This window comes from Typopeltis vanoorti, chromosome 3 (assembly GCF_054136105.1).
Source record: "Typopeltis vanoorti isolate ZY-2024b chromosome 3, IOZ_Tvanoo_1.0, whole genome shotgun sequence".
Lineage (NCBI taxonomy): Eukaryota > Metazoa > Arthropoda > Arachnida > Uropygi > Thelyphonidae > Typopeltis > Typopeltis vanoorti.
Genome location: NC_143551.1, coordinates 57,846,461 through 57,990,639, shown reverse-complemented (window position 1 = coordinate 57,990,639; position 144,179 = coordinate 57,846,461). Strand labels below are relative to the sequence as shown.

At 36.1% G+C, this 144,179-nt stretch overlaps 1 protein-coding gene across 1 annotated transcript; it reads left to right on the top strand.

Annotated features, from left to right (window-relative positions):
* The first annotated feature begins 42,795 nt into the window (after positions 1-42,795).
* On the top strand, positions 42,796-106,833 carry RpS12 (ribosomal protein S12). Its single transcript, XM_090415629.1, has 6 exons — positions 42,796-42,898; positions 43,021-43,060; positions 63,784-63,909; positions 84,220-84,322; positions 103,648-103,749; positions 106,713-106,833. The coding sequence occupies exons 2-6, from the start codon at positions 43,044-43,046 to the stop codon at positions 106,776-106,778; spliced, it is 414 nt and encodes a 137-aa protein (XP_090271755.1). The 5' UTR covers positions 42,796-42,898; positions 43,021-43,043; the 3' UTR covers positions 106,779-106,833.
* The last annotated feature ends 37,346 nt before the right edge of the window (positions 106,834-144,179 follow it).

Below are 144,179 nucleotides of genomic sequence, written 5' to 3'. Positions count from 1 at the left end.
TCTATCCATTCCACTCCTCATCTATGACTTCTCCATACCTCTTCTTGTCTGCTCACTTTATAAACTTTAACCCCATATATCTCCTCAGATCCAACCGCTTCCCATGCATCCAAGGCTACTCCATTCATGTTTTTCATACATGCATTCATTACTGCATCTTGAATCCATTCTCCTTACACTGTGTCTTCCTAAACCACCCTGTCTGACTTAAATTCCTGTTCTCACATTCTCATCTCTCATCCATTCACACCAAATCCATTTAAATGCAAACCATCTCTTTTATGCAATTCATTCAACCTCCAATGTATTTCACACATCAACAAACTGCACTTCTTTCCTCACACAGTTCTGCTACCATACCATTCATGATTTTTTCTTGCCATCTCAACTCACAAAGCTGTTGCAATCTCAACTCACAAAACTCCTACAGCTTATAAAGCTGTAGCAAACCGCATCATAAACCTTTTCAATGACAGTGCCATGTCTCACTTCAGAAACATGGCACTGTCATTGAAAAGATTTATGACAGTGCCATGTTTCTGAAGTGAGACATAGCACTGTCATTGAGATGGCAAGAAAAAATCATGAATGGTATGATTTTTTCTTGCCATCTCAACTCATTATTGTCATACCTGGGCAACGTCCTTCCTGCTATGTAGTCGTGTTTCACTCTCCTCAATAATCTCATGATAACCATTCTCACATTCTCCCTATGCTCAACCAAATTGTCCATTCCTCCCACCACTACTAACTCCATTGCATGCTTACTTCTCATATGCAAAGCATCAATCATCCTGTTCATCCTTCTCCAGAAAAACAAACCTCATGCACTCTCTCTCATCCTTCTTCTTCTAGCTTTATGAGTTTTAGCTTGCAAAACAATTTTTAGTAATTCTTTTCTTTTCTGTCCAATATTCTTCCAATTCTTAACTTTTAAAGTTGTAAGATCTTTTTGTACATCATCAATCCATCTTTTTCTTGGTGTATCTTTCTTCTTTTGTCCTAATAGTTTCCATTCAAATTTTTTTTTAACTCCTCTATCTTTTTCCGTTCTTTCTATATGCCCCAGCCACACCACTCTTTGTCTTTATATATCTTACTATATCTTCACCATTAATTAGTTGTTCAAGTTCATTATTTGTTCAAATTCTCCATATTCCATTTTCTTTTTTTATTGGTCCATATATTTTCCTTAATATTTTCCTTTCAAAGATTCTATCTATATCTTTTTGTGCTAATGGTCACCTTTCACATCAATATATTGTTGTTATTATTATTATTATTCAGGCCTCCATGGAGTCAAAAGACTCATCGTGGGAGGTCCTTCCTAAGAAACACAAAGTCTATCAAGACACATCGAGGAGAGGTCCCCTAAGAAACACAAAGTTTATCATACCACTCCTTAAACTCATTGACCGTTCTCGCTCTCATCACTCCATCAGGCAATGCATTCCATGGATCAACCACCCTCTATGCAAAGAAACTACTCCATACCCTCTTGCTCACAGTTTCCTTTCGTAACTTCCAGGGATGGCCTATTGTCACAACCAAGCATTCAACCAAGCGAAAGAATTCCCCAGTGTCAACATTGTAACCATCTCTCAACAGTTTAAAAGTCTCAATCACATCACCTCATCTTCTTCTATCCACCGAACTCTGCAGTCCACATTCCCTTAGTCGATCCTCATAACTATCATTGTACAGTCCTGAAACCATCTTTATTATCCGCCTTTGTACCCTTTCCACAGTTAATTTATCCCGATCAAATCCTGGGGACCAAATCTGAGAACAAAGTGTGGGCTGATCAGAGACTTATACAATGGAATGATAACAGTTTATCTCTACAGGTCAGTGTCCTCATTATTGCAACAATCCTCTGTGTAACCTTCACCACCTTTGCAATATGTCCCCTAAATTTCAGGTTTCTTTCAATCATCAACCCCAGATCTCTTTTCTCCCTTACTTCCTCCAGTATAATTCCTCCCATAGAGAATGCAACGTCCCATCGATGTTTCCCAAACCTCAAGACCTTACATTTTGCTGCATTAAACCGACACCCCATTCATTTGCCCATCTATCTAGCTTATTCAAATCCTCTTGTAGGGTTACCGCATGTGCACTATCACTAATAATCCTTCCCAGCTTCGCATCATCCACAAACAACTGAATATCCCCTTGCAATCCACTGACAATGTCATTGATATAAAGGTTAAACAATATAGGTCCCAGTACTGAGCCCTGTGGGACCCCACTTGTAAACCTCTGCTTCCTTGAAACTGCCCCACTATACACAACTCTCTGATACCTATTGGACAGCCAATCTTGAATCCATTTGACTAATCTGACATCCAGACCTATGTGCTGCAACTTAAATATCAGCGTATCATGTGGCACCCTGTCAAATGCTTTCGCTAAGTCTAAGAAAATGGCAGTATATACCTTTCTCTCATCTAATGCTCTTGTAACTTTATCATAAAAGGCTAGTATATTGCTAAAACAAGAACGTCCCTTCACAAATCCATGTTGACTTTCACAATTAACATTATCCTCATCTGCCGAATGCTGTATATGGTCCCTCACTACTTTCTGCAAGATCTTACTAACTACTGATGACACACAAATTGGCCTATAATTAGACACTTCCAGTCTGCTACCGCCCTTATGCAATGGCACTACATTACATGGGCACCTTTCCCACAGCCAGACTTTCATTGACTAATTATAGGCCAATTTGTATATGGTCCCTCACTACTTTCTGCAAGATCTTACTAACTACTGATGACACACAAATTGGCCTATAATTAGACACTTCCAGTCTGCTACCGCCCTTATACAATGGCACTACATTACATGGGCACCTTTCCCACAGCCAGACTTTCATTGAAAAGCCAGGTCAAAGGCACTATCAGTTCCCTAGCACATTCTTTCAAAACATGATGAAATACCATCCAGTCCCACAGCTTTACTGACATCCAGAGTACTCAGTATTTAAAACACACTCTCCTGCTGTACCTCTAAACTTTGAACCTGCCCAATCCCTGTAGCATTAAAACTGACTCCTCCAGGATGAAATACTCCAATAAAGTGTTCATTGAACAATTCCACTATGTCCTCTGCATCAGTCACTCTATTCCCATTTTTATCCCACAATATCATTCTTCCGCAGTCATTTCTCCTCCTACTGGCCACATATCTAAAAAATTCCCTAGGATTTTATTTTGATCTTAAGGCCAATCTCCTCTCATATTCCAGTTTCGTCTTCCTTACCTTACTAGTCACTGTTCTGGCCTGTGTCTTATACTCTTCATGCATCTTCTCTTCACCTGTCTCCTTATATCTTTTCCATAGCCTCTTTTTCGCATACAATTCTTGTTTAATATTGTTTGTCATTCACTTTACTCCAAATTGTGTCCTCTTCTTCACTCATGGTATACAACTCACCACTGCTACTAACAAATATTCTTTCTCAATTACCCACTCACTAATGATATCCTGGCCTTCCAATTCCTCCCTCCATGAAACTACCCCAATTTGACGTCTTACACTATTATAATCGCTTGCCTTATAATTCCACATACATTCCCGTCTCTTTGAGACTCTTGCATGTCTATTAATTTTCCAAGTCAAAACCATATGGTCACTCTCTCCAACTGGTGGGAGAGATGTCATCTCAGTTATTATCAACTCTTTTGATGCTATAACCAAATCCAAAAATCTTGAACCTCCTGTTTCCTCTATTACATGTTCTCTCAAGAATTCTAGAATTCCATTCCCTTATTGCTACATTCATCTTCCTCTCCTCAATTTATATTACTGTAATTAAAATCTCCCATAACAATCATTCTTCTTGCACTTGCCAAACTCAACTGTTTAAACATTTCTTGGGTCTGTAGCAACAACCCACTAAATATCCTGTCTTGCCCACCTCTACCTCACATCATATGCTTTCAAAATCATTAGTGCCACTGCCTTCCAAAGTCTCCACTCTTAGAGGACATAGGTCATCACTTATCATAAGCAGTACTCCACCACCACGCTTTCCCTTCCTATCCTGCCGAAAAATGCTGTACCCAGCAACTTCTATTCCTGTTATTATATCCTCTTCTGTCATCCACGTCTCAGTGATCCCAATAATTTTTGGCCAGGCTGATGCTATCTGCGCCACCAATTCCCCTCCCTTATTCCGGATACTCCTGGCATTAGTATAAAGCATATAAATGCCGTTGTTTCTATACCCAGCATTATCCCCTCTAGACTCCACTGGGCTCAGTGTTAGCTGATGTCGTCCCCCTTCTCCCAAATACCCATTCCCACAAGAGGCCGCCTTTATTACCATCCTCCCTGCGACACACTGACTTGTTCAGAACAGCAATCTCTCCAGATGCCTACGTCCTTCCTCATTCAAATGTAAGCAGTCTCTCGCATATAATTCCTCTCTGTCCTTAAATGCACTCCAAGCGTCCAATATTCCAGTCCTCTCTTGTCACACATTCTAGCTATTATGCCATTCAATATTACTGCTCTTCTGCTCAACTCGTCATTATCATACCTAGGCAACACACACTCTATCTTTACTCTCTGTGTCTTCTTTCATACCACCTCAAGCAAGAATCTCATATCTCTCGCTGCGCTATTTACACCACCACTCAAGCCATCACAATCATCTCATCCACCCATTCGCCTCTCTTAACTGCCAGAGCCATACTTTTTATCATTCCTCCTGGCAAACACTCCTCGCACATCCTATCTTGAACACCATGGATCATTGAGTCCCCATACATTATACCTCTTACCATTCCCTCTCTCCTATTGTTTCCATTTTCTCCTCCTCTTTCATTCCCAGACCTCTCTCTCATTCCGTCTCTCCTACTGTTTCCATTCTCTCCTCTTCTAGCACTCCCATACCTCTGTCTCATTCCGTCTAATATAATAAATAATAAATCCTCTCATATTTAACTTTCTTATTATTACAGGTCTTATAATTGTTTTATAAAGTTCTAATTTAAAATTACGATTAAGAATCTTATTACTCATTAACTTTTTATAAATATAATAACACTTATTTCCAGCCATGACTCTACTATTAATTTCTTTGGATATATTATTGTTTGTTGTTATTAATGAACCTAAATATTTAAAACCATCTGCAACTTCAAAACTGTATTCACCTATATTATATCTTGTAATATTTTTATTTACTGTCTTTCCACATTGCATATATTTAGTCTTCTGTTCGTTAATTTGTAATCCAACTTCTTTAGCATTTCTATTAAGTTCTTCAAATTTCTCTTCTAAATCTTTTCTCCTATGACATTATTGCTGTATCGTCTGCATATGCACATATTTATATTATTTATTATTAATAAATCCTCTCATATTTAACTTTTATGAGAGGATCTTATTATTGCTTCAAGTACCAAATTAAATAAACTTGCTAAAAGTACATCTCCTTGTCTTACTCCACAGTTTATTTCAAAGGGATCCATTAACTCTCTCTCTCTCATCCACACCTTTAATAATGGAATATTTTCACCTTGACTGCTGTGTACAGATAATAATAATAATAATCTCCATACAAATACATACATCACTACTCTTAAGTCATTGATGATCTCCTTTTCTGCTCTATCTTGAAATTTCATTCTTTCACACTTTTCCGTTTTTTTGTATCAACCACAAATCTAAGCCAATTTTGCATATGATTCATCTTATTTCTCATCTTAAACTCACTCTTTAATGTCTGCATTTCAACAGTGGTGCTGTCTTTCATATCAGCAATCCTCTCTTCTGTTCATGCAAACATGTCTGCTTTTGCTCTTTCAGTCATAATTTTTTTCTGATCCCACAATCATGCTTGTTTTAGACCTTTAGTTCTCTTCCATATTATTAACAATCATATTCTCTTCACTCAGGTTCTGTTGCTCCACTTTCTGGCTGATACTTTTCTCAGTTTTACACTTTTCACTATCTTCTGGCTTTCATCTAATATTCTCTTCTCATTCTTGACTCTCACTTAACACTTCATAGGACTTTCCAGATCCATACCCTCTAACTTCTCTTGTTCAATCTCTCAACAAATGCATCTTTCATTTTCCCTCATACATATTACACCTCTTCAAATGAAGCACCTTCAGAAAATCAATGTTGCACCTCCACATTTGATTTTCATGCAACTCATCTAGTTGTTTGTGTTCTCACCACCCTATTACCTTTATTAACCATAAGCTGTATAACAAAAATTGCAATAAAACCTTTTTTACAACCTCAATTCATTCTCAACAATCACTAATAAATAAATTTCCACTGAAATGCATACAATTTTTTGCTAATATTACAGACAACAAAACTTATCTTGACTTGAGCAATTCTATTAATGAGCTTCTTCCAATGACAACTAGTGCCACTTCTTTGTAACAATCAGTATAACAAGACACAAAGTATGATTCTACATCAAATTTAGTCATGGTTCATCAAAAACCTGGCACATGTAAACCTCGGATGCTCTTGTCATCACATTGTTAGCCATCATAATACAATGTGAATTGTGTGCATTAACCATTATTAGTCTTTTTAAATATTCAGTGTTACTGATAATTTGCTTTTTACTCAGTAATTGTATTTCGCTCTCCTGAAAAAGAATACTAAATGTACACAAAACTAATAGAGGTTTAAACTCTGGATAACAGTCTCCATATGTAATTTATACAATACTGAAGCATTTAGTAGAATTCAGGATAGGCACCATCAGCATAAGCAATATCAATGATAAGGAAGCAGAACTGAACAGCAGAACAGAAGAATTAGAAAAGCACCACATCAACATTATTAATGTTACACAAAAACAAAAAAGACAGAACCATTGATATTCTTCTAAATAACAACTATTAGATGTCATATTCAGCAATACTGATAAGGGAAAGGAGGAGTAGCTGTAGTATTCAATGCTAAACACAAAGATAATCATTTTAAATGTTGGGCAATTTCGAGTAGAGTGATGTGAACAAACTGATGTGTAGTGCCTAAATTTAACCACATAGGTCAGCTTGATAGTAAAAAATATTTATTCAGACATTCAATCAGTTTTACATCACCACGAGTAATGAATAAAAATAAAAAGTTAAGCTAAAAGTGGATAAAGATCACAATGTAAATATTTGAAAACACAGAAACTAACAGTGGAATGGATGCATGCACTATGTGGAGACTTGATGGTTGGTGGCATTAAGAGTATCACTGGTGTTCACGTGTGCGAGATATTTTATGAAAGAGGCCAGACTTTGTGTAATATCATACCTTGTTTTTTTGTTGCACTGTTGATGATATTTTAATATTTTCAGACTTCTTAAATACTCTGGAGTAGAAACTATAATATGACAAGCTGAGCAGAAGAGCGGTAATATTGAATGACATAATAGCTAGAATGTGTGATAAGAGAGGACTGAAATATGTTGATGCTTGGAGTGCATTTGAGGACAGAGAGGAATTCTATGCGAGAGACCGCTTACATTTGAATGAGGAAGGACGTAGGCATCTGGAGAGATTGCTGTTCTGAACGAGTCAGTGTGTCCCAGGAAGGATGGTAGCAGGGGTGGCCTCTTGTGGGAATGGGTACTTGGGAGAAAGGGGATGACATCAGGTAACACTGAGCCCAGTGGAGTCTGGAGGGCATAATGCTGGGTATAAAAACAACAGCATTTATATGCTTTATACTAATGCCAGGAGTATCTGGAATCAGGGAGAGGAATTGGTGGTGCAGATAGCATCAGCCTGGCCAAAAATTATTGGGATCACTGAGACGTGGATGACAGAAGAGGATATAATAACAGGAATAGAAGTCGCTGGGTAAGGCATTTTTTGGCAGGATAGGAAGGAAAAGTGTGGTGGTGGAGTACTGCTTATGATAAGTGACAACCTATGTCCTCTAAGAGTGGAGGCTTTGGAAGGCAATGACACTAATGATTTTGAAAGCATATGGTGTGAGGTAGAGGTGGGCAAGACAGGATATTTAATGGGGTGTTGCTACAGACCCAGGAGCACAGAGGATGGGGACCACGAGTTGTTTAGACAGTTGAGTTTGGCAAGTGCAAGAAGAATGATTGTTATAGCAGATTTTAACTACAGTAGTATAAATTGGGGAGAGGAAGATGCATGTAGCAATAAGGGAATGGAATTTCTAGAATTCTTGAGGGACAAATGTCTTAGGCAACACGTAATAGAGGGAACAAGATGTTCAAGAGTTTTGGATTTGGTTATAGCATCAGAAGAGTTGATAATAACTGAGATGACATCTCTCCCACCAGTTGGAGAGAGTGACCATATGGTTTTGACTTGGAAAATTAATAGACATGCAAGAGTATCAAAGAGACGGGAATGTATGTGGAATTATAAGGCAGGCGATTATAATAGTTTAAGACGTCAACTTGGGGAAGTTTCATGGAGGGAGGAATTGGAAGGCCAGGATATCATTAGTGCGTGGGAAATTGAGAAAGAATATTTGTAGCAGCAATGGTAAGTTGTATACCACAAGTGAAGAAGAGGACACAATTTGGAGTAAGCAGGAATTGAATGCGAAAAAGAGGCTATGGAAGAGATATAAGGAGACAGGCGAATAGCAGATGCATAAAGAATATAAGACACAGGCTAGAAGAGTGACTAGTATGGTAAGGAAGGCAAAACTGGAATGTGAGAAAAGATTGGCCCTAAGATCCAAAGAAAATCCTAGGGAATTTTTTAGCTATGTGGCCAGTAGGAGGAGAAATGACTGTGGAAGAATGATTTTTTTGTTGACACTTTATTGGAGTATTTCATCCTGTTGGAGTTAGTTTCAATACTAGAGGTATAGGGCAGGTTCGAGGTTTAGAAATATACAGAAGGAGAGTGTGTTTCAAATACTGAGTATTCTGGATGTCAGTAAAGCTGTGAGACTGGATGGTATTTCATCATGCGTTTTGAGAAGATGTGCTAGGGAACTGATAGTGCCTTTGACCTGGCTTTTCAATGAAAGTCTGGCTGTGGGAAATGTGCCCACAGAATGAAAGGAAGGTAAGATAGTGCCATTGCATAAGGGTGGTAGCAGACTGGAAGTGTCTAATTATAGGCCAGTTTGCGTACCATCAGTAGTTGTTAAGATGGTTGAGAAAGTAGTGAGGGACTGTATACAGCATTGGGTAGATGCGGGTGGTGTTATCCATGAGAGTCAACATGAATTTGTAAAGGGACGCTCTTGTTTTAGCAATATGCTAGCCTTTTATAATAAAGTTACAAGGGCATTAGATGAGGGGAAAGGCATATACTGCCATTTTCTTAGACTTAGCAAAAGCATTTGACATGGTGCAAGATGATAAGCTAATATTTGTTGCAGCACATGGGTCTGGATGTCAGATTGGTCAACTGGATTCAGGATTGGCTGTCAGATAGGTATCAGAGAGTTGTGTATGGTGGGGCAGTTTCAAGGAAGCAGAGGGTTACAAGTGGGGTCCCACAGGGCTGAGTTACTGGGACCTATATTGTTTAACCTTTATATCAATGACATTGTCAGTGGATTGCAAAATGGATAGTCAGTTGTTTGCGGATGATACGAAGCTGAGAAGGATTATTAGTAATAGTGCAGATGCGGCAGCCCTGCAAGAGGATTTGAATAAGCTAGATAGATGGGCAAATGAATGGGGTGTCAGTTTAATGCAGCAAAATGTAAGGTCTTGAGGTTTGGAAAACATCGATGGGATGTTGCATTCTCTATGGGAGGAGTTATACTGGAGGAAGTAGGGGAGACAAGAGATCTGAGGTTGATGATTGATAGAAACCTGAAATTTAGGGGACATATTGCAAAGGTGATGAAGGTTACACAGAGGATTGCTGCAATAATGAGGACACTGACCTGCAGAGATAAAAGGGTTATCATTCCATTGTATAAGTCTGATCAGACCACACTTAGACTATTGTTCTCAGATTTGGTCCCCAGTGGAAAGGGTACAAAGGCGGATAACAAAGATTTTTTCAGGACTGTACAATGATAGTTATGAGGATCAGCTGAGGGAATGTGGACTGCAGAGTTTGATGGATAAAAGAAGGAGAGGTGATATGATTGAGACTTTTTAAACTGTTGAGAGGTGGTTACACTGTTGACACTGGGGAGTTTTTTCACTTGGTTGAACAGCGGGAAAGAGTGATGACAAGAGGCTATCCCTGGAAGTTATGAAAGGAAACTGTTTGCAAGAGGGTGAGGAGTGGTTTCTTTGCATGGAGGGTGGTTGAACCATGGAATTCGTTGCCTGATGGAGTGGTGAGAGCGAAAACGGTCAATGAGTTTAAGGAGTGGTCTGATAGACTTTGTGTTTCTCAGGGGGGGGGGGGCCTTCCCCTCAATGAGTCTTGATAGACTTTGTGTTTCTTGGGAAGGATCTCCCATGATGAATCTTTTGACTCCATGGAGGCCTGAATAATGATAATGATAATAATATGGATCATTTCAGTTTGCTACCACAATACTTCCTTTGGATTCACTTGTATGCTACCAATACGAATTGTGTTTCCTTTTTTCTTCACACCCTTGAAATGTTCTGACACGTGAATTTCTTTTTATCTGCCTCATTGTCCTACATAATGCATCAAACAGAGCAGGTGATCTTGTAAATGCCAGATTTCTTAAACTAGTTGAGTGTCTGAATAAATGTTTTTTTACTATCAAGTCATCATATGTGGAACTACAATCATTGTGTCGTCATACCACAGAAGCCTTCATAAAAAGTGGACAAACATCACGGGGACAATGAGACATTTGTTCCTATGGTCCTACAGAAGGCTCTACCAAAAAAAAAAAAAGTGGAGGAATTTTTTGAGTCATTAGAGAAGGAAACTAACATAAAGGAAAAGGTGGATATTTTAACATTTCAGTTGGAGCTCTAAACAGCAGAATACCAGACACAGAAATATTATTATTATTATGATTACCCAAGACCCCCATGGAGTCAAAGACTCATCTAGGAGGTCCTTTTATCATACAACACAGCTCATCATACCATGCTTTAAACACACTCAAATTCTCTGCAGACACCACACTCTCAGGCAAGGCATTCCAATCATTCAACTCTGCATGAAAAAAATCTGCTTCTCACACTCTCTTTATACAGTTTCCAGGGATGACTTCTGGTTCTCCCCTGATCACCCACTATTTTCTGTAGAACCTCTCCAGCATTGATCCTATAACAACCCCGTAATAACTTGTAGGTCTCTATCATATCTCCTCTCTTCCTCCTGTCCACCAGGCTCTGCAAGTTGCATCTTCTCAATCTTTCTTCATACTCGACATTCCAGAGGTTAGAAACTACCTTAGTCAGTTGCCTCTGGACCCATTTCTAACATCTCTTCATCATTCTGAAAACCAGGTGACCAAATCTGGGCAAAATAGTCCATGTGTGACCTAATCAAAGCCTTATACAATGGAACAAGAATCTCCCTACTTCTACAAGTCAGTGTTCTCCGCATCATTCCCAGAAGCCTTTGTGTTGTCTTTGCAATTTTGGTTATGTGTCCCCTAAATTTCATATTTATCTACTATCACCCCAACATGTCTTATTTCCTCCAACTCCGACAATAAATATATGCTCATCAAGCATAAATTTTGCATTCCATTTTTGTTTTCCAAATTTTAAAATCTTGCATTTTGCAACATTGAACCCGCATCCCCATTCCCGTGCCCAATCACTCAATTTATTCAGGTCTTCTTGTAAGGCCTCATCATCTTCTCTACTTTTCATGGTTCGTCCCAACTTTGCATCATCTGCAAACAACTGAATATCTCCATCCAAATCTTCACCAATATCATTAATATACAAGTTAAACAGCAATGGCCCTAAAACAGACCCCTGAGGCACACCACTAATAAATTTCCTTTTCCTGGATATTGCTCCCCCCATACACAACTTGTTGATACCTATCAGATACCCAGTCTCCAATCCAATGCACCAATCTATTATCTAATCCCATTCGCTCTAGTTTGACTATCAACTAATGATGTGGTAATCTATCAAAAGCCTTTGCAAAATCTAAGTACATATATTACTGTGTATCCTCCTCTGTCCATGGAAGCAGTCACCTTATTGTAATAAGTAAGTAGATTGCTAAAACATGACCTCCCTTTAGGAAGGTCATGTTTTAGTAATCTACTTACTTATTACGTCCATGCTATCCATCAAAGATAATATTTACTTATTTATTACATCCATGCTATCCATCAAAGATAATACCATTGTTGTCAAACTAATTCTGGATCCTAGTTCTCACATGCTTCTCCAACAACTTAACTACAGCACCTGACACACAGATAGGCCTATAGTTTGATGCTTGAGTTCTATCACCTTCGTTATGAAGTGGCACAATCTTGCCCTCCTTCCACTCCTTAGGAACTTGACCCAGTGCAAGACTCGTATTAGAGTCTTGCACTAAAAAATATGTTCAGGCCAGCATCAACTCCCTGGCACATTCCTTCAGAATATGGGGTGATATATTATCAAGTCCCACAGCCTTATTTGCATCTAGTTTGCTCAACTCCCCATACACCTCTTGCTCACTTACAGTCACTCTCTCTTCCCCATCATTAACTGCTCTCAATCTCTCCATGAAATCACATTCACAAGATTGAAAGACCTTTATGAACTGCTCATTAAGTATCTCCACCACACCTTCTGCAACAGCTGTCTTTATACCGTTTTCTCCAATCAATGACATCCTTCCATAATCATTCTTTCTTTTGCTGGATACATATCGAAATAACTCCTTAGGATTATTTTTGGCTACATTAGCTAACTGTTGTTCATACCTCTCTTTAGCTACCCTCACCAACCAAGTCACCCACCTTACCTGGTCTTTGTAATCCTCATGGAATTGGTTATTTCCACTTCTCTTATGCTGCCTCCATAATGCCCTTTTTCTCTGTGTCACATGCTTAATCTCTTTATTCATCCATTTCAGACTAACCTTATTTAATCTTCTCACCTTTGTAATACATTTAGACATTGCTTCTACTAGATAGTTTTTCAAAATCCCCCAAGCTGCATTGATCTCTTTTCCAGCTGACTCCTCATTCCATGCTACACCTGCAAGCTGTCTCCTGAGCTCTTCATAATCACCCCCCCCTTGTAGTTTCACATATACCCTTTTCTTACAGAGGTCCTCACACTGCCGGCAACAACCCAGGTAATCATCTCATGGTCACTCTCACCAATTGGTGGGCGATTTGACACTTCATTTATAATTACATCCTCTGATGAAATGACCAAATCGAAGACCCTCATTTCTCGTGTGCCCTCTGTTACATACTGTCTGAGGTAGTTATCCCACAAAAACTCAAGAAACTCATTTTCTTTACTTCCAGTTGCTATCTCATCATTCCAGTCTATATTGCCATAATTAAAATCGCCCTTAATGATCACTCTTTTCTTATTTGCTTGGCTAATTTGATTATACATTTTGTAGTCATTATCATCCACATTATCTGGTCTATAACAATAACAACATCTAACCAAGTATTTCATTCCTTTCACCTCTATCTCACCCCATACTGCCTGAAAACCACTGGCACTATTTTCCTCTTGCATCTCTACTTTGTATGGACATAACTCTTTCTCTATCATCAATAGCACTCCCCCCTCCCTTTTTACCCCTTCTATCCTAACAAAACACATCATACCCGTCCATCTCTATTCCTGTCAGGATGTCGTCATCATCTAACCATGTCTCACTTATTCCAACAATTTTTGGGTGAACAGACTCAATTAGTGCAACTATTTCATCTGCCTTGTTTCTTACACTTGTAGCATTTGTATGCAAGCACAACAGCTCATTTCTGGATCTACAGCTAGTTTCACTAATACCACTCATTCGATGTGATCTCTCCACTGGGGCATTTCCCTTTCTGCTTATTCATTTTAGAACCCTCTTTAATTCTAACTGTTTCCTCTTGATCCCAGGTCATCCCCATTCCTTTCCTGTCTACACATGCCTTCACATGCTCTTGGAGCATCAACCTTTCTCATGCTAATAACTAATATTTAAGGAATTGACAGCGTATACTAGAAATATAGATTAAATAAACTTTAATATATACTTTCCGATATTTCGGCGAACGTCACGTTGCCATCTTCTTGGGAACTTACTACAAAGACACGTGCACACAAGTACTAATAACAGCAAATGAGACAGAAGCTAGCATTTTCCTAAAGTCCTGATGGTGCCCCCTGGCGGGCTATATTGGTAGTTCTTGGCCTTTGGGCTGAAGTTCTTCTGATAAAGTTTCCCAAATTTGGGGCAGTCTCATGCATCCAAATTTGTTGAGGTTTGGCATGTTCCTAAGGGCCGAGGCTGATTCCATGAATAGTCTTTCATACTTGAACTTGCTGCGGTGTATTACTGTGGCTTTCTTCCATCTTATTCTGTGGCGAGTATCCAGAGCGTGGTCTGCAAGAATTAATGATCCAAATTGGACGCGGGATTCGCCAACTTCCAAATCACATCGCCAACGATATTAGATTGGATGTAGCCTGTGTTCTCAATAAAGCAAAACCTCCAAAATCCAACATATCCATTAGTGAATACAAGGCACTACAAGAATTGAAGAGAAACAAAAAAATAGTGATCACCAAAGCGGATAAGGGGAACGCCACTGTGGTACTCAATCTTAAAGACTACACAGGTAAGCTCAAGGCTTTATTATTAGATCGTTCCACTTACCTCCCCATTGATTACAATCCCACCAACTGACAAATTAGAAAACTCCATAGGCTCCTTAAGAAGGTCACTTCTTGGCCTGTGGAGATTACCAACAGACTAAAACCCTATAACTCTAGACCCCCCCCGCATATATGGGCTCCCAAAAATACACAAAGAAAATGTGCCATTACGTCCCATAGTGGATGGCATTGATTCCCCCACTTACAAACTAGCCAAGCATTTAGCCAAAGCGCTCTCACACTATACTGGCAATACACCATCACACATAAAAAACTCAGCCCACTTCAAAGCCAGTATAGAAAACCTTACACTCCAACATAATGACATAATGGTCAGTTTTGATGTCTCCTCCCTATTCACGAATGTTCCCCTCAAAGAAACCTTAGAGCTAATCCAAGCTAAATTTCCTCCCGATATCTCAGCCCTATTTCAGTTTACAATGAACTCAGGCTATTTCGTTTGGCAGGAAAAATTCTACAAACAGATAGAGGGGACAGCCATGGGTTCACCACTTTCCCCACCCTTGGCCAACTTCTTCATGGAGACATTTGAAGAGAAAGCCTTAAACTCAGCCCCACAAAAACCTACCATATGGCTTCGCTACGTTGATGATGTTTTCGTTATTTGGCCACATGGCCCAGATTCACTCCTCTCCTTTCTAACACACTTAAACAACCAACACCCTAGAATCAAATTCACCCTGGACAAAGACGAAACAATAACCTCCCCTTCCTAGACACACTAGTCACCCGCCAACCTGATGGAACCTTGGTTTTCTCAGTTTATAGAAAACCCACCCATACAGGCAGATACATTCACCAACAATCCCCCCCCCCCCACAACAATATGGAGTTATTAAAACATTATTCAACAGGGCAAAAATAATCTGTTCTAATGATCAAGCCCTAACCACTGAACTAAATCACATCCGTGACACTTTCTCAGCCAATGGCTACCCCCTCCAAAAAATCCAAAAAATACTTAACCCAGTTATCCACAACCCACCACCCCCTCCCCTTCACAAAAAAGATTACTCTAAATCCATCACCATTCCCTACATCCGAGGCACCTTGGAAAAAATCAATAAAATCTTAAAAAAACATGACTTGACCACTTGTTACAGACCACATAGAAAACTGGCATCCCTTATCCGCTCCACCAAAGACCAACCACTTCCCCTAGACCTACCTGGTGTATACCAGGTCCCTTGCAGCTGTGAACTGTCCTACTTTGGCCAAACAGGCAGGACAGCAAATATCAGAATCTCAGAACACAAGGATTACATCCGATTTCACCAGTACAGCCACTCTGGGCTTGCAGACCACGCTCTAGATACTTGCCACAGAATAAGATGGAAGAAAGCCACAGTAATACACTGCAGCAAGTTCAAGTATGAAAGACTATTCATGGAATCAGCCTCGGCCCTTAGGAACATGCCAAACCTCAACAAATTTGGATGCATGAGACTGCCCCAAATTTGGGAAACTTTTATCAGAAGAACTTCAGCCCAAAGGCCAAGAACTACCAATATAGCCCACCAGGGGGCACCATCAGGACTTTAGGAAAATGCTAGCTTCCTAGCTTCAGTCTCATTTGCTATTATTAGTACTTGTGTGCACGTGTCTTTGTAGTAAGTTCCCAAGAAGATGGCAACGTGACGTTCGCCGAAATATCGGAAAGTATATATTAAAGTTTATTTAATCTATATTTCTAGTATACGCTGTCAATTCCTTAAATATTAGTTATCATGTTTAACCAGCGTATAAAACTTTCTCATGCTGTGTACCCCTGTCCACCCTGAGCCTCCCCATTTCCCTGTTCCTCTTGCACACCCGTTTTCTCATTTTCTCAACTCATGCCACTCACTTCCTCATTCATATCCACCTCTTCAATCTCTCCTGCTCTTCCACATCAATTCCCACTTGATCTGATTCATTCTCTGTTACTCACTTCTCTACCTTCCAGCAGCAGTTTCTCCAAGCAACTCACACCATAACCACTCAAATGCAGTCCATATGATGGTAAAGTTTGGCAAAACTGCATACTTAATAATAATAATAATAATAGTAGTAATAATAATAATAATGATACATACCTGCTAGATTTCATGTGACTAGTCTTCACTAATAACATGTTCTGTTATAAAGATTGTGCATAAATACACATGAGAGAAGTCCCAAGAAATGAGAAAAGCCTAGTGAATTATGCTATTATTGATGGTGATAAAAACTGACACTACTTCAGAACACAAGAGTGTACTGGGGATTTCGAATAGGAAGTAATCACTATTTAGTTTTTTGAGCAGGATAAAAAAAAACAATGTCATATTGAAAAAAAGTTTTAAAAACAAAGTTCAGCAGCTTTCAAAGGCGAACTCAAGTACATAAATATTATTTGGAGAAAAAAATGAAGGAATTTGAAAACAATAATCACACCTTGAAGACTCACTGGCAGCCTACAGAAAACATTTATTGATTCCACAATTTTTATGCTATTACCATGATGTATTTTCATAACCAAGTTCCATATAATTCCATAATCATATTATGAATATGAGTCAGTGGAATAGATCACAAATTTATAGGCTGTCGTTTATTTCCAGATGACTTGGGGCCCCTTTGTTCCATGATATTCTGTACTGTAACCTATGATTTACTTCAATGCATGCCAAACAAAAATGTACACTTTGACTTTTTAAATTGTGCAATTGGTATTGGGAAATAAATGTACAGAATTATTATTTGTACATTAAAAGTAATACTTCCCTGTAAGTACTGTTCTCATTTTCACTTTGTTAAAAAAATAATAATAATAATTAAAAAAAAAAATTGGAATCATTGAAGTGTGATTAAATTGTGAATGCTATACAAGAATAGCATTTGAAGAGTATAGCATATTCCAGGATGATATGAGGGGATGAATTTTCATTATATGCCATGACCAATTATGGCATACAACCTACAGAAGAAAGTAATGATAGCAACTATGTTATTATTATTAACATTTGACCTCCATGAAGTCAAAGGACTAATCACCTATACTCTCTCATGTAAAAAGATCATCGATGCCTTACACCCATCCACATTTTCTGCACTCACCACGCTCCTTGGCAATGCATTTCACTCATCAATCATTCTCCATGCAAAGAACCTGCTTCCTACTTCCCTGCTCACACCCTCCTTATACAGCTTTAAGGGATGACCTCTTGTTCTAACCTTCTCTCTCTCTCTCTCTCTCTCTCTCATCAATGAAAAATTTCCTTCACATTAATCTGATAACTCATCACCAACTTATATCTCGATCATATACTCCTCCCCTTTTTCTATACACAAGGATCTGCAACTCTGGACCCTCTCCAATATGAGGATGTATTGGAGAGGGTCCAGAGAAGGTTTACTAAGTCAGTCCTCATCTCTCTGAAAACCAGGCGACCAAATCTGTATATGGTACATATGTGGCCTGATGAAAGCCTTATACAAGGTAACCATATTCTCTTTGCTTCTGCTTATCATGACCTCCTCATTATTGCCATAATTTATTGTAATATTCTTATAGTTTCAGCAATCTGACCTCTAAACTTGAAGTCTCTGTCCACCATCACGTCCAGATCTCTCATCTACTCCACCTCCCTCAAAATTGTTCCATTAATGGTATATTCTGCATACCAATCTTGCCTACCAAATTTCAAGACCATGCACTTTGCAACATGAAACTGACAGCCCCCTTCGCGTTTGCAATGCGAAACTGACAGCATAAAATGCAGGGAAATATTATTTGTGTTACAAGTAATACTTCCCTACAAGTATTGTTCTTGTTTTCAGTTTGCTAAAAAAATAAATAATAAATTCTTCTTTTTTTTTTTAATTGTAATAATCGAAGTGTGATTAACTGGGGAATGAACTTTAAAGGTGTTTGTGTGAAGTGAAAAAAGGAACAAGCTATTTACTAGATGAATTGGTGGTGCTGATAGCATCAGACCGTCGAAAGATTATGGAGATCTCTGAGACATGGTTGATGGAAGAAAGATTAGTTGAGCCTCTACTACTAATGGCTCATGCAAAAATTTAAGCAAGTTTGATAATGGTTAGTAGTTGGAAGGGTTTCAATCGTTCGATGCTGTTGGCATACTTTCCCTCGATGAGTCTTTGCACTCCCTGGAGGTGTCACATAATAATAATAATAATATACTAACATATACTAATAGGAATAGAAGTAGCAGAGTATAGAACTTATCATCAGGATAGGAAGGGCAAACCCAGTGGTGATATACTGCTCACGAGGGTGGTCTGAAACATTCTCAGCCTTGACCATAGATGGTAACACTATCGGCATGATTTTTTGTTTCTAACTTGGTACATCTGTCATAAGCATCTATGTGAAATTGCAAGTCATTCTATCAAATAGTTTGTTTTATACAGCTGTCTGAAGCAAAAGTGTTGTCTGTATCTCTTGAAATGGATAAAATTGATGGCTCATGCAAAAATTTAAGCAAGTTTGATAATGGTTAGTAGTTGGAAGGGTTTCAATCGTTCGATGCTGTTGGCATACTTTCCCTTGATGAGTCTTTGCACTCCCTGGAGGTGTCACATAATAATAATAATAATATACTAACATATACTAATAGGAATAGAAGTAGCAGAGTATAGAACTTATCATCAGGATAGGAAGGGCAAACCCAGTGGTGATATACTGCTCACGAGGGTGGTCTGAAACATTCTCAGCCTTGACCATAGATGGTAACACTATCGGCATGATTTTTTGTTTCTAACTTGGTACATCTGTCATAAGCATCTATGTGAAATTGCAAGTCATTCTATCAAATAGTTTGTTTTATACAGCTGTCTGAAGCAAAAGTGTTGTCTGTATCTCTTGAAATGGATAAAATTGAGTATCGAGCAGTTATAAAATTCTTTGTAAAAGAAGGTTTAATGTCAAAAGAAATTCATTCGAAGTTCATAAAAGTTATGGGCTCTCTTCTTCATTTTTGACAATTAAGAAATGGGCTGCCGAGTTTAAACATGGCCATACAAGCCTTGAAGATGATCCACGTGAAGGACATCCAAAAAATGTAACAACACCAGAAATCATTGATCAAGTGCACGATATGGTATTGGATGACTGGCAAGTCAAAATGTGTGATATTGCTGAGACTATAGGCATTTCAAAAGAACATGTAGGATATATTTTGCACGAAGAATTGCAAATGAAAAAGCTTTACGCAAGATGGGAGCCGCACTTTCTCATAGCAGATCAAAAATGCACTCGCGTGAAAATCTCTGAACAGTGCTTGGAGTGTTTTAGCAAAATAAAACTGATTTTGTGTGTCGATTTATTACTATGGATGAGACTTGGATTCACCATTATACACCAAAATCCAAACAGCAATCAAAACAGTGGAGAGAAGCTGGTTGTTCAGTGCCAAAGAAGACAATGTCGGTTCATCAGCAGGAGAGGTCATGGCATTGGTGTTTTGGGATGCTAAAGGCATTTTGTTTATTAATTATCTTGAAAAGGGTAAAACAATAACGGGGGAATATTATTCTGATATTTTAACCAGACTAGATGAAAAAATTCCTGAGAAAAGACCCAGTTTGCAGAAATAAAAAATCATCTTTCATCACTACAATGCACCTGAAAGGTGTTTTGGCAATGTGAAAATTAAGGGAGCTACACTATAAATTGTTGGAACATGCACTCTATTCCCCAGATTTGGCTCCCTCTGACTTCTATTTCTTCCCAAAACTGAAACTCTTCCTTGCTGGTCAGCGTTTTTCTTTGAATCAAGAGGTATTAGGAATCAAATGTATTAGTCTTAACACTTTCATTGCCAAGCTGAAAATTGAAATTTCGTGTGGTGGCCAAATTTTTTTTATTTAGTTAGCGGCGTCCACGCGATAACGCGTGATCGGCCGTTTGGTGAGAACTCGCATCGCACGATATCGTTCATTGCCAAGCTGAAAATTGGAATTTCGTGTAGTGGCCAAATTTTTTTTATTTTTTTTTTTTTATTTAGTTAGCGACGTCCACGCGATGACGCTTGATCGGCCGTTTGGTGAGAACTCGCATCGCGCGATATCGTTCATTTCCAAGCTGAAAATTGGAATTTCGTGTGGTGCCCAAATTTTTTTTTTTATTTATTTAGTTAGCGACGTCTACGCGATAACGCGTGATCGGCCGTTTGGTGAGAACTCGCATCGCGTGATTGGCAATGAACGTGTTAAGGGAGATGATATTCAAAAATAAAAATTTTTTTTTTTTTTTTTAAATGCATTTTTTCATTGTTAGGCCGAGAACTTTTCAGACCAACCTAATATGAACCAATTCAATATTAGCGCTGTGTTTAAAACTGTATGCATCCCACAGAATTTTCGTCTTTCGCCAAAAGATAGCGTTCCTTTTGAAAAAAATCCTCAGGTATGCACAATTATTGTATCTGGGCAACCTATTTACAGAAACTGGAAGAATGTTTGGGATCCGTAAAAATAACACCTTGGCAATGTTCAGAATAAAAGAAAAGATAAAGGTTGTCTCAATGTACATATTTTATAACATAGTTGATCATCTGCCTCGATGCTTTACTTGAATGTCCTTTGAAAGACATCTATGGAATCCTCAAATGATATGATTTTATGGTATCTTAAACAATAACCAGGATTTCGTTCTTCGTGACATTTGGAAGTCTTTCATACACCTATATCATATGTGAGATCTGCATTATACAAATAACCAGTGGTGTAGCTAGAGCTTTTGCCACCCTGGGCAGTCCCTGAGTTTGCCGCTCCTCTCAATACACACCAAAAATACTACAAAAAGTCAAAACGACGTATAGGGAAAGAAATTAAAACACTATGTTTATTTTTGAAGTAAAACTTTAATTTTAGCATTCTAAAATGTTATTTTTCTTGCTTTTCTGTTAACAAAATCGTTGATGACATTGGCGAAGTCTATTTCATAGTAATGTAGGTAATTCTTCATCAAATATCACATTGGTGGAACCTTACTCCAGGAGATTGATGAGGCCAGGGATTTGGGAGTGTTGGTGGATAGAGAGTTGAAGTGTAGGGGGCACATCGCAAAAGTGGCTAAATCAACTCATCAAATCACTTGGTTGCTGAAAAATACTTTAACAAACAATGACAAACAAGTTATTGTTCCTCTGTATCGAGCCTTGATAAGACCCCATCTAGACCTGTGCCCAGATATGGGTGCCAGGGTTTCTTCTTGATGGGGAGGAGGAGGTGGAGAGGATCCAGAGACGAGTGACCAAGAAGATAGCAGGTCTATGGAATGAACCTTATGAGAACAGGTTGAAGATTTGTGGGTTGCAAAAATTGGTTGATAGGCAGAAAAGGGGTTATATGATTGAGACTACTCTGATTGACTACTAATCTACGTTATTATAAATGTTATAAGTATCTAAATAGCTACTATTTAGAACTGTTCGGACTTTTTCTACTATCTCCGATTCGTTTATCTCTGACGAAGCTGTTGTACTCGTAAAACATCAAAACGTAATTTTTTTTTTTTTTTTTGCTGTTATTACGAGCAAATCGAGCATTTTTAATTTCTGTCAAATATTGTTCTTGTATTTTGTTTCTTGTGTTATTCAAGGTAAACAGAATATCGGTCTCTCCGAAGCAGGTAAGCTGTAGACACAAGGAACCTTATGTGATGTGGGGGGTTTGAAAGTAATATGAAGATTATCTTGCAGCAAGCCATATTGAATGCTTACGACAGTTGTAATTCATATTCTGAAGATACTGGTTTAAAAATCAGTGAAGTATTAATAACTCAATAAAATACTTATGTTGTTCTTTTGTGGTTTATAATGTAGAGCATTATTTTGGCCTATCATCACTAATATCTCAAAATGCTTACTATACTTTCTTCACTAACATCACATATTGCCAGACATTCTACAGTTCTTGTGGCAAGATTCCATAAAACATTCTCTTTGATATCAATACACTTTGAACAACAAACACTATTAAAAAATATAAAGCACAGTAATGAGGTTACCAGTCTCTTCCCATGTGGTTAATTATTTTATATACCATTTGGAAGAAAAATTGTTTTACACTCCTTCGACCTCGTCTGTGTTTTGCTGAACAGATATTTTTGGTCATATTTTCAGAAAATGAGACCATATGAGTCCCAGATAACATTATTTAAAGCCTGTGTAGCTCAGTGGAAGTAACAATTGCATTTTCAGCACTAGATCACCCAAAGATAGTCTTCACGTTCACATCTAGTCCTACTGGATGAACTTTTTTTCTAAACCTTTCTTACACCAGTTCCCAAATTAGTCGACATCTGGCATAAGACAGATGTCGACTAACTTTTCTTTTCTCCTGAAAACTCGGGCTTTTCGACCCGGAAACTCGGGTTTTTTTTCTCCCGTAGTCTCAAGAAAATCGACTGACAAACTACACTATTTCTGACAAGAAGATATTCTGTTAGGTTAAGTACCAAGATATGGCAGCATTTTTTTGTCAGGCTCTTCATCAGTTGCCACTTATAATTAGGGATAGCCTTGGGCGGGCTATCTCTGCTTGGCTACCAGTCGGGATTGAACTGTGGACTCAGTCTCCAAGAGCTATATAAAGTTAAAAAAGGCTTCGCCTATTCCCTATCTTTGGCTGATTTTTTATGATAAAATTCTTAAAGACTTCGACCTTGGCTGTGTTTTGCTGAACGTATATTTTGGTCATATTCTCAGCAAATGAGTACATATGACTCCCAGATAAAATTATTTAAAGCCTGTATAGCTCAATGGAAGTATTAATAACTCTTTACTTAAGTAAAGAGTTATTAATACTAATTTAACACTAAAGTTATTAAGCTTAATATTTATTAAGTAACGATTGCATCCTCAGCACTAGGGCACCTGAAGATAGTCTTCGGGTGCCCCACCCAAATAGCAACATGGATAAAATATCCCAAAAATATAATCTTCGTTATTACTTTATTATTATTATCAAAAATCAGCTAACACCTTTTTATTCCTGTATATACAGAGAGTAGGCGAGGCCGTTTTTAGCCCTATCCAACTTTTGGAGACTGAGTGGGCAGTTCAATCTCCACTGGTACCCAATCAGAGATAGGGCCCAAGGCTATCACTAATTAAGTGGCATACAGGGAAGAGAGATGGCTCAACAAGTGTCGCCATCTCGTGGTCCCTAACCCTAACACCTATTTACTGTCTGAAATAATGTGGGTTCTACGGTCGATTTTTTTGAGTTTACGGGACGAAAAACCTACTTGCCCGTGCCAGAGATTGACTAACTCGGGAACCGGTCGAAAAAAGGCTTAGAAAAATTTCCTCTAGTCGACGACTAGATTCGAAACAAAGTCTTCCTTCGTGCGGCCAAGCGCCATGGTGTGCAAACGCCACATCCACTGAGGTACACAAGCTCATACTACTACTACATGACACCTCTAAGGAGGCCAAGGACTCATCGTGAGAGGGAACTCCATTCTCTGTCTCCACTATTTAATGCACCAATTACACATAACCACTACTACCATCATCATCTACATATTTCCATCATCATGTTATCCACATTATTTCAATAGAATCCAAATGTTATGTTTACTACAATTGATGCTTTGCATCCATAATTATCCACCTGTATACACGTAACAGTAACTACCGTTAAGGTCGGTACGACCTTAACGGTAGTTTTAGTGGAATTCCGGTTGACTTTTTAAAATATTATCTCATTAATATTAATTAATTAGTATTAATATTAATAAGTTAATATTAATAAGCATCAAGGAATAAATGGAATTAATATGCGTTGGTATATTTATGTCCGATCTATTTTTCATATTCAGAGTTCATTTTTTTTTTATTATAAAACCACCATGGTTAAATATGGCTACGGTTTTTGCAGCATTCAGCATATAGATATAGACTAGTGCAATTCTTCATCCGAGTTCCCCATTCTCAAGCATTTATTGCTTTCTTAAAAGGAGGAATGAAAACATAATGTGCTCTAAAAGTTCACTTTGCTTGCTGTATTCAAGCTGCTAAAGAAACGAGCGTTTCTTCTTCCCTTTTCCTAGGATAAGCACCACTTCTGTCTCATCTAGAAGTCTACCAGAACTCACTCATGCGCATGTCTCATTTTCATTGGACTGAATTATAAAACTGATAACAGAATAGAGGTACATAAAGTCTACATTAAATTTTTCGAGTCAGAGAAATCGAAACTCCTTCTGAAACATATAATTTCTTAATCACATAATCCATAACATAACAAAAAAAAAAAGGTTACAAGCTAAGAGAGCCTGTGTAGCTCAGTAGAAGTGGCAAAAAAAAAAAAAAAATGTGCTTGCAAACTGATATTGTCAACATATTAGAATAATATGTAAACAACAACAACTATGCTATGTAAATATTGTACATAGATTTTAAATATTTGTATATAGTTCCGAATATACATAGCATGTTGATTATACAAATAAAAGCTCAGTAGAAGTGGCCTTTGCACTCTACAGCACTTGACCAAACGACGAAAGATGTTCGAATCTAGTCGCCGACTAGAGGAACTTTTTCTAAGCCTTTTCTCGACCGGTTCCAAAGTTAGTCGATCTATGGCACGGGATAGCGGGTTTTTCTTCCCGTAAACTCAAGAAAATCGGCCGTCGAACCCACACTATTTTCAGACATTAAAAATATTGTGTTAGGGTTAGAGACCACCAGATAGCGGCACTTACTAGCCGCCTTCTTCACGGCGTGCCGATTAATTAGTGATAGCCTTGGGTCAGCTATGTCTGATTGGCGACCAGTTGAGATTGAACTGCCCATTCAGTCTCCAAAAGTTAAATATGGCTTAAAAACGGCCTCGCCTACTCCCTGTACGGGAACAAAAAGGCGTTAGGTGATTTTTTTTTCGGTTACAAACTACTTGAAATAAAAAGAATTATTCAATGAAAGTGATCTATATTGTGCCATTCTTGGCAATAATGACTACATAGCTATTTCAAAATTATGGAAGTCGTTATACTAAAAATTTTATTTGTTAATAGAAATGTTTATATTTAACTTATTCGAATATGGTGTATACAATGAGCGTACGAAAATAATGCCTAGCATTTTACGTCTGTCAATTCAAGCAGGGAGGAACGTTTTAAGGGGTACTAAAAAATAACTCTCTCTCTCTCTCTCTCTCTCTCTCTCTTGATGAACGACAGTGTAATCAGTCAAGAGTGTAGATCTAAAACAGTTCAATATATCAGCTCTTTATAGATATATTTGAGAAGGATAGAGTGATGAGTGAATTCCTTACTATGGAATATTTTCTGATGAAACTTTATACCCATCTGAAAAATGTGGGATGGAGAATATTGAGCGAGCACAGTTTATTGTCCATACACCACTTTTCAGCACACAAATGGATGCTATTGACATATTTTGCATAACGAATCTTCCTCACTCCATATATAGCTCGGATCTGACACAGACGCTCTACTAGCACCTGTTTGACCACTTAAAGAAAGTGGTCAAAAGTTCTTCAAAGTTCTTCGACGAAGGAAACGATTAGTCTTCAAAACACGCTGTTAGTGAAGGGTTCTGGCATTGGGGTTAAAAGTCTTTTGATCTATCATCATATAGCAGCTAATTCAATGAAGACAAAAGTGAAGTGAGTATGTTGAAAACTTTGCTGAAAAATGACACCACATTCGTGAGGATGGATTCATTATCTGTTGTTAAATAATTTAATTTTCTGAGAAAAAAGTAATAGGGGCATTACTTTTGTACTTACGTCGTAATTACCATTTCTTTCTACTCAGCGATTATTGATATAAGAGACATAAAATTATTTCTAATTACAGTTCTATTAACATGTGCTGCTAGCCTGTGTAGCTCAGTGGATGTGGCGTTTGCATACCACGGCGCTTGGCCGCACGAAGGAAGACTTGGATTCGAGTCTAGTCGGCGACTAGAGGAAATTTTTCTAAGCCTTTTTTCGACCGGTTCCCGAGTTAGTCAATCTCTGGCACGGGCAAGCGGGTATTTCCTCCCGGAAACTGGGGTTTTTCGTCCTGTAAACTCAAGAAAATCGACCGTAGAACCCACATTATTTCAGACATTAAATATATTGTGTTAGGCTTAGGGACCACGAGATGGCGGCCCATTTGAGCCGTCTCTCTTCACTGTGTACCGCTTAATTAGTAATAGCCTTGGGCCATCTATCTCTAATTGGGTACCAGTGGAGATTGAACTGCCCACTCAGTCTCCAAAAAGGTAGATTAGGGCTAAATGGCCTCGCCTACTCCCGTATACGGGAATAAAAAGGCGTTAGCTGATTTTTTTTAACATGTGCTATTGTGAAATTTTCTCCTGAAAATCTTAAGATTAATTCCTGTAATAGTTAATTGAATTTTACATTTAAAAAATTCCATGCTATTTATTTTAAACCTGTTAGAAATGAAGTGAAACAACATTCAGATATTACATTTATGCTTATTTCTACAAATATAGTGCTCTTATTTAAAAAAGTATATTGATAGACTAAGTGCCTGTGTAGTTCATTGATAGTAATGTATGCGCGCAGAAAGCTAGGTCTCCCGAAGAAAAAAGCGTCGTAAATTCGATTCAAGTCTCATACGCATTTATCCATACACGGTACTAATGTACTATAGGTTGATTAACCAACCTCTCGTAAATGGGCTCAACATAAAAATTTTTGAAAAAAAGTCTCTGCTAAGCATTTTTTCGACCAGTTCCCGAGTTAGTCGATCTCCAGCATATGGCAAGCAGATATTTTCTTCCATCAGCTCGGGTATTTCGTTCGTAAACTGAAGAAAATCGACGGTAGAACCATCACAATTTATACAGTAAATATAGTATTAGGAACCACAACATAGTGGAACTTGTCACTCGCCTCTCTCTTCACCGGATGCCATGGAAAATTAATGATACTCCTGTGCCAACTGTCTGATTGGCTACTGGTGGAGATTTAATTGCCTCTCCACAGAGTCCCGTGAAGTTAAATAGGGCTAAAACTGACTCTTCTACTCCCTATAGATTTTTTATTGATAGATTGCATTATCACTCTAGGCATTACCGTATGAACGCTAAATCTGAATGTGTAGCAGGTATATTTAGATTATAGGGGGATAAGAGCTATGTTGTATACAAGGGCACAGCTGAAACCTATTGGTTAGATCAAACAAATAGAAGTCAGAGTTGAAAATGATTGGTAGAAAATTCTTAGGAAAATAACAGAAATATAGAAAGATTTTAGAATACATTTCTACCCTTAAAATTCTTATCATTTCATAAAATTTGCATTGACCATCCCCTGAAATTTATTACACTGGAAAAGAAGAAACAGAATTGTATTAATTAATACACTAACTTCTCAATTGCTGGGAGTAGACAGTTTTAAAGAAAGCCCTCAAACCGTTTTCATTATTTAGATGAATTGAGAATCTACACTATTTCAGACAACAAGATATTGGAATGGAGTCGGGGTTAGAGGACTGAAGCATTTGTTTGCCGTTTCTACAATGGATGCTTCTTAAATTTACTGACAGTCTTGAGCTAGAGATCCCTGATCAGCTGCCAACAGAGACTGAACTGCCCATTCAGACTCCAAAGTTAGGGCGAACTGTACTTCCTATAGAGGAATAAAAAACTTTAACAAATTTTTTTGAGTATCTCATAAAAGAATATTTTTACACATACAAATCACGAAGGTACTGATTTGGTAATGCATGGTCGTAGTACCAGATTTACTACAATGACTATGCATTATGACTATTTCAGTACTTAGTAGTCAAAATTTTTCCAAATTTGTTACATTAGTACCAAAGGTGCCAATGCCATTAGACAGCCAAGAAATATTTCTGAAGCTATTGCTGAAGGGATGTAGAAAGATTGTAAAGTGGTGGGATAAATATAACTAAATTAAAGGGACACTGATGAAGTAAATAATATTGTTCACTATATTTCTACATTTCCCAACATTACATAATATAAAAATAAATAAAATAAAACATAAATCAGCTAATGCCTTTATTCCCTAATAGGGAGAAGGCGAGGCCTTTATACCCCTATCTAGCCATTGGAGACTGAGTGGGCAGTTCAATCTCCACTGGTAGGTAATCAGAGATAGCTGGCCCATGTCTATCACTAATCATAGGTGGCTACTGATGAAGAGACTAGCAAACAAGTGCTGCCATCTCTTGGTGCCTAACCCTAACAGGATATTGTTATTATTATTATTGTTATTATTATTATTATTGATACCTCCAAGGAGTCTGAAGACTCATCGTGGGAGGACACCTACAACACTCTCAACCACTACACCGAACCTCTACTACGAATCATGTTCATCAACGCCATCTACCGCCCACATCCACCACCACCACCACACCTAGTATTTTTTGTCTGTAAATTGCGTGTGTTCTGAAGGACCGCGCTTCCGGGAGAAAAAACCCTGCTACCTCCGTATGAGATCGGCTAACTCACCTTCGATTGAAATCGTTCAGATAAAGATTCCTCCCGTCGCGAAAATATGTAACGTTAAATATGTAATTCACTGAAATAATGCGGGTACTATAGTCGATTTTCTTGAGTTAACGGGACAAAAAATCCGAGTTTCCGAGAGGAATACCCATTTGCCCGTGACAGAGATCGACTAACTCGGGAAGCGGCCGAAGATAAGCTTAGAAAATGTTCCTCCAGTCGTCGACTAGACTTAAACCTAGGGCTAACTTCGAATTGCCAAGCGCAGAGGATACAAGCGTCCCTTCCTCTGAGCTACACATGCTTTCATCATTATATAATATTACGGAACATAATTTCTAAGAATTACGATATATAAAACAAAGTAGACTTGCAAAAAATGTGAATACTAGTTTTCACAGAATATATGCATGCACCCCTCCTTTGGCTAACAGACTCGCTTTTTTTTACCCTGGGCACAGGTAAGATGTACCCCCACACTCTCCTGGGCCGTGCTGTAGGGTTCCAGGAAGAATAATATGTAAAAACTGACATTCGCCGGTCAACACAGTGAACGCTGACTTTCGGCTATCGACTGGAACACGAATCTGCACAAATTCACGTTTCCATGGTAGGTCCTCAATATTCAAGCCACACGTTATTTGGACCAACAGGCACAATCGTCTTCAGTAGTGCAAAGAGAGTGTACAGTGGGGACGCTTTGGAAGCTATGTTATGAATCCACGATTCACGCTACACCCATTTCCAATGACAGACGGTTGTAGGTGTAGCGGATGTTCGGTGAACGTCTCTTACCAGAGCGGGTAGCTCCAAGTATGAAAGTCGGAGGTGGAGGCGTGATGGTATGGCACCGTTTTTCCTGGTTTGGCCTTGGACTTTTGTTTATTGTATTACAAAAATTGAACCCCAAGAGGCATCTGAACATTCTGGACGATGTAATGTCTAGATTCAATGCAATTCCTACTTGGTGGTGTTTCCACGAAAATGACCATTGTCCCAGTGAGCAAGACAATGCACCGTGTCATAAGGCTGCTGTTGTAACAGTGTGGTTTCTGAAAGGAACGTCACCACACTTGACTGGCTTCTGCAGGGTCCTGGTCTCAATCCTCTTGAACATCTGTGGGATGAACTGGAGTGTAAGGTGATCTTAAGGGATGTCTGCCCCAGAACTGTACAGAATATTTTGAGAACGTGCAGAGCAATTACTTTGACTAAGCTGTGTTATTTAAGTCTCAGTTGTGACAAATTAACAAGAGAATGGAATGAGGGTAAAATAATTCCTGTGCATAAAAGAAGATCTAGGTCTGTGGTAGCAAGTTATACACCATTAGTATTTCAGGGGTGGTAAAAGTACTGGAAAAGGTAGAATTCAAAACGAGAATTCATGAATGAGTGGGTAAGTATGATACCCTATGAGGGGGGGAAACATGGCTTTCTGAATGGTAGGTCATGCCTTAGTAATATATTAATTTTATAATGGGGCGTCAGTTCAAATGGATACAGGGAATGGTTACATGTATACCCTAGGTCTTGTAAAGACGTTTTACAGGATACCACATGGAACTCTGTTATTCGAACTGCAATACATGGCAATGGATATGAAATTCGTGATATGGATAAAAGCGTGGCTGTACCAAAAAATAGGAGCATAATCCAAGGGAAGGTAGGTGACTAGTCGTGTGCTGCAAGGCTCTGTGCTTGGACCACTGCAGTTTAATTTATACATAAATTATGTAGGAAGAATTTGAAGGAAAATATTCAGTTGTTTTCTTTTGACACAAAGTATAGTAATAGTTAACCATAGTAATGATGATGTAAATGAACTGACTATATGAGCAAAATATAACGGATGTCAATTTAATGTGGAAAATTGTTACATTATGCATTTTAGGACACAATAGCTTTAAAGCTGCAGATCACATTAAGGGAACTGTACTCCAGAAATTTATGAAGTCAGAAATCTGGGAGTAGTATTCGGTAGAGAAATGATGTTTAGAGGGACTATTGCTAAAGTAGCCAGGGTACATCATAGAGTACATCACGGTTATTGAAGAACACACTAGGAAGAAGATATAAATGAGTTATAATTCATCTTTATAAAACTTTGATACGAACACATTTGGATTACTGTGCTCCTTTCTTGTCACTTGGGTATCTTGGGGATGAGGAAGTGGTGGAGTGGATCCAAATGCAAGTGACAAAGATGATGAGCGGTCAGTGGAATGCTCCCTGTAAGGAAAAATTGAGGGTTTGTGAATTGGGCTGATATGATACAAGCTTTTAAGTTATTTTACGGATTTTGTAGGATTGATGCACGGGAAATGTTTCAGCACTTGGCTAGAGGGGATAGAACAAGTGATTCTTTTTCGTCTAAAAATCGAGAAGTAAACAAAAAAAAACATCTAAAGCCTTTCTATTCCGTATAGGGAGTAGGTGGGGCCGTTTAGCGCTATCTAACTTTTGGAGACTGAGTGGGCAGTTAAATCTCCACTGGTAGCCAATCAGAGATAGCTGGCCCAAGGCTATCACTAATTAAGCGACACGCAGTGAAGAGAGACGGCTCAACAAGTGTCGCCATCTCGTGGTCCCTAACCCTAACAGCTATTTAATGTCTGAAATAATGTGGGTTCTCCAGTCGATTTTCTTGAGTTTACTGGGAAAAAAACCCGAGTTTCCAGGAGAAAAAACTCGCTAGCCCGTGCCAGAGATCGAATAACTCGGGAACCGGTCGAAATAAATGGCTTAGAAAAATTTCCTCTAGTGGACGACTAGATTCGAAACAAAGCCTTCCATCTTGTGGTCAAGCGCTGTGGTGTCCAAAACGCCACATCCATTGAGCTACACAGGCTGTTAATCGAGAAGTAATCGGGCCAACTCATTATTAAATATTATTACCAGAATCACGTACGTTTATTTTTAATGGTTTTATTCGTGAAATTTTCGGCTAAGTTTCAAAGCCATTGTCCATACGGTTATAGGAAAACAAACTAAAAAGAACAACAATTCAATTGAAGGCACATGGTGTTATGTGCACTATCAGTTACTGGAGAATAGCTCCATTGCATTCGTCGATATTCAAAATAATTTACAATAAATTAATTTAGTTAATAAATTAGTTTATTATAATTTTTCTTTTTAATATAAACAAAATTTAATTACAATTAAGGATCACATGATTGGTGAGTATTAGTTAATATAACTTCACAAAATTGAGAAAGTGCTGTATATGGTTCATTTTCTACACTGGATTTCAGTTAAAATTTTTAATAATACTTTTTTGCCTTTATATTATGCATTTAAAACTATAATTTTTATTGTTAATTCTAATATTAACAATAAAAATAATACAGAATTTTTTTGCATAATAATAATAATAATAGTAATTTTTTTGAACAATAATATTTTTTATTATCATACAGAGTCTTGTCTTATCAGATGTCATCTTCTTCCAAGGGTTGCCACCATGAGACAGAGTACTTACATATATACAATTAAAACATGTTACATTTTCTGCTCTGTACACAATTCTGTACTCAGTTTAAAGTACCGTGTTTTTTAATATTTTTTCTTTAAATGTAAATTTTTTTTTCTTTTCATATCAGTATCATCTTATATTATTATTCACCGTATTAATATACACGTACATTACAAGAATTTGCACTCTTTGATTATGAGGAGTAGTTCATTGAGACGGGCTAATCTCACCTGTTTCAAAGCTAGGGTTAGCTTTTATGAAGAGAGTGCGATTAGTCTTCACTACTTATGTTGTTTTGGTACCGTTTATGGATGGAATGTAGGCATTAGATGTTTATGATTTGTAAAGTGATATAAGTGTTAATTCTATATTAACTGTGTTGATATTGCTTTCAGAATTCGTGATATAATGATTTTTAGTTGTCTATGTGTTTTAAATGTCTTAGTAGGTTGATGAGTAGCTTCAGTATGAAGTGTGATCTCACAAAAGATTACTATGTGTTGTAGAAGGATCTAGGTATGTAAACAGTTGTTGTGGGTCGTGTTATGTGATACGTGTCTCTGCTGTTACGATAGGTGTTGTTGAAGTAATTCCTTAGTAACAATATGTAGTGTTTCAGATTTTTAATGCTCAGGATTCTGTGTATCGCCATAAGCGATTCAGATATTGGCTCTTGTATATAAAGCTTCCAAATCACTGTTGACACAATTTTCCTATGTAATATTTCTAATGTTGTTAGGTGGCGGTTTGAAGTGTTTGTGTAGATCGTTATACCGTACCTGGGTAGAGATTCGCACATACCATTGATCGATATCATACGCTTGTGGAAAGTATGCCCCGTACGATTGTTACTGTCAATCAAGCAGGGGAGCCTTGTTTGTTTTTTCTTCACGCAGTCTTCATTGACTCCTTTCCATAGAGCACGCGCGCGCGCGCGCACGCAAACCTCCTCTACTTCCAAAAAGAACCTTTGAAGGTATGTGTTTGGGCACTGTATGGGCAGGACACACACAGAGATAGCGGAGTTTTCCCTCCCGATTGCTCATAACTTGCCAAGCTAGTTTCTTTCAAACTCAGAATAAATTTTTCACAGGCAATAGGCCACCTGAAGAAAGAACGTGTGATTTTGATTTCTAGTCTCCGACTATAGGAACTTTTTCTATTCTCGAGTTAATGGATCTGTGGCACAAGCAAGTTGGTGTTTTTCTCTTGGAAACTCAGCATTTTCCTCGATTAAAGTCAAGAAAATCGACGGTAGAACTCACGATTTCGGACAGTAAACATACACTCATTGGACAAAACATTAGAAAGTTCTCGTATAAAGTTGCTAGTTCATTTATTTTGGATAGGCAATTTCATTCTGTATTTTTTATAAAGTTGTCAAAAATGTTCTTTATTATCCTGGATTTTTGTATAGTTTTGCGGTGTTGTGGAGAGGAGGAAGTGGCATAATGAAACGAATCTGAGACAAAGTAGTGATCGGTGATTTTGCTGCTAATTACTGATGAAGTATATGTATTGATGGGAGCTCGTATGTGGATATGGTCAATGCATGATTGTCTTAGTGAATTGTTGAGTATTTCATCTCTTGTTGGAAAGTTTATGGTAAGGTTTATGTTAAACTCCTGTCCTCCCGCGATGATTCTTTGGACTCCTTGGAGGTATCAGGAATAATAATAATAATAATAATAATAATAATAATAATAATAATAATAATAATAATAATAACTGACTCAGTACATCAAGGTATGCACTAGTGGTTGTAGAAGCGTGGTCTGAAGATATTATCAATGCATGGCTGTGTTCTCTTATTGGGAAGTTTATGATAGGGTTTATGTTGTACTACTTAGTATATCAAGGTATGTGTTAGTGATTGAAGAAGCATGGTCTAGAGCAGGCATGTTAAATACGCTCCCCACTGGCCGCATGAGGCCCGCCGACAAGTAACATGCGGCCTGACAAACTTTGTAACCAATATGGTTATTTAACTTTTGACAACACCTAATTAAATAAAATATCTTATTATATAATTCTTAATTTGGCCCTTGGAGGTAAACGAGTTTGACGTCCAGAGCAGGGATTCTCAACCTATGGTACGCGTACCACTGGTGGTACGTGAGCCACTGCCTTACTGGTACATCTAATATCTTGAATTAAAGTGGTACGTCACTGGAAAAGGTTGAGAACTACTCGGTCTTGAGTATTTACGTTATTGTCTCCTAATATTGACGAGCTGGTTCGATGCAGTTAGCCATGCTTCTAATTCGTGCAGAAAGCTGGGTGGATTTTTATCTGAGGGTCTGCATATTATGTTTGTCGTGTATTCGACATATTGCTTGCCTTTTTTTCTGATTTCCAATATTAGTGTTTCCGCATGTTCGATACGAGTTTGTTTTTCCATCACTTTGTATTTTTCTTTGACAAATTCCATGATGGCGCCAATTCTTTTGTTTGTTCTACATACGGAATAGTGATGGTAGTTTGTACGAACACGTGATGAAAGGGACAGGGATGTTTGGAGCTTCCCCGGATAGCATTCAAAGGTAAATACAATTGGTTATTTTGTATGGGGTCCCATAACTTATTCGTTTAGAATTTAACCACTGGTTCAGTCTGTATATCTGCAGATAAATGGCTAAAAAGTTAGTCTGGCATGTGGAAAGATCTAATGAGTAATTCCCAAATATTACACAGGATCAATCCTTGATTTCCATTGAGTGTCCCTTGTGAGCCCATGTTAGATTTTTATGTTATGAGCATTCAAGTTGTCTTCTATGTAAGGATGAAGCTCTTATTCCATTCAATGTTTTGAAGATGTGTGGGACAAATGAAAAGTTTCAATTAAAAGTGAGTTATGCGGTCTCATCAGGAGGTAGAGGTTTTTTCTCCCCGAAACTCGGGTTTTTCGTCACTGAGAACAGGCAACCGGCCAGTAGAACACACATAATTTACAGACAAGAAAACTTAAGACATAGTGTAATACGAAAATACGCCTTATCTTTGTATTACAATAAGGAAATTCAAGGATACATGGCAGGCCGTGGGCAAGTAAGTGCCTGTTAGAGCTAGTGATGAATCAATGATATCATGGTGAAGTCGGAATTTGTGAAAATGTTGTCTGTCCATTTCTTCAACGAGTGAAAGACTTTAAAATTTATATTTTCTGACTGGATAGGGAGGCCTGGTTGGCCGAGTAGATAACGTATCCGCTCTCCAGACAAAAGGCTGCGGATTCGAATCCCGCCAGGGACATGGATGTTTGTGATTGTCTGTGGAAATACGTGGTGTTCGGCGATAGATGGCCTTGGTGTAGTTGTGGTCAGTTGGTGATTGAATAGTGGACACGGAGTTGTAGAGCAAGCGCCCTCCCTCGATAAGTCCTTGGACATTCTGGAGGTGTCAAATAATAATAAGAATAATAATATGTTCGGCCAGATTTGGAATCTCCGAATTTCATCGCCGAAATGAAGCCTTTTCGCTCTTTATTTTAGTAAATAAAGAGTTCGCTTACGAAAAATGCATCCATCCGACACTTCGAGTTCCTTAGTACTGAACGAGAGCTTTTGCTTTCTCAAGATTTCTGAGTGGTCTCTGAGGAGAACCAACCTGTTTCGAAACAGCTGTCAGGACAATGAAAGCTTATCAAAAGGGACCAAAGGAAGGCAAATATACGGAAGATTGGGCAAGCGATCATGTTTTCTATTAGATCCGCGCCAGGGCAACTCCTAAATACCGGCGAGTGTATTCCTGTAAGCTCTCTGATCAAATTTCGTACGAAACTTTCATAGATTATGCATTCGGCTTTGAAATAATGTTGGATTTAATATCCACTTGAATTATATAGTCTCCATGCTGTAGATTTTAGAGATAATTAAAAAAAAAAAAGCTTAATCATGGGAGAGTTAATGTGCTATATTGGTAGACTGCATAGGTCGGATTCTCTTGCACTTATATAAACTCGAGTGTTTTCATTCTGTCTCATAAAAAAATAATAATAATATTTCGAGCTCTGGCATAGTTAAAAAGGAAGGTAACCATATTGATAAAAGTCAGTTATGGTTGGATTTTGTCCTCTTCTTCCATGATATACACCCTACAACTGAGAAAATAGCAATATTAGAATACCCCCATACAAATGGCAATTGCATATATAGCGCTAGGTGCCCAAAAGAAAGACTTTGTACGTTTAGTTCTAGTTGAGGTAAGTGGTGTTTATACCGATTTCCGCTTTAATAGATTTCTGACACTGAAAAGATGGGTTTTGTGTCGGATACTCGCGGTTTTCGTTCCCTTGAACCCAAGAAAATCGAACTATAGCATGCACTCCATTTCAGACAATAATATATAGTGTTAGGGGGTTAGAGACCGCGAGATGGCGGTTCTTGTTTGCCATGCACTCCTCTTAGGATGCAAGTTAAAATAACCCAGTAAACATGGACAACTGATCTATGATTGGCTAATCGAGTAATCGTCAAGCTCGCTGGCGCTGGCCACTAGTCTGCAAAATGTTAAGGCTAAATGGTGTGTGTGTGTGTGTGTGTGTGTGTGTGTGTGTGTGTGTGTGTGTGTGTGTGTGTGTGTGTGTGTGTGTGTGTGTGTGTGTGTGTGTGTGTGTGTGTGTGTGTGTGTGTGTGTGTGTGTGTGTGTGTGTGTGTGTGTGTGTGTGTTTGTGTGTGTGTTGCCTAATCTCCTACAGGGAGCAGGCAAGACCGTTTCAGTAGTATCTACTGTTTGTAAACAAGACACAAGGGAAAGTTCAATCTCCAATAATCTCCCTAATTTTTACACTATGTTTATTGTTGGAATTAATGTTGATCCTGTAGTTGATTAATTTGAGTTTTCCGGAATGGAAAATCTGATGCTATTGACAATATTTTTGAACAGCCAGAATAAAATCCCGCACTTCCAGAAGGAAAAGGAAAACTCCAGTTGCCTGTTCCAAAGGTTATCTAACTCAGGACTCACTGAGGAGGTCCAGCTGGTAATTAGAATTAAACTTGTTCCTTCAGGCCGTCTAACAGAAATAAAATAAATGACATTTCCAGAGAACTATTCAAGCATCCATTAATAATAATAATTATTATTATTATTAATGGATGCTTGAATATTTGAATTATTGTTATTTGTCACCTCCAGGGAGTGCAAAGACTCAGTCATTGAGGGAGGGCATCCACTCTACAACTCTGATTCCCCCAACTGATTGCAACTACACCAACGCGATCTACCGCCGACCACCACCACCACCACTAGTAATTTCACACAAAATCACAAACATCCTAGCCTACAGCGGGATTCGAACTCTCAACCTCTTGACTGGAGAGCAGACATGCTAACCACTCTGCCAGCCAGGCTGGCCGAGTAGTCTGTTAATTATTATTACATAACTCCAGGGAGTCCAAAGACTCACCCAAGGAGGGCACCTACTCCACAACTCTCCGTCTCTCCACTCCACTAACTGCATCCACCTTTATCATCCACACCAGCGACATCTACTGCCGTCAACCATCACTAGGTTTCACAGACAGTCGCAAATATCCATGCCCGCTGTGGGATTCGAACCTGCAGCCTTTTCGCAGGAAAGCGGATAGGCTAACCACTCCGCCAACCAGGCCAGAATAATAATAATAATAATAATAATAATAATAAATTAGCTAGCGTCTTTTATTCCATTATAGGGAATAGGCGAGGCCTTTTGAACCCTATCTAGCTTTTGGAGACTGAGTGGGCAGTTCAATAACTACCGGTAGCCAATCAGAGATAGCTGGCTCATGACTAGTCACTAATTGTATGTAGGCACTGATGAAGAGACCAGCAAACAAGAGCTGCTATCTCTTGCTACCTAACCCTGACATGATATGTTACTCAAACGAAAATCCCGAGTTTCCTGGTGAAAAAACCCGCTTGCCCGTGGCAGAGATCAACTAACTCTAGAACCGGTAGAAGATAGGCTTCGAAAATATTCCTCCTATAGGCGACTAGACTCGAACCAAGTGTAACTTCGAGCAACCTAGCGCAGAGAATGCAAGCGCTACTTCCACTGAGCTATACAGGCCTAATAATAATAATAATAATTTAGAAAATAATATTTTGCATTCACAGTCTAACATAACCTTGTAAAATGGTGCTTGTTTCCATAGAACTAGTCCTCCAGAAGAAATAGTGTTATAGGATTTATTCCAGTGGCTATGTAGAGAAAGCTTTCTAGGCAATATTAATATCTATCGCTGAAAAGTATATGACATACTCTTCGATTCCTTTATTTTCTGAAAGTGGTAGTCAGCATATACCTTCATCACAGACTCAGTTCTGGTTTTTTTTTTTTGGTGTTACACGGTAGGTGATGTGGTGCGATTAAAAACTTGAGTTTTTTTTTAGAAAAAATTCCAATTTGCTAAAGATCGATTATGTTTAGTATCAGTTCCAAAAGGATTGTTTGGGTCGTAACTGTACCTTTAGTGGTATGTTTTTGAACTCCTGTGTTTTGACGTTACTGCTAGGCTATGTACGTACATTCCACTGCTTTTTTGATGTTTATTATTTATTTTTTATGTGAATTACCTGTTCTTCGCTGAGTCCTGAGGTTTCAACACCATCTGGTTACCTATGATGTAGCTGTCTGACTTTTATGTATATGTAATTACATCACCTGGCGAATTAAGAATACTTATATTAAATAAATATTAACAAGTGATGCATTTTCACATTTATTCAGACGCAATCATAATCCAAAAATTGGGAAAAAAATCGATTTAGGCGTTTTCTTTAGTCCATCATTTCCACATCCCATAGCTCTTGTAGAAGTACTTCATTTTTTTTTTTGTAGAAATAATAAATGTTTTATGCATACAAATATTTTAAAATATCATTTTTCTCTACTGCATATTCTCCCGGATATTACTCTCTTGCTTGTTCCCATATTAAGTATTAGAACATAGTTGAGAATATATGTCAAAATCCGAAGTTTCTTAATTTACAATTCAGCAATACTATTTGCCATGCTCTGGTTATCTAGCTGTTGAGGTTATTAGTAACTTAATCGGACATAAGAATTTCGTAAGTACTTTTGATTTAGTTTTCTTCTCAACAACATCCATAAGCACATTATATACTAGAGATTACTCCAGTATTTTCTTAAGTTCCTGCTTATTTCGTCAGAACTTGTTTTGCTTTTGCTATTCTTTGTTGCAGACAACATTACCTATTAAATATTTGTATGGCCAGAATTTTAACGATCAATCATGGAAAACACCAATTTCAAGTGAATGACCATTTTCCATGATAATTTGTGCTTATCTTTCATACGTTTGCTAGAATTAGGAATTCATAATTACTGAAGCTAATCAAAAGTTGAGTTGCTTAGTGATCATTTCGCAAAAGTGTACCATCTTCGTACTGATAGTGCAGTGTCAGATGTGCCATTGACTGATGAGAGTATAGAGATAGATGAAATTGAGGTGTTTAATATATTAAAGAACCTTAATGATAACACTGCCATTGGGTTAGATGGCATATCGGCCCATGTGTTACGAGAATGCGCAAGAGAATTAGCAACTCCTCTAACCAAAATGTTTAATTTAAGCCTCAGTTCTGGTAAAGTGCCAATAGAGTGGAAAATAGTTCCATTACACAAGGGAGGCTCTAAGACTGAGGTTGCAAATTATAGACCAATCAATATATCTGGAGTGGTGGTTAAGATTTTGGAGAAATTGGTTAAAATTAGAATTCAGGAGTAGGTGGACAGCAATATGATACTTTATAAGGGGCAACATGGTTTTGTGAAGGGTAGGTCTTGCCTAAGTAATTTGCTTACTTTCTATAATAAAGTAAGAGTGGAGTTGGATAAAGGAAATCCTTACTCAGTGATACTGCTTGACTTTGCAAAGGCTTTCGACAGGATTCCACATGGAACTCTGTTACATAAATTAGAGCAAATGGGTTTGGATCCGAAGATAGTGATTTGGATTAAAGGATGGCTGGCGGACAGATATCAAAGAGCGATTTACGGAGGAGCTGAGTCCAGGAAAAGGCAAGTGACTAGTGGTGTACCTCAGGGCTCAGTTCTTGGTCCTCTATTGTTTAATTTGTACATCAATTATATTGGAAATACCTTGAATGGAAATATCCACTTGTTTGCTGATGATGCAAAATTGGGAAGAGTGATAATCAATTCAAATGATGTGGGTATTTTACAGGATGACTTAAATAGGCTGACGGTGTGCACTGAGGTAAATGGCTGTCAGTTCAACGTGGCTAAGTGTAAGGTGATGCACTTCGAGAGGATGACATCGCATGCTGTTTACTATATTAACTGAACTGAACTGCAGGAAGTTGATGAGACAAGAGACTTTGGAGTTATTATGGACAGAGAACTTAAGTTTAAAGGGTATATTGCAAAGATTGCCAACACATCACATCTAATTAATGGTTGTTGAGAAACACACTATCAAGCAGGGATAGGGAAGTTATTGTTCCACTCTATAAGGCATTAATAAGGCCGCATTTGGACTATTGTGCACAGATCTGGTCGCCAGGATTTCTTGGTGATGCGGAAGTGGTGGAGAGGATTCAGAGGCAGGTTACAAAGATTGTTGCAGGTCTGTGGGATGTTCCCTATGAGGATAGATTGATGATCTGTGGGCTCCAAAAACTAGTTGATAGACGTATGAGAGGTGATATGATAGAGGTATTTAAATTGTTAAAGGGATTTTACAGGATTGATACTGATGATATTCTTAAGACCAGTGCAGGATGTGAGAAAACGAGTGGCCATCCCTGGAGATTGTGTAAGAGTGTGGTTAACAAGGGTGTTAGGACTAGATTTTTTACTTGGAGGGCTGTGAATGGTGGAATGCTTTGCCAGAGGTGGTTGTGAATGCTTCAACTGTGAATGAATTTAAGGAGATGTATGACAGATATTGTGTAAATAATGGTTAGTGTGTCAATGGCGGGTCTCCCGCGATGAGTCTTTTGACTCCATGGAGACACCGTTAAAATAATAATAATAATAATAATAATAATAATAATAATAATTTCAAAGTATTATGCAGTTTTATATATTATGCTAATACTTTTTGTGGACTTGTCGCATCAATTTAGATGAATATCCAATGAATATTATCTCATCTCTTCCAGATCTGTAGAAGAAATTTAAAGGTGCGATTTTAGTCGCAGACTAGAGGATTATTTTTTCCTTGGTCCTTTTTCAGCCATTTTCGATTTAGCCGATCCTTGTGAGGGCAAATAAGTTTTTTGTTTAATTCACCTGGAAAGTTAGGTTTCTTAATGCTGGAACTGTTATTTTCAGTTAGGATTAGAAACACAGGATGCAGGAAGCTGTCTCTGTTACGGTCATTATCTATTAGCCTATAAATCTTTGCGAAAGGTGAACTGCCTTCGACGAGTAAGAAGGAAATGGCTGTCTGCCTATTTCTGAAATTTATAGTTTAATAGTGTTCTTACTCAAGAAAATCGACCGTAGAACCCACATTATTTCAGACATTAAATATATTGTGGTAGGATTAGGGACCACGAGATGGCGGCACATTTGAGCCGTCTCTCTTCACTGCGTACCGCTTAATTAGTGATAGCCTTGGGCCATCTGTCTCTGATTGGGTACCAGTGGAGATTGAACTGCCCTCTCAGTCTCCAAAAGTTAGATAGGGCTAAATGGCCTCGCCTACTCCCGTATACGGGAATAAAAAGGCGTTAGCTGATTTTTTAGCTGATAGTGTTCTTCCTGAAAAAAAAAATTTAAAAAAATCAGCTAATGCCTTTTTATTCAGTATAGCGAGTAGGCGAGGCCATTTTAGCGCTCTTTAACTTTAATTGTTTGAAACAAACTATTACAACTAAACAAACAAACTATTAAAAAATTTTAATAGTTTGTTTATTTTATTTATTATATATACGTTTTTGAGAATTCAGATTATTTTGTTTATTATTTAGCATAAATGTTGATTTGATGCCTATAGAATCCTCCTGTTATTTAGTTCTTTTTTTATTAACTGTAAATTATTATCCATGCCACTATTTTATGTTTTATTTCTGATTACAAGTATTTACTAGTACTGATTTATTTTTGACAACAGTTTTGCGTTGTAAATAAAGAAAATGGTGAAGGAAGAATTATTTGTGTTAGTTGTCGAATATGCTTGTTAAAGGGGGCGCTATCTGTCACTTATTCCTTTTGTGCATGTGGATTTAGAGGATAATCGGTAGGTTTGTTGTAATCTGTAATCATCCGGTTTTGTATATAATTATTCATGTGGCTTATTCCTTATTTTGCTTTACACTGTTTCAGTTGATCAACTGAAGTTATTTATTTGTTTTTATCTAGGGAACTGCTACATAACATCTGAAATGTCTGATGTCGAACCGTAAGTATACAGTGTTATACTCACAAATCATATTTCAGATATTCTTGATATGACAATTGGTTTAGTTTATTAATTATATGTTCTTCTCCTCGTTTAATTGTAATGATCTATATACAATGTGGGCTACTCAGTAATTATCCCATTGTTTCGTTAAGTGGGATATACTTTGAGTTCAGAAGAAATATTATGCGTTTGTGGAGTCAAAGAATCATTAAAGACGGATTTCGTCATATCAGATAAAACATTACACTAAACACTATGTAAAAGTGTCCTACAAACGAAGATTTCCTCTACTTTTTATTATTATTGTTAATGGGTATATCTCCATGGAGTCAAAAAAACTTGTCATAATAGGTCAACAGCATAGTACACAATGTGCCCATCACATCATTCACAATCCAACCAGAATTTCATTATGGAAGTTAGAAGCCAACCATTATTCACATAGTACCATACGCTCCCTCCTTAAACTGATGAAGACCTAACCACCATCACAGGCAACCCATGCCATTCTCATTTATCACCCTAATAGCAAAAATTCTAGACTTCACCTCCTTGCTTACTAAAGCTTTTTTTCAACTTCCAATGATGACCTCTTGTTAAATCTCCATCTGCCATATAATGAATAATTTTTCTCACTTCCATTCTATAAAATCCTTTCATTAACTTGGTTTCTATCATGTCACCTCTTTCTTGTATGTGCCAATTTTTTAACCCAGAAATCTTCAATATCTCCATATGGAATATTTCACAGGCCCAAAACTCTTTTGAATCCTCTCAACACCTTACCAAAAACCCAGGTGACCAAATCTGAATATAATAGTCCAGATAGTAGTACTATATCAGAGATTTATAGATTTTTTTTGTCCCTAACTAGTTGATCTATTTTTGAGCATCCAAGTGATCTTCTGAACTGTTTTGTCATTTGTTGCAATATGGCCTCATAACTTCAGTTCCTTATCAACCATAACACCCAGATCCCTGCCTCATCAGTTTCCAGCAATGAAACTCCATCAATAGAATATGTAGACTGAAATTTTTTTAAATCAAAGTGAATAACTTTACATTTAGCCACATTAAAAGAAAAACTTATCCTTTGACCACAATGCAGCTTATTCAAATGATCCTGCTGGATCGCTATATTGCCTTTCTTTACTATGCTCTTCCCAGCATAGCATCATTAGCAAACAATTGCATATCACTCTTCATATTTTCTCCGATATCATTAATATACAGAATTAACAATACTGGACTAAGAATAGAGCCTTGTGGCACACTGTTGGTTGCTTTTCTTGACTATTCCACCACACACTACTCTGAACCTTTCTAATAACCATCTACTTATCCATCTCACCAATCCAGTATCCATTTCATTTGCTTTAGCTTGCTCAACAGATTTGAGTGCAGTAACCTGTTAAATGCTTTTACAAAGTCCAACAATATCACAGTATAAGCATCATCTTTATCCAACTCTAGTGTTGCTTTATTATAGAAACAAAGTAAATTGCTAAAGCAGGACCTCTCTTTAACAAAGTCATGCTGACCTCTAAAAAAAAAAAAGTCAAAACTTTTTAGAGATCAAATCTTGAATTCTGGCTTTCACCAACTTTTCCAGAACTTTAACCATCACTCCTGAGAGAGTAATGGGTCTAATTTTCAACCTGTTTTGGACTCACCTTTATGCTATGGAACTATCATACCTTCCTTCCTCCTTCCCATGCTCTAGGGACTACCTGAGCTGAGACTTAAATTAAAATGTCTAATGAAGGATATGACCAATCTCCTTGCACATCACATAGGCCAAAATTGCATCTAATCTTGTGGAAGAATTCATTGAGATTTTTTAGTATTCCAAGCACCTCCAGTTCATCAATTTCAAGGATCAGATCCATGCCTTTCTCATCAGCTACTACCGTACCTCCATCCTGATGATGAACCTTCACAAAATTATCACTGAGTAATTCAATATTATTATTATTATTTGACACCTCCAGGGAGTCCAAGACTCATCGAGAAAGGGCTTCTACTATACAACTCTTCATCGTCCACCAACTGCATCAACACCATCTACTGTCCACCACCAACTTTCGGTAACTATATTTTTTCAGTTTCTGTTACATTTATACCAGAAGAATTCAAGAATAGGTTTCCATAATCATTTTTCTTTCTACCCACTATGTAGCAAAATTCTTTTGGATTCACTTTGGAATATTCAGCCAGTTTCATTTCATCATGTGATTTTGCCTTCCATACCATGCATGTCACCTTTCTTGCCTGTGCTTGTACTGCTCAAGCTTGTTGGTTACAATTCATCTTATAAACTCTCCACGATAACTTCTTTTGCATCTCGTGCTTGACGGGTACTACTTATCCATTTCTTTATGCTTATCCATACAGACCTGTTACTAATCTCATTCTTGAGGCTGTAACTGGTTTGTAATTTTTAATCTGTTTTGGACCCACCTTTCTGCTTGTGCTTGATGGCACTGTTTATCCATTTAACCCCAGCCTTTTTTATTCTTCTCATCCTAAGAATGTAGTCTACTGCTACCTTCAAATGCCCTTGAATTATTTCCCATGCATCACTGACGTCCTTTTTCTGCAATATATTATGCCATGGCACTAACTCCAAGTTGTTTTCGAAACTTTACAAAATCATCAGATTCATAATTCCACAAATACACATTCTTAACTAAAGATTCAACATGACCAAATACCTTCCAAGCTAACACTGACTAATCACTCTCTCCAGTTGGAGGAAAAATGTTGACAACCTTGGATAAGAATAAATTCTCTGATATCACCATATCCGCTATTCTCGACTCACAAGCTCCCTCAAAAATATGTCTTAAGTTATTGTCTTTCAGTAACTATAAATTCTAATTTACTTCCCTTATATGACATCTCCTCATTCCACTCTATATCCCTATAATTAAAATCACTTATAATAATCAGTGTTCTCCCCAGAAATTTTTACCAGCCAGGTGGAATGAAGCATTAGCTGGGCATACAAAAATTTTGAATGAGTTAAAGAAAGACACTTTTTCATAACAAATTAAAATAGTAATATTATTAGAAATTACTTCAAATAAGGATAATATTTTATATAGTAATTATAACAAACAAGACTAGGATTTTTCTTATTTTCTCATTAAGTAATGAAAAACCTTGTAATGCTCACAGCTTAAAATTCTATACATTAATTCTTCTCTTCTTCTTAGAAGCCCAGTTGTCAGCAGCTTCTGACTGATGGGATTCCTCATACAGGTTTTTATCCTTTTTAATGCAGTGAAACCCCTTTCACATTCAGCTGTGCTCACAGGTATGGCAAGTTTAACAGCAGCTAGTTTTGCTAAATTTTGAAAAGACTCTTTGAGCACAGATGTTGTAGCTAATTTCAGCAGTATTTGTCATGGATCTAGATTTTTGTATGACTGTCCATTAATCATTTTTGATGCAACTGCCCATTCTAGTTTAGTACTTTCATAGTTTAAAACTGCAGGACTTCCATTTCTAGAATAATATCAAAAAGAATCTCAGAAGCCTCACGTTGATCATGACTTTCTGCATTGAAAAGTCTTGAAAAGCAGGAAATTATTGGCATATCTGGAAATCTTGCTTCTAGGTGTTTAATAACTGTGCCTATGTATTTATCATATATTATAGTCTTAAAAGTAATAACATTAGACTCTGAATAATCAATGTGAAGGTCTGACCATTCACCTGAAAGATGCTGATGAAGATTTTGAAAATGACTGCCAGGTCTTCTAAGACTGGCTCTGTTTCAGTTAGGTCAACATCTTGCCTTTGCCATGATCTAGACAAGTTAGATAAATTAGAAAAGGCCTATTTTCTTTGACAAAATAAAATATTAAATACTTGACTCATGATCTTCGGACAAAAAACATTATTAAGAAAATAAATGTAGATTTTTAACATAGATTATTGCCTTCGATTCAAATTCGCTCAATTTTCACAATTTATTTCTTTCAAACATCAAAATTATGTCTCTTTCGTAAAAGATCTTCTTTGCAACCATACATACATACTGTTGTATTCGAGATCCTGATTTTTGCTTTCTTCTGCGTACGGATCCGAAGCTCTTGAGATTAGCTTCTAATGCAAGAAATTGAGCTGGTCTCATGAGTATCGAGACTTTCCGGTTCGATTTCTCATCACTATTAATTAAAAAATGTCTGAAATTATTTTTCCATTCTTGCTCATTATTTAGCCATGTCAATTCACGACATTAATTAGCCGGGCAGTCAGTAAAACCAGCCAGGTGGTTTGCCCATTCAAAAGGTCCTGGGGAGAACATAGATAATTATCTTGCTTTCACTCATAGAGTAAATCTGCTGATGCATGTCATTTAAATCTATCGTTGTACCCCTAAGTCTATAGCAGCAACCTACAACAAATGTGACTTTATCGTAACCTTATCTCACACCAAACAGATTCAAATGCACTTTCCTTTTGACAAATCTCAAGCGTAGTTGGAAGCAATTCATCAGCTATCTTCATGTTAAAAAAAGGGGCATGAGGAATGTTATTCTCTTAATCACCACACTCTTGCACAGCTGCCAGGAATTGATCTTAGTCTCTGTCCCTTCCTCTTGTTCTGTCATTTAGCATATTTCTCCTCATATCTGTCTGATAATTACATCTCAAATGTTTAAATGTCTGAATCATATCATCCCTTTGTCCTTTGTATGCCAAATTCTGCAGATTATATGCCTTTAGTTCTCATAGCAAACATTTTACATTATTGAAGTCATTTTTGTCAACAGCCTTTGTGCCTTCTAGTGTTGAGATTTGAGCACAAGAGTTCAGATGCTGTCTGATCATGGCCTTATACAGTGTAACCGCTACCATTTTATCTCTGCTGATCAATGTCTCAGCATTGCAACAACCTACCAAGTTGTCTTGATCACCTTTGCCATGTTCCTTGAGTTTCAAGTTTCTATCCATTACCGTGATCCCTAGATCACACACCTCTTCCAATTCTGGTATAATTCTGCAAATAGACTATGCACCTAATAGGAATGTCACATCTATGAATGTTCCTTAGCTTTACATCATCATCTGCTAATAGCTAACTTTCAAAGTTCAGTGACAGTATTTTGTCAGCATTCTTCTAGGGAAATTTGAATTACATTCTTTCTAGATTTGGTTGTTTCTTCTGGATCTTTATTCATCTTTCATGATATCAAATAACAGTTTTGCTAATCTTTCCTCTCCTATTTTGTTTAAGTGACTATGTCAGATTAGCATTGAAGAATGTGAAAGCTGAGCTAATGGGGTGCAGTTCCTTTCATGTATTAATTTCATGGTGTTTTTCTTTTCATTACTACACATTTTTTCACACGCTCTCTCTCTCTTGCTGGACCCTTATCTCACACCAAACAAATGCACTTTCCTTTCAACAAAACTCAAGTGTAGTTTTTTTTCTTCTTCTTTCCTCCCACTTCACTTGGTTACAAATTAAATTAAACTTGCCAAGAAATTATATTCTTGTTTTATCCTTTATCCAAGTATATCTGAGAGCTGAGTGAGAAACCAAGCAGCTGATCAAAGACAGACAGCATATCTCACACCAAACAGATTCAAATGCACTTTCCTTTCGACAAACCTCAAGCTTAGTTTTCTTCCCCCCCCCACTTCACTTGGTTACAAATTAAATTAAACTTGCCAAGAAATTATATTCTTGTTTTATTCTTTATCCAAGTATATCTGAGAGCTGAGTGAGAAACAAAGCAGTCGATCAAAGACAGACAGCACACACACACGTGTGTGTGTGTGTGTGTGTGTGTGTGTGTGTGTGTGTGTGTGTGTGTGTGTGTGTGTGTGTGTGTGTTATATAACAAAGCTGGTATTTAAATATAAAGAGCTAATAAGCTTCAAAGCTACTAAAAGCTGGTACGGTGGAGACAAGTTGAATAAACCAAACTTGCCAAGAAATTATTCTGGTTTCATCCTTTATCCAAGTGTAAAGCTTTAACGGTGAAAAGCAATATATGAGATGTGAAAGAAACCTACAAAAGCTGTAATTCACATATCTCATTACTGAATTAAAATAAATAGTTTAATTCAGTAACAAGTGAGTATATGAAGATGATGGTCAAAAACAAGAGCTTAAAATGACATTGTTACTTTCATCCAGAAAATGCATGGGAAGTATCTTCAAAGAGTAGGCTACTTGTATATACATGATGTTTAGTGCAAGGCATAGCATTATATACATACAGGTAGCCTAGTCTTTGAAGATACTCCCCATGCATTTTCTGGATAAAAGTAACAATGTCAATTTAAGCACTTGTTTTTGACCATCATCTTCATATACTCATTTGTTACTGAATTAAACTATTTATTTACATCTTTTGTAGGTTTCTTTCACATCTCATATATTGCTTTTCACTGATAAAGCTGACACTTAGATAAAGGATGAAACCAGAACATAATTTCTTGGCAGGTTTAGTTTATTCAACTTGGTTTCCACCATACCAACTTTGTTTATCTGTTGTATATTTTCATATTTAATTTACAATCTTCATTAGAAATTGGACTTAAATAGTTATAGTGTACTTGTTCTTTAACTTCCCCATTAAGAATGTTTTTTTTTTTTTTTTTTTCCATGGTTTTGTCTTTTATTTCTGAGTTTTATACACAATTTGTTACAACAGTTTAGTCTAATTAAGCATCCTGAACACTTACAGTGGATTTATTTAGGAGTGTAACATCTGTATAAAGTGAAGAGCTAAATTGAATATCTCCAATTTTGATATGAGGTTAGATGCTACTTTCCTTCATAATGTAATAAGTATACGCTGGTTCCTAACTTAAAGAACAAAGAGAAAAGTCATGATAACTAAAAAACTGATGCATTTTTATGCAATTCAATGAAAAGCAACATATGGGATGTGAAAGAAACACCCACAAAAATTGTAAACAAATAGTTTAATTCAGTAAAAAAGGGGTATTATGAAGACAGTAGTCAAAAACATCTTTTCATGGATACTAGAGAGATGCTAACATGTGTCCTTTGGGGTCTTTTCAGATCAGAGCACACCTTGTATTGCTTTGTAGAGAGAATTAGAGACACAGCATCATCCCTTTAATATCTGTGAAAAGGACACTTATGCTAGAGGTAATGTGATGGTTTGCAGAGGCATCTTGCTGGATGGATGCACTGACCTGTATGTGCATTTTAGCAGAACCATGAATGCTGCAGTTTATAGATGAGGTCCTGGACCATTGTTCATCTGTTGCGAGTATGATGGGGGGGAACATTTATTCTACAAGACAATAATGCTCATCATTGAGTGAAGCTTGTGGATCAATATCTTCAAGAAGAGACTATCACATGCATGGACTGGCAAGCCAGGTATCCTGACCTTAATCCTATTGAACATATCTGTGAACTCTAGGTAGATATATTGCTACTCTTGCTTCCTCTCCCCCCCATCCAAAAAAAGCCTTGAGGGACTTATGAGAGCTATGCAGGAGCAATGATTGTTATTTCCAACTGAGCTCGTGGACACAGTTATAAACAATATGAAATGTTGTGAGCACTATATTGCTCCAAGGGGTGATCATATTCCTTCCTAATTGAGGTATGTTAACAATGTCATTTTGATTGCTTGTTTTTGACCATTATCCTCATATACTCATTTGTTACTGAATTTAATTATTTACAACTTTTGTAGGATTCTTTCACATCTCATATCATACTGCTTTTCACTGAGGTGCATAAAAGTTCATATAATTTTTGAGTTATCATGATTTTTTCTTTTTGTTACTTAATTTATGGAAACAAATGTAGGTGAATATGACTATTCTTGATTTTACATCATCTTCCTGTACCTCCTCCAGTTTATTTGCTGAATTGCCATTTAAGTATTTACTCCATAGAATTCTAAGGTTTCAAAGCTTTTCTCTTGATACTTTATGTATCTTTTTCAGATTGTTTAATTCTTATAATTTCTCAATTGTCTTAAAAAGAAAATCCGATCATGGCTATCCTAGCCTCCTCTCAAGTATGCTTGCATAAGTTTTACCCCTAGAGCACTGAGCAGGGGAATTCCTATCTAATTTTCACATTTGATTTTTTTTTTTAATAGATGGGAACTATTAGAGCTTTATTCCCTTTTAAATTACACAGTGCAGTCACTCTGAAACTTAATATCTCATAGCAAAACTAAACGATCGCTTATTTCAAATCATACACCCTTGTTATCTCAAACCAACATGAAGATATCACTATCAACTATAACAGTTAATAAGACTTCTTGTTTTCTCTTCATGTGAATTTGTTTGAATCTTTATATAGAACATGGTGTTAGTAATGATTGGACCATGCCATGAACAGAAATCCTTGGATACTTGGATATCGGAATGAATGAATTGTGAACTTTGTCCCTTTTCTTAGCTTTGTCACATTAAGCTGGCAGATGTTATCCTTTTGACATATTGTTAATCTGTGCAATCATCTATTGCCTTCCCTGGTTTAATATCATCAGCTAACAACTAGTTATTCCTCCTCAAATCGCTTCCAGTACCATCGGCATATACACTGGACAGCAGTTGTCTAAGTACAGAGCTGCTCTGTAGCACACTATTGGTCATCTGCTTTCTCTTTAATTTATCTGTGCCATATACTGTCACTCTGGAAGAGCTGTATCATTGGAGCAAATTGCTCTGGCTCTGTGCAGGTTTTTAAAATACCACACTGTTGGGCTGGATGATGTGATTATGTAGATATCTTCCTTCCCCCCATCTCTGTGTGTGCGTGCGTGCGTGCGTGTGTTTGTGTGTGTGTGTGTGTATGTTGGCTTTTGTAAATGGAACAAGAAAGTGAGTCATCTGAAAGGTGACTAATGTATCAATAAAAGGCAAACAGATTCTTTTTCTACTGTGAAGTGAATTTTGGAACGTTGGCTGTTTAAGTAGTTGACAAAAAACATCCAAAGTTTCTTGTCCATGAGACCAAATGGCAAACCCATCATTAACAAAGTGCATCCACACTAGGGGCTTGTATGTAGCCCCCATAGCAGTATGATTAGTTTTTAGATTTTTCTTCTCTATGTAAAGTAACCTGCATACTTTATAAATTTGAATAATTTAAAGATATCAGGGGAAAATTTAGACTATTAAATTAAGAGTGTCTATTAGTGGTACATTAGTAAATAAAGAAGTCACGTCACAACCATTATGTCTGAATTTTTAAGGATATGATTTTTTTTTTTTTTTTAAATATAAAAGTAGAGCATTTTGCAGAAACTATGGCAAGAGACTTGGCTAACTGAAGTAGGACTATCTATGCCTTCAACTATAGGGCATAAGGGAATATTAGATTTGTGGATTTTAGGTATTCTGCGTGTGGAGTAGTTTAACGTGAACTGGTTTTATTTTGTTGATGATTTCTTTGGATCAAGAAGTCACTTTTTTCCATAATTTTCCTTTGAGACATAGTGGGATTTCGATTTTTAATTGGGTAAGTAGAGCTGTCACATAGGAAGTCTTACATTTTTTTTTGTTGTAATCCTCTTGATTCATGATAACTGTTGCATTACTCTTATCAGCTTTAGTAATAACAATATTTTTATTCTTATAATGTTTTTAACGCAGTTATTTCATTCTGCGGTATATTACTTTTTGGCCTTGTTTAGGATGCTTGCTATGTCTTTGGGCACCCCTTCATATGGGATTAGATGGAAGAAAACCAATGTGCTATTTAGAATAATATAAATTAAAGATGACAAGAAAGTATATTCTTGGTTTAATCCTTTCTTGACATCTTTAATTTATAGTATAACCAAGTAGAAAAACTTCCAACATGCTATTTAGAAGTCGTTACAGATCAGAAAAATTATTTTTAGTCAGCCATGGCTATGAAGAATTCTTCTAACTTGAACAAGTATTAATTTGCCAGATATTTGGAAGACATCTTAAGATCGATTCCTACATAGGTATAATACTTTTTTTTTTTACGTTAGAGAGGACGCCAAATTAGGACTTAAAATCTTTTGTTCATCACATTTTGAATTGTTTCACTTGCTACTCATTGTTGCATATAAATTATAACATGCTGATTTGAAATTCAGCCAAATATAAGCTTTTTGAATAGTTTATTTGGTTTGGTGTCTCCTGGGTGGCAGATAGGGTAGTTCACCAGATATGGTGGGGTGGTCCAAATATTGAATAAGGACTCATAAAACAACAGAACCATAAGGGGCAATCATCTTGATTGTAAGGGAAGTGGCACTCACATGGTCCCCTAGCTTGATATATCCTCTACTTTGAGGAAGATCCACTACTCAGGGGCAAAATTCTCCATGCTTGCTGTGCAAGCTCATTACTTGAAAAAGAAGTAATATTTATTTGTTAATAAATGCATACATTTATAAGCAATTGAGCTTTGTGTTGTGTATCGAAGGCCAATGCTTGCTTGTCTAGTCAAAGCTACCTTATCTTGCTTGTTTGTGGGAGCTTCCAGGTCCTCGCTGCAGCGCTGTGGTTTCATGCACGTGCATAGCCATTTCTGCTTCCTTTACATCATCTGACTCTGTTGCTTAAACACAGGCCATACGCAGTCAACGTAGCTCTAGTCAGTGAGCTTCAACCACCCTTTACAAGTGTGCATGCTGCTTCGGAAAATTAAGTTACAAACAGCATTTTATGACGATGTTACTGACCTGTTCATAAAGAACTGTAGGGTAGAATTTGTATTCAAGTAGCTAAATTGAAAAAAGATAGAATATCATTTCTAAAATAAATTGTATTTTTATGATTAAACGTATATAAATTTCTAAATATATAGTTTTAAATGGTCAGTAATTCATTATTCCGCTAATCAGACTTCAATCATACCTCTCACTCCCTGAATGATAACAAGAGCAAGCGTGAATTTCAAGACCAGCATTCGCCCCTGTATCCACTCATTTTATAACTTTCCTATAAGGCCTTATCAGCCAACTGTTCTTATTTTATAAACCCTCATGCTATTAGAGTACTTGAGGGCTAAAGGGTCTTTCCATTTCTATATCTATCCCCCCCCCCCCCATAATAAATTTAGTTTAATCCTTTATCCAACACTGGGCAACTCCTTGCAAAGGTGGAGCAAGCTACCAACTGTCCTATCTCAGTATCTCCCATAATGCAAAACACATCTCCTTGCAGATATGTATAATGTTATGCATTAAGTTTCGACCTTTATTGAGGTCTCTTCAGTGGGAGCCAGGCCCAAGTGGAGATACCAAGGCAGAAGCATTGGCAAGGTCATCTCCTCCTATAGGAGCTGCCATACGGTGTGCCACCTTTTATTAAATTACTCTGGATTTAGAGAAAGATGTTGAAAGTTTATTTTTCACTTGGTCAGACTATAATAAATTTAGTTTAATCATTTATCCAAGTGTGTGCAAACAAAGTTTGCACCTGAAAGTATCCTCAGGACTGGGGTAAAGTGGTACAACACCGGGCAACTCCTTGCAAAGGTGGAGCAAGCTACCAACACTCCTTTCTCAGTATCTCCCATAATATAGGAGTGTTGATACTGAGATGGGAGTGTTGGTAGCTTGCTCCACCTTTGCAAGGAGTTGCCCGGTGTTGTACCACTTTACCCCAGTCCTGAAGATACTTTCAGGCGCAAACTTTGTTTGCACACACTTGGATAAAGGATTAAACTAAATTTATTATAGTCTGACCAAGTGAAAAATAAACTTTCATCCCCCCCCCCCCCCCCCGTTTAAAATCTACTCTCTCTCCTTCAAATACCCTATTCCTCTTACAGGTTTAAATTTGAAAGAAGGCTAGTTCAGGATGCTTAAGGTAGCAGCCCTATCACTGGACTATCCATTACAGTCTAGTCACCTGACATGGTTAATCTAATTTTAAACCAACAGAAAAAGGTAATTGATTGGACAAGGTAAAACAAAAATGGAAATGACAAAATATAATACATATAGCAAACTGGAAAGTATGAGGAATAGCGTATAAAGGGATCAAATATTAAATGAAAGAAATTTTCAAGTAGCAGTAATCACTGAAACAAAAAAGAAATTACAAGGAACCATGGGAACTGAAAATTTTAATGTAATATAGGAGTTGACAGAGACCAAAGAGCACAAGCAGGTGTTATGATTTGGATTCATAATTCCCTTTCAGAACAGTTAAAATATTATAAATTATGGAATGAATGAATAATAGAAGCTAGAATAAAAATAGGGGTTATTTAACAATAATTGGTTATATGCCCCAGAAGAAGGAAGAGAAGAGGATAATATTGAATTTTATAATCAATTACAAAATATATATATATATATATATATATATATATATATATATATATATATATCTTCTTCTTATTGTGCTATCTTCTATCGAAGGTCAGCAATCATCTTGGCGAACAAACTGCGCTCTTGTGCTAATCTGAGCAGTTGTGCACTGCTCTTTCCTGTCCACGTCTTGATGTTGTCAAACCATGATATTCTTTTTCTTCCTCTAGTTCCTTTGCCACCAATTCTTCCTATCAAAATAGCTTGTAGAAGTTGGTATTTGCTGTTTCTCATGATGTGGCCAAGATATGATGTTTTTCATTTCTTGATTATTTGTACAAGATGTTTAGCTTTGCCAATGGATTTTAAGACATCTTCATTGGTAATTTTTTCTGTCCATGATATCTTTAGCATTCTTCTGTATAGCCACATCTCAAAGGCTGCGATTTTCTTGATGGTTGTCGCCTTCAATGTCCATGTTTCAACTCCATAGAGCAGAATAGACCACACGTAGCATTTCAGCATTCGGCATCTGACTTCCATGTTTAGGTCTTTATTGCAGAATAGTGTTCTCATTTTCATGAAGGACTACCGTGCAACTTCAATCCTTGTCTTTATATCTATTTCTGGATCCCACCATTCATTAAGCCAGCAACCAAGATATTTATATCTTGACACGTGATCAATATTTTTCCCATTGAGTGTCGGTTTCATTGATGAGGCTGGATGTTTGCTGATGATCATGTATTTTGTCTTGTTGATGTTTATATTTATTCCCATTCTTTGGCTTTCTATGTATACTCTGTCAATGAGTTTTTGGAGATCCATAATATTATCTGCAATTAGCACGGTGTCATCTGCATATCGTAGGTTGTTAACAATCTTTCCATTTATTGTGATTCCCTCTGGACATTCTTCCAATGCTTTTTTAAAGATGACCTCTGCATATATGTTGAACAGGAGTGGTGAGAGCACACATCCTTGCCTCACTCCTCTTTTGATGTTAATATCACTGGTGGTAATGTTGTCTAATTGAACAGTAGCTGACTGATTCCAATACAGATTTGTTATTAGTCTTATGTCTTGTTCGTCTAGCCTTATTTGTTGAAGGACTTCTATTAAGTTAGTGTGTCTGACTTTGTCGAATGCTTTTTCAAAATCTATGAAACACATAAAGACAGATTGCTGTTTTTCTATGCATTTTTGTATCAATATTTGGCTACGAAAAGGGCCTTTCTAGTACCAAAACCATTCCGAAAGCCGAATTGTGTTTCACTTAGAGTTTCTTCACTTTTTCTATAAATACGATTCTGAATTACTTTCAAAAATATTTTTAATGTTTGGCTCATTAGACTAATAAGTCGGAAGTCACCACAGGAATTCGCTTTGAGTTTCTTTGGGAGAGTGATAAATGTAGATTTGAGCCAATCTGATGGAAATTTGTCACTTTCATATATTTTATTAAATAGTTTTTCAAGAAGTTTGATGTTATCTGGTTCTATTAATTTTAAAAATTCTGTTTGCACACCATCTGGTCCACTGGCTTTTCCTGTTTTACTTGTTCGTATAGCATTCTCTATTTCGCATTTCATGATTGCTGGTCCTTGAATGTTATCTTTTATATTTATAGGCTTCTGTCTAGTATCATTGAAAAGTTCTGTTACATATTTTATCCAAATCTGTGCTTTATTCTCTTCTTCTAGAACTATTTTTCCATTTTCGTCTCTTAGAGACACTATTTGCTTTTTCCTCAGTTTTCCAGAAATTTCGTTGATTTTCTTATACAAATTGAAATTATCATGTTTCTTCTGAAGCAGTTCAATTTCAGTACATAAATTTTTCATCCAATTTTCCTTGGCTTCTTTTATTTTTTTCTTGATGATGTTATGTGTTTCTGTATATCAGAAACACATAACATCATCAAGAAACAATGGCAAGGTCTTTGTTTTTGTACATTCTTCTTGTATCAATAAGAGAAAGAATCTCATCTGTCATCCATTCCTGTTGTTTTATATTATTTGCATAACCTACTTCTTCAATACTTGTTGTTACGATGGCATTCTTTAAGCTATTCCAAAGAGATTCCACACTTTTATTTTCTTCTGTGTTAATCTGTTGTAATCGCAGGTTAAGCTGTGTCTTGGCACTTTTATTTATGTTCGGGTCTTTCAGTTTTTCTACATCAATTTTCTTTTTCTTCTTTTGTGATTTTTTAGCTGATTTTAATCTAAGACGTACTTCTGCAACTATGGAATTGTGGTCTGATGAGATATCTGCTCCAGGATAAGTCTTTGCACTCTTTATACTACTGTGGAATCTTTTATTTATCAGTATATAATCAATTTGATTTCTGACAATGTTATGTTGGTTATCTTGAGGCGATTTCCAAGTGTATACAGTCTTCTGGATGGAAGTTTAAACCAGGTATTTGCTATTGTTAGATCTTCTTCCTGACAGAACTGGACTAGGCGATCTCCTCTGTCGTTTCTGGTGCCTAAGCCATGTTCGCCAACAATTTCTCCATCACCCCCTCTTCCCACTTTTGCATTGAAGTCGCCCATCACTATGTTTATATCATGTTTCTTTGTTAGGTTTTTAATCTCTTTTAGGTGTTCATAAAACTCTTCAACATCTTCTTCACTTTTGTCAGATGTGGGTGCATTAGCTTGGATGATATTTACGGGGTTTCCCTTAAATTGTAACAGCATTATCCTTTCAGAAAATGGAATCCAATTTATTACTGATTTATTGATTTCTTCATCTACTATTACAGCTACACCACGTCGATGTTTGTTCTCATCATTCCCAGAGTAATACATTGTCGTATTATCTTGTTGACACTTTCCAGATCCTGGCCATCTTGTCTCGCAAATTCCCAAAATCCGGATGCCCAGCCTCTTCATTTCTCTTGTGGCATTTCTTAATTTGCCAGCTTCATACAGAGTTCTGACATTCCAAGTTGCAATTTTAAAAGTGGACACCATTTTGAGCCCGGAGATTCTTCGCACCCCTGTCCCATTTAAGGGACGCCGGGAACTTGGGGCCAATTGTAAGGGTTTGCTCGCCATAGTGGTTGTTCTGGAGATAAGGTAGAGCAGTAGTTTCTCCGTTTGCTTTCTGCTCTGCAGTATTACAGACGTACACAATATAATCATATTGCCATCTGCAAATCTCTGATCACAAGCTTTTCCGTCATCATTTAGCTTCAACCTTGTGTCAGTACTGACAATGCTGCTTCCCAATGTCAGGGGCAGTGACCCCAGCAGGTGCTTATTTAATGGCGGCACTAGCCATGTCACCGAGTTGTCGTTGGGCTTTGTGAGGTTTTAAGTGAAACAGAGTTGCCACTTCTGCTCCCCCACGCCCTGATAGCTCAGTCGCTGTTGGTCCACGGCTGCTTATTCGCTAGATTGCTCTGCTTATATCGCAGCTAGCCTCCATATCTGAAGGCTGTTCCCCGATCCGCCACCTGGGGACGCACCCGGTAGTAGTCAGCTCTGCCCCGGGTATATGTGTGTGTGTGTATATATATATATATATATATATATATATATATATAAAATAAATAAAAATGATTATGTAATATTAGCAGGAGACTTAAATGCAAGAATTGGAAACACAAAAATTAATAATAATATAGGAATATATGGAGAACATCTCTAAACAGGAATGGTAAAAAATTGATCGACTCTTTACTTTATAATAACCTTAAAATAATGAATTCTATCTATAAACATAAAAGACATACATAAATATACTTGACAGTAAGAGGATGGAAATCAATATTAGATTAGATCTTAAATGAAAAGACATCAAAGTTCTCTTTAAATGTTATAATTCGGATATGAAATAAGTAGTGACTACTTCCTTGTTAAAATAAAAGTAAGATTACCACCTAAATGGCTACAAATAAGAACAGAACGAAAATTTAAAACATTTCTTTATAAAACTAGATTATTAAATGACACAAATATACAATGGTTATATGAACAAAGAATTAACCAATATTTAGATAAAATAAAACAAAATGAAGAAATAGAAATAGAAGGGCTTAATATAAAAACAATACTAAAGACAGCAGCAAATGAAAATTTAGGAAAGACCAAAAAATTCAATAAAAAAAAAAATAAAGATATGGGACAGTACAATCAAAGAAATAATCAAAATGAAAACAGATGCATATCATGAATGGTTCAGCAGTAAAAGATTAGAAGATGAAATAGAATATGAAAGAATAAGAGCCAAAGCTAAAAGAAGCCAGAAAAAGACATAGAGGACCATGGAACAAAATGTTTCTAATTTAGAATGCGATTTATATAAAATAAGACCCAATGTATATAAGATCTTGAAACGTTTAAATACAGATACTAAAGAAAGTGTAAAATTAAAAACTGAATTGAAATTGGAAGAATTTCTATACAGAATTATGGACGGATAAATATTTTAGAAAAAGATAACTAGCAAACATTTATGTTTGCTAGTTATTCTTTTTCATGAAAATGAAAAGGAAATATAAGGAGGACCGGAAAGTAATCAAATATTTTTAATAAGTCATTTTTAGCTGATTGTTTTTTCTTAAATAACATATAAATTATTAAATTTGATTTTTATTTAAATATTATCATTACTTTTCTATTTAAAAAATCTGTTTTTATTAATTTTAGATTTTTTTTTTAATATGGCGGACTTTAAAGTTGAAGAGCACCATTTACGTCATTTTATGCTGTTTTTATTTTACATCATCGTATGCTGTTTCACCAAGGAAAGAATGCTACTGAGGCTACCAAAATCATTTGCTCAACTTATGGAAACGTATTGAAGGTTAACAAATGTCAGTGGTTTAGGAGATTTGCAGAAAAAAATTTTGATCTCTCTCTGATCGTCCTCGATCTGGAAGACCTCTTACTCTAGATGACGATGCTCTTAAGACTCATTGAATCAAATCCAAAACAAACCATACAAGAATTAGCAGAGAAACTTAATTCATCATGGTCAACTGTCCAAGAGCACTTACATAAGAGTGGCAAGGGTCTTAAACAGGGTGTATGGGTACTGCATGAACTGTCAGAAAACAATAAAGCACAGAGACAGGCGATTTGCAATTCATTGTTGACCAGACAACAAAATGACCCCTTTTTGGAACGAGTGGTAACTGTTGACGAAAAATGAGTGCTGTATAAGAATAATAAACACAAAAAACAGTGGTTTCTCCAAATCAAACTCCAATTCCAACACCTAAAGATGGACTTCATCCACAAAAGGTTCTGTTGTGCTTTTGGTTCGTAATGAATAATTCCATGAATTATTCATTACGAACTCATGGAACAAGGTAAGACTATCACAGCAGCCATCTACTGTGAATAATTAGAACGACTACATCAAGCATTGTTAATCAAACGTCCTGCGCTTGTCAATCGAAAAGGGATAATTTTGCAGCGAGATAATGCAAAACCACATTTCTGCAAGAATGACTCAAGAAAAAATTAGGCAGTTAGGATGGGAACTTCTACCACATCTTCCATATTCGCCGGATATTGTCCCTAGTGACTATCACTTATTCAGGTCCTTAGAACACAGCCAAGAAATAAAACTTTCCGTTCGCAAGAGTACAGTTTCACATTGGTGGAACTGTACTCCAGGAGATTGATGAGGCCAGGGACTTGGGAGTGTTTGTAGATAGGGAGATGAAGTTTAGGGGGGTACATTGCAAAAGTAGCTAAGTCAGCTCATCAACTCACTTGGTTGTTGAAAAATACCTTGACGAGCAGAGACAAGCAAGTTATTGTACCTCTGTACCGAGCCTTGATAAGACTTCATCTCGACTACTGTACCCAGATTTGGTCACCTAGGTTCCTTCTTGTGGGGAGGAGGTGGAGAGGATCCAGAGGCGAGTGACTAAGATGATAGTGGATCTATGGAACGAACCATATGAGAACAGGTTGAAGATTTGTGGGTTGCAGAAATTGGTTGATAGGCGGAAGAGGGGAGATATGCTTGAGACATTCAAATTGCTAAAGGGTTTCTATAGGATTAATTCAGAGGATATTTTTGTGATCAGGACTGGTGGTGGGAGAACTAGGGGACACCTATGGAAGCTGGGAAAGCGTGTGGTTAGCAGGGGTGTTAGAGCCGGGTTCTTTACTTTTAGAGTGGTAAATGAGTGGAACAAACTGCCAGAGTCTGTTGTGGGTGCTATGACAGTGAGTGAGTTCAAGGCAAGGTATGATAGATACTGTGAGAATGTCGTATAGTTGTGTGGACATGATGTTTAGGACTTCCCTCAATGAGTCTAAGGACTCCCTGGAGTCGCCCATAATAATAATAAAGATGATGTCCAAAGGAGTTTGATACCATTTTTTGCCAAAGAAAAAACTTCTTTGGTTTTTTCTTTGGCAAAAAATTTCAAAAAATTTTTTTTTCAAAAAAGGAATTCTAAACTTAGTAGATCGTTGGAATAAGGTTATAATTAGCGATGGCGATTATAGAATTGAATAATGTTAATTTGCTTTTTAAGAAAATTTACATTAAAAATGTAGTTCAAAAATTGATTACTTTCCGGTCCCCCTTATAACTAAAGAAGAATTAGAAATCAGCTTGAAAGAAACAAGAAATGGAAAACCACCAGGAGAAGATAAGTTAGGTTCAGAATTATATAAATATGCAGGAATAAGGTTCAAAGAAAAACTATTATTTTTAAATAAAAATCTATTCAACCAGTAGAATGGAAAAAAGCAATTGTGTTCCTTATCTTTAAAAAAGGTAGTAGAGAAGACCCTAAAAATTATAGACATAAGTATTCTAAATTCCTGTTACAAAATATATAGCAGAATTTTGAATAACAAACTAATAAAATATTCTTTAAGCTTTATTTTAGAAGTACAAAATGGATTTAGAAAACGACTGTCATGTATAGACCTTTTGCCTGAAATTAATAATAGACTTTGAAAAAAGCATTTGATAAAGTTAAAAGAAGCATTTTTTTTAACATATTAAAGGAAAGACAAATACCAAATAATATTCTAAAAGCTATCATAAGTATATTATAAAATAATCAATTACAAATAAGATTAAATTATGAACCATCATATCCAAGAGAGATAAACCAAGGAGTTCAACAGGGATTTCTCTTATCAGCACCTCTTTTTAATATTTATCTAAATGAAATAATAAAATGGAATAAAAATTTCCATCACAGTATACACTAATACGCAGTAAAACACAGTTGTACGCTAACCACACGGCCTGGTTGGCCGAGTGGTTAGCGTATCTACTTTCCAGCCAAAAGGCTGCGGGCTCGAATCCTGCTATGGGCATGGATGTTTTTGATTGTCTGTGGAAATACTAGTGGTGGTAATCAGCGTTAGATGGCATTGGTGTAGTTTGGTTAGTTGAAGTTGGTGTGGTGGAGACGGAGAGCTGTGAAGCAAGGTACCCTCCCTTGATGAGTCTTTGAACTCCCTGGAGGTGTCCCGTAATATTAATAATAGTAGTATTAAACTTTCTTCTACTCTGAACTTAAACACACTCCTTTTTGCTGATGACCAAATAATTACAAATTATTTGGTCATCTGAAGATATCTTAAGGTAACTTACAGAAAGATATTTTATCTATAAATGAAATAGCCAAAGATTATGGAATGATAATATCAACAGAAAAATAAAAAACAATGGCCTTTAAAGGACAAGATCCAATAAGAACAAAAATAGTAATAGACAAGAGGATTTTAGAACAGGTGAATTCATTTAACTACCTAGGATGTATGATTACATATGAAAATGATATGAACCTAAAAATTGCAAAATATTTAAAAATAACAGGTATAATTAACTCTATATTTAAACCTAACCTAGTTCATAAACAAACCAGATTAAAAGTATACAAGCTAGTACTATTGTACGTAAGTGAAATCTGGACAATAAAACAACTAATATTAATGAAGATTAACAAAATAACAAAGATTAATAACAGCCAAAAATGAAGCTTATGAGAAAAACTGCAAAATGTACTCTATTTGATCACAAAAGAAATTATGAAAGAATTAAATCAGGAAACAGTAATAGAAAAAATTAAAAAATATACACATAAATGGATGGAACATGTTGAAAGAATGAAAACAAAGATTACTAAAACAAGCCTTAAATTACAAACCATTAGAAAAAGAAAACCAGGATGTCCTCTAAAGAGATTCAGCAATGACTATTAAGGCTGGAACAGGCCACTTTAGGCTTAAATCCTTGAAAAGCATGATGTCTGTTTGTTGTTAATACTGTTAAAATTAAGTTATGAATAACATTCAACACCTAAGCTGTTGAATGTTGACTATTAGATTCTAAATTCTTCCTTGCTCACAATAAGTTTAGCATCATATTTTGGCTTTTGTTCTTATGACATCAATGCATCACATTTATCACTAGCTTTATCTATATTTAATTTGTTTTAAATACCATTTTCAGAGAGGGTCCCACTGCCGATACTGGCAGTATGAATGTAAATACTGCCCTACAAGAAGTCTTGAAAATTGCACTTATTCATGATGGATTAGCCCGTGGATTACATGAAGCTGCTAAAGCCCTTGACAGGTAAATAAATTACATAAGCACGAGACAAATATTCATCTGAATATTCATGACTTTTGAATGGAAATGAACATGAGTTTTCTAGAATGTTGAGATACTTTTGTGTAGATAAAAATGAAAAAAAAATCTGATTGAATCATATTACATACTTGGTATTTTGTATTGTGTAATTTTTGTTGCAAATCTTCAGATGCTTAGTTCCATTACTCACTGTCAGATTTGTGATGGTCAAGACATCATCAAATCCCTAACATATATCCTCAAGTAGTGTACAGGATATGTTAGTACTACATGAAAAATTTACATTATTAACTTCCTATCTACAATTTTCCTCCAAATCAATCTGTTACCTGTCAAGACTCTAGCATTATCAGATCTTACATTTCTATCTTTTAAGGCACTTTTTACAGTATCAATCCATCTATATCTTGGTCTTCCTCTCGGTCTTTTTCTTGCCAACCTGGTAGAGAGCACTTGTTTTGCTAATCTTTACTCTCCCATTCTGTTTAAGTGACCATGCCACCTAAGATTAGCTCTGATAACACATTCCTGGATGCTAACAATGTCAGGTTCTTTCCTAATATCCTAGTTTTTAATATGATATTGCCATTGATGCCATCTGTTCGTACCCTGATCTTTCTCACGACTCTCATATCTTTGGTCAAGTGTTTTACTTCTAACTCAGCTCTCAGATCCATAAGTTAAAATTGATTTCAACACTCTTGTATACAGCTAATTTAGTTTTTTTTTTTTTAACTAATTTCTCTCTTATTCCTTATAAATTTATTCAGTTGACTTCCTACCGCACCAGCTTTGTTGATTCTGTTGTCTATTTCCATATTTAATTTACCATCTTCACTAAAAATTGTGCCTAAGTAAGCTGAAATGTTTTACTTGTTCTATAGGTTCACCATTTACAATGTATTTGATATTTTCACCGTCTTTGTCTTGTTATTGCCGACCTTCATACCAATTCTATTACAACAGTTATTCAGTTGGGGTATCTTGCAGAGTTGTAGCTATTTATTTAGAAGTATAACATCATGTGTCTAAAGCAAACAGCTGACCTTAACATTTCCAATTTTGATGTCGTGTTTAATACCACTTTCCTTCATAATGTGATCCATATAGATAATGAATAACAGAGGGGATAATGTACATGCTTGTCTGACAACAGATTTAACATTAAAACATCTTCCTGTACTTCAATTCTAACTGCTCCTTGTCATATGCGTTTTGCAGGTCTACAAAACTTAAATTCAGATCTTTGCTATATTCCCACGATTTCTCAACTATTTGGCATAAAGAGAAAAATCTGATCCTGAGAGCCTCTATTTGGCCTGAATCCAGCGCTTGTTCTTCACCAAGCTTTCCTTCCACAATCCTTCTCAAGTATACTTACATAAATCTTACCAGGAACATTCAACATTCATCCCTCTGTCCAGACCCGATCTATGCAGTACAGCCACTGTAAGACTTTTATACCTCCATACTTGAGCATTTCTGGTCAGATATCATCTATTCCAGCTGCCTTTCCACATTTCAAGCTTTTGATGGCTTTTTCTAATCAAGTATGGATATGTATTCCTGATTGCATGCCTGGTCAGTATTTTTTCCACTGTGCTGTCACTGATTGTTTCATTTAGCAATTTTTTGAAATAATTACTTCGTACTTCAAGGATATCTTTTTCTTCAGTTTTCATGTCACGTTTGTCATCTCTAATTCCTTTTACATCACTCTTTCCTCCATCTCTGAGCTTCATCAACAACCTCCAGAATATCTTACCACCTTCTTGATATTTATTTTCTATGTTCTTACCAAAATCTTCCTATGACTTTTTTTAGCTAGTTTTACATAGTGTTTAGCTATCTTACATTTGTCTCTGTATTCTCTAAGAGCACAAGCTTGCTTATTTGCCAGGAACTTTTGATAAGAAATAACGTATCTTTCATCAAATTATTATGATTTGATGAAACATGGGGTTAAGGAGTTTAATATATGTTCTTTCTTGTGGTTATATCAGTTGCTTTAATATCAATTTTGTTCTAGGTGTTTATCAGAACATTTTTAAGCCCCCTCCCTACTCTTATTCATCATTCATCATCTATATGGATCACATTATGAAAGTGGCATCAAGTCTGATATTAAAATTGGATATGTCAAACTTAGTTCTTTGCTTTATGCAGATGATGTTGTGCTCTTAAACACAAGATAAGGATATCCTATGTCCAGGATTCACCAGCTAAATCGAATAACAGCTGTAACAAATTTGGTGAAAATCAATAATAAAAAGACTAAAACTATGAAAATAGGCAGGAGCATAGAAAATTTCAGCTGCATGTAGAATGGGGATCCTATGGAACAAGTAAAATATTTTAGCTATTTAGGTACAGTTTTTAGTGAAGATGGCAGGTTAAACCTGGAAATAGACAATAGAATAAGCAAAGCTGGTATGGTGAGTAGCCAGCTGAATACATATTTTATGGAATAAGACAGAAATTTGATACCAGAAGTGCCAAAACACCAAACTAGCATTATACAAGAAAGTGTTCAAACCAGTTTTAAGTTATGATCTGAAAGTTGGGTTAGAAATAAACAGCACTTGATCAAAGACTAGAGATCACAGATATGAGGGTTCTAAGAAAAATTAGGGGTGTGAATCACTGGCAGAATCATATTAAAATTGAAGATATTAGAAAGGAACTTGCCATTATTAGCATTCCAGAATGTGGCAGCAGAGCTAATGTAAGGTGGTATGGCCACTTAAATAGAATAGCAAAACAGGTGTTTGATGACAAGATGGCAGGAAAGAGACCGAGAGGAAGACCAAGGTCTTAGTGGATTGATTTGGTCAGAAGTGCCTTAGAAGCATGGAATGTTAGATATGACTATTGGAGCTCTCACAAGTAATAGATCGATTTGCAGGAAAATTGTTGACAGCAGATTAATAATAATGTGAATAGTTACAATACCTAATCATGTATTGCTGTCATAGTAACCTAAACACCCTTTGGGGTTATATATCAGGAAATTGATGTGTAATATAATTAATATACTGGCAATAAATTTATGTCCACATTTGGCTGTAATAATGAAAATTTTTTCATATACAGGTAAAAATGTTCATCCTTAACTTTTGGACACTAGTGTAGGTTGAAATAGGTATTAAGTTATCTCTAGGGTAAGGCTTCTGGTTTATTTAATCCTTGGTACACCTATACAAATGTGCTATTTCTTCGTGACTATATAATGGTGAGATTATTATGAATTCTTTTATTGCCTGTCAGTTGGTTTATTAATAGGATATTTATTTTTTCTTATATATATTCTTTGGTTAGTAGTTGTTTCTGTTTTACTGTATGAAAAAGTGAGTTTCTGGTAGAAAAATCCCTTCCATCTAAGGATTGCCTAAGCTTACTCTGCTGTTCTCTCCCCCCCCCCCCCCAAATGTTTTGAGTTAATTTTTTAATATTTTATTATTATGTTTATAAAATTTCCACCAGTATTCACATTGAGAATTGAATTTTTAACATTGCATGGCATCCATAATTACAGCACCTTAGACTATCACAATTTAATAAAATAATACATTTTCTCCATCATTGTTAGTTTTTGGCTATTGATATTATTCAGAAACAACAGTTTTAACTGACATCAAGTTTAGTATGTCCATAATACTTTTTCTGGTATAAACTGCAGTGAATGATTTTACACTTTTCATTCTGGATTATACCAGAAATAGTACTAGATGTGTAGTGAAAGTCATATAATGTATGGACTTTTATCAAGGCAACTGCATATTGCATATATGCAGTTACCTTGATAACAAACATCATTCTTTATTACAACTGTTGCATTCAAACTAGTGGACTTGCTTTTATATTTTATAACTTCCAGATACTAGTAATATTTTGCAAATCTTATTCTTAAACTCCTGATATAAAACAAATTTCACCCAGGCATTAATTCTGAGAAAACTAAAACAGCATGTGAGATTCCTTTTATCATTTCCATACTTATCTTTTAAATTTACATTCTGTGATGAAAATATAGGTTCCCTCTACTGAAAAATTCTGAAGAACCATTTTCTGAGATTGCTCTACTTATGTTCTATTAACTGCTTTAATATCATATATCAAAAAAGTGCAGCGTTTACAGTAAATTTAGGAAATGTTAAGTATACAGAAACAGAATGGAGCTATATTTATATAGGTAAAAAAAAATAGAATTTTATTCAAAAACTCAGTAACACGGACATGAATGGTCTCTACACTGTGTGTGTGCGTGCGCATGCACGCACACTGGTTAAAAAATGGAGTTCACAAGCCCAAGCCTACTAACTGTGTGCACACAACTTTTGCTTTCAGAATTTCTAAATTTACAGTCAATTTTTGAATGTGCTATAAAAACAAATCATATGATAAATCATACTTGTCACTTATTTTATTTAGTAATTTCTTCAGTGCCTTCACTCCAATATTTAACCCATACCTTAGTGATGTCAGCATCAGTTTGCTGATGTGAACAAACTGACACTGATTTCACCAAGTTGCAGTGACATATTTGTTTAGTGTCTACTGACTAGACTGTAAAGTCACTTGATCTTGTGTGAATGGTGATGTGGTGGATTTTTGTAGCAATGAGGAGTAAATGACGTAAGTTAAGGAGTAAATGACGTAAGTTAGTATTGGTAATTTTACAGGTTTTAGCTGGATGAAAAAAGGACAACAATATGAGAAATTACATTAGCAAACACATTGAATCTGAGACTGGAAACTTACATATAATGTTTTTCCATGTGCACATGGGGAGCAGAAATTAGATGGGAAATTTAGGGACATTATCAGTGAGAAAGACTGGTAATGGGGATGACTGTTCCAAAGGACAGAGATATCATTTTCATCATCAAATTCCTGATATATATATATACCCTTGGGGGAGGGGGTACATGATAATTATGAGAGTACAACACGAGAAAGTTACACCATCACTAACTTCTGATCAACAATTTTCCTCCAAATTAATCTGTTAACTGTTATGACTCCAATATTATCAGATCCCATATTTGTCTTTTAAGGCACTTTTTACTGTATCAGTCAACCTACATCTTTGTTTTCATATGGTTCTTTTTCTTGCCAACCTGGCAAAGAACACTTATTTTGCTAATCTTTTCTTTTCCATTCTGTTTTAACTGACCATACCACCTGAGATTAGCTTTACTAACACATTCTTGAATGTTAACAATGACAAGTTCTTTCTTCATATCCTCATCTTTAATGTGATACTGCCATTGATGTCATCGGTTCACTTCACTCCACTAATCTTTCTCAGAACTTTCATATCAGAGGTCTCTAGTCTTTGATCAAGCGTTTTATTTCTAACCCAGCTCTGCCTGAATTTAACATGTTGTATTTGTTGCTTAACAAGATCTCACCTTTTTGTGTTTGTTTCAGTCATGCCTATTATGTCGATCTGGTACTTATCCAATTCTTCTGGTAGCTCCATTTCTTTTTCACCAGTGCTTCTTAAGTTGACAGTACCAATTAGGACAGAGCTATATGAAATAAAAAATGAGAAATTGGTTTAGCAAGTTTGGAACTGAACAGTATATGTATGTTGAACAGTAGCTGCTTGTGTTTATATATGAATAGAATGATAGGAAGGAATGGTGGTGGCCAGTTCACTGGATCAGCATCTCTGGAAATACAGAAATAGAGCAACCATGAGAAAACATTTGGAGGTTAGTAGCTGAGAGAGAGGGGGGGGGGGGTTATTTATTAACAGATGTCTTTTCTGGGTAGAATCATACATTTTGAGTGAAGTTTTTGATATTCTATTCCACATGTGAAAGCAGTAAAATTCTTAGGTTGTTCAGATTTGTTATTAGTGTTCAGAGTTGGGCAGAGAAATAGTAATGGTTAGAATGAAAAAGAATACCATCCTTTTTTTTTAAAGAACCAAAAAGGCTGTGGATGTGATATATGGCAGGATAAACTCGATATAAAAGTCAGCCCAAGAAGAGAAACTGACCTTGGTGAGTGGGACATTATCAAAAGTGAAACATGGTTCTCCACTTCAGAACAGCAAGAAGAGTAGTGTTTTATAAGGCATTGGTCAGAGAAGATCTTAAGGTATATTATACTTGATATACTTGACAAGAATTTATATTAATTCTTGTTTTAATCCTTTGTTAAGTGTAAGGAAACAGTTTGCATGGGAAGTATCTTGGTGATTGGTCTTGTATATAGAAGCATCGATTGTCTCAATATTTCATAATGCACAGCATTATACAATGTACATGCCCAAAAGGAAGTATGATTTACATTATGGTTACAGGGACAATTGAGAAGTTAGCAGCCTGTGTATACAAATAGGCTAGTCGTGTAGATACTTGATGCACAAACTTTGTTTGCTTGAAACAAGAATTTAATTATTAAGTATAATATACACTATAAGTGGGGGGAAAAGAAAATTGTACAAAATTTTTCCACTTGAAGTGTAAATTGCTTGTGAGACATACAGAAATATTTTGAGAAAATTTGGAAAAAAAGAGCAAAGCAAATTATAACGGCAAATACTTGTTGGATTTCTGTTCAGGACATGGATTTTTACATTTCATTTAGTATCCCTGCCACTTAAATGAATGAAAGCAGATCATTCTGCAAACACAGCATACTACAAAATCTTATGTTATGCAATTATAATCTTTAAATGATGGTGGGCATAGTGTCACTGTATCTTTGTTTAGTATATTCACGTTTTGTTAGCATATCGGTAACCAGAGGTATAGTGACTGTCATAACTGATAGAAAGAAATGGTACAGCATGCAAACTATTTTGGAAAAGTACTTCAAACTCAAAAACTTAGAAAAAAAAAAAAAAGCATAATTCTATTCTAGTCTGCATTCTGTGATGAAAACAGAGGCTCCCCTACTGAATGACAGCAAAAGAAGTGTATTCTGGGAATGCATTTTAAAGTGATTGAATTTCTGTAATGATTTACATTTGTTTGGGTATTCCTACAAGAGTCATTGGTTATTTCAGAATCAATTGTCTAGATTTATGTAGTTTGTATGTGGTTGTGATTATGTGCATCAGTTATGTATGGTGTAGTTTAGTAATGAATTATATTTTATTAAAAAAAATAGCAAACACATTAAAGGCAAAATGAAATAAAAAAAATAAATAATTAAAATATTTAAATGTTATTAACAAAGATACTATTTGTTTATTTAAACAAGAAATGCCTTAATCACCCCTTATTTCTATAACTACATTTCTGAAAGATGGGTATCTTAAAAAAACATAATTCTATTTCAGTCTGCATTCTGTGATGAAAATATAGGCTCCCTCTACTGAAAAACAATGAAGAACTGTATTCTGAGAATGCATTATTTTAAATGGAATACTTATATGACCCATGTTTCTGTTTAAGTCCTACCCTTACAAGTGTTTCACTGGTTGTCTACAAATAATCACAACCATATAACCAGAGTTATGTGGTTGTGATTATTTCTTTGGCATATTGTGTATCAGATAATTTTGTAATGAAAGTTATATTTCATTGCAAAAAAAAAAAAACATTAAAAAGCAATTACAAAAAGAAAGAAACAGAGCAAAAATTAAAATATTTGAAAGTTAAAAACTAATGTACTACTTGTTTATTGAAAGAATGACCAAATCTCCCATCCTTTCTGTAAGTCTTTCCAAGAGATGTAGGAATGTTTTTTTTTTTTTTTTTTTTTTTAAATAAAAATTATATCTGTTGCATTCTGTGATGAAAACACAGGCTCCCTCTACTGATTGACAGTGAAGAAGTGTATTCTGAGAATGCATTATTTTAAACTGATTGTGAACGTCTGTAGTGATATTTTTTAGTTGAGCACCATTCAACCTTTTTGGTTCTATAGTTATGTTTGCAATAACAGAATTATTCAATTTAAACCATTTTCAGAAATAAATAATAAAAAATTGTATTCTGCCAATTTTAATCTTGTATACTGATGCCTAAAGCCCAGCCACTGGGGAGGGCAAGTTAGCCCATCTCGGTGCTGGTCCCAAGCCCGGATAAATGGGGAGGATTGGCATCAGGAAGGGCATTCAGCTGTTTAAAAAAAAAAAAAAAAAAGCATGCCAAAACCAGGGATGAAATGTCGAATAACGGAGAAAGGACAATGGCTAGGGCATCCCCCCCCCCCCCCCCCCCGTAAGCGGCGCGCAGTTCTGTCACCCAAGGACTGGGTGAAGTGGGCTTGGGCTACCGAACCAAGGACGGGTTCGGCTGAAGAAGTAAGTCCAACAGAAAGAGAGAGTGTGTAAAGTAAGAATCGGGTCGCTGAATGTGGGTACAATGAATGAGAAGAGTAGTGAGACAGTAGACATGATGAGAAGAAGGAAGCTGAAGATCTTGTGCGTGCAGGAGACAAGGTGGAAGGGCAATAAAGCAAAGGAGCTGGCAGAAGGATATAAACTGTTTTACAGCGGGTTGAATGAGAATGGAAAAAAAACGGAGTTGGAATCATCATCGGCAAGGAGCTGAAGGGTGAAGCCTGCGAGGTGTGCCGGAAGAATGATGATTATGAGTGTTAAGCTTGAGATTGGAGGAAGCATGGCTGTCATAGTGTGTGGATATGCTCCACAAGTAGGTTGTGATGAGAAAGAGGCATTCTGGAGCGAACTAGACCAGGTAGTAATGGGAATCCCTGATGGTGAGAGAGTGATTGTCGGAGCAGATCTGAATGGACATGTAGGAAGGCGACGAAGTGGTGAGGAAAGGGGCACAGGGGTTGGAGTAGTGGTGAAAGAAATGAAGAAGGTAAAAGAATTGTAGGGCATGCTGTGGCCTTCGACCTGGCTATAGCTAACATGTGGTTTAAGAAGAGAATTGGACACCTGATAACTTATAAGAGCGGGGATAGGATGAGTCAGATTGACTATATTATGTCAAGGAAACATCTGAAGGAGGTGAAAAACTGTAAAGTGATTAACAGAGAAAGTGTAGTGGCACAGCACAGGTTGGTTGTGGTAGACTGTGATACAAAAGGGGAAAAGAAGAATAGACGGAAGTGGCGGAAAGATAGGAAAATGAAGTGGTGGAAATTGGAAGAGGAAGGTCCAAGGAATGAGTTTAAAGAAAAGATATTGGAAGGAATGAAGTTACCAGAGGATGTGGAAGAATGGTGGGATGTAAATAGTCAGAATATTAGAAAAATTGGAGAAGAGGCGCTCGGTATAACATCAGGAAAGGGGCTGCCCGAGGATAAGGAGGCATGGTGGTGGAATGAGGAGATACAGTTGGAGATCAGGGAAAAGAAAGAGGCAAAAAAAAAAATTGGACATGACTGGAACCAGAGCCGACAAGGAGGCACATAGATTAGCGAAGAAAAGTGCAAAGAGAGCTGTGGCAAAGGCGAGGGCAGTTGAAGAGGCTTATGAAGTACTGGAGAAATGGTGGTGAAGCTAAGTTGTTGAGAATAGTGAAAGCTAGAGAAAAGGCCTCGAAAGACATAACATCAGTTAAGCAGATAAAGGATGCCACAGGAGTAGTACTACAAGAGGAGGACAAAATCAGAGGAATATGGGAAGAATATTTTTGTAATCTACTAAATGAGGAGAATCCAAGAGAGAGGTGTGAGGAGTGAGGATGGAGAGGCAAACGAAGGATCGGTGCAGGACATAAGCAGAGATGAAGTGTATTGGGCACTGAGAAAAATGAAGAATGGAAAGACTGGGAGTGGACCAGATACTGAGAAGCTTGGGCAGCGAGGGCGTAGACATGTTATGGGATCTGATGAGGAAAATAGCCCAACAGGAAAAGATTCCAGAGGAATGGAGGAAAAGCATTTGTCCTAATCTACAAGGGAAAAGGAGATGTTCAAGATTGTGGCAACTATGGAGGGATCAAGCTGATGTCACACACGTTGAAGATATGGGAAAGAGTAATTGAAGGAAGGATATGGCGGGAAACAAAAATTGGTGAGGAGCAGTTTGGATTTATGCCAGGAAGAGGGACAATGGATGCAATATTTGCACTAAAGCGATTGATGGAGAAATATAGGGAGATGCAGGCAGAGCTACATATGGTGTTTATAGACCTGGAAAAGGCATATGACAGGGTGGCCAGACAGGAGGTATGGAGGTGTATGAAGAAGAAGGGGTGTCGGAAAAGTACGTGAGGTTGGTGAAGGAGATGTATGAGGGAGCAAAAACTCGGGCAGGTCTAGTGTCGGCATGACAGAAGAGTTTCCCATTGTCGTAGGGCTCCATCAGGGATCAGCTCTGAGCCCCTACCTCTTTGATCTGGTCATGGATGTACTAGTGGAGGATGTTAAGAGGGAGGCACCATGGAGCATGATGTTTGCCAATGATATTGTTCTCTGCGAATCATTCCGAAAGAAGCTTGAAAAGACCCTGAAAGAGTGGAGAAAAAGGTATTGGAGGAGAGAGGCATGAAAATTAACCAAGTAAAGACCAAATATATATCAACGGGGAGTGATGAGGATATGATCATACGACTCCAGGGTGAAAGGTTAACTTCAGGGAAGAAATTCAAGTAACTCAGGTCGGTCATCGAGAGGAATGGTGACCTGGATGAGGAAATACAGCACCGAATAACATGCAGCTGGATGAACTGGAGGAAGATGAGTGGGGTCCTGTGTGACAAGAGAGTGGGTTATTAGATGAAAGGAAAGCTGTATAAGATGGTGGTAAGGCCGGCGATGCTCCATGGCGCGGAGCGGAGATGTGGCCTATAACAAAGGCACAGGAGAGGAAAATGGAGGTGGCAGAGATGCGGATGTTGAGATGGATGAGTGGTGTGACAAAGAAGGACAGGATAAGGAATGACTACATCAGAGGGACGATCAAGGTGGGACTGATCGGTAAGGTACAAGAAAGCAGGCTGAGGTGGTTCGGTCATGTAGAGAGAAGGAGTGAGAAGTATGTTGGTAAAGAAGTGGAGCTTATGGAGGTGGAGGGAAGGAGGAAAAGAGGCAGGCCCAAACTCAGATGGAGGGATAAGGTAGCTGAGGATCTTAGGGAGAAAGGATGGAGTTGGGAAGATGCCCTGGACCGGAGAATCTGGAAGAAGAAGATTAAAGATGGGAACGTCGACCCCCGTTTAACACGGGATAAGGCATACCGAAAGAAGATACTGGTGCCTAAAGTTAATCTAACAAGTTAAAACCAATAATATTTATATTGACCCAAGAAACAAATGATCTGGAAGTCTAGTAATGAAATTGTAATTCCATTGGGTTATAGTAAATGTGTATCTAGAGTATATTCCAGAAAATGATATCTTTTGGTAGAAGTATATGGTAAACAGTTGGCTGTTCTTTATTTACTTAGGTGTAATTTATTTAATTCATTTTTATTCTGTTATCAAGATTGTTTATATGTGGCCATGTGAATTCTTGGTTCTATTATGCTTAAAGGTGACACATTTATACGTTCATGTGATATACAAGTAGTACTGTGTAGATTTTTAATAAAAATGAAGTAACTGTGGATTCTGTACTTTAATTATATTCCTTTTTACATCATAGAAACTCTGGTGCATCACTTTACTCTTAGAATTTTGAAAAACTGCACAGTGAAATGGATGTTTTGTCAGTCAGATGGGTTGACTGTTATTGTGCTATCACTTTCTAATAAATTCACAAGTGGTGCTTTTAAAAGCCACAAGCCTAAATAACTACAAACATAATTATTTATATTAAGAAAGCTGTAAAAGATTACATTTCCTCTCACCCACTTGAAATCTCAATTCAGGAATTAAGATTCCAACAACAAACAAAATAAATTCCTTTACTAATCCTCTAGGATTAATGAACTATTGCAAATTTATGCAATCAGTTCCAATTAAGGAATTTTTTCATACATTCTCTATGTTCACTGGGCATCTACAGATGCCGTATGGTCACTTTGATGCTCGGTGATGTGCCACACCAGGCCTCGCCATGTAGTCCTGTTGTTTGCTTTTCTGGTGGCCTCAACTCTCTGAAGATCAGTCACTCCACCCACACACACCATCCATCCATCCATCTATCTCATTGATTGTCTACCCCTGCCTCTTTTTCCAGGAACTTTACTTCTATTACTGTTCTGAGAAGTCCCCCCTTCCATATCCTTTCTATGTGTCCAAAATATTTTAACTTTCTTCTGTCAATATCCTTAAGGAGCCTTAAAGTTTTACCGATCTTTTCTAACACCCATTCATTTGTACGCCTTTCAGTATATGATATCCTCAACAGCTTTCTGTAACACCACATCTCAAAAGCAGACATCCGTTTCTTATCTGACTTCTTTAGGTTCCAAGTCTCACATCTATAAGTTGCTGTTGGAAAAACAACTGCATCTAAAATCCTCAACTTTGTTCCCATGGAGATAGATCCATCCTTTCAGATTTTAGGCAGGTCTCTGACTGTTGTTTTAGCCATTCCTAAACTTTTTCTGACATCTTCTGAACAGCAATTCTTCACATTAATAATGGATCCCAGTTACTCTAACTTGCTGATTTCCTCAATTCTTTCGACATTAAGGTACACTTGTTTCTCAAGAGCTTCTCTATTTGTATTTCCTTTGAGAACCATAATCTTTGTCCTGCTAGGATTGAGTTGAAGTCCTCTGTTATTACTGATCTTGTTAACTTTGTCAAGAATTAGTCCTGGTTCTTCCATGTCATTACAAAGGAGTACTGTATCATCAGCATACCTCAGATTACTGATCAATCTACCTCCTATCCTAATTCCTGTCCTGAGCTCATCCAATGCTTCATGCATGATGTCCTCTGCATATATACTAAACAAGTGAAGAGAAAGTAAACATCTTTGCCTTACTCCTTTTCCAACTTGAAGCCAGTCAGTCAATCCAACACCTGTTCTTACCGTGGCTTCTTGCTCCTTATACAAGTTGCCTATGAACCTGATAGTGCATTGCAGAAAACCCATTCTTTTCATTACTTCCCACAGTTTCACATGCTCAACACAGTCAAAAGGAGTAGTCTAAAAAACACATTACCAGAGGGAGTCTGAATTCTTTATATTTTTCTATGATCTGTCTAAGGCATTATAAATTAAGGAATGAATTTCACGATATTTACCTCAACTCTAGAAAGTTAAACATGAAGGCAGCAGACATTAGACTGTCTGCCCTACAGTTCTCTAAATACCATGTTCACTTTATGTAGTCACTTCCTATGCTTAAGTGAATAAGTTTTCTTGCCTTCAGTATTCTTTAATATACACACACTATTACAAAGAACACTGTTTAGAAGTTCTGTAGAGATAAAACGATGAATCTTCATTCCATTCATTGACAACAAAAAAACACAGGGTTATAATAAAAAGACATGCATTTTGTTTAAAATTCCTTTATCCAAACTTTGAGCTACTGTTATTCCTTTATTCATTAAACAAAAAATATATTTGAGGCTTTCTAGATTATCATTTTATGGTTGTACATGATTAAAGAAATTACTTTCAAATAAATCCATTGATCTCCGAATACATTTCTGTGTCATCAAAAATGGCTCCCCCATAACTATGGTTATTTAGCCATCATTTTCCCTCTCCTGTTTCTTTAATTTTCACTTCTGTGCGTGCGTGCGCTAGCTTCAAACTCACTGTTACTGGCTGAAACCTCAGTGCTGTCCATGAATTATGTATACTGTCAAGTCCACATGCTTTGCTGCCATTATGTAAGTTTTGTTAAAGTCAACAAAAATTTATAATGTAAACTAAAGTTTCAAATTATTTTAACAACATTTGACAAAGTAAATTCTTCTTCTCTCCTGTAGTCCTAAATGGACCGTTGGGTATTCATGGCTGATAGGTGATATTCTTTGTTAGCTTCCTTCAATCATCTCAGTCTCTTGTTCTTGATGTCAGTTGAGAAAGGGAGGAATTTGTCCATTTTTTGATGTTATCAGTCTATTTTAATCGAGGTCGGCCCCTAACCCTTGGTCTCGGAATGATTCCTAGTGGTTGCATGCCATTAATCCTCTCCACATGTCTGAACCATTTCACCTGTCTTCTTCTGACGACTGTCAGAATATTTTCCCTTCTTCTCCCGTCTATTGAATCGATCGGTTTTCGGACATTTTCATTGGTTTCGTGAACGGTATAGAGAATTCTCAAAAGTCTTCTGTAAGTTTTCATTTCAAAAGACAGGAGTCGCCTCTCATCTTCCCTCAAAGTCCAGGCCTCACAACCATACAAGAGGATAGAATTCACCAAGGTGTCAATTAGTCTTAGTCTGATTGTGATTGCTATTCTGTTATCTCCTCACAATGGTTTTAACTTCTGTAGGGCCACAGTTGCCTTAGCAATTCGGTATTTAATGTCGGTTTTTGAACAACCATCTTGGCTCAACGTGCTTCCTAGATAAGTGAACTTGTTTACATTCTCAATTTGTTTATTGCCAAATTGTATCTTTAAGAATTCAATGTCTGATTTTGAGATTATCATTGTTTTTGTTTTTTTTAGGTTTATGTATAATCCATATTTTTTTAATGTTCCGAAAACATGGCTGGTCATCTCTTGTAATTCTTCTTCACTTTCTGCCAGAAGATCGATATCGTCTGCAAAATGTAAGTTATTTATTCTTAGTCTGCCAACTACTATTCCAGTGTCATATTCATGAAGAGCTTCATCTATGACATATTCCAGAAAACAATTAAAAAGAAGAGGGGAGAAGACCCTGTCTTATCCCCGTTCTGCCCGGAATGGTTCACTGCTGTAATTTTTTATTTCAATTCTCATATCAGATGAGGAATAAAGAGATTTAATAATCATAATGATTTTGTTGTCAATACCATAATCTAAAATTTTCCATAATGCATCACCATATTGAGTCAAAAGTTTTTTGAAGGTCTAAAAAAAGTTGTGACAGATTATTTTGTTATGTTCTATGTATTTTTTGCCTAGTATGTGTATTGTAAAAATATGGTTGATTGTACTTCTGGACTTCTGGGAAACCCTCTTGTTCATCTGACAGTCTGGTTTCTATTTTCTTTTCAATTCTTGACAATAGTATTTTTAACAGGATTTTGCTTGGATGACTAATAAGGCTTATTGTTCTGTAGTTGCTACGTTTATTGCTGTTTCCCTTTTTAGGAATAAGTACAAGGATAGAAGTCTGCCAATCAGAAAGCCAAGTCTCTGTGTTCCATACATCCTGAAGTAAATTTAGCAAGGTGTCTATGATGATGTCACCTCCTTCACGTATCAGTTCCATTGTAACATCATCAATTCCCAGTGATTTTCCTATTTTTGAGGAGCTAACTGCCACAATGACTTCTTCTTTTAATATCGGGTAATCTCCTTCCTCTGAACCTCCTGGCACATCCAAAATATTGCCAGTCAGTTGAGGGTCCTTTTGAAAAAGTATGGTTACGTAACATTTCCATCTATCAACTATTTTCTGGTTGTCCATGATAGGAGTTACATCTTCATCTTCTATACGCCAATTAATTGCAGTAAAAGGTTTAGTTAACTTATTGATAATTTGAAAAGCACTTTTAGGATTATTTTTATTTAAGTCCTCTTCTATATTTTTGCATTCATCTAATATCCATAAGTTTCTAGCATGTTTGATTTCTTTTTTAATAATCTTAGTAATATTTTTATACTGTTCTCTATTATCACCACTATTAATATGAGATTTCAAATATCTTCTTTTGTCGCATAGATCCAAAATATTTTTGGTTATCCATGGTTTATTTATTTTCCTTTTGCATTCAAGGATTTTTTCAGCTGTCTCAGTTATCTTTTGTGAGAAGTATTTGATTTTAGATTCGATATTATTATATTTCTTGAAGCTTGTGTCAAATTTGTTTTAATTTGTATTTATATAGTATATTTATTTGAGGATCTTCTAATTTTTCTATATTATATCTTTTACAAGTTGATTTTGTAGGCAATATTTCTTTCATTTTCATATTCACAGTTGTGATGACCATGTTATGGTTGCTGCTAATGTCGGCTCCAGGAAATGAACTGGTTCTTGTGAGGTTGATGGAGTTTTTAAATCTTGTGCTTACAAGGATAAAGTCAATTTGGTTGTGTGTTTTACCATCAGGGGAATTCCATGTCCATCTTCTGGAAGCTTTATGGGGAAATAGAGTGTTAGTAATGGTGAATTCATTTTGTGTGGCAAAATTGATCAATTCAAAAACCTCTTTCGTTTGTCTCCCCATAGACATACGGTCCCGACAAATGGGAGATATTCCTTGCTGGTGTCTGTACCAATTTTGGCATTCCAATCGCCCTGTACAATCAAAAGGTCTTTTCTATTCACTCCAGTGATTGTTGCATTAAGTTGACCATAAAACTTCTACTTCGGAGTCCTCGTTACCTGTGGTTGGGGCATAGACCTGTATGATGGTGATATTGAGTGGTTTTCCTCTTAGGTGGACTAGAGCAATTCTGCTGTTGATAGGAATGAATTCCATGACAGAATTTCGTGATGATTTGTGTATCAAAGTAAATTGCATAACTTTAATTCTCTTTGTGGAGAACAAACCAAGTGAATTTAATTATATTATTAAATTCCTTGATGGAGAATGGGGAAGAAATTATTGCTTTTATTAAAACCTCATTTCTTTCCAATTCTTTTTATTAAGATTGCTTAATACATAGTTGCCCGATAAAAATAAAATAAATAAAAATGTGCATCTTAACAAAACTGAATTAAATTTTACAAAAATGCAACCATTAAAAATTGATTTTATAGAAGATTGCAGAAATATTAAGAAATGTCATAATACTTCACCTGTCAGGAAGATGCAAAAATAAAATTCTAGAAGTGTTATATTTTTATGTGTGAATGATCTGCTCCAAGTATATTATTCCCCATTTATATGCAAATTTGTTATATTCATGGAGTCATGGAGTAATTACATATATATTTTACTTTTTGTTGGCTAGAATGTTCCAGGTTCGTATCCGTGATAGTGCATTGACTTCAGGATCAACATGTTGTGTTCTGAATAATGAAGCTCAATGATAAAAAAAAATTAAAATATTTACTTTAAACATATAATTATATACAACAGATAATGCAAACAAAGAATAATTAAATGGCCATTTTGAAAACAACATAAATGAGCTCAAGTTTCTCTCATATCCTAACTTTCACATTAATTTAATGCTGAGAGGATACACGAAATATTTTACAAGACAAACTGAAAATAGCATTCAGTTAAATGTTCTGCAGTCTCACTTGGCCATATATAAGTTTCCTTTAATGCATCTATCTTTCAATTTTCTGAAGTAGGCACGAAGAAAAATCGCACAAACAACAGGAATAAGTTGAGCAATTCCAAATGCATTTCCAATATAAGAATTTTCATCACAGATTCCAAATTGCTCCTTGGATTATATATCACTTGCCTTTAATTGAACACAAAATTTTTTCACATACAAAGGCTTGATATATCATACTGTACTTCAGTTATTAGCTTCACAGTTCCGTACCCTTGGAAAGTAATTCAAGATGCATATAAAATATTTTCTGGGGTTTGAGAACTTAACTCAAACTCCAGAAATTCATTAAACTTCTTCTCTCCCTTACTTGCCTACTCTTTACGTTTTCGTGTTCCTGTTACCAAATGACAGCTGTTCTAAAAACAACTAATGCGTACATCCATTACTGAGATTTAGAGAGAAACTCAAGTGACAGCATGGCTGCTGTTGCTGCTGCGTTTGCACGTTGTACAATAATAGTGACATACAAACACTATTGTAACACAAACCTACAATTAATATACAAACAACCATTTCTGTGCTATTACCATATATTGTAATCCTTGAGGATTACAATATATGGTAAGTAAGTTTATAACTACAATTAAATTATTCTATATTGCTGCTATTTAACCACGTGACAGCTCTAATAATACTAAGCATATAACTGTATTACTTAATGCAAACAAATCACATATATACTTTAGATTATCTTATTATATAATAAAACATATTCCTCATTAAATAAATATTTCACTAAGCAATAAAAATCGAATAAGCAAAATATTTATGTGAGATTTTTACAACACTGATAATACTTCACCCAATGTCATAAAGATGCAAAAATAAAATTTTGCTTTCTTTAATTTTACCAGGAATATTTAAAAAGCAAAATCAGCTAATGCCTTTTATTTCCTCTCTTACAGGGAGGGGTTGGTAAGGGCAGTTTTAGCCCTATCTAACTTTTGCTAGCCCGAGACTATCACTAACTATAAGTGCCATCTGATAAAGAGTTGCCACCTCATGGTCCCAACACAATATGTTATTGTCTGTAATAGTCTAAAGGAATATTTAAAATAAAAACAGTATCAAAATGAGAGAAAAGACACTGCTCTGATTTCCTTAAGTAACAAAATAAAAATGTGAACAGAACTTTGATTTTGGATTTTTAAATATATAAAATAATTTTATAATGAAAATGAAATTGTGATATAGGAAAATAAATTTCCTGGAAGACTTGATAAGTATTTCCTTCTGAAAAAACTTTTTGCTGTATATTCTGGTAGCTGGTACTGAAAAAGATATTCTTGCTGCTTTTTTCTAAATGGGTGGTGTGATTTTTCATTCTTTCCACCACATGAATCAACAGTTTATTAAAATATATAATCACCTATCATTAAAATTCTTTTCTCCAGCTGATTCTACTTTTGGCTGAATGGCATCAGAGGAGAGATGATATTGGCAAAATGCTGCCATGATTTACTTCTATTTTTCTTTTCATCATTATGATTTTCCAAATATTTCTGAATCAGATTGAGATTTCTCATTAATCAAAATGCTTTTAACATAATCAGTTTTTTTCTGCATGAAAAGTGCTTGCTTCACTCTTACCTAACTGCAAAAATAATGTTTTTGAATAAAGTATCAGATATTCTATTAATTCACACTCACAGAAATTTTCTTATTGTTCCTATTCTGAAGAAAAGTGTTGTTTTCCTCTATAGATATACACTTTCAGTCATAATAATTTGGAGCATAATTAAAGCAGTATGTTAACTCATTTTCATAATTTCTTTCAATAAATTTAACTGTGATTCAATTAAAAACCAGTGATTTGAGCTTAATGTATTTAAATTGTGTTGATTGCATATATATTTAATGCTTTTGTGCATGTGTGATTTTGTTGCAGCATATAAAAAGCAGAGTTCCACTTCATTTGTTGAATATCTTAATTTTGAACATGCAGCAGTTCAATTTCTGATATGTACTCTCAAGGAGCGTTCATGACAGCACCACGTGATTAAGTTTATATTATTAATCTCCTATCAGCAATTATTTGGTATCATTACACCCCATTACAATATTAGTATTACTTCCAAGCCTCCAGTTGTCTCACACTGTTACAAATATGAGCTTCTTAATAGCATTTGAAAAGCCAAGTATGTGCTACTTGACTTCATCATTATGGTAAAATGCTTTTCTTTTTTAGACCACCAAAACTGTGATAATTGCTTTGGTGAGGTGTGAGATGAACAGGAAGAATTTCAAGTTTAAATTTTTGAATATTTCTGATTGTATTGGCTTAGTGATGTTAGTATTTTTGTGATGTAAAAGAATGCCCTTTGACAGCATGTGTTTGCATTTTCTATAATGCTGGCAAAGAGACAATGCTATCATTGCAAAAATACAGATCTCCATGCTCTTCAGTTTATTCTCATCCTTGAGATGTTTGGAGATCAACTTACCCATTTAGTTTGTACAATATTTTTTGCAGTGTTTCATGTCACTGTACATGATCTTATCTATGAATCCATACTGTTATTGGTTTAACATTTACTGGCCTTAAGAGTTCCACACAGAGCACAATAGGGATGTGTGAGAGCATTAACTTGATCTTTGCTGCAATATTGTATCACTTTTCTTGAATTATGCATTGTGTGATTTGAATAATTTGTGGGTGGTGATGGAGAAGAATTGATTCCTTCTAACCACAGAAATCTGAAGATGCATTGTTCTCTGGTGGACTCAAAGCCAACATAACCCCCAACTTATACAAGATTCAAAGAGTTCCAATCTGGAGATATATTTAGACTTTATCATCTACATAGTAAGTATAATGATCTTGAGCATATTTCTCACTTGCTGTTATTCTTACATGCAAAATTGTTTTTGTTTTTTCACTGTGACTTGTAATAACACTTAATTTGGTTACTGATAAATTTTTGCCCATCAATTGTAAGAAGTCTATTTTTCAAGTTTAATGTATTTGTTTTTTGAATGAAATCATTTTTTCTCAACTACTTTCAGTGTTAGAGAGGACTAATTAATTTACTTTTATGTTTTTAGGCGTGAGGCTTTACTTTGTGTTTTAGCCACTAACTGTGATGAGGCAATGTACGTTAAACTTGTTGAGGCTCTGTGTGCAGAACATCAAATCAATCTCATTAAGGTAAACATTAATCATTTGATCACTTCAGAGGATATAAAACCAGATATTTTTTAGATGCATAAGTGATAGGTGTGATATCTTATTCTTTTAGCCCCCCCACCCCCCAAGTTCCATTGTACAGTAATTGCAAAAAAAAAAAAAAAAAAAAAAAATTACATTTTATATTATTTTTATGGCTATTTTTGCCTGTTTTCATTTAGGAGTGTCCCTTATTTAAAATACATTGGCTTTTTACTCACTAATTCTTAGGGTATTATAAGTGTATTTTAAAGGTAAACATGTGCAGATTAATAGAGGAAGAAATTTTGCACATGCCTTGTTTGGATGTTAGGATGTCTTTGTTCTCCATACTTCTGCTGTTGGCTGTTAGGAAGGGGGGGGGGGTTCGGAAAAGTGGAGGGGAGTGTTTGAGGTAATGTGGCAAGATAAATAGAAAACCCAGATTTTTTAAAATAATATATATATATATTATTATTATTATATTTAAGGGTGTTTTTTGGGGAAGGGTTATATGGGAAACGGGTTGAGGGAGAGCGTTAACAGGGTGCGAGCTGTTTCGATTCTGTTATCATTTGGGTAATCGCTTATTGGTCGGAGTCACCTAGTTTTTATGTTGTGGGACTTCCAACATTCAGAAATTAGGTAGGGTGGGTGGACGTTGATGTTTTCGTCACATTTTATGGCAATTGTTTCTGATATTCTAAGCATTGTTTCGTTGTCTTGTTTGTCTATTATTACGGCCTTGTCAATTTGCAGGGTATGTTTCTGTTCAAGGACATGAACTGCTATTTCTGTCTTCCTTTACTCTGTATTCTATTTTTCTTTTTGATGTTGCTTTTTTTTTTTTTTTGTGTTTAAATATTCTGGAATAGGGATGTTACAGTCCCAGAAATGTTCTTGTAGTCTAGCCCAGTGCTTCCCAAACTTCTGGATGTCAGGGCCCCCTTTGCAAATATTAAAATATTTCATGGCTCCCCCTCGAAAAAAATTCGTAATAGAGAGATATATTATTATAATATTTATTGTATTTATATTCAATACAAAACATACACAGCGAATATTGCAAAAATCAAATGCATATATTACATTATTTGTCTCTTACCGTTTGGTTCTGAAGACGATGCGGGCTGTTCTGGTAAAATATGAAATACTGTCCTCTTTTTTTTTTTTTGAGTCTGTTTCTGATTGTTCGCGGGAATTTTTTTTATTTTTTATCAGCCACTTATCCAGGGTTAAATTTTTTAACGTAGAATAGATCAAATAATATCACCACTTACCGATACTGGCACACCACAGACTGACAACATGAAATTAGTGAATATTACCTGAATAAGGGAATCCCTGGACCAGGAACATTTTTCTCATTTGTGACTTTTCTCCCTTTAAGGTAATTAAGCCTAACACGAAACAGACAGCAAAGGCAGGTTATTAAAACTTGCATATGATTGGTGCGGTATTTACAAAAGATCGCGCAACCGAAAGATAAAAGCATAGCTGACAATTGAGTTGAAATGCTAACTCTCTTCATCCGAATTCGATATGTGAAACTGCCATAACATTCATTTTAACACGTTCGGTTGAATTTTATTGCTGCCTTGGGAAATCGAACTCACACACATCTAATTAATAACAATAGTTTTTAGTTAGATACTGTGTTTGCCCATGCAACATATGGTTTTGTTTCAGTCTATATATACAGCATAGTTTCTGTATGAGGGGACATGTGATTCATTAATTAGTGTTTTTATCCCAGTTTTCTAATTGCACTATTTGTTGAGAAATATATTACACAGACTCCTCATACCTTATTCACTAGCATAATAAAAGTACTTGTTTTTATTAACTGGTAATTAATTTACGGAATTAACAACTCATATAAAGCAAATTAATTAAAGATAACTTTAATGAATCACTTCTATATTTCGACAATGTCACATTGTCATCTTCAGGAACATAAAGATATGGTATGTGCACTAAGGAACTAACAAAGCAAATGAGGAAGAAATTAAGACACTAATTTTGTTCCTAAAGTCCTAATGGTGCCCTCTTGCGGGCTAATTTGGTAGTCTTGGCAGTTGGGCTGAAGTTCTCATAATGAAAGTCTCCCAAATTTGGGGCAGTTTCATGCACGCAAATTTGTTGAGGTTAGGAACGTTTTTTAGGGCTGCTGAAGATTCTTTGAATAATCTTTCGTATTTAAACTTGCTGCGATGGATTATTTTTGTCTTCTTCCAACGAATTTTATGGTGGGTATCTAAGGCATGGTCTGCAAGCCCAGAGCGGCTGTACTGGTGAAACCGGATGTAGTCTTGGTGTTCTGAAATCCTGATATTTGTTGTTCTGCCTGTTTGGCCAAAGTAGGACAATTTGCAGCTGCAAGGGACCTGGTATACACCAGGTAGGTCTAGGGGAAGTGGTTGGTCTTTGGTGGAGCAGATAAGGGATGCCAACTTTTTATATGGTCTGTAACAGGAAGTAAGGTCATATTTTTTGAGGATGTTAGTTATTTTTTCAGAGGTGCCCTGGATGTAGGGGATAGTGATAGACTTGGTGTAGTCTTTATTGTGGAGGGGGGGAGGGGGGTTGTGGTTTACAGGTTTTAGTATTTTTTGGATTTTTTGGGGGTTATAGCCATTGGCTAAGAAAGTGTTGAGGATGTGGTTTAGTTCCATAGTCAGGGCCTTGTCATCTGAGCAGATTAATTTTGCCCTGTTATATAGTGTTTTTATCACCCCATATTGTTGTGAGGGGGGGGGGGGAGGATTGCTGGTGAATGTATCTGCCAGTGTGGGTGGGTTTTCTGTAAACAGAGAAAACCAAAGATCCATCAAGCTGGCGGGTGATTAAAGTGTCTAGGAAGGGGAGGGTGTTGTTTTCCTCTTTTTCTAAGGTAAACTGGACTCTGGGATGTTGGTTGTTTAAGTGTGTTAGGAAGGAGTGGAGTGAGTCTGAGCCATGTGGCCAAATAGCAAATACATCATCCACATAACGAAGCCAAATAGTGGGTTTTTGTGGGGCGGAGTTTAAGGCTTTCTCTTCAAATGTCTCCATAAAGAAATTGGCCAAGGGTGGGGAAAGTGGTGAACCCATGGCTGTCCCCTCTATCTGTTTGTAGAACTTTCCTTGCCAAACGAAATAGCCTGAGTTCATTGTGAACTGAAATAGGGCTGAGATATCGGGAGGAAACTTGGCTTGGATGAGCTCAAGGGTTTCTTTGAGTGGGACATTAGTGAATAGGGAGGAGACGTCAAAACTGACCATTATGTCAGTGTGTTGGAGTGTGAGGTTTTCTATACTGGCTTTAAAGTGGGCAGAGTTTTTTATGTGTGATGGTGTGTTGCCAGTGTAGTGTGTGAGCGTTTTGGCTAAATGTTTGGCTAATTTATATGTGGGGGAATCAATGCCATCCACTATGGGACGTAATGGCACATTTTGTTTATGTATTTTTGGGAGTCCATATAATCGGGGGGGTCTAGAGTTATAAGGTTTAAGTTTGTTGGTGACTTCCACAGGCCAAGAAGTGACTTTCTTAAGGAGTCTGTGGATAGTTCTAATCTGAGAGCTGGTCGGATTATATTCAATGGGGAGGTAAGTAGTACGGTCTCGTATTAAAGAGTTTAGCTTACCTTTGTAGTCTTTTTGATTGAGTACCACAGTGGCGCTTCCCTTATCAGCTTTGGTGATTACTATTTTTTTGTTGTTTTTTAATTCTTGTAGGGCTGTATATTCGTTTTTGGATAAGTTGGATTTTGGAGGTTTGGCTTTGGTGAGAACACCGACTACATCCAGTCTCACGTTGTTGGCGATATGGATAGGCAGGTTGCGAATTCCACGCTCTATTTGTATCATGATTTCTTCAGCAGGTATCCTTTTTGGAGCTAGGGAGAAATTGTGGCCACGTGAAAGTGCGGTGAGTGCTTCAGGCTTTAAAACTGCCGACGAGAGGTTGACTACTGTGTTAAGTGGTGGCTGGGGCACTGCAGTAGAAGTCTTTGTCAGGTTTTCGTATTTTTTCACGTGCCGACTACGTATTTTTTCGAATTCCTTTCTTGCCGATGTGCATGAGATATCATGAAGTATCGACCATAGATCAAGGCCGAGTGTGTTAGAAAGCTCTTCCTCTAGCGCCCGTACGGTTTTGTTTTCTTCGGCAAGTAGAACGCGCGTCGCGGTAATTTGTTCTCTTAACAGGGTGAAGCTAGTGCGGTTATAAATGCGTAGAGCTTTCTCGGAAGTGAAACGGTGCTTCAATTTGACACAGTTGGGGATCACGTTGTTATCCCGGCAGCGTTTTAGGAACGTCAGACGATTTATTTGCCTCGATATCTTCAACCTCAATTTGCCGTATTGACGGGCCTTTCGTGCGATTGCATCTCCGTGGATGATCATGATTCTAGTAGTAAGACTTATACGTTGGTTGGACATAACTGGTAATTAATTTACGGAATTAACAACGCATATAAAGCAAATTAATTAAAGATAACTTTAATGAATCCACCAAAGACCAACCACTTCCCCTAGACCTACCTGGTGTATACCAGGTCCCTTGCAGCTGCAAATTGTCCTACTTTGGCCAAACAGGCAGAACAACAAATATCAGGATTTCAGAACACCAAGACTACATCCGGTTTCACCAGTACAGCCGCTCTGGGCTTGCAGACCATGCCTTAGATACCCACCATAAAATTCGTTGGAAGAAGACAAAAATAATCCATCGCAGCAAGTTTAAATACGAAAGATTATTCAAAGAATCTTCAGCAGCCCTAAAAAACGTTCCTAACCTCAACAAATTTGGGTGCATGAAACTGCCCCAAATTTGGGAGACTTTCATTATGAGAACTTCAGCCCAACTGCCAAGACTACCAAATTAGCCCGCAAGAGGGCACCATTAGGACTTTAGGAACAAAATTAGTGTCTTAATTTCTTCCTCATTTGCTTTGTTAGTTCCTTAGTGCACATACCATATCTTTATGTTCCTGAAGATGACAATGTGACATTGTCGAAATATAGAAGTGATTCATTAAAGTTATCTTTAATTAATTTGCTTTATATGCGTTGTTAATTCCGTAAATTAATTACCAGTTATGTCCAACCAACGTATAAGTCTTACTACTAGAATCATGATCATCCACGGAGATGCAATCGCACGAAAGGCCCGTCAATACGGCAAATTGAGGTTGAAGATATCGAGGCAAATAAATCGTCTGACGTTCCTAAAACGCTGCCGGGATAACAACGTGATCCCCAACTGTGTCAAATTGAAGCACCGTTTCACTTCCGAGAAAGCTCTACGCATTTATAACCGCACTAGCTTCACCCTGTTAAGAGAACAAATTACCGCGACGCGCGTTCTACTTGCCGAAGAAAACAAAACCGTACGGGCGCTAGAGGAAGAGCTTTCTAACACACTCGGCCTTGATCTATGGTCGATACTTCATGATATCTCATGCACATCGGCAAGAAAGGAATTCGAAAAAATACGTAGTCGGCACGTGAAAAAATACGAAAACCTGACAAAGACTTCTACTGCAGTGCCCCAGCCACCACTTAACACAGTAGTCAACCTCTCGTCGGCAGTTTTAAAGCCTGAAGCACTCACCGCACTTTCACGTGGCCACAATTTCTCCCTAGCTCCAAAAAGGATACCTGCTGAAGAAATCATGATACAAATAGAGCGTGGAATTCGCAACCTGCCTATCCATATCGCCAACAACGTGAGACTGGATGTAGTCGGTGTTCTCACCAAAGCCAAACCTCCAAAATCCAACTTATCCAAAAACGAATATACAGCCCTACAAGAATTAAAAAACAACAAAAAAATAGTAATCACCAAAGCTGATAAGGGAAGCGCCACTGTGGTACTCAATCAAAAAGACTACAAAGGTAAGCTAAACTCTTTAATACGAGACCGTACTACTTACCTCCCCATTGAATATAATCCGACCAGCTCTCAGATTAGAACTATCCACAGACTCCTTAAGAAAGTCACTTCTTGGCCTGTGGAAGTCACCAACAAACTTAAACCTTATAACTCTAGACCCCCCCGATTATATGGACTCCCAAAAATACATAAACAAAATGTGCCATTACGTCCCATAGTGGATGGCATTGATTCCCCCACATATAAATTAGCCAAACATTTAGCCAAAACGCTCACACACTACACTGGCAACACACCATCACACATAAAAAACTCTGCCCACTTTAAAGCCAGTATAGAAAACCTCACACTCCAACACACTGACATAATGGTCAGTTTTGACGTCTCCTCCCTATTCACTAATGTCCCACTCAAAGAAACCCTTGAGCTCATCCAAGCCAAGTTTCCTCCCGATATCTCAGCCCTATTTCAGTTCACAATGAACTCAGGCTATTTCGTTTGGCAAGGAAAGTTCTACAAACAGATAGAGGGGACAGCCATGGGTTCACCACTTTCCCCACCCTTGGCCAATTTCTTTATGGAGACATTTGAAGAGAAAGCCTTAAACTCCGCCCCACAAAAACCCACTATTTGGCTTCGTTATGTGGATGATGTATTTGCTATTTGGCCACATGGCTCAGACTCACTCCACTCCTTCCTAACACACTTAAACAACCAACATCCCAGAGTCCAGTTTACCTTAGAAAAAGAGGAAAACAACACCCTCCCCTTCCTAGACACTTTAATCACCCGCCAGCTTGATGGATCTTTGGTTTTCTCTGTTTACAGAAAACCCACCCACACTGGCAGATACATTCACCAGCAATCCTCCCCCCCCCCTCACAACAATATGGGGTGATAAAAACACTATATAACAGGGCAAAATTAATCTGCTCAGATGACAAGGCCCTGACTATGGAACTAAACCACATCCTCAACACTTTCTTAGCCAATGGCTATAACCCCCAAAAAATCCAAAAAATACTAAAACCTGTAAACCACAACCCCCCTCCCCCCCTCCACAATAAAGACTACACCAAGTCTATCACTATCCCCTACATCCAGGGCACCTCTGAAAAAATAACTAACATCCTCAAAAAATATGACCTTACTTCCTGTTACAGACCATATAAAAAGTTGGCATCCCTTATCTGCTCCACCAAAGACCAACCACTTCCCCTAGACCTACCTGGTGTATACCAGGTCCCTTGCAGCTGCAAATTGTCCTACTTTGGCCAAACAGGCAGAACAACAAATATCAGGATTTCAGAACACCAAGACTACATCCGGTTTCACCAGTACAGCCGCTCTGGGCTTGCAGACCATGCCTTAGATACCCACCATAAAATTCGTTGGAAGAAGACAAAAATAATCCATCGCAGCAAGTTTAAATACGAAAGATTATTCAAAGAATCTTCAGCAGCCCTAAAAAACGTTCCTAACCTCAACAAATTTGCGTGCATGAAACTGCCCCAAATTTGGGAGACTTTCATTATGAGAACTTCAGCCCAACTGCCAAGACTACCAAATTAGCCCGCAAGAGGGCACCATTAGGACTTTAGGAACAAAATTAGTGTCTTAATTTCTTCCTCATTTGCTTTGTTAGTTCCTTAGTGCACATACCATATCTTTATGTTCCTGAAGATGACAATGTGACATTGTCGAAATATAGAAGTGATTCATTAAAGTTATCTTTAATTAATTTGCTTTATATGCGTTGTTAATTCCGTAAATTAATTACCAGTTATGTCCAACCAACGTATAAGTCTTACTACTTGTTTTTATTGCCTCTGCAGTATAGTGGCTGTTAGAGAGGGGTGTTGTTTACCACTGCAAGGGAGTTACTATCTCCCCATATGAACTTGTTTAAGCTTTTTTTTCTTGGGTGAAGTATATGCGAAACTTTTATTGGTAACAGAAAACTAGCTCGGATGACAGTAATAATATAAAACGAGTTTTGATATGTATATAAAGTCAATATCAACAGTCCCTGATTACGAATGATGAAAGGGACAGGAAGATTTGGAGCTTCCCTAGAGATCATTCTAAGTAAATACAATTAACCACTGCTTTGAAATAAAACATATGAATAAGCAATATTTACTAATATTCATTAAGCACCGAAATACGCAGGAAGCAAAGTTTGTGAACCAACACCAATGTGGGAATTTTTCCATTAAAATATAAAAAATAACAAACAAGAAATAATAAAAGTTAAATACGTTTCTTTTAAAATAAAAAAAACTACTTAGTCTTAAAACATTTTAAATTTGTTTTCATTATTTCACGGCCCCCCTCAACAAAACCTACGGCCCCCAAGGGGGGCCACGGTCCACAGTTTGGGAAGCGCTGGTCTAGCCCATAAAGACCTGATGGTTGAACCTGTGTAGGTGATATCACAGTCTTCTGGCAAGGAAATTTGTACACTACATTGTGGTGTTCTAGTATTTCTTTGTGTGTGAGAGATTTAGTGGGTCTTAAGAAAGTTGCTAATTTTTGGTTTGTGGTGAATGCTAGTTTATAGTCCGTGTGTTTGAAAATGTATTTGTAGGTTTTGTATGTGTTTTGGATGTAGGGCAGTTTGATAACTTTTCGTGTTGGGAAGTCTGTTTTGATGGATTTTTGCTGTTCTGTTTGTAATTTATTGTTTGTGTGGGATAGTTTAAAAATCTGTGTTAAATTCTTTAATTCTGTGTTGAGATAATTACGGTTAGTTGAGAATTTGTAAGCATTTATAAATTGTGATAGGATGACCGATTTTTAAACTGAATATGGATGGTATGAACTGAAATGGAGGTAGTTTCCGATATGCATGAGTTCGTGGTATATTTTTGTAGCTATTTTGTTATTAGTTCTGATTAACGTCAGGCTTAAGAAATTGATGGATTTGTTCTGTTCAGTTTCCATGGTGAATTTTAGTCTGTTGCTGTAATTGTTAAGGGATGTTTGTAATGTGGTGATGTGTGTAGGTTCTCTAATGCATAGAATGTCGTCCACGTATCTGCCATAATTCTGCTAGATGTCCACTGATGTTTTGGGCCATAGGGAGACCAAAAATTTGAACATACATGTTGTTTTTGAATTTAAAGAAGTTGGCTGATATTATGAATTTGATCAAATTTATGCTGTCATTAGGTGTTAATTTTGTGAGTGTGTGTGCAGCAAATGGTCCTCTGTGAGTAGTGTGTGTATGTACGATGTCTAATGTTCTGGGGTCGTCCATGTTAGTGTATAACCAAGTTGCATCCAATGAGGTGAGGACGTCTTCCTGGGATAAAGTAATGTTATTTATTTTCTGGAATAGGTTTTCCGTATTTTTTATCATAGAGTTTGATGTTGTAAGTAATGGTTTGATGAGTTTGGCTACGAATTTTGCTAACGGTGCTGTGGTGGTGTTGTAGGAGACTATAGGGGCGCGGGTTTTGATGTCTTAACATACAAGGGATGCTTATGGTGTGGGTGTTGTGTTTTTCATTGTGGTTTTACCTATCTTGGTTTTTAATTTTTTAAGGTATGTAGGGTGTTGTTGATTTGTTTTATGAGGTCAGGGGTGGGATCATTTTGGATATTTTGGTAGGTGTGCTGGTCGTTTAAGACGGCCGTTATTTTGTTGATGACGACAACCGTATCCCCTTTGTCTGCTTTTGTGATCATTATATTCGGGTTAATTTTTAAAGATAATAGTGCTTTTTGTAAGTTGGGAGTAATGTTGGATTTCACTATCATTTTGCTATTAATGATGTTGTTTATTTTTTGGTTACCATATCACAACAAAATAATGGCCTTCTTAAACGACCAACACACCTACAAAATATCCAAAATGATCCCACCCCCGACCTCATAAAACAAATCAACAACACCCTACATACCTTAAAATATTAAAAACCAAGATAGACAAAACCACAATGAAAAACACAACACCCCCGTACCACATGCACCCCTTGTATATTCGGGAACATCAAAACCCATAAAGACAGTTACCCGATGCGGCCTATAGTCTCCTACAAGAACATCACAGCACCCTTAGCAAAATTCATAGCCAAAGTCGTCAAACCATTACTTACGTCAAACTCTACGATAAAAAATATGGAAAACCTATTCCAGAAAATAAATAACATTACTTTATCCCGGGAAGACGTCATCACCTCATTGGATGCAACTTTATACACTAATGTGGACGTCCCCAGAACATTAGACATTGTACACACACTACTACTCACAGAGGACCACATTGCTGCACACACGCACAAAATTAACACTTAATGACATCATAAACCTGATCAAACTCATAATATCAGCCAACTTCTTTAAGTTTAAAAACATGTATGTTCAAATTTTTGGTCTCCCTATGGCACAAAACATCAGTGGACATCTAGCGGAATTGTTCCTGGCACACATAGAATCACTCCTATTCCCCCCCCCCCCCCACACACACACCCGGCATCACCTTTTATGGCAGATACGTCGACAACGTTCTATGCATTGGAGAACCTACACATATCACCTACACCTTACACCTTACAAACATCCCTTAACAATTACAGCAACAGACTAAAATTCACCATGGAAACTGAACAGAACAAATCCATCAATTTCTTAAACCTGACGTTAATCAGAACTAATAACAAAATAGCTACGAAAATATACCACAAACCCACGCATATCGGAAACTACCCCCATTTCTGTTCATACCATCTATATTCAGTTAAAAAATCGGTCATCCTATCACAATTTATAAATGCTTACAAATTCTCAACTAACCGTAATTATCTCAACACAGAATTAAAGAATTTAACACAGATTTTTAAAAATTGCAACTATCCCACACAACTAATAAATTATGCAAACAGAACAGCAAAAACCCATCAAAACAACCATACAACCAAAACAGACTTCCCAACATGAAAGGTTATCAAACTGCCCTACATCCAAAACACATACAAAGCCTACAAATACATTTTCAAACACAGGGATTATAAACTAGTATTCACCACGAACCAAAAATTAGCAACTTTCCTAAGATCCACTAAATCTCTCACTCACAAAGAAATACTAGAACACTACAATGTAGTCTACAAATTTCCTTGCCAAAAAGACTGTGATATCACCTACACAGGTTCTACCATGAGGTCTTTATTGGCTAGACTACAAGAACATTTCTGGGACTCTAACATCCCTATTCCAGAATATTTAAACACAAAAAAATGCAACATCAATACAGAGTACAGGTAAGACAGAAATAGCAGTTCATGTCCTTGAATAGAAACATGCCCTGCAAATTGACAAGACCATAATAATAGACAAACAAGACAACGAAACAATGCTTAGAATATCAGAAACAATTGCCATAAAATGTGACAAAAACTCAATCAACATCCACCAACCCTACCTAATTTCCGACTGTTGGATGCTCCACAACATAAAAACTAGGTCACGACTCCGACCAATAAGCGATAACACCAGCCCCCCCCCCCCCCCCCCCCCCCCCAAAAGCAGATACACAAAACTGTCATGACATAGCTCTACACTTTTCCCGTAATGTTTCGTTGGCGATAACAGAATCGAAATGACTTGCACCCCATTAACACTCTCACCCAACCCTGTTTCCCATATAACCCTTCCCCAAAAAGCACCCTTAAATATAATAATATATATATATGTACCATATTTTTCGGACCATAAGACTCACCTTTATAAGACTTAAAATTGGGGAGCGCCTTATGGTCTGAAGGTAACATTAAAATACGAATCTTTACACTGTACCGAAGTTGTTAGTGAAGTTCAATTATTGGCGCAATATGTTAACAAAATTAGTAAGTACGCCACTGAAGGTAGATACCTAAGTTATCTCGCTGCATGTGGGTGAATCACCGATTTAGAGCGTCAATAGTCATTAGTGTGTAAACATATGTGCTTTTGTACGGTTCAATTGAATTATTTTTTTATAAGTCGTTAAAATTTTTATCTTAAAATTAGAAAAAATGAGTCCACCACCAACAGAAAAAAATGGTTCGCGAGTGGAGAAAACAAGAGGAACAATTAAAACTGCTATGTAAACACAAGAAAACATTCCGTTCGCACCTAGAAAAATTGCCAGAATTAGAAGTACAAATGAAAAATAGGGTAACAAATCATCGAAACATGGGAATATCTTGTTTCTTTCTACGAAAATGATAATTTTTGAAGTGAAACGATGGGCAACTGCTAATGGAATTTTAGATTTTACCGGATCACCGTCTTGGTGCTTTAGATTTATGAAAAGACACGGGTTATGCATGCGTACAAAAACCACTCTAGCCCAAAAAATGCTGGCTGACTATGAAGTCTACGTCCAAAAGTTAGAGGCACTTCATCCATGCGAACATGGACGAAGTGCCTCTAACCTTTGGACGTTTTGAATCTACTGTCCGATTTGTTCCTTCAAATCGGACAGTAGATTCAAAAGGCACCAAATCAATAGTGAGCAAAACAACAGGTTACGAAAAACTCACTACATTGTAGTTTTAGCTTGTTGCACGGACGGAACAAAACTATCCCCCCATGTTAATCTTCAAGAGAAAAACGTTACTGAGGGATGAAATTCCTCGTGGCATTATTATCCACGTTCAAGATAAAGGCTGGATGGACAAAACAGGAATGAAATTATGGATACAAAAGATATGGGCAAAACGTCCAGGCGCGTTGTTTAAAAAGCCTGCGATGTTAGTTGTGGATCAGTTCAGAGTGCATAAAACAGAATCAACCAAGAAGCTTCTAAAAGAAAAGAATACAGAATTAGCTGTCATTCCTGGAGGCCTTACAAATCAATTACAACCCTTTGGATCTATTAATAAATCATTCAAAAATTTTATGTGGGAAGAGTGGAACAAATGGATGCCAAAGCCAAATCACGATGTTACAGCAACAGGACGTATGAAACAGCCAACAATTTCAGAAGTATGTACCTGGGTGAAAAATTCATGGGAAGTTGTGAAAGAAGAGACGATTATAAAGTCATTTAAGAAATGCTGGATAAGTAATGCGATGGATGGTACCGAAGATGACGCAGTTTTTGAAGGAAGTGACAACAATACTTCAGACGAAAGTAATACGAACGGTGACGGTGACATTAACAAGACCAGTGATAGTACCGAAAGTATAAAGATGAACTGAATATTGCTAATACAAATGATTGTAACAATAAATAAAAATTAAATTATGTAAATTGTAAATATCTTTATATAATAAAATATTTTTTTCTAAAAATTGTCTCATAAATTTGGGGTGCGTCTTATCATCCAAAAAATACGGTATATTTATTATTTTAAAAAAAACCCTGGGTTTTCTATTTATCTTTCCACCTTGCTTCAAACACCTCCTCCCCTTTTCTGGACCCCCCCACCTTCTTAACAGCAGAAGTATGGAGAACGAAGACATCCAAACAAGGTATGTGCAAAATTTCTTCCTTTATTAATCTGCATATGTCATCATCATCATCAAATTCCTGCCATGTACCCTCAAGGGGTGTACAGGATATGACAGTACTACATGAAAAAATTACATCATTACTAACTTCCTATCTACAATTTTCCTCCAAAGCAGTCTGTTACTTGTCAAGACTCCAACATTATCAGATCTTATATTTCTATCGTCTAAGGCACTTTGTACCGTATCAATCCACCTATATCTTGGTCTTCCTCTGGGTCGTTTTCCTGCCAACCTGGCAGAGAACACTTGTTTTGCTAATCTTTCCTCTCCCATTCTATTTAAGTGACCATACCATCTGAGATTAGCTCTGCTAACGCATTCCTGGATGCTGACAATGTCAAGTTCTTTCCTAATATCCTCATTTTTAATATGATATTGCCATTGATGCCATCTGTTCACGCCTCTAATCTTTCTCAGGACTCTCATATCTGTGGTCTCTAGTCTTTGGTCAAGTGTTTTACTTCTGACCCAGCTCTCAGATCCATAAGTTAAAATTGGTTTGAACACAGTCTTGTATACAGCTAATTTAGTGTTCCGACTAATTTCTTTCTTATTCCATATGAATTTATTCAATTGACTTCCCACGATACCAGCTTTGCTGATTCTGTTTGTCTATTTCTATATTTAGTTTACCATCTTCAGTAAAAATTGTGCCTAAGTAGCTGAAATGTTTTACTTGTTCCACAGGTTCCCCATTCACAACACAGTTGACATTTTCAATGATTCTGCCTATTTTCATTGTCTTTGTCTTTTTATTGCTGACCTTCATACCATATCTATTACAACAGCTATTCAATTTAGTCAGAGAATCTTGCAGACTTGTAGCGGATTTATTTAGAAGTATAGCATCATCCGCATAAAGCAAAGAGCTGACATTAACATCTCCAATTTTGATATCAGGTTTAATACCACATTCCTTCATAATGTGATCCATATAGATAATGAATAACAGAGGGGATAATGTACATCCTTGTCTCACACCAGATTTAACATTAAACCATCTTCCTGTACTTCCTTCAATTCTAACTGCTGACTCACAACTCAAATAAAGACTGAGTATTGCTTGATATAATGCCCCATTGACACCATATAACTGCAGCGTATTGAATAGCTTCTCTCTTGGCACCTTGTCATATGCCTTTTCCAAATCGACAAAACTTAAATACAGATCTTTGTTATATTCCCATGCTTTCTCGACTATTTGTCGTAAAGTGAAGATGTGATCCTGAGAGCCTCTATTTGGCCTGAATCCAGCTTGTTCTTCACCAAGCTTTTCTTCCACAATTCTTCTCAACCGTTTCTCAAGTATACTTGCATAGATCTTGCCAGGAACACTCAGTAGGGAAATACCTCTGTAATTCTCACATTCAGTTTTATTTCCCTTTTTATATATGGGTACTATGAGAGCTCTACTCCAATCATCGGGAATTCGTCCCTCTGTCCAGGCTTTCTGAACTATGCAGTGCAGCCACTGTAAGACTCTTATACCACCATACTTCAGCATTTCTGGTCGAATATCATCTACTCCTGCTGCCTTTCCACATTTCAAGCCTTTGATGGCTTTTTTTACTTCAAGTATGGATATGCATTCCTGACTGCATGCCTGGTCAGTGTTTTTTATCACTGTGCTGTCATCACTGCTTGTTTCATTTAGCAGTTTTTCAAAGCAATTACTCCATACTTCAAGGATATCTTTTTCTCCCATTTTCATGTCACCTTTATCATCTCTAACTCCTTTTACAGCACTCTTTCCTCCATTCCTAAGCTTCTTCAACAACCTCCAGAATATTTTACCACCATTTTGATATTTATTTTCTATGTTCTTGCCAAAGTTCTCCCATGACTTTTGTTTAGCTAGTTTTACACAGTGTTTAGCTTTCTTGCATTTGTCTCTGTATTCTCTAAGAGCACAAGCTGACTTATTTGACAGGAACTTTTGATGTGCTTTCTTCTTTTCCTTCACTGTCTCTTTAACTTCCTGTGTCCACCAGGGAGTTCTGATTTTTTTATCCTTGCACACAACCTCACCACATGCCTTTCTGGCAGAGTCAATCAATGTTTCCTTCAGAGTTTGCCACTGAATCTCCAAGGTTTGATTCCTGTTCTCAAACTCTTTCATTTTCTTTTCAATAATATTTCTGTATTTTAGTCTACAGTTCACATCTGAGAGCTGCTCAACTTTTATTCGCTTTAAAACTTTCTTACATGTTATTCTTTTCAATATGAAATTCAATTTTATCCTGCTCAAGACTAAATAGCGATCACTTCCAATTTCAAATCCTCTGTACACTCTGGTGTCCTGCACCAGGGAGAAAACATCACTGTCAACAATAACATAGTCAATGAGACTTTTCTTATTCCTAGCCTCTTCTCTCCATGTGAATTTGTGCACATTTTTATGTTGGAACATGGTGTTAGTAATAACCAGTCCATGTCCTGAGCAGAAATCCAACAGATATTTGCCATTATTATTAGCTTTGCTCTTTTCTCCAAATTTTCCCAAAATATTTTTGTATGTCTCACAATCATTTCCTACTCTACTATTTAGATCCCCAACAAGGATCAACTTTTCCTTTTTCATTGTGTCAGTTGCTTTTTCTAAAGCCTCAAAAAATTCCTCCACTTCTACCTTAGTAGAACCTTCTGTGGGACCATAGGCACAAATAAGTCTCATTGTCCAGTTCTCCATTCTCATATTTGCCCACATTACTCTACTTGAGACTGACTGCCATTCAAGATTAGCCTCGTATTTTGTGTTGAATACTATGGCTACTCCTTTTCCTTGATTGTCATAGCCTGAATATAACATTTTGTATTTATTGCTCAGAAAGATCTCACCAGTTTTGGTCTTTTTTGTTTCAGTCACCCCTATTATGTCAATCTGGTACTTATCTAATTCCTCAGCTAGCTCCATTTCTTTGCCATTCAGGCTTCTTACGTTGATAGTACCGATCTTTAACTCTGGTGATGTTGAGTTGGGGTTTGTTTTCAGATTTGTTCCAGTAGCTGACTTTTCGCTGTTCGCCCTGGTTCCCTGGCGAAAACAGCGGGGGCCTTGTTTAACCGGGCGACGCCCCAGCCGGCATGAAATTTTGTCGTGTTGTACCATCATTTTTTATTTTGGTTTAACCAATAAGAATACAATTTGGTCGGCTAAATTCCAAATTGCCAGCCCATCCTCATTCGTTCAGTATCAAAGTAGATACCCAACAGGGTGCAATCCTCACCACGAGAAGGTGAGGATTGGACATTAGGTCAGAAGCCCTGGTCGGTTCTCCGCATTCCTTTAAAGGCTATGTAGAGGTCTCCTCTCAGTTATACAGCTTTGACCCTTAAGCACCCCCTCTGCATATGTTTACCTTTAAAATACACTTATAATACCCTAAGAATTATTGAGTAAAAAGCCAATGTATTTTAAATAACGTCCACTCCTAAATGAAAACAGGCAAAAATAGCTGTAAAAATAATAGTTTTTTAAGAGGAGTAACAGAAATTTCCCAGAAATAATACCTATATTTACATCTTAAATATTATATAAGGTATGACTATAAAATAATGAAACAACAAACATACTTCTATTGATGCATTATATATTTTACCCCTTAAGTATTTTTCTTGGGAAGCTATATTTCACTTACTCTTAGCTAGTGATTTCCATTGTTTAAAAATTAAGGCATGATATTCTTTTAAATGTCCTCACTGCCATATATATATATATATATATATATTTTTTTTTTCTCTGTCAAAATGTCTTGCAGTTTTGCAGAGGTAGAAGTCATTTAGAACTGAATCTGAAGAATAAGTGAGATAATTTCTTCATTCTTAAAACTCTTACAGTCAGGCAGTGCTACTAGTAGGCACATTATTATAATGGATAAAAGTAGTGAACTTTTTTTTCCCTTTAGGGACATTGAATCCTTTAACTCGTTCAAAGTTTGCAACTAATTACCCCGATTAGCTGCCGCACTTGTTGGGTAAATTTGCATGAATAGATGTAAAAATAGTGATCTTTTACAATTGCTTTTTTGTGTTATGTTTTTTTTATTACTTTTGGTTTCATAACCACGTATGATTGACACTTTCAATATGTCCAATGAGAAATTTATATTTATGTTAGAAAAATATTAAGTATTTGAGGTTAAATGTACTGTTAGATTTTGATAGCTGTAATAATTTCATTATCGAATTCCTAACACATACCCTCAGGGGTGTGTAGGATATTATAATAGTACTACACAAAAAGTTGCCTCATTACCAACTTATCAGTTTTCCTCCAAATTAATCTATCAGTGAAGAATCCAATATTATCAGATCTTATATTTCTGTCTTCTAAGCACTTGTTGCTGTATCACCAGATTTTGGTCTTCCTCTGGGTTTTTTTCAACCTTTCTGGAAAAACTTTATTTTGTTAATGTTTCCTCTCCTGTTCTGTTGTAAATGGCCATACCACCTGTACTGCTTGAGAAAGCTGTCATGCAACAGCTCAGTAAATTCTCTTTCATTCTTATGATTTCTCTGCTTAATTTATCCAGTCAATATTTGGATAAATTAAGTCTCCCATAATAATTCATTTAGTACTCATTGGGACAATTTGGTGATGCATTTCTTCATTTCCAGTAAAGGAACCACCAGGTCTGTATCAACACTTCACCATACGTTTCATCTTGTTAGCCTCTGCAACAGATAGCCTCAAACTCAGTACTATGTAGGACATTATTACCATTACTGCTTTCATGTTTCTATCCTAACTATGGTCATCTGATATCATTAGTAGTACTGTCTCTCCTTTCCTATCTCTTCTGTCATTCCTAAAAAATACTATATCCTTTGCACTCAATTCTAATTATATATTTAACCCCCCCCCCCCCCAAAATATGATTGGATGATAAACAGAATCGCTTCACAAAACTTGAAATACTTCAAGCAATCATTCCTATTTAAATTAGGTTTATGGAGAACAGATGAACAATTGAGTGCAAAAAATCTTCCCCTTAACACCCCTACCAGCCGAGGTGGATAAACAATGAGACTGAATTGCACTTCTTATCTATGTTATTCAATAGGTGTTACAGAATCGTATCCAGATTTAGCTGGACGTCTTGGCCGGTTGGGTGGTGTGTTTAAGAAATTGCTTTTGTGACTTGAGAACTTTGATTTTTATGTCCTCAAATATTGTATCTAGCAGGCATTAGCATGTTTAGCAAGACTATACGTGTCAGACATCTAGACAATCTTGGTATTCCTTCAAGAAAATAAGTGCCAGCATTCATGTTTACTCATCTGGTCTCTTATTTTGATCAATGCACCTGGTGAATTCCTGCATGGGACAATGAATCCAACTTGTTCAGGAAGAAAGATAATTTGTGAACAGAGTGAAAGGAAAACTTTCAAGTTTCTTTTTACCAACATCACATTCTTTCAAAAGCCCTGGTGGACATAGGAGAAGGAAAATTCTATAGACATCTTTTTGAGGAAGTAGAAAATGGTGGTTGAACTTTCATTATTTTTTCTGAGAGATATGTCATAACAGTGGCAGCTGACTTTTTTGATAAGATGGTGAAACTTAAATGTCTTTCTTTTCTGGCCTGATTTGGCTGAGTAGATAGCATATGTGCTCTAGTCAGTTCAAATCTTACATTCACAAACATCCTTGCTCATTGTAGGTGAATGGATTTCATTATCTGTTGATAAAATTTATCTTCCAATAAGCAGGATAGTGCAAGACCACTACCTTGCTTATGAGAAGCATGAAGTGATTTAAAAAAATTCCATATTGATTTCTAGAGCACCTAACATCATGCCTTGAGTAGAAATTGGAAGAGTTTTAGCTTTATTGAAAATTTAAAGGGTTTGTTAGCATGTTGTTAATAACTATAATTATAGCACAGTGTCAATTATTTTTTTTAAACAGTATTCTAATTTGATTGCTTCTGCATAGGTGGATAGTAATAAGAAGTTAGGTGAATGGGCAGGTCTGTGTAAAATTGACAAGGAAGGAAAAGCTAGAAAAGTTGTGGGGTGTAGCTGTGTTGTTGTTAAGGTAAGTTCATTGTTTAGAATTTATTACTAAAAGTGAAATGCTTTAGTCTTTGCTTTTTTGGAAAAATTGCAGTTTATATATTATTATATGGTATCTCCATGGAGTCCAGAGACTCATCGTGGAAGATCCAAACTATTATACACACAAACCCTATCATACCTCTCCTTAAACTCATTCACCCTCAAGGAACTTACAACTAATTCTGTCAATCATGCCACTCATTCACCACTCTCTGTGCAGAAAAATCTGTTCCACACATCCCTGCTAACCACACTTACACAATTTCCACAGATGGCTCCTAGTTCTCTATTTGTCATATAATGAAAAATTTCTCTTTGCATCAATTTTATAAATCCCCTTTAATATCTTAAAGTTTCTATCATGTCCTCTCTTTTCCACCTATCAACTGAACTTTGTAACCCAAAAACCTTCATCTTGTTCTTGTAGGGAGCATTCCACACACCTATCACCACCTTAGTCCCTCATCTTTGAATCTTTTCTGCCACCTCCCGGTTCCCAAGGAACCTATCCATATATTATCATCAAATTCCTGATATGTACCTTCAAGGAGTACAGGATAATTATGATAGTATTACATGAAAAAGTTACAGCATTACTAAGTTCTGATCAACAATTTTCCTTCAAATTAATCTGTTAAGACTCCAATATTATCAGATCCTATATGTCTTTTAAGGCAGTTTTTACTGTATCAATCCATCTAGAGTTTTTTTCTTGACAACCTGGAAAAGAACACTTGTTTTGCTAAACTTTCCCTCCAGAAGTGACTATACCACTGGGGATTAGCTCTATTAACACATTACTGAATGCTGACAATGCCGCGTTCTTTCCTAATGTCCTCATTTTTAACGTGATGCTGTCTGTTTGACCTCACTAATCTTGTCCAGGATGATATGAACTCCAGTCTTTGATCAAGTGTTTTATTTCTAATCAAGCTCTCAGATCCATAAATTAAAATTGGTTTGAACACTGTCTTGTAAATAGCTAATATAGTGTTCTAATATTTAATTTTCCATCTTCACTAAAAATTGTGCCTAGATAGCTGAAATGTTTTACTTGTTCTATAGGTTCATTCACACGTCACTGTTGTATTATAGGTCCTTCGACCTTTCATCTATGGGTTCATTATGAAAAAAAAAAAAAAAAAAAGCTTAGTCTATCCCTGCTCCAGAGACTATATCCCTTAGTCCACCACATGTTACTCAATGCACACTGCTTTGAGAGTGGTGAATTAGTGGAATGGATTGCCAGAGGTAGTTGTAGGTGCCCCGATACAGTGTAGGTTTTTAAATTTTCAACCTATTTTCATTGTCTTTGTCTTTTTATTGCAGATTTTCACACCAGATTTATGACAACGGTTATTCAATTTATTCAGGGAATCTTGTAGGGTTGTGCTGGATTTATTCTGAAGTATAATATCATCTGCATAAATTAGAGTTAAGATTAACATTGCCAATTTTGATATCGAATTTAATACTACTTTCTTTCATAATGTGTTCCATATGGAATTGCACACCTGATTTAACATCAAACCATCTTCCTGTATCTCCTTCAATTTTAACTGCTGACTTGCAGCTTAAATAGAGACTATGTATTGCTCAGTATAATGTCCCATTTACACCAAATAACTAGTGTTTTGAAGAGCTTTTCTCGTGGCACCTTGTGATATGCCTTTTCCAGATTGACAAAATTTAAAATCTTATATTCACAAGATTTCTCAACTATTTGTCTTAAAGTGAAAATCTGATCCTGATGCCCTCTATTTGGCCTGAACCCAGCATTTTCTTCACAATTGTGGAAAATCTTCCTTTCCACAATTGATATTAGCCGTTTCTCATGTATACTTGCATAAATCTTACCAAGGAACACCCAAAGCTCTGCTCCAATCATCTGGAATTCGATCCTTCTGAATTATCCAATGCAGCCACTATAAAATTTTTATACCTCCATATTTGAGCATTTCTGGTTGAATTTCATCTACTCCTGCCATCTTTCTGCGTTTCAGATTTTTTATGACTTTTTCTACTTTAAATATGGACATTCCTATTGGGAGAGTTTTCTGACACTGCTTGTTTCAATTAGCAGTCTTTCAAAGTAATTACTCCACACATCTCTAGAATATCTTTATCTTCAGTTTTCATGTTGCCTTTATAATCTGATTCCTTTTACAGCACTTTTTGCCTCCTTGTTTCTCTCTTTTAGAGAAGCAATACAAACTTACACATAAAGTGTAATGCTGCTTGCAAATGCTTATTTTTAAAATGTGCTGTTAATTCAAAAATTTGAACCAGTTCAGATTTTTGAATTAACCAGTGCTTATTTTTTTTTGTGATTCTTAAGTGGCTTCTCCAATTTCAAGGTTAGCAATCATGGTATGCTAGTCTGTTCCTCTGTCATCCTTTTGATCTCATAGCTCTTGTCACCTATCCATTTCATTACATCATCAACCCAAGAAGTTCTTGGTCTGCCAGATCTTTTTCCCCTGTAAAGTGTAACGTGGGTTGGAAATGTGTGCTGTTAATTATAAAATTTGAATCAGTGCTTATTTTTTGTAGTTACTTTAAATTTTGACAAAACTAGCCATTCTAGTTGGCCAAGCAGATGGTATACCTGGCCTCCAATGAGCAGGTTGTGAGTTCAAATCCACCAGCATGGATGTTTGTAAAAGCCTGCTCTGAACAAGCTTGTATAGCTGCTTGAGTTTTAAAAGAAAAGTATATATCTCCATTGTTAAATAAATTTTAAAATCTAGTTGTAATAAAAAAATAAAAAAAAAAGAAAGAAACCTTCCGAAGAAAAGTTGTGGGTATATTTTTTTCCCTTGTATATTTTAATAAATTATATATGAATTCGGATTTACAACATTTCAGTTGTTTACAAATTTTTCACACATGCACATATGTAGTGATATTCCATGCTTAATTCTGCTTTTGTTATTACATTAGGACTATGGCAAAGAAACAGAAGCCCATGACGTTCTTCACGAGTACTTTAAGTCTAAACGAGGTTGAAGAAATTGTCTTTAAAAACTGTAAACTTTTTCTCAAATAAAAAAAAAAAAATTAATGGTGTGCTTATATTGTGACTTAAGAGCAACAGTTCCATGAGACTTCACATATAGTAAGAAATTTTTGTTTCACATTTATTTTGGAACACTTTAAACGCTATGTTACTATAATTCATCTAATATTCAAATATTGAATACAAAACAAAATCTGATGACCAACCACACAGCTTTGTGGTTGGCCATCAGATATACTGAGCATTACTGCTTTTTTGCAGGGGCTGTTTTATTTTTAGTGTGAATTAAAATACTGCACCATCATTTTAACATTAATTTTTTATTTGTAAAAGATCATTTTTGCATTAAAGGGTAGTTAATTTATATTGCCATTACTTGTACTATTAAAATACACAAATATTAATATGAAAGATTTGCAGGATTTTGTTATTAAAATGGTATAAAAATAGTAAACACATTATCATTCATACCTAAGAAAAAAACAAGATTCTCAAAAAGAATGCTGTTAATGGTTTTTGAAATGATTTACTTAGAAAATCCACTGAATGTGATCTCACATTGATCTTCTTGCCTTTTGTTTAGTAACAGTAACAACTCATTATCTTAGTGAAGTGAATGCTTCTTAACTTTGTTTTCAGGAAAAGTCACAATATTTTTGTGTTCTTTTAAATACTTAATCAGCTTATAAAATAAACACCTTTTTTTAAAAAATACTTCATTGTTTTATTAAAACTATTCTCTACTGTTTTAAAAAAATTAATGAGTATAGTTTTTTTGCAATCTGTGCCATTTTGTTTTATAGTGCGTGTTTCTACTTTTTTTTATTAGCAAAATCATTGGTAACACATATTCATACCAAGGATATTGTTGTTATTATAAATTAAGAGATTGAGTGAGAGACAAAGGAAATTCAATTAAGAAATTCCTTAAAACTATTTTCTCCCCTAAAACTTCCAACTTGCCTCTAGGACGTCCTCTTTTTCTGTGTTCTAATAAACAGAACAGCCATACTAGTTTTCTCTCTCACACTCATTCATCTTCCTCTTTGGAAGTACGATGTTCGTGCAAGCACACTGTCTGATGCAGTAATCAACATGGCGGTGAAGTGAAGAGTGCTTGTAAATAAGTCAGCAGTTTTACAGTGCTGTGAAAACATTGTCTGAAAGTTCAATAATCTCTTCTCTCAAGTCCATGTTACAGAAATAATAAACTACGCCAAAGGCGCGTCCTTTTTTACAAATAAAAATCTCAATCAAATAGTTTTTGACGAGCTGTAAGTAACAAAGCTTTCTTATATATACATTTCTAATTATTACAAGAAATAATGCATTTTTCCACTATACATTTTGGAATTATTTAACTACATGATAAATTTAATTGGCCAAGTGGTTAACGTATCCACTTTCCAGCCGGCTGGGTTCGAATCTTGCTGTGGGCATGGATGTTTGTGATTGTGAACATACTAGTGGTGGTGGTGGACACTAGATGGCATTACTGTAGTTGGTGGATTGAGTGGTGGAGACAGAGTTGTAGAGTAGATGCCCTCCCCTCAATGAGTCTTTGGATTCCCTGGAGGTGTCACATAATAATAAGTTACCCTTTCCTTTTTTTAATTATTTTACCAAATTTGGCCACCACTAAAAATTAATGCAAGATAATCGGATATTGCTAAATAGCAGATATCCTACAAATACTTCTGAACTTGCTTTGAGGAAGAGAAGTTAATATTTTTATGAGATTATTATTATTTCATGACACCTCCAGTGAGTCCAAATTCTAATCGCGGGAAGGTACCTACTCTACAGCTCCGTCTCCACCACTCACTCAATTCCATGAACTACGACTGCAACTACAACATCAGGGCCGTGCCGTGGGTAAGAGGCACCCTTGTGCAAAACATTTTTCAGCATCCCCATAAAATAAGTTTCCATGAAATATTTTTGCAAAAATTTTACATTGTAAAGTACAAAACAGATTATATGCATACATAAAAATAAATTTTATTTAAGAGTAGTAGAACATTGTTGGGCTGGCAATTCGGGATTTAGCCGACCAAATTGTATGCTTATTGGTTAAACCAAAATAAAAAATGATGGTTTGACATGACAAAATTTCATGCCGGCTGGAGCGTCGCCCAGTTAAACAAGGCCCCTGTTGTTTTCACCAGGGAACCAGGGCGAACAGCGAAAAGTCAGCTACTGGAACAAATCTGAAAACAAACCCCAACTCAACATCACCAGAGTTAAAGATCGGTACTATCAACATAAGAAGCCTGAATAGCAAAGAAACGGAGCTAGCTGAGGAATTAGATAAGTACCAGATCGACATAATAGGGATGACTGAAACAAAAAAGACAAAAATTGGTGAGATCTTTCTGAGCAATAAATACAAAATATTATATTCAGGCAATGACAATCAAGGAAAAGAAGGTAGTATTCAACACAAAATACGAGGCTAATCTTGAATGGCAGTCAGTCTCAAGTAGAGTAATGTGGGCAAATATGAGAATGGAGAACTGGACAATGAGACTTATTTGTGCCTGTGGTCCCACAGAAGGTTCTTCTAAGGTAGAAGTGGAGGAATTTTTTGAGGCTTTAGAAAAAGCAACTGACACAATGAAAAAGGAAAAGTTGATCCTTGTTGGGGATCTAAATAGCAGAGTAGGAAATGATTGTGAGACATACAAAAATATTTTGGGAAAATTTGGAGAAAAGAGCAAAGCTAATAATAATGGCAAATATCTGTTGGATTTCAGCTCAGGACATGGACTTGTTATTACTAACACCATATTCCAACATAAAAATGTGCACAAATTCACATGTAGAGAAGAGGCAAGGAATAAGAAAAGTCTCATTGACTATGTTATTGTTAATAGTGATGTTTTCTCCTTGGTGCAGGACACCAGAGTGTACAGAGGATTTGAAATTGGAAGTAATCACTATTTAGTCTTGAGCAGGATAAAATTGAATTTCATATTGAAAAGAATAACATGTAAGAAAGTTTTAAAGCGAATAAAAGTTGAGCAGCTCTCAGATGTGAACTGTAGACTAAAATACACAAAGATTATTGAAGAAAAAATGAAAGAGTTTGAGAACAGGAATGAAACCTTAGAGATTCATTGGCAAACTCTGAAGAAAACATTGATTGATTCTGCCAGAGAGACACGTGGTGAGGTTGTCTGCAAGGATAAAAAAAATCAGAACTCCCTGGTTGACACAGGAAGTTAAAGAGACAGTGAAGGAAAAGAAGAAAGCACATCAAAAGTTCCTGTCAAATAAGTCAGCTTGTGCTCTTAGAGAATACAGAGACAAATGCAAGAAAGCTAAACACTGTGTAAAACTAGCTAAACAAAAGTCATGGGAGGACTTTGGCAAGAACATAGAAAATAAATATCAAAATGGTGGTAAAATATTCTGGAGGTTGTTGAAGCTTAGGAATGGAGGAAAGAGTGCTGTAAAAGGAGTTAGAGATGATAAAGGTGACATGAAAATGGGAGAAAAAGATATCCTTGAAGTATGGAGTAATTACTTTGAAAAACTGCTAAATGAAACAAGCAGTGATGACAGCACAGTGGTAAAAAACACTGACCAGGCATGCAGTCATGAATACATATCCATTCTTAAAGTAGAAAGAGCCATCAAAGGCTTGAAATGTGGAAAGGCAGCAGGAGTAGATGATATTCGACCAGAAATGCTGAAGTATGGTGGTATAAGAGTCTTACAGTGGCTGCGCTGCATAGTTCAGAAAGCTTGGACAGAGGGACAGATTCCAGATGATTGGAGTAGAGCACTCATAGTACCCATATATAAAAAGGGAAATAAAACTGAATGTGAGAATTACAGAGGTATTTCCCTACTGAGTGTTCCTGGCAAGATCTATGCAAGTATACTTGAGAAACGGTTGAGAAGAATTGTGAAAGAAAAGCTTGGTGAAGAACAAGCTGGATTCAGGCCAAATAGAGGCTGTCAGGATCAGATCTTCACTTTAAGACAAATAGTCGAGAAAGCATGGGAATATAACAGATCTGTATTTAAGTTTTGTCGATTTGGAAAAGGCATATGACAAGGTGCCAAGAGAGAAGCTATTCAATACGCTACAGGTATATGGTGACAATGGGGCATTATATCAAGCAATACTTAGTCTTTATTTGAGTTGTAAGTCAGCAGTTAGAATTGAAGGAAGTACAGGAAGATGGTTTAATGTTAAATCTGGTGTGAGACAAGGATGTACATTATCCCCTCTGTTATTCATTATCTATATGGATCACATTATGAAGGAAAGTGGTATTAAACATGATATCAAAATTGGAGATGTTAATGTCAGCTCTTTGCTTTATGTGGATGATGTTATACTTCTAAATAAATCCACTACAAGTCTGCAAGATTCTCTGACTAAATTGAATAGCTGTTGTAATAGATATGGTACGAAGGTCAGCAGTAAAAAGACAAAGACTATGAAAATAGGCAGAATCATTGAAAATGTCAACTGTGTTGTGAATGGAGAACCTGTGGAACAAGTGAAACATTTCAGCTACTTAGGCACGATTTTTACTGAAAATTGTAAATTAAATATAGAAATAGACAACAGAATCAGCAAAGTTGGTATGGTAGGAAGTCAATTGAATAAATTCATATGGAATAAGAGAGAAATTAGTCGCAACACTAAATTAGCTGTATACAAGACAGTGTTCAAACCAGTTTTAACTTGTGGATCTGAGAGCTTGGTCAGAAGTAAAACACTTGACCAAAGACTAGAGACCGCAGATATGACAGTCCTGAGAAAGATTATAGGCGTGAACAGATGGCATTAATGGCGATATCATATTAAAAACTAGGATATTAGGAAAGAACTTGACATTGTCAACATCCAGGAATGCGTTAGCAGAGCTAATCTCAGGTGGTATGGTCACTTAAACAGAATGGGCGAAGAAAGATTAGCAAAAGAAGTGTCCTCAGCCAGGTTGGCAGGAAAACGACCCAGAGGAAGACCAAGATATAGGTGGATTGATACTGTACAAAGTGCCTTAGACGATAGAAATATAAGATCTGATAAGGTTGGAGTCTTGACAAGTAACAGACTGATTTGGAGGAAAATTGTAGATAGGAAGTTAGTGATGATGTAATTTTTTTCATGTAGTACTATCATATCCTGTACACCCCTCGAGGGTACATGGCAGGAATTTGATATATCTTTAATGTCTAATGAATCCATAATATTTTCAATTGATATAATTGATAAATCCTTTAGATGCTCTCCAGACATTGTTGACCGCAAATAATTTTTTATTAGTTTCAGTTTTGAAAAACTTCTTTCCCCTGATGCTACGGATATTGATAATTTTAAATAAATACGCATCACAATCGCTGTATTCGGAAACGTGTCGGTTAATTTATTTTCGTATATATAATTTAAAACGTTCTGCGGAGCCGACCCTTTTTTAATAAAACATTGCAAAGTTTTTAATTCCTCAAATAAAGTCATACCATCAATATCACGATTGTCGGAATCTTGATTGTCGCTCAGTTTTGAGTGCAAATCTTTACAATGTTTCATTAAATCTTCATCGCTCCAATCTTTTAATTTGCTAATGTCTCTTATAACTTGAAAGTCCTCGCTATGTTGTTTTAAGAGTAGGAATCATTCCGTGACTGAAGTTATTGTCGTGTCTAAAATCACGAAGAAAAAGGTTATTTTAAAATTTTGTTTAGAATCATGCGTTGTCTCATCTGATGCTTCGTAACCAAACATTTTTGTTTTTGTTCTTTTGCAAATGTCTGGAAAAATAGGATCGATATTAAGATCGTTTGCTGCTACTTTTGCAGTTCTAATAATATTTTCAAAATATTGGTTCTGTTTGGTGAATATTTAATTCTTGTATAACATAATCAAGATTTTCTGTAATTTTTCCTATATCAAATGTCAGATTCTGCATTATTTTAATTGCAATATTTACGAGACTTAAGATTTCGTACCAAACATGAACAGAGGAAATAAATTTAAATGAATAAATCTTTGAAATTAAGTTGTCTGCCTGAACTCTAGAATCAATATCTTTAGTTTCATCTTCTGTAATATCAAAAAGAGCCTGGTAAATTTTCTTGATATTATTTTTAAGTGGCTTTATTGCTTCTACTCTACTTTCCCAACTAGTAGCAAAAAGTGGATTCAAATTTAAAACACTAATATGTTTTTTTAATATAGCCCAACGCTTCACAGATATTGAAAAATAATTATATAATTCCTGTATTACCCCCCAAAAATTTATGGTGTCACAGGATATCTTAGCTGCATCATTAACTACCAAATTTAATGAATGAGCAGCACACAGAATAAAAAAAGCCCTTGAATTTATTTCAAGGATTTTTTCTGTAGTCCATTATGTTTGCCTCGCATATTTGAACTGTTATCCTAAGCTTGGCTGCGTACATCCGAAATGTTAATATTCAATAATTTTAAATAATTTTTTATGAATTGAAATAGTCCTTGCCCAGTGGTATCTTCTACAGATTGAAAACCCAAAAAATGTTCATGAATTTCTGCTATATTTGTATCTTTATTTTGATTAACAAATCTAATAAAAATAGATAATTGTTCTGTGTGGCTTATATCCAGAGTAGTGTCAAGAATTAACGAATAATATTTCGCCTCTTTAACCATTTCTAAAATTTTTTGTTTTATAGCTTCAAAAAATTATACGAATGATTTCATTTTGTATTTTATCGCCTAAATAATGAGCAATGTTCCTTTTTTCTGATGTTTGGATGCGATGCAAGTGTTCTGCCATTATCAAATCAAATTTAGCGACAGTTTATACTAACTTTAAAAAATTGCCATTATCATTTTTAAAAAGTTTTTGTGAAGAACCTCTAAAAGCTATACACTGTCTTGATAATTATTGTATTATGTAGATTAACCGTTCTATAATAGATTGCCAATATTTTTTCTCAGTTTCGTATAATCTTTGTTGTGTGCAATCAATAATGCATTTCTTAATCAACGACATTTTAAGTTCGCTGTATTTTGAACAGTTTTTAATGTGTGCAGAACTTGTCTCGTGTATTTTTAGTATATGACTCAAATGTTGCCAATCGTTACAATCATATTCGTTAGAAAGTTGGGAATTTTGACTACCAAATATTTTGCAATAATAACAGAAAACCGAATTTCGCATTCTGAATAAACTAAATAACTTCGTAAAAGTTTTTCTCCATTTTCTAAAGTTCGATAATAGTATAAATAGGAAGACTTGCAGCTAGATTCATCTTTGGGAAATTCTTTATTAATTACTTGATGCGGGCAATGCACAAATAAACAATCTCTAACTTTGCTAGTTATATGATTTGGCCAAGTACCTGGTTCATTAACATTAAAATTTAAAGTAAAATTTGAAGTTTCGTGTTTTGCTGAATTGGAATCCAATATTTCTTTTGCTGCAACTTCTTTAGGCAGTCCAGTTTCATTTTCGCATGTAACATTTGTTTCTTCATAGTTATCTTGTGTCCTCTCTTTTTTCTGTAGTAGAGCTACACGGAGTACTTGCTTCATCAGAACTTTCTGTTCTTCGTTTTTTATGTGATCCTGAAGTTAAAAATTTATTCAGCGAACCAGTCAATTTACGTTCCAGTTGTACTCGTTGCAATTTTCTTTTCCTGTTTTGTGCAGTAGATAACTTCTTTGGGTTTTTTTCCGACATCTAGGGGTTAACACATTTGGTTTGACTTTAGCGTTAAAAGTTGTCCACCAAAATAAATGATAATTTCTGAAATTTTCCCTTAAACTTATTTTTTAACCCCTTAACAGACTATTATTTTTAAGGTGAATGGCCCAAGACTTTTTTTTTTATTACAGAATTAGATTTTTCAGATGTTTCAAATAATAAATATGCTTACAATTTAGGTATTTTTTGAAAATTAACATGTAGAGATATTAGCCACTTATTGATTTCTCGGTGATATTTATTTAATATTTTTTACATTCTGGTAATTGTTTAATAATTAAGAAATTTCTAGAATATTAAAATTATTTATTAAAGAAATTAGTAAAAGGACCCCAATGTCTTCAAAACAGAACAAATATATAAATAAATCTCTTATTGAAAATTATTTATTTTCTAGACATCTACCCAAATAACAAAAATCTTTTGTTTTCAAAATAAGATAATTAACTAAAATGAAACAATTTAACTGATTTTCAAACTTAGCAGAAATATAATAGATGTGCTTACTTTAGGTGAATAATAATCCAAATTCACAAAAAATTTACTAAACAACAACAAATATATTTTATAAAACAAAAGGCAACTGCACGGTAACACTGTTACTGTAACACACAAAATGAAATGATACAAAAATACACCAAAAAAGTATCAAGAAAGGGCCAATTGCAGTATATGTAAACAAAGATCATCTAAAGAGTTATAACTCATAAATAACATGTTTATTAATTTAATGCGTTAGCCTGACATGCCGATAGTCTATCCCACATAAATACGGGATTTTTCGCTACGGTCCCTCAGCTGATTAATATGTTTATAATTTATAAACTATTATCTTTAAAATTTTATTTGTCTATCAAAAATAAGTACACAATTAAAATCAAAGTCAAATTGTCCAAAGTCACTTAAACACGGAATACACAATACACTCTATGTTTCGCATTCAAAATTGAAATAATGCCGAAAAAAATGTAAAGAGTGCATATTTGGATAGATGCTGTTTCGCCTATCCAAATTCGAAGCAGAATTGAAGAAAACGAACATCGAAATATACACCTATGTTTCAGACTAAATATTTTTGGATAGATCAGTGTTTCTTTACCTTCAGATATCCGTGTACCCCTTCTTTAATTTTCATTATTACCAAGTACCTTTTCAAAAGACCCTTATCAAAATAATAATAATAAATAAAAATATATTTCATTGTAAATGTCTGTTTTATTTGAATTTAGATGTACATTTAACCAAAAAAAAGATTTATTTTTAATAAAACAAAATTTATAAAGATGCTATACATTTTTACTTAATACAAATAATTGACCATCAATGAGAGGAGTGAAATTGCTTATTTCTATATCTGCTATATTGCTCTCTTTTGTGTGTTGCTAAAAAAATTACTGTATTTACTCGACTATAACTCGCACTTTTTTCCCAAAATGAAAGCTAAAAAATCGTGCTGCAAGAAAAAACTGAAAATGGGTATGACTTACCAAGAAGCTTCTATTCTCCATCACTTCTGTCCTCAAGAGCAGTTTCCTTGTGTGCAATCAGAGTTATCTACCCAAATGGAGTCATCTTCTTTCCCATTATATCAAGCAAAAATTCCCAGTAATTTAAGACTTGAGATACGTAACGATCAATCCTTGACAAATTACTAATGAGAAGTGAAAGATGTGCACGATTGTAGGCCAGTATAATAGAGAAAAAGCCACTATTAAGAAGTGCATATGATTGGTGCGGTATTAACAAAAGATCACGCAACCCAAACAAAACAAGCTGACAATTGAATTGAAATGCTAATTCTCTTAAACCATTTCCATAATATCTGAAATGCATTCACTATATATTTCTTAGTTTTAACACGTTCATGACGGGGGGGGGTAGTGTCAAGCAAAACCATATGTTGCACTTGCTGTATATAGCAGTTTCTGTTGGAGGGAAGATGTGATTCATTAGTTAGTGTTTATATTCCCAGTTGTCTGTTGCACTATTTGTTGAGAAATATATTACACAGTCTACAAACGATGTCTGTGAACCTTATCCAGTGACATGATAAAACTAATTGGTTTTCTTGTTTCTGCAGTATAATGGCTGTTGGGGATGGCGTATTGTTTACTACAGGGACCAAGTTATCGCTCAAATGTGAAATTCGGGGCGATATAGACTCACAATTTGAGTAGGAGAATTCATGCATAATATAATTTAATATATGTGTGTGTGTGTGTATATATAGACTAAAAGTTTATGAAATTCACATCATATGATACTTTATGGGTTGTTTCCTTAAGTATCTAATAAGTTGGTTCTAAAATGTTTAGTTTTAGTATGCATGACTATAATTTTTTTATTAATAAAATATAATAAGCACATATTTAACTGTCAATAGGAAATGGCGCCTTTTTTTATTTGTAAAATATCTGGTTGCCGTAATATGGCTGAACGAGCGCACGCCCTCCCTTATTAAGCAGCACCGTGAGGCAGGCTGCCTCTATGCTACATCCTATCGACGGTACTGGGCAAAGCACAGCGTAAGAATGAATTCACGCTCTGTCTTAAACTAACAATTTCCACTAAAAATATAATAAACAATCGAGAATATTTATAAAATTTTCGCTGAGTTGATGCTTACCCTGTGAAATAAAATCTGTGGTAATATTGATAACATTTCACTTCAAACGATATAATTCGAGGATAAGAAAATTTATATATATTTTTTAATTTCGCTTGGTGAAATGGCACCCTTGTGCAGTGCACAACCCTATGGCTCGGCCCTGATCACCATCTACTGTCCACAGTCACAAACATCCATGCCCACAGTAAGATTAGAACACGCAGCTTTTTGGCTGGAGAGAGAGAGGATATGCTAACCAGGCTGCCGAATATTATAAAACACCTTTTTTATAATACTTCATTATTTTATTAAAACTATTCTCTACTGTTGAAAAAAAATCTCCTTGTTTCAAGTCTTCTGTAAAAAAATAAAATAATTAGTCTTTTTTTTTTTTTTTTTTTGCAATCTGAAATGCTGAGGGTTTTTTTCCCCTTTTCCACCACATCCCCTTTCTTATGACTAAGATAGCAATCCTACCAGGCAGAAAAGTTAAATGTAGGAGTCAAATTTTTAGTCAAGATGGAAGTGAGGGTAGTTGGATGATGTGGAATATCAATTAATATGAAAGATACAAGAAAAACACAATGCAAATGTAATAAAAATATAACTAACACTGGGTTTATAGGTCATAGGTCGTTTCTCCACTTAAGCTAGTGGCTTCGTCTGAGTTAGGATAAACACACAAATAAAATTACAAGTGTTAAATATGAATCATTACATAACTAAAACTAAATGCGTAGGAACCGTTACACAAAAATACAATTAAAACAAAAACATGTGGAAGGTGGCACATGATCAGTCATTGTTCAGCAGGTTCGCCTGGTAGTTTGTGGAAAAATTATAGTGATGTATTTTAAAGATCTAATGAGTGATTTCCAAATGTCACACAAAATCATCCCTTGGTTTCTGTTGAGAGTGCCTTGTGAGTGGATTACCATTGTAGCCTCTGATGTTGCAGGTACTGAAAGTTGTCTTCTATGTACAACATAGAGCTCTTGTCTCATTCAATGTTGTGATGAGTGTGAGAGAAATGGAATGCCAGAAATGAGCTGTCTTTTCTGTTGTTACTGACGTCTGCAATATGCTCCTTTTGTCTTATTTCTAAACTTCTTGATGTTAACCATATGTAATTAAGGCCACAAGAACATGGAATATTGTAAACTCCAGGATGTATTTTGAAAGGGTTGTAGCCCTTAGGCAAGCATAACAGATTTCACACCACCATAATGGGTTTGAGGGCCACTCTAATGTCATTGTGACATTACAGTGGCATTCCATTTCACCCACACCCACCACAAACATTGAATAGGACAAGAGCTTCATGCCATATGTAGAAGACAACTTCAGTGCCTGCAACATCCAAGAGGCTACAATGGTAATCCACTCACAAGGCACTCACAGAAACCAAGGGATGATTTTGTGTGACATTTGGAAGTCACTCATTAGATCTTTGAATACATCAGACTTTAATTTTTCTGCAAACTACCAGGTGCACCTGCTAAACAATGACTGACCATGTGCCAGCTTCCACTCCATGTGTTTCTGTTTTAGTTGTATTTTTGTGTAATGATTCATACATATTTAACACGTTTATCCTAACCCAGGCGAAGCCACTAGCCTAAGTGGCAAAACTAGTAGGTTTATTAAATAATTCTGATCTATATTTTTATTGCATTAGTTTTTGGTAGAAAAAAAAATTATAAATGACAAACCACAAGATTGTACAGACTATTAACTGTATACTCTGTGATGGACTGTTTAGTCTCATTTTGTGCACATTATTCACATATATCCAAACATAATTTCCAATGTTTTTCACTGATTGGTGCTCGTGTATCTTGCAGCATGAGGTGTACTTGTAAGAGATAGCAACTGGCTAGTACACTAAGTGGCTGGCAGGGGCAGTAGCATCGAATACTTCTCCCACCACCCTTATCTAAAGCAGTTAGTTGTCCCTAACCATTTATGTCTAAGCATGCTTTGCTTTATCAGTAAGCACTCTTGCTGTCTTTAAAAAAGAAGCGTTAATTATTTTGCACCAGAAAAAAGAAGATAGTGTTATAAAAATTGGTAGAAATGCTAAGCTAGACAGAACACTGAGACATATGGTCATTTTAGTGATAGGGGATGCCAGATTTGTGACTTGATAAGCTTATTAGCTACTAATTATTAAAAAAAATGAATATTATAGACTGTTTTAGTTCTTCGCATCAGTTAATCAACTCAGCTATAATATAATACAATATATTAACATTCTTCTAAATCAGAAAACACAAATTGGCACTGTTGAAGCAGCAACATACACCATGTGTTGCATTGTATTTATTTATTTTCCACTGAAAGATTAAAACATTGGATTAGGAAAATTATAAATCTGCAACAAATAACACTAAAAAGTGCAAACAAAAAAAAAAATTCTACTTTGCATTATTTTTCAGTTAGCCACTATTTTTAGTGTTTCAACAATGCAAAAAGTAAATCATTCCATAATCAAAATATAAGTTTTTGTAATTGGAAGTTCTGTGTTTAAAAATAGGTTGAATCATTTCAGTTGCCTTATCTATATTGATCACATTATAAAGGAAAGTGACAGGCCTAATTCCTAAACTGGAGATATTCATCTTAGCTCTTTACTTTATGCAGATAATGTATATTTTTTAAATAAATCCAGTGCAAATATTCAGGATTCTTTGGCTAAATTGAATAACTGATATGTATGACAAACTGAAAATCGACTGGGAATCCTGCATTCTCAGTGGAGAATGTACAGATCAAGTACAATAATTTACTATTACATTAACTATTTAGGCACAGTTTTTAATGAAGATAGCAAATTAAATATAATTTGCTGTACTCAGACTACCATCTTATAGGCTGTTTCTCCTCCACCCCATGTAAGTGGATTTTCAATTTTTTTTTTCTTTTTTTCCAGATTGTTGTCTTCATGTCATGATGGAAAGTATTTTCTCTTCACTTTCCTACTAATGCAGGTGTTCCTCAGAACTCTATTTCACCAACCCACTTCCTTATTATTTACGTATAAATGACCTTAAACGTTATCTACAGTTTTGCTGATGATAATACTTTAAATTCCTACAACAAACCTTGCAGGGTTCAAATATTTCAAGCTTCAACATCATCTACAGCGAGAGAGATAAGTACCCTAAACATCAATGTTTAGGAAATATTACCCTTATTCCACTCAATGTGACAGTCAACAGTTTTTTTTTTTTTTTTTTTTCTCCTTGCAAAAAAAGACCTTAGTTTATCTTTCCCCTTACCTTTGATAATTCTCAGCTTAACAATAACCAGATCTTGCTTTTCAGACTGATACTCCTTCCCTTTGCCAGCAGTTTTTTGGAAGGAAGGATTCTTGGCTTTCACAAACAGCTTGTCATCTCTTTTTTGCCCAAAGATGTTGCTTTTCACATGTTCTGCTACTAACTCTACACATAACCCAACCTTAGAATAGTGCTCTCATATTTGGAGTGAGCCTCCGTAGCTCAGTCAGTATAGACTGACCCTTTGGTCAGAAAGACCTGGGTTTGATTCTCGTCTATGACGTGAGGAACCTTTATCTGGTCTCTTTCCACTAAAGGTGAGTTAGCCCGTCTCATACAGAGGTAGAGAGATTTTTTCACCTGGAAACTCAGGTTTTTCACCCCTCAGAACAGGCAAACCATCCTGTGAACACACCTTATCTACAGTCATAAAATACATACTTAATCCCTCATTAGGAGGGTTCAACCAGTCCTAAGGGATGGTGGAGAATAGGGGGGGGGGAACCCCACATTGAATAAATAAAAAAAAATTTGGAGTGATGCACCTGAAACCTCTCTAAAAATTCTTGATGCTGTTAAGAATGTGTTTCTGAATGACAATTTCTCTCTCTCATCCAGATGAGTATCTCTTCAGTTGCTGTCTCTTCTACAGATATTTCCATTGGCAATATTCAGCAGAACTGGCATACAAGAGCAATAGCTGTCACCATCCTTTTACAGATGAACTGCTGACTCACCAAACTTGCTATTTCCATTCATCTTTCATTCCGTCTACCTTGCTTCTGTGGAATAGTTTTCCCTGTGAAGTATTCCTGAAACATTACACACCTTTCAGCTATTCAAAAACATTCAAATATTAACATATTACTTTGCCCACAGAGACATGCATTTATTTGTTAGCATATCATAAGGCCCTGATGATATGCTAATTAAAGATTAAGAGTTAGGTAATTTGAAAATCTTGTTTTGGAGACCAAACACACACACCTTTTCAGGCCTCTTAAATAAGTCAGATGGTAGTCTCATAGCAGACATTAAAATTCATCTACCACACAGACATTCCTAAACGCCCATATCCATGGTAGGATTTAATCTGTTGGTTTGAGAGTGGACATACTATATATCCATTACTTAACAGGTTATGTACTCCCATCTGTATATCAACCTCATTGTTTAATTGCATGTCATATTCCCCTTTCTTAGACAAAACTTCTGAGTTATCTACCTCTCCATTTTTCAGTAGTCCTCTGATGACTGTTAATTTAAATGCTAGCAAAACTCAGTCTCTTATGTACACTGCTTGGACAAAAGTCAACAGACACCTCATGGGCAAGATGCATCTCATCTTCTTTATACCCTCTTTTACCTTGCGGTGTCCAGGGTCCATTGATCATCGGACCTCAATCCGTTCACAGGATAAGGTAGTCAGCCCTATGCCCCGGTATATCCTATGGCCTGTAGTGTTAAGTTCTCAAGGCCAGTTTGCCTGCTTTGCGGGATCAAAACCCTGCTATCCACGCCCAAGACTGGCTAACTTGGCTATGGCTGAGGAAGATCCTTCAGCTCCTCACGTCACCGACGGGAATCGAACCTAGGACACTCCTTCCCCAGGCATATGGTTGCAAAGCGCACAGCCACTAGGCTAACCGCGTTGACGCAAGATGCATTGTACCATGTAATGAATTGGGTTTGTAGCCAGTAGGATTTAACCTGTTGGTTAGAGAGTGCACACACTATATCCATTACCTAGCAGATTATAAATCAGAGGAATATGATGCTCCAGAGTCAGTGCAACTGTGTCTGGGTGAAATGGCTGTGAGAAGGGAACTGACAGTTTGAAAGAGGCATGATAGGATGCCATGTTGCAGGCCTATTCAACAAATTGGGACATCCTAGGTCAACAATCAGCGACACCATACTGAGATTGAAGTGCTATCTAAAGCAGATGATTCACCACAGTTACTGAACATGACCATAGCATGCTACAAAGGATAAAATGTAAAAACCACCATTCATCAGCTGACATGTTGAATGCGGGCATTGACTAGAACACAAATATGTACAAAAACATTCAGAACAGACTCACGACATGGGTTTCCATGGTAGGACCACAATATGCAAGCCCCACATTACCCGAACCAACATACATAGCCATCTTCAGTGGTGCAAAGAGTGTGTGTACAGTGGGATGTGAAAGCTTGGAAGCTGTGTTATGGAGCAACAAATAACACTATACCAGCTACTGAACAGATAGGTATAGATGTGGCGTGTGCTCAGTGAACGTCTCTTACCAGAGTGTATAGCCCAACTATGAAATTTGGAGGTGGCAGCATGAAGGCATGGCACTGTTTTTTCTGGTTTGGCTTCTGACTTCTGGTTGTGGTGCTACAAACATTGAACTCCGAGAAGTATCTGAACATTCTGGACAACACAGATGCTTCCTACTTTGTGGCATTTCTACGGAGCTGATAATTGTCTCTTTCAATAAGACAATGCAGTGTGTCATAAGGCTGCTGCTGTAACTGTGTGGTTTGTGGACATGAATGTCACCACATGACTGGCCTCCACAGCCGTGATCTCAACCATATCGAACATCTGTGAGATGAACTGGAGCATCAGGCGAGGTCAAGGGATGTCTTCCTCATAACAGTCCAGAATCTCATTACGTGCCTACAGGAAGAATGGTCCAAAATTCCCATTGATCATGATCACACACTTGTATAAAGTATGTCCCATAGGGTTACTGCAGTGAAAGGGGATCCTAAATCTTAAGATGGGTGGAATGACTGTTTGTTCCTCACACTGTGGTGTTCAGTCAGTGTATTTCTTACAAAAACAAAAAAATAACTCTTCTCTCAGTTTTACTTTTGATAATACCTGAGTCTCAAGATATATTTCTTAGGATAACTTGAACCTCCATTCTTGGTATAAATATCACAACAGTTGCATCTTCTGCGTTTAAGAAACTAGATTTTTTTTCATTTCTTTTTTTACAGAAGAGAACAACTAGGTTTATTAATGAACTGCATCTCATCAATTTACACACACTTTCACAGTTATTCAGCTGTTGCTGCATGCATTTTTTACAAATATTTTTAGGGTCAAGATATGCAGCAGCTAAATCACCCATTTACATTTCAACTTCAAAATCATGAAACAAATTATTCCTTCTCTTTGTTTAGTTTTCTATACTTTGGCACTTTAGAACAGTCTTCCTTTTTAAGTATTTTCTAAAAAAAAAAGTACAATTTGTATGTTTTCAAATCTTAATGTTGACAATTTTTTTTCATTTTGCACAGTCAGTTATGATGTAAAAAGCATAATATAGAAAACTAAACAAAGAGAAAGAATAATTTGTTTCATGATTTTGAAGTTGAAATTAAAATTAAGAAGCTTTGGTTGCTCTGACACATTTGAAATGACTAAACAAGCTTCTTAATTTTACACAGTAATAATGATGAAACAACTCATTTGGAATTGCAGTTAAAACAAAATGAGGAAATTCCAATTTTTGTGTGCTTGTGTGTGAAACAAGTCACTAATAATGATAAAGCAGCAAAAAAGATAAAATAAACCAGTAAACTGGCTACATGCCATGATGTAATGCAACTGGAACAGCAGTGAAAAAATTAAGATAAAATGAAAAACTCATAACAGTAATGCAGCCTGCATATGTCCTACATACTGTAGTTCTGCATCTTGAATCTTAGGAAAGCAATTAATGAAACAAAGCATCTAGCACTGGAATTTACTTTTTTTATTTTATTTTGTATAGTGTAGTATTTTTGGAACAAAGCAAAGTAGAAAAAACAATCCCTTTCTCTGTAATGTGCCCAAGAAAACAAATGAATTGCAGAATTTAGGTGGAGGTTGAGAACAGTGATCATAATAGACTACTGCTTTGCCACTGAAGAGTTCATCAGTTGGTGAACTTACTGTTCAGTCTCATCAGGTTTATAACATAACATTCATGTTCTTTCCAGAAGAGAAAATAGTACTAGCAGTATTCATGTTATATATATTTTTAATTTTATTTTTTTAATAACGATTTTAAAGTAAATTATCCAGTAAGGTTATTCCAAAATCACTTCTTTATCAAAGGCCATATTTTTCATTTATCATCATGCCTATCAAGGATTTAAGCCTAGAATGGCCCGTTCCAGCCTTAGAAGTCATCTTTGAATCTTTTAAGATGACGTCCTGGTTTTCTTTTCTTTTCCCTAATGGCTTTTACTTTAAGGCTTCTTTTGGTAATCTTTCTGTTTTCATTCTTTGAACATGTTCTATCCATTTATGTTTATATTTTTTAATTTTTTCTATTACTGATTCCTGGTTTAATTCTTTCATAATTTCGTTTCTTTTGTGATCAAATAGAGTATACTTTGCAGTTTTTATCATAACTTCATTTCAGCTGTTATTAATCTTTGTTTTATTGTCCAGATTTCACTTCCATACAATAGGACTGGTAGGGCTAACGTATTGTCTGGTTTGTTTTTGAACTAGGTTTGGTTTAAATATAGAGTTAATTACATCTGTTATTTTAAAATATTTTTAGGTTTATATCTTTTTCATATGTAATCATACAACTTAGCTAGTTAAATGAATTCACGTGTTCTAAAATATTGTTATGTATTACTATTTTAGTTCTTACTGGATCTTGTCCTTTAAAGGCCTAGTTTTTGATTTTTCTGTTGATATTATCATTCCATAATCTTTGGCTATATCTCATTTAGATTTAAAATAGCTTTCTGTAAGTTATTATTTGGTCATCGGCAAACAGGAGTGTGTTTAATTTCACAGTAGGAGAAAGTTTAATATGTTGATGGAAATTTTTATTCCATTTTATTATTTCATTTAGGTAAATATTAAAAAGAGTTGCTGAGAGGGAACATCCCTGTCGGACTCCTTGGTTTATCTCTCTCGTATATGATAGCTCATGATGTAATCTTATTTGTATTTGATTATTTTCATATCATATATATTTATAGCTTTCAGGATATTATTTGGTATTTGTATTTCTTTTAATATGTTAAATAAAATGCTTCTTTTAACTTTGTCAAATGCTTTTTCAAAGTCAAATGTAATATGTGTTTCTAAATTGTATTATCTTTTTTTTCTCTATTATTAATTTTAGACAAAAGGCTGGGTCATCCTTTTGATGACATGATCATCCTTTTCTAAATCCATTCTGTACTTCTAAAATAAAGTTTTTAGAATATTTTATTACTTTGTTAAAGCTCTATAGTTTTTAGGATCATCTGTACTGCCTTTTTTTAAAGATAGGAATCACAATTGCTTTTTTACATTCTATTGAGGTGTTACCAGTTGAATAGATTTTATTTAAAAATAATAGGAGTCTTTCTTTGAAACTTGTTCCTGCATATTTATATAGTTCTGAACCTAACTTATCTTCTCCAGGTGATTTTCCATTTCTTGCTTCTTTCAGGCTGATTTCTAATTCTTTAGTTATTTCCTTTTCATTTAATGTTTGCCAGTTATCTTTTTTAAAATATTTATCTGTCCACAATTCTGTATAGAAATTCTTCTAATTTCAATTTGGTGTTTAATTTTATGTTTTCTTTAGTATCTGTATTTAAGTGTTTCAAAATCTTATATATATTGGGTTATTTTATATAAATCATGTTCTGAATTAGAAACAAATTTGTTCCATGATTCTCTGTCTTTTTCTGACTTCTCTTTTAGCTATGGCTCTTGTTCTTTTGTATTCTATTTTATCTAATCTTTTACTGCTCGACTATTTATGATAGGTGTCTTTTTTCATTTTGATTATTTCTTTGATTGTATCATCCCATATCTTCAGTTTTTTTCCCTTTTATTGAATTTTTTGGTCTTTCCTTTGCTGCTGCATTTAGTATCATTTTTATATTAAGCCATTCTATTTCTATTTCTTCATTTTGTTTTATTTTACTTAGACATTGGTTAATTCTTTGTTCATATAGCCATTATATATTTGTGTTGTTCAATAATCTAGTTTTATAAACAAATGTTTTAAAATTTTCTTTCTGTTCTTGTTATTTGTAGCCATTTAGATCATTTAGTCGATCAATGTTTTACCATTCCTGTTTAGAGTATGTTCTCCATATATTCCTATATTATTATTAATTTTCATGTTTCCGGTTCTTGCATTTAAGTCTTCTGCTAATATTGCATAATAATTTTTATTTATTTTGTTTTATATATATATATATATTAGCAGAAGACTGATTATAAAATTCAGTATTATCCTGTTCTCTATCATCTTCTGGGATATATAAAGCAATTATTGTTAAATAACCTCTATCTATTTTTATTCTAGCTTCTATCATTCTTTCATTCCATAATTTATAATGTTTTAACTGTTTTGAAAAGAAGTTATGAATCCAAATCATAACTCCTGCTTGTGCTCTTTATCAACCCCATCACATTAAAGTTTTCAGTTCTCATGGTTCCTTTTAATTTATTTTTTGTTTCGGTGATTACTGCCTATTTGAAAATTTCTTTCATCTAATACAGTGGTACCTCGACTTACGAACTTAATTCATTCCTGACCGCAGTTCGTATCTCAAAACCCCAATTTTCCATTATATCTTATGGAAAATCAATTAATCTTAAGACTATTACACTTTTTTGTAAAATCTTTATCAAGTAGCTTTATTTTTATCCTCCTACATGTTTCGCCAATCTGTTTCTATTGGCATCCTCAGGGAATACAAATCAGTAAGCACAAAATGAAGGTTACAGACTAGGTTATAACCGATGGTTCTAAATCATACAAAAAATTGGTATTGTGCGTGTCTCGTTAACGTGATTTATTCGTGATGACATGAGTCATCACGAATAAATCACGTTAACGAGACACGCACATTGTCACGCACAATACCAATTTTTTGTATGATTTAGAACCATCGGTTATAACCTAGTCTGTAACCTTCATTTTGTGCTTACTGATTTGTATTCCCTGAGGATGCCAATAGAAACAGATTGGCGAAACATGTAGGAGGATAAAAATAAAGCTACTTGATAAAGATTTTACAAAAACGTGTAATAGTCTTATGAATAATTGTCAAGAAAAAATTCAACACAATCAATTAATCTGTTCCCAGATTCAAAAATTTAAAAAAAATTCCAAAAAACAAAAAAAAAAATACTATTCTAAACTAAATGAAATGCAAAGAAATGGAAGAGTGAGGAGGAGCATTTTTACACTACAAATATGCATTTTGTATACCATTACATATTCATTTTTATTTATGAAATCTTTGGTTTTACATGATTAGTATGAAAATCATCTTCCATTAAATTGTAAAAAAAAAAACAATTTTCTTGTGGCTGGTTTTGTGGTTCAGGAGTTTTCGATTTGTTGTCATCAGTTGCTTCTTTTTGTCTCTTAGGTGAAGGAGGTTTAAAAACCTATCCAACATTGACTGAATCTGTCGTTTCCTTAACACATTTCTAAAGTGATTAATGACATTGTCATTGAAGATATTGGTGGCTCTAGAAACACCACTTTGATTTGGATGCCACTTGTTAACTAATTCTTGCAATATGCCCCAGTGCTGCAAGATTTTTTTTACATCACTTGTTGGAAGTGCTCCCTTGTTGTTTCTGTCTTCTTCGTCCTCTGAAGACATTTGCTTTTCCTTCTCATCCCTTTCTTTTCCCTGCTCTCTTCTTAACTCCTGTAGCTCTTCAGTGGTCAGCTCAACGTTGTGTTCTGCTTCATCAACTTCCAAATGCATGGTCTTGCCCAGAGAGACAACTGTATCTAAAATGTAAATTTCGCTTTCAGATCCTTCCAATGTAGGTCCTCAGACACAGACAGGCCATAACTTTTTTCCAGGCTGATTAGGGTTCTCACAGAAACATCTTCCCATGCCTGACTAGTAAGATGCAAACAATGAAGAATACTGAAGTGATTCTTCCAGAATTCCCTGAGGGTTAATTCTGTGTCGGTGATAACTTCGAAACATCTTTGGAAAAGAGCTTTGGTATAAAGCTTTTTGAAGTTAGAAATAACATATTGATCCATTGATTGTTAGGAATGGTGTAGTATTACTTAATTTTGATGAAATTAAATTCTTCTTCCAACTGGTGGATGTGCTGGAGCATTGTCCATTATATGAACTTTCTCAGGCAGACTCTTTTCTTGTAGATACTGTTTCACTGTTATCCACTCCCAGAAGAATTGCCTGGTTACCCAGGTTCTACTGTTACCTCTCCACATAATGCTGAGTTTGTGCCTGTTAGCTTTCTGCTTTTTAAAGACTAGGATTTTCAGAGTGGTAAACCAACAGAGGTTTTATCTTCAGGTCACCACTGGCATTGGCACAAAAAAGCAAAGTTAGTCTGTCTTTCATTAGCTTATGTCCTGGCAATGCCATTTCTTCCTTAGTGATGAACGTTCTCTTAGGCATTTTCTTTCAGAAAAGCCAAGTTTCATTGCAGTTGAAAACTTGTTCTGGTTTGTAACCTTCTGACTCCATCAGTTTCTGAAATTCCTTCACTAACCTTTCAGTGGCTTCTTTGTCACCTTCTCCATGTCTAACAACACTATGGATACCGGTTTTCTATCCTTGAGTTTCTCAAACCATCCTTTGCTAGCTTTAAACTCTTCGCCGATGTCTTTGCTACTGTTTAGTGGATGGCAACTTCTGCGAAAGATCTTTGTAAATAGTTTGAGTTTGTAAACAGATCATGTTTTGAGATACACTATCTCCTTTCAGCTGCATGTCATTAATCCAGATGAGTAGTAAAGTTTCCATTTCTTCGAGATGACACGATAGATACTCCTAATGGCCACATCCAGTTCCTTATAAAAATCTGCTTTTTTGACAATTGTAGCTATGGTGGATTTGGACAAGTCATACTGTCTGCACAGATCACTTTGCCTTACTCCTTTCTCATATTTTTCCACAATCTCTTTCTTAATTTCTATTGTGATTTTCTTCTCTTCTTTCTTAGTTTTCTTTGGCCCCATGTTGAAAAAAAGTGAAATGATGCTTATCTGGTTGATTAATCAGAAAATAAGCATGAAGCTACAATAAAACACCTTTCTTACTCCTTTCTCATATTTTTCCACAATCTCTTTCTTAATTTCTATTGTGATTTTCTTCTCTTTCTTAGTTTTCTTTGGCCCCATATTGAAAATAAGTGAAATGATGCTTATCTGGTTGATTAATCAGAAAATAAACATGAAGCTACAATAAAACACGTCACTTATAAAAAGAAATACATACAGTACACATAATGCTGCAGTGATGATAATAATTTATCTCAGGATACACTGACATTAGAAATAGCTCGGTTAAAAGAAATTATTAGGAAATCCACCAGGGAATTGGAAAACGTGGAAAAACATTTGTTTAAACTGCGACAGAATAAGAAAAATTATGAGAACAAGAACAGATAGGAAAATACTGAACTTGGTAATCAAAATATTAGTAACAAGGTAAGTCAGTTAATATCTAAGAAAAAAGAGATAATATGATATGGTGACTCAATTTTAAAATTTGCGCTTGCCGAGGGAGTCACCACTTCTAGTTTACCAGGAGCGAAAATTAAAAATATGACAAACATAATTGAAAACCAAAAAAGAAATGTAAAAGAAATGGTAGTGCTGGTAAGGTACTAATTATTTAAGTGGTGACAAACATAGCATGAGAGAAGATATGAAAGGTCTGTTGGAAGAAGTGAGAAAGAAATGTGAGCGGGTAAAAATTGTAGGATTACTACCTAGATATGATAGTACTGAGGTAAGGAGGAGGGCAATGATAGCAAATGATTTCACGCGTAGGCTGTGTAGAAGATATGGATGTGAGTTTTTAGACGTGTGGGGTGTGTTTGATGGCAGAAAAGATTTGTATAAGAATGATGGCCTGCACTTGAATTCATTTGGCATCAGTAGCCTGGAGAAATTATTTCTCGGTATGAGACTTAATGCAGAGAGTCAGGGAAATTAGATCATCAAGGGAGGAATGGGGAAAATGTGTGTGAAAGTTCAGCTATGGTATAGAAGCGTGATAAAGATAAAAATGCCTTTGAACATGGTTATGTATGTGGTAGGAGTGGGAAAATATGCTTTGGGTTCGGACCTTTTAAGTATGTCTGGGGAGGGAAAAGAGAAAATTCTAGGTCAAAGAGTGCTGGATTTGCTCATAGCATCATAAGAATATAGCTATTTGACCACCAATTGGTGACAGTAATCATGCTGTTCTTTCTGGGGAAGTATCTACTTGTATTGAAGCTCCGATTAAAACAGGCTACATGCTGAACTACAAAGAGCTGGAAATTACGATCGACTTAGAAGAATACTATCTTTGGTCCCATGGTATCAGTTACTGAATGGAAAAAATGTCAGCAATGCATGGGAATATTTGAAAAGTGCTTGAATGAGGCAGTGCTGAATGTATCTCTAGTGTTCAAAGAGTAAATAAGTTGAGAAGAAGAAGATGATGATGATGTGGAAAGAGTATCATGAGAATAAGAGGAGTTATGAAATATATAAAGCTCAGGCCAGAAAAGTAACAAGTATTGTGAGAAAAGCTAAAATGGAGTATGAAAAGAAATTGGCCATGCAAGCTAAAGGCAATCCAAAAGAATTTTATCATTATGCCACAAGCAAAAGAAAGAATGAATGTGGAAGAATAACTTTATTGAATGCAGATGGTACACGAGTGCCGGAAGCTAAGGAGATTGTTCAGTTAATGAGTGCTCACTTTGCTAAGATATATCAACCAGGTGTATGTAGTATGGTGCACAGTGCTACTGCTACGTTGGATGAAGAGTTAGAGGTTCATGAAAATGATGTTGAAGAGCTTTTGCATAACTGGATAAAAATTTGTCAATAGGGACAGATGGAATATCTGCCTGTTTGTTAAAGGAATGTTCAGCTGAATTCGCTAGGCCTTTCACATATTTGTATAACTTGAGTCTCAGCTCAGGAATAATACCACAGGAATGGAAGGAATGCAATATAGTTCCGTTGCATAAGAGTGGTGCAAAAACTGATGTGTCTAATTACTGACCTATTAGTATTTCTGGTGTGGTAGTGAAGATTTTAGAGAAATTAGTAAGAACTCGCATACAGAAATGGGTAGACAATCATTCTATACTCTGCAGGGAACAGCATGGGTTTACTAAAGGAAGGTCAGGTTTTTGCAAATTGTTCATATTTTATAACAGTGTTATGGCCGAGTTGGATAAAGCAAATGGATACTCTATGATAATGTTGGATTTTTCTAAGGCATTTGATAGGATATCACACGATAGGCTGTTGCATAAACTGGAGAATATGGGATTGGAACATAATCTATTGACTTGGATCGGGGGATGGTTAACAGACAGATATCAAAAAGTGGTATACAGTGAGTGTGAATCTGCCAGATTTAAGGTAACCTCAGGGTTCAGTCCTTGAGCCATTATTGTTCAATCTATATATTAATGACTTCAAGCAGGGTCTATCATCAGATTTGCAATTGTTTGCTGATGATGCGAAGATATGCTAGGCAATCAGGGATTCTACTGATATTCAGCAATTACAAAATGATTTGAATAGACTGGAAATCTGGGCTAACGAAAATGGCTGTCAGTTTAATGTTAGTAAGTGTAAAGTTATGCACTTTGGCGTGATTAGAGATCCAGTGGCATATTATATTAGCAGGGTTATGCTACAAGAAACTGAAGAGGCAAGGGATCTTGTTGTATTGGTGGATAAGAATTTAAAGTTCAAAGGTCACATAGCAAAAGTTGCAAATACAACTCAGAGGATAATTTCTATGCTGAAGCAAACCTTGATATGTAAGGATAAGGAAGCAATTTTGCCTCTTTATAAGGCTTTGATAAGACCACACTTGGATTACTGCGCTCAGATTCGGGTTCCAAGGGGATAAAGAAGCTGTGGAAAAGGTGCAAAGAAGAGTTACAAAGATTCCTTTCTTTTAGGCTTGCACGGTGATCTGAATGCATTTTGAAAATTATGGAGACAACTACCGTGTTTGAATGAAAACCTTAGTTTAATATAACTAAAATCTACAATTTGACGCTTCGAACTTTATGTCAAGGTCATCTTCTGGAGCATACAACTATCCGCAGAAAACAAGCTACACTACAATCAAACTGGTTTGTTAAAGATACTGACCAACTGCTACAATTGTTGGCCTGACCTCTGGTGAAAAAAAAAAATAAATAAATAAAAAAATTATACATCAACGCTAGATTCCTATTATTAGTGTTGTGCTTTTCCAGTTGATTTGGTGTAAGGTGTTGAGCGCGTGGTCTGAGAGGCCTGCTTCACTATAATGGTTATATTTAATATGTCTAATGTGTTCTTTCTGGCGTATAGGGATTGTCCGTCCTGTTTCACCAATGTACGGTACAAAAGCACCCGCTCTTTACACCACACAAAAACCCGGTATGAAAGGAAATTCAAGGAAACCTGCGAAATCTTGATAAACCATCCAAATATCAACAACAAAGAAGGCATGAAAATTCCAAGGATCTGAATGGCAACATTCTGCCTACCTAATATATAAGATCCAGCATAAGTCAGGACTCTAGCCAATCTACAACTATTATTAGAAGCCATTCCATACCAACTGGCTGGAATGTACAGGTATAACGTTGTTATTATATGTATATAGATAGTTACTTGTTGTTGCGCCCAATGTATTTCTACAACCAACAGATAACACTAATAATAGGAATCTAGCGTTGATGTATAATTTTTTTTATTTATTTATTTATTTTATTTTTATTTTTTTTCACCAGAGGTCAGGCCAACAATTGTTGTAGCAGTTGGTCAGTATCTTTAACAAACCAGTTTGATTGTAGTGTAGCTTGTTTTCTGTGTATAGTTGTATGCTCCAGAAGATGACCTTGACATAAAGGTCGAATTGTAGATTTTAGTTATATTAAACTAAAGTTTTCATTCAAACACGGTCGTTGTCTCCATAATTTTCAAAAAGTTACAAAGACTATATCCAGATTATGGGATTTAGATTATGAGGACAGATTGCGAGTATGCGGATTGCAGACTCTGGTTAAGAGGAGAAAGAGGGGTGATATGATAGAGGTCTATAAACTTTTGAATGGGTGTTATAGCATTTCAAATGATGAAATTTTTCGTTATATGGAAGGCAGGGAGAGAACACGGGAGGGCATCCATGGAAGTCAAGGTTGTTCTCAGTCAAGAAAGGGGTAAGAGCTAGGTTTTTCCTCTCAGAGCAGTGAGTGAGTGGAATAATTGCCCTTAGGGGGTAGTGACTGCATCTAGTGTAAATGAATTTAAGGGAAGGTATGATAGCTGTGTTGGGTAATTTACAGCCTCCCTCGATGAGTCCTTGACTCCCTGGCGGTCTCAGATAATAATAATAAATACAAACCTAAAAAAATCTTCACGAAGTGTATTTGTTTACACAAAAAAGCAAATACATGCAGCATTCGTTGTATTTCAGATAAATACGATGTAGTAACAACAATCATTACACTACAGACGGTTCAGCGTGCACTCAGCTAAACGTGCATAAAAAAAGTATAATGTAAAACACGCTTTAGTTCATTTGAAAAGTAAAGCATCACGGTTCATATCTCGAAAAGTTCGTAAGTCGAAGTACCACTGTATTTGGTGTAATTCTATTTCTTTATATGCTATTTCTCTTACTTTCCAGTTGGCTATATGTAGTATATTTTGTCGTTTCCATTTTCGTTTTACCTTTTCCATAGATTCATTCTGATTACCTTTTTCTGTCATCTTAAAAGTAAAATAATGTTCTCCTTGTCAGGTGACTAGCCTGGCAATGGATGGTCCAGTGGTAGAGCTGCTACCTTAAGGCTTCTGAACTAGCCTTCTTTCAAATTTAAACCCATAGGAAGAATAGGATATATTGAAGGGAAAGAGTACATTATAGTAGAATAGAGTACAATTATAGTAGAGGTTTATAGAGGAGACATGGATATAAGGCCAGAAATGGAAAGACCCCCGTGGCTCTCGAGTTCTCTAATAGTACAAGGGTCGAGGGCCATGGGGGTCTTTCCATTTCTGGCCTTATATCTATGTCTCCTCTATAAGAAAGGTTGGCTAATAAGGCCTTATAGGAAAGATTAAAATGAGTGGATCTTCCTCAAAGTAGAGGAAAGATCCACCTAGGGCAGCGCTTCACAAACTGTGGACTGCGGCCCCCTTGGGGGCCATGAAATAATGAAAACAAATTTGAAATGTTTTAAGACTAAGTAGATATTTTTTATTTTAAAAGAAACTTATTTATTATTTATTATTTCTGTTTTGTTATTTCTTATATTTTAATGGAAAAAAATCGCACATTGGTGTTGGTTCACAAATTTTATTTCCTGCGTATTTCAGTACTTAATGAATATTAGTAAATATATGCATATTCATATGTTTCATTTCAAAGATATTGATAAGAAGCACAAAAAAAGTTTGCAAACAAAAATCTTGCGCTCATTTAAAATGGCCAAGTTTTTCGGCTTTAAATTAATGTTTCATTGCTAGTGCACAAAGGTGCAGGCGATGTGCTGGAAAGAAATACACTTGGGGTGCAGGGTGACAGCTGATAGCACAGATCACATGCATCAGAACTATAAATGCTGGGGATTCTCTTATTCACGTAACTGTTATTAAACTTTTGTTTTTATAATAATAATTACTTATTAAAATAAATAAAAATAATAAAATAAAATATATTAGAAAATATAAATATTATATCTCTGTATCAAGTTTTTTTTTTTTCGATGGGGGCCGTGAAATATTTTAATTTTTCCAAAGGGGCCTTTACATCCATAAGTTGGGGAAGCACTGAGCTAGGTGACCATTGGAGTGCCACGTCTCTTACAATCAAGATTGCCCCTTATGGTCCACGAGTCCTTATTCAGTATATTCGGACCACCCCGTTATATGGTGGGCTCCCCTATCCACCACCCAGGGAACGTGCTCTCTAGAGATTACAGCGTCCCCCCCCGAAAGAATTTTTTTTCATTTATTAGTTGTCTAATATGCCATTGGTAGACAACTAATAAACTGATTTTACAAACAAGATACACCTTTATACACAATCAACTCTTACTATGGTGAACTTTCTTTAGAAGAGTGTTGTGCCTATGAGGTTTTGGATGGTACTTTTCAGAAGACTGTTACAGTGAGCAGATTTGGTATAATGGTGTTTGCTATAGTGAGAGTGTAAAGGGAAAAAAAAGCAATTAAAACTGCTAGAAATACCAGCATATTTGAAGTTTGCAGCAAAACTTCAGCTACCCTAGTTGTGGCATATCTGCCCTCCAACCACAGGCTGTGGGTCAAATCATGCTGAGCATGGATGTTTGTAAATGTCTTTAGATGGTAAATGAATTACATTGCAGCGTACCAAGCTTACTGGAAGCTTTAAAAAGTTTCATATTTCTAATAAAATTTTTCTGGATTATCTAATCTTCAGCTCATTTACAGCACCAATACTGATGTAATGTATGTTTACAACCTTTTGTGGATGGGACTCAAATAAAATAAAACACAATACACTGCTAATGCAATATTGTACACCCTCTGTCCAAACAGAAACCGAACTTTTGATAGAAAATAAAACATAGGCCAATTATAATTATTCAAATCATTTATTTCAATCAATATACTCTCCCTCAGTTTCGATACAGCATTTGGCATGGTCAATTAATTCCTTAAATGAGTTTTTTATATCTGTTTTTGGATACTGTTGGGGGTCGTGGTTACTGCTGCTTGAACGTTTTCAATGGTGTCGTATCGCTTTCCTTTCATTGATAAATGAAGTTGGGGAAAGAGAAAGAAGGCACAGGGTGCTAAATCAGGTGAATACGGTGAGTGATCCAACACAAACTTGGTTTTTGCTCAAAAACTGTTTCACAATGAGATGGTGCATTATCGTGCAAAAGTGACCAGCTGCCTGTATCACGATATTCATGCCGTATGCAACAAATTCTCGTTATCAATCACTTCAAAACTTCGAGATAAAACTCACCACTGATCGTTTGGCCAGGCGGAATGAATTCTTTGTGGATAATGCCCTTGGAATTGTAGAAACAAATCAGCATTGTCTTTACTTTTGACTTCACCAAGTGACTTTTTTTCGGATGTCCCTCTTCTGGTGGTCTTCACTCAGCACTGGCACTTTGTTTCGGGTTCATATTCAAAACACCATGTTTCAAGTTTGAGTCCTTATGAGTGGTTTTAATGAGGTCCTTGCAGTGTTCAATTCGATACAACTTGTTGGGAACAAATCGCAAATTCAATTTACAAAGGCCCAAACTCTCGGTCAAAATATTGTGCACAGTTGATTTTAGAATCCCCAATTCATCTTCAATCGATACTGTTGGGGGTCGGAAATCGCATGGACGATTTCGGGTTTTCTTTGATGAAATCACGCACTTTTTGGATGTTATTCAAATTTGCTCAGTCCAGTTTTTGGACAGCCCACTTTTCGTCGTCCTCAAGCGTCTCCTGACCACTTTCAAATCGCTTAAACCACTTGTAAACTTGAGTACGGGATGAGCATTCATCACCGTATGCTTTTTGGTGAAACTTTTACCAAGTTTAACACAAAAGTCAATTGCAGCTCTGTTTGAAACTCATTTTCCAACTGTTCGTCAAAACACCATCTCTTGGCACTATAACTCCATTTCTAATGAAACAAATGTCATAAACAGTTGACACAACACTAATGAAGGTTGCCGCTTTCGACAACCAAAAAGATACAACAGGTGATGCCACTAGTTTCTTCTATTTTCGAAAAGTTCGGTTTCTTTTTGGACAGACTGTAAATAACATATAAAGAGTATTGTACTTTGGAGACAAATGGTCATCCACTTTGTAGAGTATGTATTGTTCTTCTTTGTCTTCTGCCAATTCTAATTCACTCACTTCCCTTGTATATAAAATCATTAGCTAGGCTAATGATTTTATATACAATATGTTCTTTCCCTTGATTGTAAAACAATGATACAGTATTCCTCACACCACCTTGTTAAAAAAAAAAAAAAAAAGCAACACTTAAAATGCTTATAACTCAATTGTCTGGCACCTAATAAAAATTAACTGTAATTAAATTCTGTTACTGTGTCAGAACGGTCTTGATCTAGGTCAGGTGAGGGGTCTTCAACCATTCAGACAGTGTGGGCTGCATTAAAAATTTCAATGAAGCCCGTGGGCCACTAAACTATACTGTGGTATTTAGAATTGTAAGATGCTTTCTAGATTCACAAGGAATGCTGTGCATTTGATACTTGACATAATATCCTATACAAATAAACAAACTCAGCTTTAAGAGCATAGGTGGGAGTTGGGTTCATGATAAGTAAATACAATCAATACTTGAAAAAAGATAATTTAATGATGAAAACATTCATTTTTTACAATGTCAATGGTAAACTTGGCAATGCTTTTCCTTTACCAGCTTGTCGATGTTGGCATCAATGTTGGAAGTCGCTATGCACAGAGTATTCTCGAGATGTTGTTCCGTAATCTGAGTTCTTGTCTTGAACTTCACATGCTTCACTCTGGAGAAGAACTGCTCACATAAGTATGTGCTTCCTAACAAAGTGCACATCTTCAAAGCATGCTGGTGAAGATTAGGGAATGCGTCCTCAGAAATGTAGTCTTTGTAAAATGCAAGCAAGGGCACATTGAATAATTTTTCTCTCAAAGAAGAATTGTTTTGGAGTTCAAGCAGCTCCATTTGTACTGAGCCTGGCATTTCGGCAGCATTGACACTGAATGGTATTGAAAATAAATCTAAAGAAGACTGTTGGTTACAAAAATCACTAAATCTCACTTCGCGTCACGACTAATTTTGTAGCGTATTCATCAAGAGACAAACAGTTGGACTCAGCAAGAAGCTGAAAATGAGTTAAGTCTTTTTTTTGTGAGTTGTGCCTCCCAAAGTTTGAGCTTGGCCACAAAAGCTTTGATGTCATCAAACAGAGTGCGCACCAATTTGATTTTTGGATTGTGGCCACATATTTAGGTCATTCATATGCAACAAGATGTCAGTCACAAAGGCAAAGTCTGTTATCCACTTTGGATCGTTGAATTCCACAATTGGCTTACCCTTGGTTTGCATGAAATGCTGTATTTCGCTCCTTAAGTCAGACTCTTAAGAACCTTCTCTCTGCTTAACCAATGCACATCACTATAATAAACCACATCGCTATGATCTGCTTTGCACTCTTGGGTCAAAAACTCTTCGAATTGACGATGATTCAATCCTCTTGCCTTAATGTTGACGACAGTCACAATAACTTTCATGATATTCTCAAATCCAATAGTCTTTGCACACAAATTCTCCTGGTGGATTAAACAGTGGTAATGGACGAAATCTTTTCCTTCTAGTTCCGGTTCTTTCCGTAGCAGCACAACAAACCCTTCATTCTTTTCCACCATAGCAGAGGCACCATCAGTTACCACACCCTTGAGGTTGAAACACTGGAGCGTTTTTTTTTGGCAGCTTCAAGAATATCAGTGCTTTCCTCGTTCCCTTCATAGATAAGAGCACTAACAGTTCTTCTGTCACAGTGAATTGTTGATCAATGCCAAGGACAAAGATAGCCAGTTGTGCTGTATCATTCACATCTCTGCTCTCATCTAAAGCAAGTGAATATGAAATAAATTCTGATATTGCTTCAATGTCATTGGCAAGTTCTTCTCGAACTTGGCAAGACAAACTCGGTTTTTTAAACACTTCCTTATTATTTGGGCACAGAATTTCCCCAGCAACGATGAGACACTCTTTCACAAACTCGCCATCCAAGAAGGCTTTTGATTTTTTAGCAATTTTTTCAGCTATTACATCTTTGACGCATGCTTCGCTTTCTTCCCTGTGCCTTTTAAACATACCCTGTTGACATTTTAAATCAATTTGGAGACTGGCATCCAATTTGGATCACCCTTGAAGGTGATCGAAATTGGATGCATGCTTTGTGTCATAGTATTATTTTTATATTGTATTCTTTTTATACTGACACTGACTCACGACAAATTAAAACACACTGGCTTATTGTCGATCGGCACAAAAAAGTACAAATTGGTCCACTTTTCATTAAAAACCCAACAAGAATCACTCGATTTAAGCTTTTTACTTGTAGACGTCATAGTGATCGAAGGTGAACCCAAAAAATGATCCAAAATGGACATGTAATGGTTATTATCCACTGAATATGTCTCACACTAATGAAAAAAGTCTGGCAATATAAAACCAACACGACGAAACGTGAGCTTATTGACGAATATCACACTGTTCACGACTGACTGACTGACTGTGGATGAGATCCTATTGTATTTATATGGAAAAAAACAAAGTATCAAGAATCTTCGAGATGTATCTGGAAGGCACTAGACAGTGCACTCAAACGAACTACTGCTTCAGCTATCTACCTGCGACGTTAGTACTAGTACTTAAGTACTGCTTGGCACTGGTAGATGGCTGAAGAAGCATATCTATTTAATATTTACTTTTATAGGATTTTATGTAAAGTATCAAATGCACAGCGTTCCTTGTGAATCTGGAAAGCATCTTATAATTCTAAATACCGCAGCATAGCTTAGTGGCCCACAGGCTTCATTGAAATTATTTTTTATTTAATTGCATTTTAATGTTAAATAGTTACTTAAATTATTAAGGGGATATTAAATCCCACATAGTTTTAAAACCGAATAAGAAACTCAAAGATTGGAATCAGAGAGTTTCTTGCCGAATATAGTAAACTATAAATAAAGTATCAGCGAATACTTAGCGTGAGTTAATGCAAGTGACCCTAGTACGTAGTACAATACCGGACGACTCGTTGCAAAGGTGGGGAAAGTTCAGATCGCTATTCTTAGGTATTTTCCATAATGTAAAAACACATTTCCTAGGAAATGTATGCTGTTATTACATTATGGAGGGAGGTCACTACCCAGACCGGTTTCAGCTTTTTTTGAGGCTTCATCAGTGAGTAGCTAGACCTAATACCAAAGTGTACATTATGGAAAATACCTAAGAATAGTGATCTGAACTTTCCCCACCTTTGCAACGAGTCGTCCGGTATTGTACTACGTACTAGGGTCACTTGCATTAGCTCACGCTAAGTGTTCGCCGATACTTTATTTATAGTTTACTATATTCGGCAAGAAACTCTCTGATTCCAATCTTTGAATTTCTTATTCGGTTTTAAAACTATGTGGGATTTAATATCCCCTTAATAATTTAAGTAATGTTTTCATTGCCGAAATGAAGCTTATTAGCTCTTTATACTTAAGTTAAATAGTTATTTTTTTCAAAATGGCTGACGGGCCACGGCAAAGAGCTCTATGGGCCATGCGTTGAAGACCCCTGATCTAGGTAAAGAAATTTACTGCTGCTAATTTTAAAGAGCTTCATTTTCAGCAAAAGAAATGCGCACTCAGTGCTGTAACGAAGGCATGGCGAAGGTTTGGGGCACAAAACGTATAACATTTTTGTTATACGTTTTGGGTTGGGGCAAGTTAAACACTTGCCACAGGCGCTTCATAGTCTCGTTACGTCACTGTGTGCACTACAAAAGTTTCACATGTTGCCTGAAAATCATAAGTCCAGTCCAGGCTAAGTATCCCCATATAAAGCATTTTTGCATATGCACTTTTATTGAAAACCACCTCATGGAACATTTTATATATCTCAATACAAATTAGCATTGCTGATATTAAAGTTTACAGTTGAATGGATTCCTCTTCATATATGCATTTGAATTGAAAAAATAATTCAACATGAAAACTTAATCATTAAAACATTAATTGGTTCTAATTTTTCACTCCAAAACAAAATGGATAAATATAATAAGAACATACCCAGATAATTTATCATTCAGAAATAGAAATTAATGTTGAGAGTTGTAAACATGAACACTAATGAAATGTAAGAATTACTGCTAAAAATGTGAAATACTTAACCATTCTACAGGAGAGTTTTAATGATATAATTAAAACCTAAGCAGGTATTGTAAAGAAATAAGTCAACCATAATTTTATCATTCATTTGCTCTTATCTCAGTATCCTCAGAAGATCATAATAGCCAACCTCACCACTTGATGAGGTTGGCTATTATGATCCACAATTAATTAGTGACCATCAAGATGGAATTGGTCTTGGTGGACTGTCAGTCCACGGCAAATCTAGCTAACCTTACAGCTTTTGACACAAGAAAAAGGTCTGGAGAAACCCGTGTGGATGTTTTTGATATATTCAGAGTATTTGATTGAGTCTCTGACAGGCCTATTTTACCAAGCTATCATCTTGTGGTCCTCACAATCAAATGCAAAGCACATGATTTCTAAATTTCTTCAGTGATATCAGAAAACAGCCCTGTTCTTGTAAGAAAGCTCTCACTTCTCTTTACTTTTGATAATACAGATATCCTGGCGATTTACTCACACATAGTACTAGTATGTTATAGGTCCTGTGACCTTTCATGTGTGGGACATCATAAAAAAATAACATACTCTTCTGGCCTTTCTTGGTACAAATACATCACTTCCATAGCCTCTCCTGCCTTAAAAAAAAAAAAAAAAAAAAAAAAAAAAAAAAAAAAAAGTTATTCTTTTCAAGGGTATGTCGCACCTACAACTCACACTATATCAATTCCAAATTCATTTGATCTTGAATAATATTTTGGGCAGTACAGGAAAAACTTCCTCAAAAATGCTTGATGCTACCCAGAAGAGAGCAGATTACTAAAATAGATAATACATGATTCACAGACTCCAATCATTTCACAGATGTTCTACTTCTAGATATTTTCATGGACATCTCTACCAAACTTGGCTACCATTACTTCTTCACTTTCCTCTATGCATATAAAACCTAAGCAGCTGCTGGTCAACAACCATAGACAGTTCATTTCAAACTCAGCAAACCAACTTACTAATCCCCCTGTTTCATTCTTTCTATGTCTGTGCTTTGCAACTTCCTTATAGTTTTCTCAAAGCCTACACCCTCCAGCTATTCAAAAAAAAAAAAAAAAAAAAAAAAAACCACCAGGTTCCTTCTTTCTTGTTTAACTACTTGCAGACATAGCACTTGTGTTATTGGTTTTGTGCTTTGTGTGTGTATGGAAATGATAGTCATATTCCAGAGATATGCTCTCACAGGGTGTACAGAATACTATTACAGGATAGTACTATTTTGTATTATTAATAACTTCATATCAACAGTTTTCTTCCAAATTAATCTGTTATTTCAATAAAGAGCCAAAAGACTTTTTTTTAGCGACGTAAATTGTTTAATTAAGGGGATAATACACCCCTCATTATTTCAAAGCCAAATAAGAAACTCGCAGGTCAAAATCTAAGAGTTTCATGCCGAAGAACGTCCGGCAAGTCCAAGCGTAAGTCAACGCCTAGTGGTACAACACTACGGCAACTTGGAGCAAGCTTCGATCACTGTCCTTAATATTTTCTCATAATGTAAAATGCAGCTCCTAGGAGATGCATTACTGTTTTACATTATGAGGGAAGGTCACTACCCAGACCCGTTTTGACCTTTATTGAGGTCTCATCAGTGAGTAGGTAGACCTGGATAATACCAAGGTTTTAGTGAACAGAGCTTACATACTTTGCTATACAAATTGCCAGAAAGGTGTACCCATATAATATTACTACAATAAAGAGCCAAAAGGATTTTTTTCGGCGACCTTTTTTTCAGCGATGAAAAAAAGCCTTTTGGCTCTTTATTATAGTAATAATATATGGGTACACTTTCTGGCAATTCGTATAGTAAAGTATCTAAGCTCTGTTCACTAAACCTTGGTATTATCCAGGTCTACCTACTCACTGATGAGACCTCAATAAAAGTCGAAACCGGTCTGGGTAGTGACCTTACTTCATAATGTAAAGCAGTAATGCATCTATGCAGCTCCTAGGAGCTGCATTTTACATTATGAGAAAATATTAAGGACAGTGATCGAAGCTTGCTCCACCTTTGCTCTGAATTGCCCTAGTGTTGTACCACCAGGCATTGACTTATGCTTGGACTTGTTAGACGTTCTTCGGCATGAAACTCTTAGATTTCGATCTGCAAGTGTATTATTATTCGGCTTTGAAATAATGAGGGATGTATTATCCCCTTAATTAAATAATCTGTTATTTGTCACAATCCCAATATTGTCAGACCTTACATTTGGATCTTCTAAGCATTTACTAACTTGCATCACCTTTCCTCTTCATTTCCATTTAAGTGATCACATACCACCTTAAATCAGCCGTGTTTACACATTTGAATTCTAAAATTGTCAAGTTCCATTTTATAACAATTCTGCCATGTTTATTCTTTTAATTTTTCATATCTATAGTTTCTAGCTTTCATGAATTGTTTTATGTCTAACCCAGCTCTCAGACCCATAAGTTAAAATTGGTTTAAACACTGTCTTGTATATATTGTTAGTTTAGTGCTTTTTTTTTTTTTTTGATTAATTTCTCTCCTATTTTATATGAATTTATTCATTTGGTTCCCACTACAGTAATCCCTCGATTAGTGCACCTATATACATCTTAAAAATAAATGTTACAGATTTTAAAAATTTTCTATTTATACATTTTCATGGCTAACTATTTTAAAAAATCACTCACCAGAATGAAATAATTTAGTTAAAAACATTTTACAAAGTTATTTTTAACGGCATTCTACACTACTTCCATGTACACTATGTTTCAAATTTTTACCGCCAAAATTTATGTTGTCTGCTATAGTATGCCCACAGATTTGAGACCCTTCAACACTTCTGTGCATTTCACAAAAAAGG

Excerpts from the sequence above, each read along its gene's own strand:
- RpS12 (XM_090415629.1), top strand. Across the intron at positions 84,323-103,647 it reads ATCAAATCAATCTCATTAAG|GTGGATAGTAATAAGAAGTT; the intron begins GTAAACATTAAT and ends GCTTCTGCATAG. Across the intron at positions 103,750-106,712 it reads GTAGCTGTGTTGTTGTTAAG|GACTATGGCAAAGAAACAGA; the intron begins GTAAGTTCATTG and ends TTATTACATTAG.